The sequence below is a fragment of the Stenella coeruleoalba genome (genome assembly GCF_951394435.1).
Source record: "Stenella coeruleoalba genome assembly, chromosome: 15".
Classification (NCBI taxonomy): domain Eukaryota; kingdom Metazoa; phylum Chordata; class Mammalia; order Artiodactyla; family Delphinidae; genus Stenella; species Stenella coeruleoalba.
In genome coordinates this window covers 158,797-298,145 of record NC_137161.1, presented here as the reverse complement: position 1 = coordinate 298,145, position 139,349 = coordinate 158,797, and the positions used below count along the sequence as shown (strand labels likewise).

The following is a 139,349-nucleotide window of genomic DNA, read 5'->3' as shown; positions in this document are numbered from 1 at the left end:
TGCCATGTAGAAAATTTTAAATCATGTAATTTTACAGTTTGGTTTTGTGAGCCCATAATATGCTCTGCATTCCTCCTTCCGGTACTTTTATGGTTATTTGTAAACATTTACATCTTTGACCCATTTAGAACTTACTTTGGTATAAGATCCGAGTTAGGGATCTGTGTCAGTTAGGGTCCAGTAGCAGACAGGCGTCATCCTGAAATTGGGAAATTTGAGGAGAGCTGAACAAAGGGATTAAGGTGTGGGCGGGGGGTAGAGAAACCACTAGTGAGAAGTGGGGTCCACCCTTAGGGCTGAGGGGACCCGAGAAGGTGCCCAGCGGGAGGCCCATGCAGGGAGGACTGCTCCCTGCTCTCCTGGGGGCTCCCCGTCGGACAGTTCCCACCGGCAGCCCAGAGGCAGGCGGTCCACTGGCACACCTGCAGGTCACCTCCAGCTCTGGGCAGGGTGGGACTGGCTGGACGCCAGACACGTCAGCACAGGATGGTGAACGAGTTATTGTGCCAACACACTGACTTGGGAATGGGTGGTTTGAGGGCTCCCCAGGGGACTTGGATAGAGCCCCCAGGGTGCAGGGTGGAGTGAGGGGCTAGAGGGCTCGGAGGCCGAGGGGAAGGGCCCGTGTGAAATGAGCTGACCGCGAGCTGGACCCATCTGTGATGGCCTTTCCTGCCTGGGACTGCCCAGTAGGCTGGTCTTTGGGGCGGTGGGGCTTGAGGCTGGCGTGTGGAGCTGAACAGAGCAGGGTCTGTGGGGCTGGGGAGGGGTCCCCCCTCCTCCCAAAGGGGGGACCAGAATGAGGGCCCCTTGCTGCCCCCTCTGTCCTTCACTCATTTGCTCGTTCACTCGTTCAGCACACCCAAAGAGTTAGGGTGCTCCTTGACATAAAATTCAACATTAAAACAACGTTAAGCCGTAAGTTGGTGTAACAAAGTCCTGAGCATTGGTGATTTGCCCCAGGATGACAGTTTGGAAACTTCTGGGAGAAAAAGCCCAATTATTAAAACAATTGTTTTTGTACCCTGCTTTGATAATGCCCTGAACACCGGCCCTAACTGGTCCAGGTGGGCGAGGTCCTCGTGGGCGGGGCCCTGACATGCAGATGCGGGGATGGGGGGAGGAGCCTGGGTCTGCTGCAGACCCAGAGAGAGAGGCTTGACCGTTGTCCTGTAGGAGCCGCTGATGGCTGCGCCCTGGTGGGCGGGGAGCAGGGGACCCAGGGCCACTGAGGGTGGCATGCAGCAGAATGGGGGCAGTGTGGGAGGTGCTGTGCAGAGGGGTGCCCCACAGTTCCTGGCCAGGTTAAAGGAGAAGGTTCCCTGGGGCGGCTGTGGGGAGGGGGGTCCAGGACCACAGGAGGCCCACCCCGCAGGCTACCAGTGCCCTGGCTGGGGAGGGGCATCCAAGGACAGAGATTGGTTCTCTGGTGACAGCAGAATTCGGGGACCCGGACGGCGGGCTGAGGGGCTGAGCCTGGTTTGCCTGGATGGGGTGTTTCCAGGCTCTCAGTTTTAACAGCAGGGCAGTCTGGACAAATCTTTATGAGCTGACCACCCCCCTTGTGTATCTTTGTTCTGACGTGGCTGAGCTAAGTGGCATCTGTCCCACAGCCGCCACCCCCCGTCTGAGGCCCCGGGGTCCTGCGGGAAAGGTCAGAATTCAAGCTGCTTCCCCTGCCCCAGACCAAGGGACCTGTGGACACAGAGGGGAGCCCTGCCCACCGTGCCGCCGGCTCCCAGGCGAGGTGTCTGGCTCCGTCCTGCTGGGCATGCTGCCACAGGGGAACCCCCTCGTGCTCTCGTTCCAGACAGAGTCCTCTGCACACCCTGGGCCTTGACCATCATCTGATTTCCATGGTGGCCGTGGCCCTGGTGTCTGGGGCAGTGAGGGCGGGTCACCCGTGCGCCGTTTACCTGGAGTGAGGCTCCTTCCTCCTTGTTGGTACGAGGCTGATTGCTCTGCATTTTCACGGTAAATTTGTTTTCTGAGTCGCTGTTGAAATTCTGGAAGCAGAGAAAATGCATTTGCTCCATCACCTTCCGGATGTGACAAGTCCTATAACATCTATTAAAGCCTTTAATGAAATCCCTGCTCAGAGCTGCCCAGTGAATGAGTGTGGAATCGAAATTTAAATTAAAGTGTTGTTTTTGTAGCCTGGAGGCTTTGCCTGGGAAGAAATTAAAGGGACAGCTCACCTTTCTGCCGTCGTCCTTCAGGCTCGATGAGCGCTGTGCTTGGTGGCCCTCTGACCGGACGCTGGGGGGAAGGCGGGTGCACCTGTGGGCCGGTATAGCCACTTGTGGCTGGAGATAAACGCGTTTACTTACAAACAGGTGCGAGCCCTGCACTCGCAGAGCCCACAGTCTGGGGGGACAGACATGTCCACAATAGGTGTCAATGCCCAGAAAGTGGAGTGGAAGCAGTGCAGGGCTGCTGGGGGCTCGGAAGGTCCATCTGGGGTGGGGAGGACAGGGGCAGGGACAGGAGTGGGGGTGGCTTGGCTGCGAGCGGATTCCTTCTCTCGTCCTGCCCTGGGGACCTCAGACACGCTCAACTCCCAGGTCTCTGGCCAGCCCTCCCCACACTCCACCCTCCTCCAGGCACCCCTGTCTGCAGGGAGAGACACAAACGTGCACAGCCTGCCTCAGGACACCAAAAAGTGCTTGTCTCTCTCTCCTGCTTTCTGGGGTGGCAACATCGCCCCTTTCCTTCTATGATGAAAAGTTCCAAAAAACACCCAGAACGTGTGCCGCACAGAGTGCCGGGGGGCAGCTCTTCCCGGAGGAGGCCCAGGGACCCCGTGCTGCAGGCAGGGGGACGACGTGGGGAGCAGGTTCAGGGGTTAGGGTGTAAAGTATGACCGAAGGAAAGAGGGGAGCCCCAACTGGATGTGGAATTTGTTTACCCAGCAAGGGTTACCCCCCAGTATGGGGAAATACTTACAGATCAACAAGAAAATCACCGGTGAATAGAAAAAAGGCAACACAGGCTGTGCAGAGACGAGCTTCCCAGAGAGACTGGCAGTGGAAAGCTGCTTTCGGGGGGACCTGCTCGCTGCCTCCGTCTCTCCCCAGATGAAGAAGCGGCCCTACGGGTGCTGAGTGATCCTTGCAACCCTCCTGGGGGGCGGGGGCAGCGACGTCAGCGGGTGTGAAAGGGCAGAACGTTCCAGGCACAGGACGAGCCTCTCCTGCCCTCCTTACTGGCCTGAAGTCCTGGGCCCTTGGCCGCCCGATCGGAAACATGAGTGTGTGGTCCCTCCCGCCGGTCCCTGAGGCTGTCTCTACAGCTCCTGCCTCCCTGGTCACCTGGGAAACACATGAGGTTGGCACAGGGGACAACTCAGCTACTCCAAGCGTGAGTGCGTGGACGCGAGCGACTGCTGCGGCGTGGGGAACGCATCTAGCTCGAGCCCTGGAGGGCCTTGTCTGTGCACCAGGGCTACCTGAGGCACCCAGGGTCATTGGCTGCACCCAGCAGCAAGGAGACGGGGTCATTAAAAATGGATTTCTCGTGACGGAAAAGTGGACCTGGGTGTCCCTCAGCAGGGAGACACAGAGGTGTGTGTTACTCATGCCGTACAATGCCACACAGGGGTTAAAATCAGCCAGGTCAGCTCTGATACACCTCAACAGCAGTGCTGACCGGTAAAGGCAGGTTGCAAAGGGCCTTGCTCTGTGTGGTCACATTAACTAATCTGCAAAGAGTGTTACGCGCTGGTCTCGGATGTGTATGTAGATGGTGAACAATGAAGACGTGCAGAGATGATACAAGCCCATTTCAGAGATGCTCCCTCTGGGGAGGACGGTAGAGTCCCGAGCGTGTATCGTCGTCTATGTGTTTGAACATTTCCATGCTTAAAATGCAAAAAACGGGTATGGGGGCTGGGATGAGGCGCCAGTGTGCAAAGGAAGCTGACCCCAGCCGGTGGAGGGAGTGGGCCGGCAGTGGGAGGGCTGTGAGGGTTCCAGGCGGACCTCAGTAGGAGGAAAAGCTAAGGAGAAGGGAAGAGTACCGGGCAAAGGCATCTGGGGAAGGTCGCGAGGGCCAGGTGGACATCCAGTTGGAAGGACACTTTGGGAACCTGGAGCCCAGGGGCACGTCACCTGCGTCACAGCCCAGCGTCTAGGAGCAGAGGCCGTGGGGGGTCCTGGGAGGGGTCATTTCCTCTCTGTCCAGGCTTCAGGGGCCTGGTACCGCTCAGAATAGGGCTGGGTACAGAGAGATGGGGTAGAGAGGGCTGGAGAGCTGAAGAAAGATCCCCTTCCAGGGCTGAGAGCGCACTTAATTATGCGTCGCACACGAGACGTTTCACCGAGTAAACAGTTTTCAAGACCGGCTCCGCCGTGGAGAGCCGCTTCCTGCGGCTCAACAGGTTTGTAATAAACGCAGCTAAACTTTCATTTACGGCGCAGCTGCTAATTGCACCGTGAACATTTTTTCATCAAGCGCCGCTGTTTACTCACTTGCCAATCAGCTCGTCATGCGGCTCCCTGCCTCCGAGCTCCCAAAGCCCGCTGCAGCTGTCCTCCAGGCCCACCGGCCCAAGGCCATGCCCGCCCACCCCTGGGGGCGCCCCTCTCAGCCCCCGAGCACACTCTGACCTGCCATCCCTGCTCTGAGCGTCTCTCGTGACCAGGCACAGCAGTGGAGGCCCTGCAGGATGGCCCCGCCGGGCCGTCCCTACCTTCCCCCTCCTCCGGCTCCCCAGACTCAGAGCCCAGCAGGCCTCGCCCCCCTCTCTCCCCGTCTTTATCGCAGCCCCTCCGCTTGTCGGGGTCTCCCCACCCATCTCTCCACAAGACCCGGAATTGCATACACCTGACACCTGGGTCCCCAGCGTTCACCTTTCCCTTAGGCAGGGACCCTAGTGCTCAGCCCCTACCTTCACCCCCAGGAGGCGCTCCTGTAGGGAGCAGAGGTAGGCGTCACATCTCTTCATACCTTTGTCCCATCCTGACCACTGCCTGTGTCCTGGGCGTGGTGAGGACCCTTCCCTAGGCTGGGCCCCTCAGGGGCTCTGGTCCCCTCCTGCCCACGGCTTCTCTGCAGGCTGGCCCCGGGGCGAGCCGTGTGGCGCTGAAGCAGAGTGAAGCCAGAGCTGGTAGACCCTCTGGGTGGAATGGGCCTCCCTGCCAGCACACAGACACGCTGACGCCTGCCCCCACCAGACAGCCGCTGGGCCTTGGTGTCTGACGCTCTGAGTGACCTTCTGAGTGGGTTTTCTAGAGTCCTCTCCAGGCACCTCAGGACAGAGACATTGGCTGGGTACGTCCTGTGTGCAGATCCTGAAAAACCTTCCCCTGAGGGCCTCCCCTCCGTGCTGGGGGTCCAGACATATTTCAAGGCCAGGCTCGGGGGGACATATTTGCTCCGGAGCCTCTTGGGAGGAAAGGGAGTGAGACCATTCCCATCCCACCAACCCCTCCATTTCTTAGGTCCAACACGATTAGAGCCACGTGGATGAGTTGGGAGTGTCCAGACCGAAGCTGGCTGCTGGGAAAGGACTCCAGGGCCCCTAACCCCAGGGGCTCACTCCAGGGAAAGGGAAAGACCAGGTTCAAAACAGGGCCCGGAGACCAGTGGGTGGCACACGGTGGGGTCACGTGGGGAGCCCCCAGGCTTTGGCTCCGTGCCAGGCTTACTCCGATCAGAGTCAGGACCCCTGGCCCTGCGGCAGCCTGGGGGCTGGGACTGCTGGCTCACTCGTGGGACCGGGAGCCAGTCCACAGGGCTGTGCAGGTCCTGAGGTCCACAGTGACACCTGGTGGCCGTGGCTGGAGCAGCGCCGCCTGGGCTGGGCAAGCCCACCGCCGTTCTGGGCAGTTGGGTGCGCGTGTCCGAGGAGAGGCTTAGGAAGGGAGTGGTAGACTGTGTGCTAACCGAGGGTCTGGAGGCATGCACGCTCACTGGGGAAACAAAGCCCCATGCCCGCCTTTGTGCTTTGAGCTGGTGAAGGGTCGTTTCCTACCCACTCCCCTTCCCGCGTGTCCTGGTCCCTCCCCTTGGGGTCCAGGGACCATCTGGCGCAAGCTGCTTTTTGAGCCCTTGGGTGGGTGAGGGGCAGAGCTGTCACGACCACACCAAAGTGCTGTGGTGAACAGAGGGCTGTGGCGTCTGGGCCAGTGACTGATGGGTGAGGACGGATGCTCGTCAAGGGTGCTGGTGGGCCAGGGGTTGGGCCGTGTGCGGCCCCGGGGCCTGGTGTGGCGCCTCGAACCCCCTCGCGGATCCTGCACATGTAAGGCGACTGGGTCCTGTCGTGTCCAGGCAGCCCCGGCCTGTGTCCAGTTCGGGGGTGGGGCGCTCCCTGGGTTGAGTCTGACCCCTTCACATCTGGCAGGGGCTCGGGCTAGGCCGGGGGTCAGGAAACAAAGAGCCACCCTGGCTGAGGCCCTGGGCAGCTGAGAGGGCTCAGCCTGGCCTGGGGGATGGGCCACTGAATCCTCAACACCACCCTCCCCTTCCTTCACCCTCCCCGGCTCTGTTTTCAGTCAGTTCGATTAGTACAACTGTAAAGCAATTAGGGAGAATGGCAGTCAGGCCGCGCTGCGGGCGATGCTGAGTGCACTCCTGCCCCCCCTTGTCCCCCAGCTTGGCAGCCTAGAGGGTCTGCAGAGGGGTGGGTGGGCAACCCAGGGGAGAGACCCCGACCGGCTGAGACTGGAAGTAGGTGAGTGGGGAGGGACAAGGGACAGAAATCCGTCTCCCCTGGGACCCCGGGCCTGGCCCTGCTTGCAGAGGAGACAAAGTGAGGGTGCCGGATAGAAGCTCGCCCCTGAGCCAGGGTGCTGGGTGCAAATTCAGGGCCCCCTCCCCTCAACTTCCCCTCCCTCCCTCTCCCCTTCCCCTCCTCTCTGCTTCTCCCTCCCCTGGCCCTCCGCAGTCCCTTTGGGAGGAGGGAGGTTAAACCTCTGCTCTCTGGTGTTGAGGCCGGAAGTCTGTGACACTCCTGGCTGTCACAGCTGCTCCCGCCTCTGTGGTCTCTGGCCGCAGGGAAGGAGCCTGCAGCAGTCTTCTGAGTAGGGGGAAGTGTGCCAGCCCCTGACCTCACTCCGCGGCCTCCTGGGGCCCCTTGGCGGGTGGCCTCTGTTTAGGGCTCTGCACTCTGAGCACCAGGGCAAGTGGGTGCCTGGCCCTGTGCCCCCGCACGCGGCAAAGGCCTTCTGGGCCGGCTCCATGGCCGCCTGGAGGACGCGGCCCCTCGAGCTGCGGACACCCTGCTCGGAGGCCTGGGCCTCCCCTCCAGGCGCGGGGCTTGGTGGGGCGGGGCAGGTGCAGGGTCTGACTTTGCAGACTGAACCCTTTGTGTCGGGACCGCCCCCCCCACACCCCGCAAGCCTTCCAGCCCTGCCCATACACACTCCCCCAGCCTCTCAAAGAAAGCCTGTGCTGGGAGCCTCCTCTGGGAGACTCCCGGCCAGCGCAGCCTCCCTCAGATGTGTGTGGGGTCAGCAGTCTACCGTGTCCTTTCCTCCTTCACCTGTCTACACTGGCCCAAGACTGGGCAGGCCCTGAGCTGGGCTCGGGGTGAGACAGGCCCCCGCTGCCCCCTCCTCCCCCAGGCGTTGGATTCTGAACAAATGATGACACAATACTTGGTCCATCTGTGACAAAGGCCACCAGGAGGAGGGGCCCCGGCCTGGGGGAACTCTGAGGATGCCCTGACCTAGTCTGGAAGCTGCCAGGAAGGAGCTGGGTGGGGCAAACCCTGGGAAGGGGGAGGGAGCCACCCTCCTGAGTGTGGCCCAGCGCCAGGGAGGGGGCCTGGGCTGAGGCCTGAGGGCAGGTGGAGGCTTGTGTTTTATTCCGAAGCCAAAGGGCCTGATGGGTAGTGGCTGCTGTCAGGTGGTTGGAGGGAGGTGCTGGGCGTGGGCATGGGGAGGGGTGGGCCCTCCCTGTTCCCCCAAGGAAGGGGCTGAGAGGGTTCCCTAGGGACAGCTGAGACGGTCTGGAAACGAAGGGAACTGGCCCACCCCCAACTCTTAGCCTGACCCCTGTGTCCAGCCACTCCGTCCTGCTCTGGCTGTCCACGCCCACACCTACCAGCAGCCTTCACTGGGTCCCATCACACTGGGCTGGAGCACATGCCCTGTGTCTCCACAGCTGCCACTGAGCAGATGAGTGACCCCAAGGGGAGGGCTCCCCAAGGAAAGTACGCTGAGAGGTACAGGGGAGCGGATCTCACAGCCCAGTAGAATTCTACGAGAAAGGGTGGGACCCCCCGTGGAGCTATGATCAGTTCAAGATAGCAGCAGCTCCTTTCTGACCTGCTGTGCCTGCTCTGGGGCTGAGGGCCTCCTGGCGGTGGGGCCTGCTTCCTTCTCCCTCCCCACTCTGCCAAGGCTCCTGCACAAACACGGGAGGGCGGAGGGGTCTTGGGGGATGCTAACGGCCAGCACGTTCTCCCTGTGCTCGCTGTTCCCGTGACAAGTTTTTCACTTCCTGATGAAGCAGTTTCCAACAAAATGGCCCCACGTTTCAGGGTAGACGTGAGGAGCCACTAAGGAGAGGCCAGCGGATGAGGTGCTTTGACGCATCGTCTGTGGAAGGCAGTCTGGCCGCAGGCAGCTTGTGGCGGGGCCCTCGCACGGCCTCTGCGCAGGTCTGCGGGAGAGACCCCGCAGGCACCCACCCTGAGCAGAGCAGACCAGACGCCTGCCTTGCGTGGCCTCTAGCTCAGTGGGAGAGGCACGGAGAGGCAGTGCAGGGGCCACGCCCCGGGTGGGTGCAGGCCAGGTGCGGGGCAGGGGGCTCTGACCGGCTGGCTGCAGGGCTGCAGGCCCCTGGAGGAGGGATGCTTGAGCGGAGACCTTGAGATGCAGCCTGTTCCCTCGCGTGGGCAACCGGACGGTGTCCCCGCTGTGGCCAGCAGGTGCAAAGGCCGATGGGAGCTGAGACCCAGGAGACCTTGGTCTGGCGGAAGCACATGGCCCATGTAGAGGAAGGCCTCCTAATCTGGGGAGGGGGACGTAGGCAGCACAGTGGGCGCTGAACTGAGAGGGAGGTGGGCACCAGTGGACCTTGGCCTGAGTCTCGGTGCACACCCACCAAACGGCAGCTGACGGGGCTGGGTCCGCAGGGGCCCTCCTGTGGGTGACGGGCTAGACCTGTAGCTTCTGGGCTTTCTTCCAGCACCACTGCCCTTCGTGGGGGCAGGAATGGTGTGTGCACGCACGAGCACACACACACATACACACACAGATATGCAAACGCCAGTATGCACACGCACACATGCACAGATGTGCACACAGTGACCACACACACACAGGCACACACGTAAGTGTGCACACACATAAATGTGCACGTACTCTTGTGCAAGACGTGCACACTGACACACGACTGCAGACGTGCACACACGCGGACGCGCACAGCACACTCACAGACGTCCCCTCTGTGCAGCCCCGCCTCTGCTGCCGGCTGTCACTTCTCCCTGTCCTGGGTTCTTGCCCCAGGACAGCGGAGCTGAGGGCTGAGAGCGAGTTCGTGAGGCAGAAGGCCTGGACCCTTCTCTGGGCCTTGGCGCCCTGGCCTGTGGCCGGGGACGCTGGAGCTTGGCTCACAGGTTGCAGGAGGGATTTGGTGCAACGGTGCAGGTGAGGGGCTGGCCTGGGCGCTGGGTCCGGGTCAGGGTTAGGAGGGTCCCTGGGAGCTGAGAACTTTCACCTCTGAACACTGGCTCAAGAACCAGATCTACGGACCCTCGGAGGTCTGGCCGGGGCTGGGGGCTCCAGCACTCTTGGCTGGGCTCCGGAGCCCGCCCACCAAGCCCCTGAGACGGCTAGTTCACTATACCCTTGCGGCGTGGTCTGCATGAGGCCACCATGGGGTCAGGCCAGCAGTCAGTCCTGGAGGGTCGAACTGCTCAGGGGTTCAGCCCCGCCCCTCCCACGGCGGACACGGCAGCTGGAGCTCCCACCCCAGCCCACTGGGTGCGGTGGCCTCTTGCAGGCCCTGTGCCCCCGGGGCTTGGGGGTGGTGGCAGGACTCACTGCTGTGGGGCTCCTGCTTCCAGCTACAGGAACGTGGACTTGGCGTTGTGGCCACCCTGGGTAGGGGTTGCGAACTGAGACACGGGTGACCCCGAACATGGGGGTCCGCAGACCTCGCAGTGGTTGGGGGCAGTGTGAGGGGCGCCGCGTGGGTTGGGGCCACAGAGGTTCCCGTGTCTGGTCGTGGCTTCCTCACCCCTGCTCTAGGCTCCATGAGGCGCACAGAGGCCCGGACGCTCACAGGGGTTTCCAGGCCGACCTGCCCAGGGGAGCTCTGGGCCTTCAGGGGCACACAGGCCCCTGGTGTGGAGACTGAGTGAGCAGCCGTCCAGGCACCAGGGGTACCGAGGCTGGGCAGGCGCTGGAGGACGGCGGGGGCGCGCCAGGGAGCTTGGTCACGGCTGAGGTCACGGGGCTGGGGTGACTGGACCAGTTGGCAGGGAGGCCTCTGGGGGGACCCCTAGGGAGCTGGCTGTGGTTGAGGGGAGAGCACCTGCACAGGACTGGCCGGGGCTCGCAGGGGACAGCCTCAGAGCCACGGCAGGACGTCAGGGCCTCGGCCACGGGGGCAGGGAGGAGTGGGGCCCCTGTGGGCGGCTGCCGCAGGGCCTGAGAAGGACGGAGTGAGCTGCCTTGAGGCAGCTCGCGGGACCAGTTGGGCCCATCGGCGTCTGTTTGTTCATTTGACAGACGTTGAATACATGCCCCAGGTGGCAGGAGTGGCTTGGGGAACCTGGGTCCGTGCCCTGACACCCTCCCAAGGGGCCTGTGTCTCTTGGGGAGAGTCAGCCACACACAAACCCTCCAGGCTTCCGCTACGTTCGAGGGTGGGAAGCGTGGCACGGCCAGGCGTCCAAGGTGCTCGCTCGGGTTGGTGAGAATCAGCCCTGCTGGGAGCCCGGGAACACCCCAGTGTGGCTGCAGGGACGGGCGGGCTCAGCGGGCTGTGAGGTCCTCAGGGCAATGGGCCTGGGCTCGAGCCCACAATGGGCTCTGGAGTCGGGCTGTGGCGGCCCCTCCCCTGCGTGGGGGGTGGGTCTGGGCTCATTCCTGTGTTGCCCAACCCCGGCTCCTCTGTTCACAGGACGCTGCTTGGCTGCCAGGAGCTGCCCACCCATCCTTCCAGGGTGAAGGCGGAGGTGGAGGCGGTGATTCCCAGGTGAGTCTCCCGCTCTGGCTTTCCGTGTGTGTCTGCCTTCTCCCTGGCGTGGGGAGAGCTCAGCTTTTTACAGATGCGATCAGGGGTGCTCGGCGCAAAGGGCGACGGCATTGCCGGGACACTGCAGGCTGCCTTGTTAGTTTGGAGCCTAATGTGGTGTCCGGAGTCGTCTTTGATTTAGATACAAGTGGCAGCGTATTGCCCGTGTTTCTCGGTCCCCCTCAGGGTCAGGCTGGGGGGCGAGACAAGCAGCGAGGGCGCGGGACAAGCTGTGTGGAGCCCTTCTGTGCGCCGTGCGTTTCCAGCGGAGTCTCAGCTGCCTTGAGCCTGGCCCCAGGGCTTTGCCTGGTCTCGGGGCTCTGTGCATCTGGCCCCCACCACCCAAGCCCCGCATGTACACAGTGCGCACGAGTGTCTGTCCTGCGCTCCCGTGCCGCGTGGGTGGCCCTAGGGGACGCTGGCCTGGTTTTTGACCTTCCAACAAGTCCCGCTCGGCTGAAGCAGGATGGCGCACCGGGCCGTGGCTCTGCTGTGGCTTGATTCCGTGGCCCTCAGAGAAGCCCTCTAACTTCTCAGAGCCCATAAAACAGATCAGATCGGTCTTACCTCAAACACGGTGGCGTTTCACTGAGGTAAGTGCGTGGGCACCTGCTGGGGGGCAGTTGCCGCTGCTGGACGTGAGCTCTGACTGGTCCGCTGCAGTGTTTCCGCGCAGCCCGTAGCTTCAAGCCCACGCGGTGACTGCCGTGCCAAACTCACTGCAAGCCCCCAGTCCGAGTGTCTGTTCCTCAGCTCTGAGGCCCCCGGGCTCCGGGTGGGGGCCACAGCCCTTCCTCTTGCGGTCCCCCCTTATTGCTTCTGGGGTTGGCACCTTTGGCCGCTCCAAGCACGTGGATGTCACCCCAGGGTCACCAGGGCTCCCCTGAGGCCGCCCTCCTCCCCGGCCCTCCTCTCTGACACCCTGTGCACGTTGGGTTTATCAACCTTCCCTCCCCCTGTGTCTGTGGGATTTGCATACAGGTGCCCCTGCCTGTGCAGCTGAGGGGATGGGGGTGGAGTGAGCAGCCCGGCCGGGAGGCCAGCAGCACGGGAACACAGGTGGCGGGACAGCGGCCCCTTGGAAAGCGGGTTTAAACCCTTGCCACCCCCTCAGAGCTGCAGCCGGGCCCCCGTGTCCGGGGCCTCTGGGAGCCCCTGTAGTGCCGCCGGGTCCCTCTGGAGCCTTGTTGTGCCGGCCACTGTCCGAGCCTGGGGACAGGGGAACGGGGGCACGGCCTGCACGGGCTCGTGTGAGCTGAGGACCTGCGTCTGCTGTAGATGGACGGGTCGGGGGGGTCCCTGCCATTGCAGGAGGACCCTCAGCCCGGGCTGCACTTTCACAAAGCCTTCCCGTGAAGACTTTCACCCAAATGGGGCGGTGCTCGGCCGGGCAGGCTGGTGAGCTGGGCTGGTCCGTGCGCAGCTGAGACGGTGCTGTTGTCTGAAATGTGTGTTAACCCAACACCCGCCTTGTGAGAAAGCTGACCGTGAAAGGGCTGAATTGTGAAGGCAGACGTTGGGCACGCACCCCGAGTTCCGTCACACAGCTTCTAACAGCCTGGAGGCCCCCTGCATCAGAGGTGTCCCGCTGCCTGGTTACCACCGTGGTGAAGAGCTAGAGGGGGTGTTCCGGGCTCACGCACCCCTCCCGGCCAGCTCTGGGCCCTTTCCCAGCAGCCTCTCCTGCGTCTCGTATCCCGGCCTGTGCTCCTGGGGCTGCGGTGGCCGTGTCTGCCGGCCTGTGCCTCTTGTCTTCCAGACTCGGGGATGCCTGGTGTGTGGGGTTGGGGTCGATGTTGTCACACGGGCCTCAGGCTGGGCACTGGGCAGCCTCGGCTGGATGTGTCCAGGGCTCTGGAGGTGTGTCTCTGGTGGGGGTCAGGTAGGTAGGGGCACACAGGGTTCTGGGCTCCAGGGCCTTGTGGACTGTCACCTGTGGCCCCCGTGAGCCATGTCCCCTGTGCCCCAGCCTGGATGTGGCCCTTCCCACCTGTGCTGATGACCTCCAGCAAACCTTGTGCCTATCCATCCGTTCATCTGTCCATCTGCTGCCCACCCACCTGTCCGCCCACCTGAGCTCCATCTGCCCACTCACCCATGCATCCATTCATGTACTCGTGGCAGAGTTGGGGCCTGGAAAGGTCAGGGCTCCTGATGGGCCGATCGCGGTCTCACCCAGCAGTCCGGGGCTCTGCCTTCGTGCGCACAGGGCTTGGAGGGTTCTAGGCTGCTCTAACCGGCGAAGCCTGGGGTATCCAGAGCGTGGGTTTGGTTGGGGAGCAGCCGCTGTGGTTGTCCTGGTGGGCTTCAGGCGCCTGCCCGGGGGCCCCTCGGCCACCTCTGCTCTCTCCCACCTTCTGGTTCTTCTCACGTTCCCATCAGATGCCTCCTGCTCGCTCCAGGCAGGGACTAGAGTGAGGCCTCAAGACCACCCCCTTTGCCCACCCTCCCCCTGCCCCGTTCTCCCATTGAAGAGTGGGGTGAGACCGTCCCCACCCAGAGACTTTCCCCAGCGCGCACCCCCCCCTTGGGGAAGCGGGCCCCCGAGGTCTCCCCTCGTGGGGCCGAAGGCCCAGACTCTGCCCTGGGGACTCCGGGCCCTCGCGTTCCGCAGCCACGTCTGCAAGGGGGCTCCCACACTGTCTACCCTGCTGGGGGGCCCTCTGTGTGGAGGTGTGTGGCGCCTTGCTCCCCCATCTCGGGGGCATCCTGCCTGGCTCCCTCGGTGGGATTCCTGTGCTTGTTGGGGTGACAGGGGCCGGGGGGAGCTGACGCCGGGGTCTGTCCCCCGAGAGCAGCTCTGTCCAGGGCTCCAGCTGCCCCTTCTCGCTCTGGGCTCCAGGACCCCAGCCCTTACCCCAGGGCGCGCCTCGACTCGCCAGGGAAGCTGCCCCATTATCCCCAGAGTGCGGCGCTGGCCCCAGGCTGGCTTTCAGTCTCCAGTGCTGGGTGCGGCTGGAGCCACCCAGCATCAGCTCGTCCGGGCTCCAGCCCGGCTGTCTCGGGGTGGCGTCTTGGGAGGGAGTGCTTCTCCTGAAGCGGCTGGGCTGTCGTCCTCATGTCTCAGCCTGTGCCCACCAGCCCCACCAAGCTCCCTTCTTGTTGCCATGGGGCTGGACGGCCAGGTGAGGGTCTCCCCGCCGGGGCTCTGCTGCGGGCCCCCCTCCTCAGAGCCCGTGTTGACATGTGTGGGCTGTGCTCTCGTGGCTGTAAGAAGCAGAGGGCACCGGCCCAGCCTGCCATGGCAACCGCTGCGGCCTCGCTCTCGCCTGGGCTCCTGGGCGGCTTTATCTCTGAGGCCATCTGTTCCGGGAGAGAATTCCAAAGCCATTTAAACAGAGCCTGGAGCCCTCTGTCCCCCTGCTCTTGTGCGCGCGCGGGCGCGCACGCACACACACACACACACACACACACACACACACACACGTGCACACGCACATGCAGATGAGGTGTGACCCCTGCAGGGTGCAAGGCCTCGAAAAGGACAAAATCAGGGGAGGCTCCCAGCCAGCGCTCGCAGCGAGGGCAGCTGCCGTCCCCGACCCCGGGGCCCGTGGCCTTCTTACTCCCTCGCCTCTGTCTGTCTGTCTGTCTGTCTGAGCCCGTCTGGTTTCCGCCTCTCCTCTCTGCTGCTTCTCCCTGTGTCCCGTGCGTCCACCACCGTGCTCATCCCTAGCCCTGGCCTCCAGCCCACTGCCGCCGGCCCCTCTTCCCACCCAGTCGGTTGCCCGCTCTTCCTCTCGGCCCCTCGGTCCGGGCAGCACCGTGCCCACGGGAGGCTCTGGTCCCCGCGGGCTGGACGTCCTGCAGAGTCACAGGGCCAGCTGCTCACTCCTTCCTGGGTCTGGGTCCTTCTGTCTCCTCTTTCCTTCCTCCCCTCCTCCCAATGGCCAGGGCGGGATGAGGGACCACCAGACGTGCTGTCAGCTTCCTGGGGCCTCACGCTTGGGGCGTGGCCTCTCAGCTGGAACTACAGCCCCTCACTCTCTGAGCCCCTCACTCTCTGAGCCCCTCACTCTCTGAGCCCCTCACTCTCTGAGCCCCTCACTCTGGGCCCCTCACTCTCTGAGCCCCTCACTCTCTGAGCCCCTCACTCTCTGAGCCCCTCACTCTCTGAGCCCCTTACTCTGGGCCAGCGGCCCTCTGATACCAGCCTGCAGGGAGGAGACACGAGGTCTCTCTCGGTCCATCTGGACCTGGGTGCTGAGCTGGGCTGTGCTCGCCCTGCCCCGGCTGTCTCCCGGCCCTTAGCTGAATCTGCTGAGAGCTGCCTGCAGACCCCAGGACCACTGGGCTCCAGCCTCCACCTCGAGCCCTGAGGGTCCTGCAACCTGGAATCTGGCCGTGGCCGCCACCCTTGGGGTGAATACGCGCAGAACCCAGCCGCAGTGCCCGTGTTCCCAGGCGACGGCTCCTGCCCTGGCGCTGCCCCTTCCTCTTCTGGGCAGCAGGCAGGCCTGTTCATGGCTCGAGCCATCCCTCCTGCCTGAGGAAGGTGGGGTGCCTGGACCTCTGCAGTGCCGGCTAGTGGCAGAGCCGGCCGTAGGGGAGCCACCAGGCAGACCCCGTGGGGCGTCTGGGGCACACGTGGGGCTCTGCTAAAGCACCACCGGAAACTGCCCTCCCAGCCCGCGTGCCTCATGTCCCCAGGAACCCCTGCAGCAGATCCGCCCCTGGGTCACTTCGGTCCTGCAGGGCAGGGGCCTGTGTGAGCCTCCGCTGGGAATACGGCTGAGGGTCCCGAGGGCTTTCCTGGGGCGGGCTGGCTGCGCCCAGCTGACCTGGCTTCTGGTCAAGGGGAGGGAGGGGCCACAGGTGCCCAGAGCCCAAGAGAGGCTGGTGTGACCACCACCCTCGACAGCCCCGCAGGTGGGGAGCCCTCCCGGGGCTGCTGGCCAGAGGTGAACGCTCTTCAAACTCTAAGGGGCCCGCAGGCCACCTGGGGTCTTGTTGGAATGAGGATTCTGACCCAGCTGTCCAAGCTCTTGTGCTGGACCCCCAATCCCTGAGCGCACTGAGCGGGGGGAGGGGATGGAGGAGCTGAGGCCCCCCGAGGCCCCAGGCCTTCAGGGAAGAGGCCCCCCGAGGCCCCAGGCCTTCAGGGAAGAGGCCCCTCGAGGCCCCAGGCCTTCAGGGAAGACACCGACTTTGTCTCACTGGACTTTGAACTTGTCCGAGGGCTTTTGTCACGTGCTGGGTTATAAGGCCGTTTGGTTTCATTAAGGGGAACAGCACAAGTGTTCCGAGGTTGCCCCCGTTGTTCCTCTCGGTAATTAACTCCTTAATTAACTGCATCCAAGGACACATGTCCCCAGGGTTTGGGAACCTGGGGGACTCAGAATCACTCACTGCAGGAAGCTGGTGTCTCCAAGTTTGGGAGGCCGGGCTGGGAGGCGGGAAACGGTCAGCAATGACTCAGCGCAGGCCGACCGGTGCGGCCCCATCTGGGCACCCGCAGGGCAATGTCCCCGATGCCCTCGCTCTGCAGACGAGTCAAGGAGGGTTGGCTCATGCGATGGAGGTAGGCATATCTGTCCCTTCAGATGAGGGACCGTGACAGACATGGAAGGGACCTCCTGCCCAGCTTCAGCGTCCCTTCCCCGTTTACCCCTGTTCCCCATCAGCCACTGTTCCCCTATCTGCCCCCAATTCCCCCCATCTGTCCCTGTACCCCCCCATCTGCCCCGATCCACCCCACAACTGCCCCCGATCTGTCCCGATCTGCCCCCGGTCTGCCCCCCATCTGCCCCTGCCCTCCCCTCTCTCCCCGTTCCCTCACCAGCCTCTCAGCACATTTGCCCCCCACCTTGCTGCCCTGTAACCAGGTGGCTCACCTTTATTTCTAGCCTCATCTTGCCCCTGAGCCTCCGACTGGAACCCATGTCCTGGGGTCAACAGGGCTGTCAATCTCCACAGACCTGCTCTCCCCCGTCAGCCCCTTTCGTTGCCCCTCCGATGGCTCAGGCCAAACCCTGGAGTCCCATGTGTCCCTTGATTGGCCCCCACAGACCCTCAGCAGCCGGCCCTTCCCCCTGTCTGTATCCTAACCTGGGCAGCTTCCCCCTGGGACCACCCGCTTGCCCGTTTCCTGCCCAGCTGCCCTCACTGGAGGCCTCAGAACAGGCGTGGATACAGCCAACTGCTGGCAGTGAGGGGCTGTGAGGGGACGGGATGGCCCGGGTTCTGTCCACACTTCCCTCCTGCCGGCTCCAGGACGGTGAAGCCCGCCCCCCCAGCACCCGTCCCTCTAGCTTGCAAAGCAGCCTGGGCTGCCGCGACTCAGACTCACGCTGGCCCGAGCGCTGTCCTCACCACCCTCACGCTTTATTTAAGGGGCGAGTCTGTGAGGATGGGACCATCCCACCCCCCCAGGGGCCAGATCTGAGGACTTCTGCTCTAGAGGAACGTCGGAGGGGGCCCTCGGGTCTCATCTGACCCTTCCCACCTCCCAGGGGTCGTCCTCAGGCCCTTTCAAGGTCTAAGAGCTCACCCAGCCCCACCTCGCAGGTCTCCCGTAGAAACAGTGAGTGTGGGGCTCTCGCCACGGGCTGTAGCTGCCGCAGGCTGCATGGGCCTCACCTGTCAGGGGCAGACACCTGCACAGAGGCAGGGGAGTACCCGAGCTGAGGGTGCGATGGGGACCTGCACAGAGGCAGGGGAGTACCCGAGCTGAGGGTGCGATGGACACCTGCACAGAGGCAGGGGAGTACCCGAGCTGAGGGTGCGATGGGGACCTGCACAGAGGCAGGGGAGTACCCGAGCTGAGGGTGCGATGGAGACCTCGAGGAAGGTGACACCTGAGTTGCCTCGGGGTGAGTGGGAGCTTCCTCACGGCATCAGGGAGGAGCTGGGAGGGTTCAGCCGGGTCTGGGGATGGCCGACCTTATTGCTCCAGAGGCCCTGGTGTGCGGCAAAGGTTCACTGACAGGGGGTAGGGCAGGAGGGGTCACCCCAGAAAGGCCTAATACATCCCACACCGACACGTGCCCCTCCCCTGCCCCTGTGGGTCCCCCTCCGAACCCCGCATCCCTGAGGGAGTTGGTCCTCTCTTCACCTCCCCCCCTCACCCCAAGCTTCACACCTGGGTGGTGGGGAGTCCATCGTTCCGGGGGCCACAAGGGCCTGCCCCCTTGGTAGTCAGTGTTTGTGTTGCAGGCAGGTCCAGGCTATCCAGACCTGATCCCATCCCACTTATCGTGACTGGTCTTTGACTAGGTTTCTGGCCTAACTTGGTCTGGGGTTAAGTGGGGAGACAGGGAAGTGGGAGGAAAGGGAGGGGGCGGGGAGGAGAGGGGGAGGGGAGGGGAGGGGAGGGAGGGAGGGGGAGGGGAGGGAGGGAGGGGGAGGGGAGGGGAGGAGAGGGGGAGGGGAGGGGAGGAGAGGGGGAGGGGAGGAGGAGGGGAGGGGAGGGGGAGGGGAGGAGGAGGGGAGGGGAGGGGGAGGGAAGGGGAAAAGTAGGAGGAAGAAGGGGAGGGGCAAGCAGGAGGAGGGGCATCTTCGGGAAGGGCCCCTCCCACCCCTCACTTGCTGGTCCCTCAGTGTGAGGGGCTGTGTCTTTGCTCCCTCCACCTGCAGGCGGGGCTCATTGTCTGGGGCCCGGGGCCCTTTTGTGTGGGGCAGGGAACCTCATTGGCAGGGCATCGATTTGTGATTATCTGCTCCCTGGCCCTGATTGGCTGCATGAGAAGGGAGCTCTCCAGGGCCCTGGGACACAGAAGTTTGTGTCACAACTTTTTGCAGCATGAAGTGACCGTGTGTACCAGCTTCGGAGTGGAGGTGTGTCTGCCCAGCCAGGATGATGCTCTGCGGGACCTTCCTGGGTGCGTACCTCCCCCCTCCCCACACTGAGCACCCCCCGGCACCCCCCCCCCGGCACCCCCCCGCCCCCGCCTTGTTCACAGGTTTCTGCCAAGACGCCAAAGGGACTAATTAGATGTGTGTCCCCATCAGCTCTCAGTGCTCTTTTCTGGGCAGCCGAGGAGGTGACAGACACATGCTCCCTCCTGAGCAAGGCCAGGGCCCGTGGACACTGATGGCGGGGCCTGCAGGGCCCCGTGCCGCCTACCCTGTCTTTGGCAGGTGGGGGCCGCGGGTGGGGTGTGTGTGACTGGCGTGTCCACCCAGGACTCGCTGTAGTAAAACGCTTTGCTGGGACAGCTGCTGCTTGTGTTTCCCTCACAGGCAGTTACTCTGCGTGTGAGAGACTTTAGCACAGTGCAGTACTCTCCCAATCAGATGTGTGATTGCGCGTGTAAGTGTGTACACAGCGTCAAAGGGCTGGTGTGTTTGATGTCTCAGCGCGAAACAGTCTCACAATATAGCCAGAGTGTGTGTGTGAGTGTGTGTGAGCGTGTGAGTGTGTGTGAGTGTGTGTGAGTCAGCCCAGGGTGCTGGAGAGAGTGGCCCTCGGTTTTGTTTGCTCCATCTGCCAGAGCCTGCCTGGGGCAGGGCCCCCCCTCGCCCTCAGCTGTTCGTATACAATATTAATGCTGACCATTGCGGCTCCACACACAACGGCCCTAATTGTCGTCTGCAGCTTTAAGGCGGGCGCCCATCTGCAGGGAAGCTTTCAGAGGGAAAGAAGAAAACCCTCACCCCCAGCTGGTCACCGGAGAAGGCGGTGCCAATTACAGATGCAGAAAGTTTAGACCAAAATTACTTGAAAGAGTTTTTATGAAACAAACGAACTGACACTTGGAATGTCTGTGTGCAGATTTGCACAAGTAATTACACTTTATTTGAAACGACCTTACCAGCTAAGCGATCCTGAGCCTGCCTGCCCAGCTCCCACAAAACACTTCCTAAGCGAGTGCTGCAAGTTTGGTGTTGCACATCTCCCCATTTTCTCCCGCGTGGCGTTTGAGGACCCTCCCATCAGGCAGAGGGTGTTTCCCTGTGGATCTTCCAAACTTAAGAGTCACAAGCGTCCTCCCCACAGATCTTTTATGAAATAAAGCTTAGAGGAGCAACGTGCTCCTTGCTTAGTTATGGAAAAGAAAATATTTTATGATTTAAAATAATCCTGACAGTTTCCCCCGTGTGAGAAAGAAGGTTTTTAGTGACACCTTGCTGCTGTCACTTACAAGCAAGGCTGGGAGCCTTGGTTTGGAATCGCCTCTTCTGCGGGGGCTCAGCGATCACGGAGTGCAGGTCCCGGCTGTGCCAGGGAACAAAGGGGCCTCGGGCGAGGGAGCGCTGTCCAACGTGCTGATCAGAGCCAGGCTCGTCTGGGTCCCACACTTAAGCTGAAGGAAGCCACCAAACCTCAAAACTTGCCGGCTAAGGCCCTCCCCTGCTCCCTTCCTGTAACTTCTCCTTGTTCTCTCGATGGAGTGGGACGAGATTTTGAACCTTTACACGTCTGAACCGGCTCTTGCAGCTATGGCCTCCTTGGCGTGGGGCTCCCAGGGCTGCTTCTCCCCAGGTTCTGGGAACAGGCACCAGTTTGAAGTTGCTGAGCTCGTTCGAATGCTCCCTGAGCAGCCTCACGTGGAGTCCAGAGGCCCCACTCCGGACCGCCGGGCTGCACGCCTCGGGAAGCCTGTTTATCCAGCGGGGAGGTGCGAGAGCTGCAGGCACCTGAGGGTGTGAGCAAATGTAATTTGTTGCCTGCAAAAACAGCTATGTCATCCCAGGTCCTTTTGTTGCACGTCCTGATCTCTTCTTGCTGTTGCCTCTGCTTGCTCTTGTTTCCTGAGTTTGACTGTTCTGTATGTGAATTAAATGCTTTCATGAAACACTGGGTATTGTTGGGGAATTGGCTGATTCAGCGCCAGCCCTCCCTTGATTCCATCTCCATCCTGGAACAACGGCGTGCAGGGCTGTCTGAGCCTGCAGCCTGCCGATAAGAGTTTAATAGAATTTCTGAATGCCAAAGGTTTGGGATGTAAAACATCCCAGCACTCCCAGCGTGTCCAGAGGAGACAGAATATGGCTTTTCAGAAGAGCTCTTAACTGAACGTGTCCTTCTATGCTAATGGATGTGAGCTTAGAAAAGAATAAAAACAATGTTCAGCTGTCATGGCAGGGGCCTCAAGCTGTTCTCGTTTGGCTGATTAATATTTCATCCTCAGTTTGACCAGTGAGGGCTTTTGCCTTTATTTCCTTTTGCTCACACTAAAAGATCCCTCTGAGTACATTTTAGTTGTTGAGAAGGATGTGTGTGTATAGGAACTGAACATACTTGCTTTTCGGATGAAGCTTGTTGGGTTACATGTGATGTGGAAGCAGCTCTGCAAGTCGAGAATAATTGCTTGTGGAAGGGTTTTAGCTGACCTTCAATAATGTTCTCTTAGAGAAAGCTAAATGTTTCAGTTCTGTCTCATTCATGCTTTTGGGGGCCTGAGCGCTTCAGTGCTAATTAGCGTAGGGGCGGTGTGTTCCTGCGTAACTTACCAGGATCTGATATTTACTGTGTCACAATCTCTGCACCGAACTTCTGGGCCACGGGTCTCGCTGGCCCTCGTGCTGGCCTGTGACAGTCCCTTCTGTGCGGGTGTCTGCAATTCAGCTTGTGTCGTGTTTCACAGTACAGTTTCTGACAACCTGATTATGATAAAGGACAATCGTTTGCCAGCTTTATCTGTAGGGAAAGGGAATCTGGGTAGCAAGCAGGAATACCCTGGCTCCTGGGTACTCTTAACTGAGGAAAGTCCTACATTTATCCTCGAATGTGGAAAAAAAAAATCACAAACCCAGTACCTAAAAAAGCAGACGGTTGGGTTGCTTGAAGAGCGGGTGGGCACTTCCATTGTGTGTGTTATGAATTTTTTCTCTCCCGATTTTCATTGGCCAGCTCCTCGCAGGCAGTTTGAAAAAGACTGAAAAAGATAGAACTTGAGTGGTTGTGCTTCCCTCTGGCTGGGATAAACTTAGTGGTTTCAGGGCGTAGGATACTTGTGGCTTCGGGAGTGCTCAAGCTCTCTGTGAGAGGGTTTTATTATTTTTAGACTTGAAACAAAAAGGGAATGTGTGATAGAAGCAAAGTACCTTTTCCTGATCTACTCTTTGTGTATGTGACTATGTTTTGGTCTGTGGCCGTAGGAACCTTTTATGCACTTGAACAATATATCCGTATCCATTTAAGTCACTGGTACTTGAATATGCAGATGAGCCAATATGTAACCCTCCTGGCTCATCTGAGTAATAAATTCTGCAGCTCGTGCTTTATGATGGTAGGTCATATTCCTAACCACCGATAAATATTGTAAAGTACTTTCGCTGCAGCCGTGCTAACCCAGGGCATCTGTCATTCCGGTCGCTGCTATTAGGAATTATTGGACTGAACCACTGGTGGAGAAAGCAGAGGGGGGTGAGCCTGGTGATTGTGACGCTCCCTGCCCTTTTGTGTGTTTTGCATAAAAAAAACCCAAATCGTGCTGCATATTAATTATGAATCAGTGTGGGCAAGCGCGAGCACCTTCTGTGGGCTGAGGCTTGGGGCGGGAGACAGGGGCTCTGCCGGCCTGGACACCTCTCGCTCCCCGTCAGCAGATCCATCTTTCTGATGCTATACTGTAAATTTATTTCACCTCAGAGAGTAAACAGATATATTGGAGCCCCAAGGGTTCATGGGTAGCGTATTTACAAAGGAGCCTCTCCGCCAGCCCGTGCCACCGCTGCTAATGAGAGCGGTCATTAAGTAAATGAGACGTCGCCTTTAGCTGGCTTAGGAGTTCGCACACTAAAGGGAGAGGATATTTAATTGAAACCCGCACACAGGCTTCCCCACATGCGACCACCGGAAGGGAGGCAGCTGCCTTGCCTCTCCTCCCCGAACACCCGCACCCCCATGTAAATTTCATGATTGCTTTCCGTGATGTCATTTTGAAAGAGGACAGACAATAGCTGTGGGGAAAAAGGTAAGTCAATGTTACGTTCTTTCGCTGACAAAGGCAGATGCCCAGCGCTTGGCTTCTCCCCTCGGGTGGAGACGGGGAGAGGGTACGCAGGGTTAGTTTCTGACGTGAAGGCTTTCTTTGCTGGAAAAGCAGGTCTGGGGATGGCTTTTTAAAGCTGCTCTGTTGGACCGAGGCTTTCTTTTCCTCCTGGGTCTGCCCGCGGCCGTTTTCCTCCGAGTTCTCTGTCCCTCCTTGGCTTTGCTCATGCGCTTGGCCACTCTGAGAATCTAGGGGACACATTGTGCGTCTGGCAGAAAGACACTGGGGGACCTTGTGTCGAGACGAGAAACTTTGTGTGCTTTTCTGAAAGAGAAACACAGATGTATCTGCAGCCGTGGGACCCAGGAGCTAAGTTCCCCGGGAGAACGCTGGCTCCTTAAGCAGAAGACCTCTCTCTCGAGGGGGACGCCGTCGGGACCTCATGCGTGCTCCCACCCAAGACAGAGCAGAGATGGTCATGTGAGCGTCCTGTCCTTGCGTGTCACGTATTTCTAAACTTAAGGAACAACAACTAGGGTGCGTGTGTCTGCAGGATAGATGCCCTGCAGTAAATATCGCTGTCCCTTCGCCTCCTTTTCTCATTATGTGATCGGGGTCACAAGTGTGGTTGCTTATAGCGTTAGCGTAACTGGATTTTTGTATTTAAAACTAGAAATCAGGTTTAGGCAGGAAGTCCGTGTGAGCCTTGAATGATGTGATGCCGTTGCCTGGAGGGTGATGTGTTCTGGGCCGTGGACTTTGTCTGCTGGGTTCACTTTCCTCTTTGTGAATCAGAAAGGTAAACAAGCTGCCCGTGGCCCCTGGGCTGTGGTGTGGCGGGTCCTTGTTGTGAAGCTGCTATGAGTCACCGAGGGCTTCTCTGCTCTCAGCATCACCTTTGCATCCGTGGACATCATTGGCCGGTAAAGTTGGGCTTTAATTTCTGAAACAAAACCTCTGAGAGGTGGGTCTGGTAGCAGGATGTGGGCTCTGTCTTGGGCCATCAGACTGTGTCACTGTAATGGCGAGAAAGACGGCGATAATTATCATTATCCTTTTGGGAGAGGGAGACGAGGACTTTTGCCCCAGTGGTTAAAAAAAATCAGAGAGACTTGAGGACACCTCTGAGGCTAGTGGCTGAGTGAACAAAAGGCAGGAGAGTGTTGGGGCAAACCAGAGGAAGCGGGCCCTCAGCCTCGGTGTGAGAGGATGTGCTTGGACTTTGCCTCTTCTGGCCCAGGGAGGCTGGGTGGCCACTGGGGAGAGGTCCAGGTTCCTCACCACCAGGGCTCCCCTCCCACTGGCCCACGGCTGTGATTCTCACCTCCTTCCATATGGCCCTGTTAATTAACGGTAAACAGAAGAATGGGAGAGCAGGGGTTGGAGTTTTGTGGCGCCAGTGGGGAGAGAAGGCTGGCTTAGGACTCACGGGGCAATTTGCTTGCGAAGAGGAGGAAGTAGCTTCACGAACCCTCTGCCCCGCAGGGCTGGAGACTGAGGCCCCTGCAAGGTGCCCCTGCCTCGCGGGCACTCCCAGGGTGTCCGCTGATCTAGGGGGCTGACCAGGGCCCTCAGAGAGTTGGACTTCGAGACCTTTCCTTCTGGAACCCCCGGGCTCTGACCCTTTTGGACCATGGCCCCAGATACGGGCCCGGGAACTCACTGAGGGCAGGGGGCTGCTTCTGTCTAAAGTGTGACCCGGGGTGGGGAGTCTCTGCGACCCTCAGGCAGTCCCCACAGGTCTGGAGGCAGCCCCAAGTATTTGGAGCCAATGCTCCAGACCCTCTCGGAAGATTCTGCCAAAGGCAGTGATTGCCCATTGCCCCGAACGCTCCTGGTGCCTGAGGGAGTAGGACCCGCCCTGAGATGTCCCCACACAGCGGGCAGAGCCTTTGGGTCTGCAAAGTGGCCCTGTTCCTGGGGTCAGAGGAGGTTGTCCTGGAAAGCCCTGTCAGTGCCCAGAGGCGTTCGGGAGAGGCCTGCAGAGAGCGTGCTGGCACAGGAGAGAGCTCTGGGCCCTCAGCCCCACGGGTCGCCGACCCACAGCTGCCCGCTCTGGCCGGAGCTTGGCCTGTCCCCTGGCCTTGGCTGGGGTGGGCGCTCTCCCCGGTGCTGCCCAGAGCCAAGGCCCTTCCTCTCTGGGCCCTACTGTCCTCCTCCGGCCTGGGGTCACCGAATGTGCCCGCGAGGACCTGGGTCACTCTGTGTGATGGGGGTGGGGCATTCGGGGCGGGGGCAGAGGGGATCTGAGCCAACGCTGGGAGCTGGTCAGGGAGCCTGGGGTGTGTGTGCAGCCCGGCCCCTGCTGGTGGTGCCCAGCGCGGGCGATGGTTGCACGGGCGGAGTGCTGCTTTGCATGGCCCAGCACTGGCAGAGACGGCAGGACAAGGGGCCTGCAGACTGAGGATGTGGGGGAGTGCCCCTGGGCCTCGGGCCACTGCTCTGATGGCTGGTTGGGGCCGAGCTCCCCCTGGTGCACGAGGCACTTCCACTCTGGTGAAGAGAGGGCGGGGGAGGGGCTGCTCAACGCCTCCCATCCCCCACTGCCTGGGCTGGGGAGGGGGGCCAGGGGCGACCAGAGCACGTTGCTTAGCCCCGGAGGGGACAGGGTGGCAGGGGCGAGGGTGTCTGCCGGGTGGGCAGGGGCTGCCTTGTCACCTGGCCCCCCAGGCAGGCAGGGCACTGGGCAACCAGTGAGCCTTGCGCGTTGGAGGGATAAACGCCGGTCCCAGGCCTGGAAGACCCGTCCAGATCCCCTTCTTGCTGACGTTTATCTTGTGGAAAGCCTGGCTGGGGGCCCTCCCTCCACCCCTGGCAGCTCCTTCCTTGTAAACTCACTCCGAAGTCAGCTGTCTACAGAGGCGATTTTAACGGGAATTTTGCGGTGTGAGTTTATGGGAAGACGGTCTTTGGGACCCGGCACCGCAGGGAGATTACTCAGCCAGGAAAATGCTGTTTCCCAGAAGGCATGAGAGCAGCTGCCACCGGAGCTGCCCCCGCGTGGGCTTTCTGCTCCCTGAAGACCCCAGGGCCACCCTCTCGGGACCCCTCCCGGCTGCTTGCAGGGCTTCGGGGTGGAATGCCTCGAGGTCCTCGGCATACGTCCTGTCCTTCACAGATGGCTGAATTCCCCCAAATGTTGCTTAAAAAACCCTCAAAACGAAACGAGAGACGTCTTCCACCTGGCTTAAAATGCTTTGCTCTCAGACGTGTTTGGGCTGATGGCTCCAGAGAGGACGGAGTGGCGAATGCTCGCCAGCAGGGGGCGCTGCTCGTGCTTGGCCTCCCTCTGCTTGGAGCCTGGTGTCCATGCTCCCTCCTGTTTTCATTTTTGAATTTACACTTTAAAAAATGCAGTGTTATTTTAATCAGATGCAATGAAAGTAACTCCAAGGATGGTTTAATCTGCCTCTGTCCAGGATTAGTCCTGGCCGGAGGGGGCAGAGCCCTTGCCCAGTGCTGGCCGCTCTGCGTCCCCGGGCCCCCCTTCTGCCGCTCAGGCACCCGGCGGGGCCGTGTGGGGTTGTGCGGACACGTGTGGTGTGTGAGGGGTCATTCCGGACTGCAGCCTGGGAGCAGGGTCCGCATGGAGGGTGCGCCGGGGACAGGCCCGAGGCACCGCGTGGTGCAGGGTGGCGGGCAGGGCGCAGGGCTGTGTCCATCCGGACGCGCCATCTGGCCGAGCTGCCGCCAGACAAGCCCTCACGCCTGGCTTCACACCTTGATCGTGCTCGATGTTGGTCTGAGGGCTCCTGGGGAAGCCATCTGGGGCCTCTCCTTTTCCCCCATTTTGTTGCCTAAAAACTCCACATGAAAGCAGCAGCGTGAGAGAGAGTTCCCCGGGGCTCCAGGCTGGACGGCTGCCCTCCCCTCGGCCTGCAGCCCCCGACCTCTCTCGTCTCAGACTCCGGACCCAGGGCCCACCTGCCGTTGCCTGGGAGTGAGGAGGGTCTGGCTTCTCTGTTATTCTTTATCCCCGTGCCTGCTTTACTCGGTCCTAGAGGGTTAGACACCTCGGGTCGCAGGTCTGGGGCGCGTCCCTAACTTGCTGCGTGCCAGGCGGCGTCCCTTCACTCTTTGCACCTACAGGGTGTAAAACGGCTTGACCCCCGTTGTCCCCTATGGGCAGCCCGGTGGTTCCTGAGTGAAGGGGGGCACAAGGCGTTTCACAGACTCAGAGCTGCACCTGTGACATAACTAAGGTGCTCTGAGACTGTAGCTGTACTGGGCTCCCAGACTCTGGTTCACGACGGCCTGCTTGGTTACCAGACTGCTAACTGAGCAGTGGATTGGGTGGTTAACCATCAGTTTGCATGTGTACTTATGGAACTTCTCACTCAAGTCCCGCACCTGCACAGCCTGACTGCCCAGCCCCCCAGACCGCCCAGGAGGTCATCCTCAGACCACACTGACCCTCGCTGCCCTCCTGGGTGCTTTCCCGCTGCGTGGGAGACGTCCTGGGTCTGTCTCCAGCCTGTCTTCCAACCTGATTCTCCAGCCCCCATCTGGGCCACCCCAAGATCCCTGATCCACCTCCTGTCTCCTTTCACCTCCAGCTTCTCGTCCATGGCCTCTAACAGACGCCGCCCGGGCCCCTTGGCGGACCCTCCCAGGCGTCACAATCACGCCCTTAGGTGTCCAGTAGTTGAAACATCTCTGCTATCGTATTGGATCCGCCTTGTGGGTGTCCCCACTTGCCTTGGAGGAGGGCCTGCAGGCCCCCAGGTCGGGGCCTCCTGGCGGGCAGTGCCTCAGCGTTCGCGGTTCTGGTACGTACGCAGGTGCTGGCCTGGCTGCCCTTGTAAACGCGGGCACTGAGCTGTCAGTGCTGGGCTGGAGACAGCCAGGGAAGGTTCTGAATCAAGGTGGCAAGAGAGTGCTTAAGTGTTCGGTTCTGAGTTTTCGCTCCACCATCTGTGAGCGAAGACCCTGTTGGCCTGGGTGTAAGGTTAGGCTCTGTTGTCCAGGCTGAGGGGTGTTTCTGTCATTACCTTTTGTGGTCTGATTAGGTTCTGGCTAAATTACTTAGGTGTTCGTGGCTCTCCTTTTAGTTCATGAAGCCCACGCCCCAGCCCTGGCTTCCTGGGGTCTCAGTGTTTTTTTTTCTTTGGCTGCACCGCGCGCGGCGGGTGGGATCTTAGTTCCCTGACCAGGGATCGAACCCACGCCCTCTGCACTGGAAGCGCGAGGTCGTAACCACTGGACCGCCAGGGAAGTCCCACGGGGTCTCATTCTGCAGCAAAGCATGTTAGCTGTGAGGTTCCCCTCCCCCAGCACACATAAGGCGGCACTTGTCACGGCGTGTGAGAGCTGTGAGGAGCTGTGAGCTCGCCGCCTTCCTGCGTCCCGCCATTCGGATGCTTCTAGAAACACCACTGAAGCCATCAGAGAAACCCGTGGAGACAGTCAGTGCATCAGTGCATCAGCCCAAAGGGAGTGCGTCAGTGCATCAGCCCAAAGGGAGAGGAAAGGCGGCTTGTATTTGATACTGAATCGCATTAGCAAACTTTGTAGCCCCCTTGAAGGCTGCGAACGGGTCATGGGACCGGCTGTGGGCTTCTGGGCCAGGATTTGCTGGCTCAGCTGCAAATCACATGTGCAGCTTCTGGGTTCAGAACCTGCTGCCTGGTGTGGTTCAGACCCTGCAAGCCCCAGGGCCTGAGCTCTCGTGCTCCGCCGCGGCCTGCACCTCTGGCACGCGGGGGACCCCAAATGGGCCCTGGTGTGAACGTCAGAGTCCCACTGTTGCTGTGGTGCCGTCCCAGAGAGCATCCTGACAGCTCCCGAGCACGCGTGTCAGCGAGGGGGAGGAGGTGGGGGGCGCAGCGCCTGGAGGGGCTCTCCCCACCCCGCCATGCCCCCTCCTGGCGATGGACGCCTTACTGCCCAGAGCCATTTGGAGGCAAACGTATGGTTTGCGTTCTCTCCAAATTCTGTTCCGTGTTAGCGCTCTGCGTGTCCCGCATGCCCATCCAGACTGGGAAATTCACATGCACAGCCCCCCAGTATTTCTAACTTAAAAGGCAGCAGAGTGGGCAGTGTAGGAGGCTGACAGGTGGGTGTCTCTGCTGGCCACCCCTCCCCCGAAAATCAGCCACCACATGGGGACCATTCTGAGCCCTGGGGCTGGGTCTGCAGTGGCAGCCCCCTGGGTTCACTCTCCTCCCCCAGACAGGAGTGCTTCCACGTCCTGGAGGTAGAGGGACTGGGGTGGGAGAAGGAGAGTGGGACTGTTGTCGAACCCCGTCCCCCAGGCTTCGAGGCCCCAGAGCTGCCCGGACCTCCTACCCCCGTGTCGGTCCCCTGTCCTGAACGGGACACGAGCCAGGGCATGGACAGACCTCCAGGGAGCCGCGAGCAGCTTGGATTTATCCTGTTTGTACGAGAGAGAGCCCGTTCTAGTCGGGTTAACTGCAAGAGCCTAAGTAAAGTGTGGTCTCAAGGAAGAAGGAAGCGGCCATCTCTCCTCTCCTCGGGCAGGACAGTTCTGTCTCCTGCAGGGGAAATCCCGGGGACCCTGGGGGTGTGGGGGGCGCAGCGAGGACGCGGGCGCCTTCCCTGGCCTGCGTCCTGACTCGGTCAGTCGGGTGGGTCAGGGCCGTGGAAGCCCCCGCCCAGCGCCGCCTGTGCACCCAGTGGCCGTGTCCATTTCCCAGGCCCCGTCTCCAGCCTCCTGTCCAGGCCTTTCCTGTGGGCCTGGGGGGTTGAGGGAGGGCCTCACCCCCACCCCGACTCCTCGTCTGGGGGTGAAGCACGTGTGCCTGGGTGGGGGTCAAGGTCGGGGTCACTCGTGTTGACCGCTAGCGCTCAACTCCTTTTGGGGTGCGAAGGCCCTCTGTGAAATCCTGTGCCTCCGCCTGGAGCAGACACAGCCTGCGGCCTGCGGTCCCCGCACCTGCCCGGATGTCGGAGGCCTGGCTCCACACCATTGTGCCTCTGCCGGGACGCTCAGCCCGCCCTGGGGCTGCGAGGCCCCCCACCCCTCGGCATCCGGGGGCCCCCCCTGCTGGCAGGCTCCCTGACAGGCCGCCTGGGGAGCCAGTCCTGTGATTGGGTTTGGAAAGTCTTCATTACTGCCCGGCAGTGTGGCGGCTGTTTTTACAGCGTGGGTAAGGTTCAAAGAAATAATAATAATCATATAAGAAGGACTCAGCCTCGGTAACTGCTTGCAACGTGCTATTTGCATTTTTAAGGAGTCACTTCTTTGAGACAGCCTGGGTGAAAGGTCACCATTTGCATATAAATGGAAAATAAAGTGTACGATGCTGGAAGTTACATCTGTATTATTTTCTCAGCAGTGAGCTGCTGTTCGAGAGATTAGGGGACGTGGCTTGCGTTTGGCTTTTATTGAATAGAGAAAGCACCAGCGCGGCTGATTTAGAAGGAAAATAATGAGAATCGTGCAGAGCGATGGAACTGCCGGCTCCCCTGCCCCCAGCGCTCTTCTCTCATTTTCACCTAAACTCAGCAAAAGCAGGTCTGTCTTTGCTCCACTCAGCAAGTCTTCATTTTACTTCTCTCTGAATTCCAGCAAGAAAGAAAAAAAAAAAAGGAAAGAAAAAGAGCAAACCTTGCCCTCATTTTCCCATCGGCCCTGTTTGCATTTCCTGCGGAAAGCTGGTCCAGTGGGTGCGACGCCAATGCTGCCTCCAGACCCTGGAAACCAGGTCGCAGACAGGCCTGGAGCAGAGAAGGGACCGGGGGAGGGGGAGAGGGGGAAGGGGGAGAGGGAGAGGCCACCCAGTTCAGCGCTCCCGGGGGCTCAAGGTGCTCCACCTGTCCTGTGCCCGGCCTGGGACCCGCAGCGTCCAGGGCACGGGTGCTGCTCCCTTTTGGATTTTCCAGGCTGTCAGACTCTCCCCGGGGCACGCCCTGCCGCCGCTGTCCCCGCCTCTCCAGGAGGTCCCTGGGAAGCCAGCCTTGACCCAGGACATTTTAGCCTCTTCGAGGAGCTAGGAAGCTGGAGACGGGCTGCTGGAAGGGCCTGAGGAGCCCCCGGGCCGCGGCTTCAAGCTCTCTTCGCAGAGGCCTCCCCTGACCACTGTTACTGCAGTCACACCCCACACCATGTCAGTTTTAAAAATAGTTTTTGAAGCAATCTCAAACTCACAGCAACTTTTCAAAGGGTGTCCCTCCTGACCACGTGAGGGTGCGTTTGCCACTCTGTGCCCCTCTGTGCCCGTCACCCGGGGTCGTCTGCTCCTCAGTAGCGTCTCGGGGGGGGCTCGGAACCACGCGGTGTGTCGGTCTTGGTCAGGCGTGACCGCCCCCTCGGAGGGCGCTGGGCGCCGGGGGAGCTGTCCTGGGGCCTGGACGTGGGCTGCTTGGTGACACCCAGGGGTAGCTCTGTCCCTGGGTTGGGGGCCGTCATCCCAGCATCTCTTGCTGCAGGGACACTTTCCCCTTTGCCATGAATCAGTTATTTGGGGGAAATACCACATTCCTCTTCACATACCAAGGTATTCATTCTGATTGACCTCTGAGCAGACACACGGCTTACTTTATCTGGTGGATTAGAATCATTACTTTGATGCTCAGATTATCCTGAGTGCTGGCCTCTGTGTCCTTCTGATGCATCTGTGACTCTCTGAGCACTCTGTGCCCGGGACCTGGAGCCACCCCTGGACCTGGCGTGGGCGTGCTGCCAGCCTTTCAGTGGACACACGTGTGGACACACACACATCTGACTTTGTTTCTTGCTGAGAACCACACGTCCACACTGATGCCTCTGACTGCATCCCCCGGGATACGTTCTAGATCTCTCCCTTTCCGCACGAGTGGCTTTCTTCCTTCAGCAGCGAGGGACCCAGTTTCCCTCGTGTGCTCACTTACTCCATCAGCCACGTCTCTGCGCCAGATTATTTCTCACACAAGTTTTGCTTTTCTTGCAGATAATCTTCCCTGTCCCCTCTGCTAACTTCCTTAGCGTCCAGTGGGGCGCGTGCTTTTGAGACTGTCTCTGGAGGCGTTTTCCTTGACTGATATTTTGTCTGGGCCCAGAGGGCAGAGGGAGTTGATTTTCAACCTTACAGTTTGCAGGTCTGGCTTCGCCGTTGGAATGCCGTCCCGAGGATATCTTCCATGTGTGACCTTCCCGCTGGGGGGGTCTCAGGCCCTCTCGTTTCTCCTGGTGCGTTAGGATCTCACGGTGCCTGGCTGGGTTGCAGCAGGTCTTTTTCATTCACTGTGTTGGGCACTTGATGGGCCTTTCAATCTAAAAACAGAATTTCCTTTGGTTTTGGGCAATTATTTGTTCTTATTTAGTAGATGTTTCCCTCTCATTTTCTTGGTTCTCTCTGGAGCTCGGGGGTTGGCCATTAGGTCCTACGCAGCCTTTCCTCCTTTTCTCCCATCTCTCTGTCTTTTTCTTTCTTTCTTTCTTTTGGCTGCGCCGCACAGTATGCGGGTCTTAGTTCCCCAGCCAGGGACCACACCCTCGCCCCCTGCAGTGGAAGCGCGGAGTCTTAGCCACTGGGCCGCCAGGGAAGCTCCTCTCTGTCTTTGTCTTTCATTTGCTTTGCTAGCGTGTTTCTTTGACTCTCTCCCAACTCTTCCACTGCATGTTTCATTTTGGTTTTACATTTTATTTCCAAACTGGGGAAGACAGACGTGATGGTGTGAAGCCTTCTAAAAAAACTCCCATACCAATCTCCATGTGCTCCTGCTGGGGCCAGGCCACTTCCACTCTGTCCAGCCGTCCCTGGTTCTGTCCTGGCTCCCGCTCTTAGCCGCCATCCACGCTGCAGAGGAGGGCCGCTTCCTACGATGCTTACTCACTCATCCACTGAAGGTTCCCAGGTGCATTCCCAAGGTTCTGGCCCACAGGTCTAAGGAAGGTCCTGGGAACTCCCTTCGATGTTGGAGGGATGCTAAACCTCCTTCTGCAGCCCTGGGAGCCGTGCAACGTGGCCTGGGCCCTCCCAGGGCCTCCAAGGGCCTCCCGTGTCTGGGAGCACCGTCTGCACCTCAGGGCTTTGGGGTCAGAGGTTCTCTGACTTCAGAGGGTAGAATTCTGGGCTGTGGCTGCAAACCCCCAGCTCCCCCGCCCAGTGTCTACTGTGACCTGTGGTCAGTTTTGTGTGGACCTTCAATTGTTGCTACAATTTTATTCTAACCCCTTTCTTCCTGCCTTTCTGGGCTTTGCCTTAAACCCGAAGAGCTGGAAGGGGAGGGCGAATGAGGATTGAGATGAAAGTACGAGAGAATTTTTCTTTTTAAATGTGTTTATACAGTGGCCCTTGGGTCTCTGCTGGGGATTGGTTTTAGGACCACCTCTCCAGGATACCAAAATCCACAGATGCTCGAGTCCTTCGTATAAAACACTGGAGTATTTGCATGTAAGCTGCGCACATCCTCCATAGACTTCAAGTCATCTCCAGAGTACTTACAACACCCGATACAGCGTGAATGCTGCGCAACTCGTTGCTGGCAAATTCAAGTTTTGCTTTTTGGAACTTTCTGGAATTTTGGGGAGTATATTTTCCATCCATGGTTGGTCGAATCCGTGGATGCGGACCCTGCAGACATGGGGGCCGACTGTACCCGATTCCAGGGTCCAGGCTTTCAGTGGATGTGTTCGGTTCATGGCTTTGAGGTGGAGAATGTTCTTCCAAAGTTGCCTGAGGGCTGGTGAAGGCTGAGGAGGCCTGCCCTCTCCAGGACAGTGGGGGCCCCGGCGTGGCAGCCCCACCGATGCACAGGCCGGACACAGGGCCATGTGGTCAGTCTTGGGGGTGAGGGGAGGCGAGGTCGGCTGCAGCCCTGGCTCAGCCACGAGCTGCCGACAGTCCTGACGTGGCAGAGTAGGGCCGCGTGCGCTGCTTGGGGTCACGGTGCCCCTGCTACACAGAAGCACTTGTCTCCTCCTGGCCTGTGTCCCCAGGGCTGCTGCGGGGTGGGGTCTGAGACGCCTCACCCTGCCCCCCAAGGCCCGTCCCACACTGCTGCCATTAGCTGTCCTCTTCCTGCACCCCTGGACCCAGCCCTGCCTCATCTCCAGGTGGGCCCGGAACACAGGCCCACAGAAGCCAGGCTGGGGGAGCCAAAGGCGGCCTGCTCGCACCTGCTGCCCCGTACGAGGGTCTTGGGTTGGGGGGCCTCACGGACCAGCCCCAGGCCTCCGGGCCAGCGGCTCACACATCACGGAGGACGCAGTTCACCTCTTGTCCTGCAGCTCCTGTCATCAGAAATGTATTTTTGATGTGAGCCTCCACTGCATGGGTCTCCCACAGCACCCAGAGCACAGCGAGCCTGCCGGCTGGACGGCCCTGGCGATCGGCGCATCCCTCGCCCGCCCTGCGCTCCCGGCGTGGACGGGAGCCCCGGCCCTGCCCCAGAGCACAGCAAGCCTGCCGGCCGGCTGGACGGCCCTGGCAATCGGCGCATCCCTCGCCCGCCCTGCACTCCCGGCGTGGACGGGAGCCCCGGCCCTGCTCGTCTCCTCAGGTTTGCTCACTTGGGCCGACCCGCGGGCCTCCGCCCTCTTTAAAGTCGGTCATCGCACCCGTGTCCGGGTGGGAGTTCCGTGCGTCAAGAGCTGGCCTGTGGGACTCTCACCATTATGCTCCCTCGTGTGTGCCACTGACTTTTAAAAAACAGCTTTACTGAAATATAATTTACTCGTCACAAAATTCACCCATTAGAAGTACACAGTTCAGTGGTCTTAGCATATATATAGGGTTAGGCATTGATCACCACAGTCTAACTTCAGAACATTCTCGTCCCCACAGAGAGACCCTGTGCCCGCGAACAGTCGTGCCCACTGCCCCTCCCTGAGCCCCGGCACCACTGATCTACTTTCTGTCTCTGTGGGTTTGCCGTTTTCGGACACTCTGTAACTAAGGGACTGTGCAGTCTGGGATCTTCTTCCACTGAGCTGCTTCCCCTGAGGTTTCTGAGGTTCACCCACATTGAACCCTGGACGGACACTGTAACCCTTTTTATTGCCAAATACTATTCCGTCATGTCTTGTGTCGTCCGTTCAGCAGTTGATGGGCATTTGGGTTTTTTCCACTTTTTGGCTAGTATAAATAAACCTGTGATAAAGAGTTGGGTACAGGGCTTTGTGTGGACATATGTTTTCACTTCTCTTAGATCTATACCCGGGAGTAGAATTGCTGGGGCCTATGGTATGTCTATGTTTAATATATATTTTTTTGCGGTACGCGGGCCTCTCACTGTTGTGGTTTCTCCCCTTGCGGAGCAACAGGCTCTGGACGCGCAGGCCCAGCGGCCATGGCTCACGGGCCCAGCCGCTCCGCGGCATGTGGGATCCTCCCGGACTGGGGCACGAACCCGTGTCCCCTGCATCGGCAGGCGGACTCTCAACCGCTGCGCCACCAGGGAAGCCCGATGAGGAGCATCTTTTATATGTTAACTTTGGAGGAATGCCTGTTCAAATCCTTTGCCCACTTTTTTTTTTTTTTTTTGGCGATGCCGTGCGGCTTGCAGGCTCTTAGTTCCCCCACCAGGGATCGAACCCGGGCCCTGGCAGTGAAAGCACTGAGTGCTAACCACTGGACCACCAGGGAATTCCCCTTTGCCCACTTTAAAATTGGGTTATTTGTTTTATTCTGGAGTTGTAGGAGGTCTTCCTATACTCTGAATACAAGTCCCTTATCAGACGTGTGACCTTGCACATGTTTTCTCCCAGTCTGTGGGTTGTCTCTTCACTTGACTCGTGGTGTTATTTGACTTCCCAAAGTGTTCAACTTTGATAGTGTCCAGTTCATCCATTTCTTCTTTTGTCGCTTGTGTTTTAGGAGTCAGAGAAACCACTGCCTTACTCAAAAAGTCAGGATGATTTACTCCTGCGTTTTCTAGGAGTTTAACTCAGATGTTGAGATCTCCGATCCACTGTGTGAGTTTTTACGTATGGTGTGAGGCGGGTGCGCCTTTATTGTCTTGGTTATTCTGTGTTCCTTGATCTGCCGTATCAGTTTTAGAATCAGTTTATCAATTTTTGCAAAAACAAAACAAAACAGCTGGAGAGTCAAAAGTGCTCAGATACTGGTGAGAGCCAGAAAATGACAGGCAGGATTCAGGGCGCAGGACAGGCAGCAGGGAGGGGAGAAGTCAGAGGAGGAGGTGGTAGGATGGTCAGTGGGGCAGAGGAGCAGAGGCTGGGGGTGAGCCGGAGTGCCCCAGGCGAGGAGGGAGGGAGCGAGTATCGGTGCAGGACGGGCAGGCGGCCAGGATGGTACCGGTGACCCTTCAAGGGCTGCTGCTTTGGTGGAGGGCTGGGAGCTGGCCTGGGGAGCAGGGATGGAGTCAGCTTCTCGGGGCCCCTTAAGAAATCGGGTTGTGAAGCAGGTGGAGATGTGGAGCCCCGGGGCTGGGGTGCGGAGTCCAGACACATTGTGTTTTGTGAGTGTGGACGCCTCAGGCTCGTTGCAGAGTCGAGAAGCCCCAGGAAGGGTCCAGTTAGGGCAGGTCAGCAAACATCTGAGAGGAAGATGGTCTACGGTTGCTTCTTCGAGGACACTTCGATTGGCTTTGGGAAGAAGGGCCTGACAAGCCCCGGGGGCAGAGGTGGGCTCAGCCAGGACGGGACAGAGCGGGGACAGAGGAAGGCGGGGGATCGGGGGCTGACAGGTCCTCCCGGGTGGGGGCCTGGAAGGGCCGAGAAGTGGGCTCCCTCTAAGCAGAGAGCCTCCTCCCTTGCTTGCCGGGTGGAAGGCCGATAGTGACAGCTCTTGGTTCCACAGGCAGGTCACAAGAGACGCACACTCTAGTGAAGACTCTGAAAGCATTTTGACAGGACTTTCTCTTGAGTCCACAGGGTCTCTACTGCCTTCGGAGCTAAACAGTCCACATGCCAAAGTGGCACGTGTTGGGGAGGCCTGATCTGACCCTGAACACTGGCGTCATCAGAAGAGGGACAGACCTGACTCTGGCCCCAGGAGGGCGATGCCAGTTGAGCTCCCAGGAGCCTCCCTGCCCTGTGGGCCCGAGTGTGGCTGTTAACAGGCCCTGGTTGCTTTTCTGAGCTTGTCTGTCAGCCGGAGTCCTGCCAAAGTGAGTTTGGGGCCTCTGTGGGGTCAGGCGCTGGGGCGACACGGAGCAGGCCATCCTGAAGAGAGGCCACGGCCAGGGCCAGCGGTTCCCAAGCGGCCTCTTTGTTCTGTGTGTCCCGGAGCGGGGCTTCAGATGAGCTCACTAGAGACCTGAGAGCCCAGGAAAAGGGCCGGTCTTGAGGAGAGCGCTCCCCACTTGTGACCCCGGGCAACGGAAGCAGGCCACCCTCACGCGGCCACTGTGCGCCGGGCGCTCGGGCTCCGATGGCTCTTCCTCCCGCCCTGTGGCTGGCGGCCGCGGTTTGGGCGTGTGTGGGTGTCAAGTGCTGCCTCTGTGGCAGCTGGGCTGCTGCAGCTCAGCGCGTCCACGCAGCGGAGGGCTTGTCTGCGGTGGGACGTAGGCGGGTCCCAGTGGGGGACCAAGGGGCCCTGGGTTATCTCCAAGCAAAGGAGAAGCACCATCACGCTTTACTGTGGTGGCTGTGGTTTGCTACCAGAACATTCCCGGGAAAAGGAAGGAATCGTGTCAATTACGGACCCACGTCGTGCGGTACTGGTCTCGGGGTGTGTGACCCCTGCAAGTTCCCTCCGCCTTCCGGGGCTGGTGCTGAAGGCATCACTGGGGTGCTGTTGTGAGGAGATGCTGGGCACCTGTTCTTTTTACTCTTTCCTCTTAAGCTTTACAGACCATAGTCTTTATTTTATTTTTATTTATATTTATTTATTGATTTATTTTTGGCTGCGTTGGGTCTTCGTTGCTGCGTGCGGGCTTTTCTCTAGTTTCAGTGAGATGGGGCTACTCTTCGTTGCGGTGCGCGGGCTTCTCATTGCGGTGGCTTCTCTTGTTGCGGAGCACGGGCTCTAGGCGCACGGGCTTCAGTAGTTGTGGCACATGGGCTCAGTAGTTGTGGCATACGGGCTTAGTTGCTCCGCGGCACATGGGATCTTCCCGGAGCAGGGCTCGAACCTGTGTCCCCTGTGTTGGCAGGTGGATTCTTAACCACTGCGCCACCAGGGAAGTCTGGGGTAGATGTTCTTAAGGTCCTCTCGGTGTGGCCTGAGCAGGCGTGGGGCACAGGGAATGCAGGTGAGGGGAGGGTTCCCCTCAACAGGGCTTCGCTCCAGGAGAGGGTGGCGAGGCCCAGTGAGCTGGTTCCCTCCCGTCACAGAGCACAGAGTCCCCCTGGCACAGACTCGCGCCCTTCACCTGCTGGGCTTCTCCAGGAAGCATGTGGGACCGAGAGCAGGAAGGCCTGGGAGGGAGGCTTCCAGGACACCTGCTGGGACGCCGAGGGGGAAGGACCCATCCTGCTCGCAGCAGCACAGATCTCAGGGTATGTCCTTCCCTCCAGCTGCCAGGGAGATATGCCCAGTTACCCAACTCATTCACATATGTCACCATGGTAAGAAATTCCCCTGGAGCCTCGCAAATCAGCCCAGGATGAGGGTACCTGCAACGTCTCCTCTGACGGGAGGTATGTGTGGAAAGGGAACCCCATCTGTGGCCAGGGGTCTCCCAGCCTCCACTGTCACTCTAGATGCAGAATTTCTACCACCCGTCTTCAAGTGCGATGCATACCCTGTGGCCAGGGCCGTTCTTGTCAACTCGCCTCCCCAGTTTCTTCCCTTCCATCGCCTTTTGAGGAGACTGTCTGCTCCCTCCTCACCACAGATGCTGTTTGCTGTCTCCTCCTCTGGGATCCGGGGCCCTGGGTGACTCCTCTCATAAGTTTGATTGGGTGGGGCTGGCTCCTCTTACCGTGCGCTGATGGCCATGGGGTAGCTGGCCCGAGATGATCGGTTTACACCTCTCTAGCGGAGTCCAGTCCTCAGGGGGGTCCCCTGCAGGTGACCCACAGCTCGGTGAGGGTGAGGCACACAGTTGGTGCCAAATTCTGGTGGTGTCACCCATTCCTTTGAAGATGGTGCACTAGGCCGTCTCCTTGACAACCAATCTGCTTCCCTCCTGTGCTACTGGAGGTCAGAGGAGGCCCTTTAATGGGTTGGAGACATTTCCAGACAGGAGGGCACTGTGGCCGGAGCACAGGGCTGAGCGGGGCAGGAGTGGTGGAATTACAGCAAAACGGCATTTGGGGATGCACATCAAAAACGTGAGGAAAGAAGGATGATGGGTGTTACAGCAGTGAGCCTGACCGGCCTTCAGCGGAACCCAAACTCACTTCCAAGGAGAAGCAGAGAGCAGGATGCAGGAATATTCATTTCCTGTTTTTATTGTTGGTTACTTCATGACCTTCCTTTGAAACGCTGTAGTTGTAGAAAGCTGGTTGTCATGGAAACAAGGGAGTGCCGTGCAAGGAGTAGGTACACGATGCATTTCTTTGTCCGGTCCAGCTGATGCCTATAGCCTCTGCTTTGACGTGTGAATTTATGTGAGGAATTAAATATTAACTAGAAGTATTGCCCTGGAGAGAGGCAGGAACACAGGGAGAGGAAAGATGCTGGGAAGCCGGGCAAAGGGGAGGCAAAGCGTTGGACCTCACCTGATTTGTGCCAGCCCCCTGGTCGGAGTGGCTGTTAGTGGAAATCCCCCCCCCCCCACTTTCTGACATGTTCCATAAAACAGTGCGAGAGCTGGGGCGATGGTGCAGGGGTGAGGGTGCTAGCAGCCTCTGAGGGCTGTCCGAAGCAGAGACCGATTTCCCCCCAAGCGCTCCTGTCCTGCATGCCTGAGATGGTCATGGCTTTCTGGTGGACTCCGGAAAACAAGGGTCGTATGGGTGCTGTGTACAAGAGTGGCCCAAGTGTCTCGATTTCTCCCCTCGAGCTGGCACGGCTGGCGTTCATTAGGTTTTCTTTTTCTGACTCTCAGAAAATGAGTTCCGGGGTGAGTTGCTGAGTCAGAGGTGGACGCACGGAGACAAGACCGACAACTGCAGGACCCCGAGACTCTTCCTGGGCGGACACGGCAAGGTGAGGTGCTTGGAGCGCAGCGCCCAACCTGGGGCCCCGGGTCCGGGCAAGGGTCCTTCTCACTCCTTGGCGTGGAGCGTGGAGGCGACTTCTGGTCTAGTCATTATCCGTCGAGATTAGGCCAAGAATAAGTGCAGGCTAGGACCATCCATGATCTTTAAAATGAAAGGAAGAAAAGTGCCTCTGAGTAGAGGAAAACCACAATGTGACAGCAGGTCCCGTATCTGCCAGGCCCCTGCTCTGGGGCCCGGTCCCGCCCGGGCTCCGCGGTGCACTTCAATACTTGCTCTTCTCCCCGCCGCTCGCTGGGCAGCCTTTGCTGCAGGGACTCCTGAGGTCTGCTGATCTGGGTGACTGCAATCCTCCCAAGTGGGGGCCTGCGGTGCCCTGCTCACACCTGCCTGGAGCTCGCTGGTGGAGGTGACTCAGGCACTCCCCCTCCACAGGGACGCTCCAGACCCAGATATCACGTGCGCTCACACCAAACCTCTCATTCTGGACGTGCTCACTCCCCATGCTGGGCTCTGGGTGAAGCCAGGTGCCCAGGCTCAGGTGACCCTCAGAGATGGAAGTGTGGGTGACGACGGGCTCGGTGGGCATCCCTTCCCAGATCTCAGATTCTGATCTCTCATATTCTTTGACACGTGGACGCTCTCCACCCAGGATCCAAGCCATGGCCCAGAGCATGGCCACGGAGAAGTGGCGGCCGGGGGACAGACAGGCAGGGCTGCGAAGTTTTAGGCGGCAACGTCATCTGAGGGGGCTTGCATTCTACTCTCGAAGCCCAGCGTTTTTCTTTTGAATCTGGTGACTGGACTGTACGTGGCATGGGTCTGCCCTAGCACCTCGTCAGGCACCTCCGCTCACACTCTTACTCCTGTGTGGTCATCTGTGCTCTGCTGAGCCGTGTTTGAGTTCAGCTCAGACAGTAATGCTGGCCCAGTCTTTATTTCAAGTTTTGTTATTTTGCTCATCATGGAATTTTTGCATTAATTTAGATGTTTTAAAATATTGCATTAAATTATTATTTAATTTGATCACTTAGTTTTGTTTCCCCCTTAAATCTGCACCTGACTGAATGCCGTACTCGCCTCACCCATCTGGCCCTGAGCGCTCAGGGATCACGTGACCAAGAAGCTACCTGGTTCGAGGCCAGGGGCTCTGGGTGCCGTGTCTTCACAGTGGCTGGCGTTGTGTAAGGGGCAGGTAGGAAGGCTGCAGTCACCCCGCGGCTCAGGTGTGATAAGCTTGGAGCGTGTGGGGCCTGCTGGGAACATGCCTGGTGGCCATGCTCAGCTTCTCCCCCAGCGCCGACTGTTTCACACCTGCTCCGTTAGGGTCATTTCCTCTAGTTTGGGCAGACAGGGCCAGAGTTACTGCTCTGAGCAGAGAAGCGAAGAAGAGTGAGCCAGAGAAGGAGGGACTATGGGGCTGGCGCCGGGGGCACCTTCTCACCGAGGAGGCCAAGAAGGGGTGGGGACACAAGAGGGCAGAGGGTGCACAATGGCAGGACTGGCCCGAGAAGGAGGCGGGGAGCTGGGGAGCTCGGCGCCCCGAGGGCACCCGGAGCAGAGCAGCCCTGTGTGTGGGGTGGTCGCAGCCGCCTCGGCCTCTGAGTTCAGCACCAGGCGTGTGGACAGCTCGGAGGTGGGTGTGGAAGGGGCTGGTAGACGAGATTAGGTGGTTGTGTGCTTCGTGGGAAGTGCTGGGCACCGGGCTTTTATTTTTTTTGATAAACTTAAGGAGGAAAGGAGCAGGTGTGGATGGTAGGACCTTAAAGCTCTTCTTGACCTTGAAGAAGGAAGCACTTGGGCCCCAGATCATGGGTGTTCAGTGGATGACCAGAGGTACGCAAGCCAGGAGCAGGGTGACTGCGGGGATGCCCAGCAGGGCCTCCCTCCTGCCACTGCAGGACGCACCTGACGAGGGGAGGAGGTGGCCCCAGCTGTGTCCTCTGACCTGCCTGCTTGGATGTGGCTAGATTTCTACCCCGAGGAGGTGGAAACTCCATTCCTGCTGAAGTTTTAGACAGATGGACCCAGGCATGGCTGCTGTATCAGGGTGTCTATTATATAGTTATAATTTTAATGTAGGGGTTGGAGTGAGCCATGACCCCACGCTTGGAGATGCCAGGAGAGCCCCTCCCAAGATGCGTGTTAAATAGTGCTCCATGGGGTGTCCTTTCTACAACCCGAGGAGAGGGCTGGTCTGTTCAGCTGCCAGTCGGCTGAACGATGGGTGGAGCGTCAGAGTTCTTCAGACACACAGTCAGACGTCCTCCGAGGGGGACACAGGCGTCACCGCCGGGAAGCAGGGGCGCTGTGACAGCTGTCAGGAGGCGCAGGGGTGCGTGTGTGTGGTTTGGCCTCAGCCGTCAGAGAATGGAGAGCAGGACGTGTGCTGAGGGTCCCGGAGACGGCAGGACTTCAGCACCTTCCAAGCAGGAGGCTGCTCTGGGGTCTGCCCTGCTGCGCTTGCGGGCTGGGCTGCTGGGATGGCTGGTGGGAGATGGAGCAAGGAGCGTACTTGAAAGCTGCTCGGAAATCCTTCGAGGGGGCGTCTCTCCAGAGGTAGGAGCGCGGGTTTGTCCCAACGCTCTGCTCCCAGGCTGTGTGCACGGTGAGGGAGTAAGACCAGCCCAGACCGTGCCCCTGCTCGGCCCTCCTCTCCCCACGTCACCCCTCCTTCTAGGCAGGCTGCCTGGTCCTGCGAGCCAGCAGACACTTCCCCTTCTTCGTCTGGGTCTTCCTGGAGGAAAAGGGACGCTATCACCCAAACAGTCTTGTGCATTTTAAAAAGTTGTCCTAAGTCCGTTCTAATCCCCAGCTTTGCACGCTGTTGCAACGCGTTCTAAGTAGAATGGGGCCCAGCCCGAGCTCCTGGACCTACTCCCGCAGCCCGGGGCCAGGGGGAGTCCTCTGTGGTCCCGGGGCCCTGGACTCTCCAGCAGCTCGGGGCTCTGGTCTCTGCTCTGATGGCTCCTGGCCACCTTCCCCAGCTCCAGGATCTCAGAGACGTTTCAGATCGTCCCAGTTTGTCTGTCCCTCTGCCTGTTTGTCTGACCTTACACGGTATGCCCCGAGCAGTCAAAGAGGTCTCTGCAGGGAGACACTGGCCTCAAAAACATGAATGATGGAGCTTATTTCAGATGGAGATGAGCAGGCCAGGGGGAGAGCGAGAGAGGGGGTGCAAAGAGGGAGGACGCAGGCCTGACCACTGAGAGGCGCTGGCCACCCAAGGGTGCACCTTCTCCACGGGGCGGGCGCCCCCGCCCCCTGAGGCCCTCTTCCCTGAATGTCCTCAGGTCTTCTCTGATCCACGGGGCCTCCCCACTCCCACCCAGGCTCCCACGGCTGAGCAGCCCCTTCCTCTTGAGCTCCCCCCCGACGCCCTGACATCTCCCCTTCTCTGCAGTGAGGGACCTGCTGCCTCGGGTCGCATAGTTGGTGCTACTCAGGCCAGGACAGCCCGCAGGGGCCGGAGTGTCAGGCGACGTCCACGGCTGCTCAGGGCCAGGCTCCAGCGTGGAGTCTGGTTTTCGTCTAGCCCTTAGCCATGGTGCAGAAGGGCAGGGACGTGGTATAGGGTGGAGAGGGGGGAAGCTCTTCAGCTGTGAAGGCCCTGGGAAGAACCAAGAAGGAAAGAGAATGAAAGAGAAACAGAGAGAGACAGAGAGAGTCAGAGAGACGGAGACAGGGACAGAGGGAGAGAGTCGGAGAGAGAGATTCAGAGAGACACAGAGAGACAGACAGACGGAGGGAGGATGACTGAGCCAGAAAGAGAAACGGGGGAGGCAGCCCTCCAGAAACCACCTGCAGGTCCCTGAACTGCTGGGTTCTGGGGGTAGAGTTGAAGGTCGCACGAAGCCCGTTGGACCTCTGACTGGACGTTCCTGGGGGAGAGTCCACCCTGTCCACTGTGTCACTGGCTGTGCGTCTGGATTCTGAGAGCCCTTCTCACAACCACAGCCTAAGAAGCTATTGGTTTCAAGGTTGCTCCGCACGTTTGCTCTCTTGGTCCCCGAGTTTGTAAACATCCAGCTCGGGGACCTCAGGTTTGGCAAGGGTGCCATGTGGAAGGGGCTGGTTTTGTAACAAGTCATTGTGAGAACCGTTTACATTTAAGAAGAGCTTACACGATTACCCTTGACTTTACTGAAAAATACAAAACAGAGCCAAGCATCGCCACCCCCGTGAGTGAGACCATCACGTGACACAACAAAGCAGGTTCAGAAGAAGGGCGAAGAGACGCTGGTTAAGAGATGTGGTCAGGGACTTCCCTGGTGGCACAGTGCTTAGGAATCCGCCTGCCAATGCAGGGGACATGGGTTCGAGCCCTGGTCCAGGAAGATCCCACATGCTTTGGAGCAACTAAGCCCGTGCGCCACAACTACTGAGCTGTACTCTAGAGCCCACGAGCCACAACTACTGAGCCCGCATGCCACAGCTACTGAATCTGTGCGCCTAGAGCCCGTGCTCCACAACAAGAGAAGCCACCGGGCTTCCCTGGTGGCGCAGTGGTTGAGAGTCCGCCTGCCGATGCAGGGGACACGGGTTCGTGCCCTGGTCTGGGAAGATCCCACATGCTGCGGAGCGGCTGGGCCTGTGAGCCATGGCCACTGAGCCTGTGCGTCCGGAGCCTGTGCTCCGCAACGGGAGAGGCCACAACAGTGAGAGGCCTGCATACTGCAAAAAAAACAGAAACAAAAACAAAAAGAGAAGCCACCACAATGAGAAGCCCACGCACCGCAACGAAAAGTAGCCCCCACTCACAGCAACCGGAGAAACGCCTGCGTGCAGCAACAAAGACCCAGTGCAGCCAAAAAATAAATAAATAAACAAACAAACAAGTAAATAATTAAAAAAAAGAGAGATGTGGCCAAATGGGGTGCGTTTGCATTTGTAAATTACTCTCCCATAGTTTTCCTGTTGAAGACAGAACGACTGAAATGTTAATTAGAGCGAAGAGCTGGTTCAGGGAGCCCAGGGCAGCCGCAAGACAGGCCGCTGGCGGCGGAAAGCAGTCGGCATCACAGAAGCAGCGTGGACCAGTTCTTGAGAGATCGCTAGCCCCACGGGGTGGGGGCGTTGAGGCCGGTAGGCCGGGATGGGGCCTTTCACCCTCCGGTGGGAGGTCACTCAACTCCGTGTGGGTCTTTCAGAAACAAACTTGACTGGTTTGTGCTCGGAACAAGGGAAGAAATTCAAAAATAAATTAATGAAAAATTGGGAAGTGTCTCCCTGTCTTGGCCTGTCTTGCTCTGGCGGGGGCAGAAGGCGGGGCGGCCGGCAGGCTGAGCAGGGCTGCCCATCCCCACGTGAGGCACCGGTGCTGAGGGCGGGAGGAGGCAGAGAACCACCCTCAGAGAAGGAAAGCAGTGAAAAGCCAGTGGCGCTGGCTCAGGAATCAAGGTTTCCCTGCTTGCCCGTCGGTGGCGGCACCCGGCTCTCAGAAGCTCATTCTCGTATTGAAGAGCTATAACCCTAGTTCTTCCTCCCGTAGTTCAGTTTGTCCCCTTTGCACATCAAAGCTCCGTGCACTGGAGAGAACTTCTCACTTATTGACCATTTGATGCAGGTAAATTGCAGATGGAAAGGTGCTTGGCAGAGTGAATGCCACAGCTGTCCGCTCTGCCGACAGGAGCTTGCAGTGTGCGGCAGCGCCCGCATGCATCCTGCAACCCTCTCTATTCTGTGCTCTGTGAATAATTTATCTTCAGGAAATCCAAATTGCCAAGGCACGCTTTAACCTAGCAGAATGCTCGCCAATTTCCTTGGGAAAACTGACAAAAAAAAAAAAAAAAAAAAGAGCTGTAGATTGCATTTCAGCCGAGAGCGGCCTGGCAATCAGACGCCGCGGCCCCTTTGTGCCACTGCATCGGAAGCCGCTGTGCTGGGCTCGGCGCAGACGACATTTGAAGGCTCATAAATGTGATGAAGTCCCTCTGACACCTGCTCCTCTCTTCGCTTTAAATGTGAGCCATCGGTCCACGGGGAGCGCTGCTTTAAAATAGGAATTACAGTAATTGTCTTCCGTGCTGTCGGGAGGCTGCAAGCACGCAGCTCTCAGCTCTACCGCCTGGAGTCGACGGCGGCATAAATTACCCCAGGTTGTGATTTCGTCCTTAACACAGCACACGAATCTCTGTGCGTTCGTGCTGCCCGGGTTGGGGGCTCGCTTTGCAAGTTCTAGCTTAATAGCAGGGGAGTTAATGGGAGGGGTCCCTTGTCTTTCTTCCTGAGCGGGACCTTAGCTGCTTGTCCTGTGCTGGCCTCTGGGGACTGAAGCCCCTTCCCTGGCTGCTCCTTTCCCACTGGCTGGCTTTGCTCTGATGGCCTCTTGGGGGCCTGGGAGGTGGGGCTGCTCCCTCCCCCGCCCCCCACAGGGCACACCTGCTGGGAAGAGGGCCCCTTCTATCTCCCACTCGCTCCAGCCCAGACCCAGCTGGGGATCCCGTGTGATGACCTGTGCTCCGGGGCGCCCCTACCCTCCCGGGGCTCTGCCTTGTTCCCTGGAAGGATGTGGGCAGCATCCCCCATGGAAGTGGGTCTGAGGCAGAGAATGCGGGACAGGAGCTGATGGGCTCAGGCAGGGTAGCCAGAGGACGTGCGGGGTCCCCATCCCCCTCGAGGGCCTCCACTCCCTCTCTCCTGGGGGAGTCAGCAACTCTGGGAGGGTGGCCTGTGTGTCGGGTCCAGGGGACGCCTCGACCTGCGCTCCTACCAGCTCTCACCCCCGTCTGCTTCCCGCCTCCAGAGCCAGCGCCGTGACCACGGGCCCTTGGCACGTGGCTGGTCAAACTCAGAGGGGCTGTGAGTCCAGGAGATGTGCAGGATTTCTAAGAGTCAGCACGAAACAAAATCCCGTTCATAACTTTTTCTATTGATGCTGTAGAAATGATAATGTTTTGGAGAGATCGGGCTGAGTAAAGTTTAGTATTAAAATCAATTTCACCCGCTTCTTTTTACACTTTTTTTTTTTTCTTTTTCGGTACGTGGGCCTCTTACTGTCGTGACCTCTCCCGTCGCGGAGCACAGGCTCCGGACGCGCAGGCTCAGCGGCCATGGCTCACGGGCCCAGCCGCTCTGCGGCACGTGGGATCCTCCCGGACCGGGGCATGAACCCGCGTCCCCTGCATTGGCAGGCAGACTCTCAACCACTGCGCCACCAGGGAAGCCCTCTTTTTACACTTTTAATTAGAAAAAGTTATTAGAAAAGTTTAAATGACGTGGATGACCTGCACTCTCTTCCACTGGGCAGCGGTGCCTGGAGGCCCCTGTGCTGCTGGAAGCACCCGCGCATTGGGGTGCCCATCTCACGTTGAGGATGATCAGGTCCCCAAGCTCAGGCTGCCCCCCTTGGCTGTCCGTGGGACAACGCACGGGGGACAGTGAAGCCCGCTCAGGTCCCAGGCACCTGTTTCTAACAAGACGACCCTCGAGTGCCGGGGTCACCAACTCCCAGGGGAAGCTGGGCTCTCAGCATGGCGGGGTCAGAGTCTGCGGTGGGTGGTGTCGCCAGGGGACCGTGTGTTACGACACCCCGACGTTAATGAAGGCTTGGTGGCTGCAGCTTCCTCCTCGGATGTGAGCCTGGGGGCGTCAGGAGGGCCCAGAGCAGGAGATGAGGGACACTATGGGGCCAGTGGTCTCCGCCCCGAAGCTCGAAGCTCGTACGCCTCACCTGCTGCTCGCGGGTTCGCAGGCCGTTCCTGCCACGTGAGCTCTTCCTTGTCTCCTGTGTCAGCTTCACAGGCCCCGGTGAAGCTTGAGACAGAAAATGCCTGGAGGTGATGCTGCAGACACAGGGGGTGGCTCTGCCGGCTTCCTGTTGACAGCGCAGTTGTTTTTACTTGCAGATGAGCTTAGAAAATGACGAGAAGAGAGCTCGTACGAGATCCAAGGCCCTCCGAGGTGAGTCCCCGCTCCCCTCCCAGCAGGGTCTGGCCAGGGCCGTCCACAGCCTGCCTCTGGCCAAGAGTCCCAGGTCCTCCCGCAGCAGTTGTCCTTAGGAGGACAGAATCCCGCAGCAGTGCCTCGCCCCTGGGACGCTCCTCCCCTAAGCCGGGCACCTGGTGGCCTCAGGCTTCCTCAGCCTCAGGGTGCATTTGAGGGCCACGGCCACTGGGGGGCTTTTGGCCCAGATGCACCTGCTGGGGAGGAGAGGAGGGGGCAGCCCCAGCGCAGCAGAGTGGGGAAAGCAAAACCTGGTTAGACCTGTTCTGTTTGGGAAGGAGAGGCCGCCAGCCTCGCATCACCAGCCTCTCTGCCTCCCAGATTAGTCTTGGCGCTGAGGGCACTGGGATGTTGCTGGGTTGAACTGGCACTGGGGTAGGGAGAGGGGCTGAGGCCCTGCTTGCTCTGCAGGGACCAAGTCCCGACACCCTGGCCAGCCTTGCCACCCCGACGCCACAGGGCACACACTGTTCCTGTGCGTGGGTGGCCCTCAAGGAGGGGCCAGACGCCCCGAGCTTCTCAAGTGTCTGCCAGTCAGACTAATGCAAGTTATTGTCCCAGTGGCCCCATCACTGAGGAACCAGGTGCTTGGGCCACCTGTTCTCCTCTCCGGCCAGCTTTATCCTCTGGGTCCTCTTTGCAGCCAGAAGATGACTGCTCCCTGAGATTAGAGAAAGAGATGCTGTCCCAGGGAGCCTGTCTTAGCTGGGGCCTCTGTCCGACTCTGCAAAACCAGCAGCCACGGGGCTGGGGGGGGGGGGGGCGGTGGTCTGACATGAGCACCGGCTTGGAGGACGCAGCTCCCTCTGCGAGACCCTGGAGGACATTCTAGGAGGGAAAAGCGGGGTTCAGGACGGGGTCGCCCCCGCCCTTCAGTCGCTTGTGCTGTGGAGACACACGTGCCTTTTCAGTTCTGCTTCCCACACGAGTTTCCCTGTTTCTCTTTCTCTCACTCAGCTCCCCCAGAGCCCACAGGTGCCGACCTCAGGTAAGAAAGGCTTCCTGCCCGCACCCAGCATGGTGCACGCCTGTGACCCCGTTCGTCCTAAATGTTGCACTGGGCGCCTGGAGTTGAGCAACCGCGCCCGGGCCCCTGCTTTCCCTAACGAGGCTCCTTTCTGCCTGGCCTGTGTGCATCCGTCCTCACCCTGCCTTGTCCTCTCCCGCCTTGTCCTGGCACCACCATGCAGCCAGCCTTGCACAGTGGCACAGATGTGCTCACACCTTGTCACCCCTGGGACATGACTGTCACCATGGTCCTCAGCCGGCAGCAAGGTGCTGTCTTAGTGGCTCCTCGGCCAGAGATGGGGGGACGGGCTGTCCCACGCCCGAGTCTTCCAGTGACTTGAGGGCAGCAGTGGCTTATGTACCGGCTGAGCTCTGTGACTTTGCAGATTCCAGGCCGGCCTCACAGGGACGGGCATCCTGAACAGGAGGGAGGACAGACACGTGGCAATTTCCTGGGTTGAAGCAGGAGGGGCCAGGCTTCCTCCCCAGAGGTCGACTTGCCCTCGCCTGCTGGCTTCCGTCCTGGGCTTGGCCAAAGCCCTTGTGTGTGTGTGGAGGGGAGGGGCTGGGGGAAGGCCAGAGAGAAAGCCACCCCAATGCTTACGGGCTGGGCTGCCCCAGCATCGCCCCACGTGGCCTTCGGACTGCAGGTCCTGTGGGCCTGGGCTCTTCCTGGGGCGTCCAGGGCCGGCCCAGGGGCCATCTTGCCCAGGCAGAGCTCCAGTGAATGGTGTCCAGTGAGTGGCAAGGAAAGCAGCCTCTCGCATCCCCCCTTTCCGGGCGAGGGGTAGGGCCAGTGCGTCTGGCTCAGAACACTGGAGACGGAAGGGAGGGCCCCCCGTGTGCCAGGTGGGCTCTGGGTGCCCCGTCTAATTTTTATAAGTTTCCTGTGAGATGGGGCCAGACTTGAACTGTGGCCAAGGTAACCTGCCTGAGGCTTGCTGGAGGGATGAAGGGGCTCCGAGCCCACCCTCCCGCCCCTGGAGCAGCTCTGGTGCTGAGTTCGCTGCGGTCCTGCTCTGCCTGTGCTGCGGGGTTGGGGGTGACGGCCACTCCCTGATGGACATTTCTGTGGGCTTCCAGGCTCGAGGATGGAGACAAACAGAGCTTTCTAGTTACTGAGGGTGGGTGCTGTTATTTCGTGCTCCCTGTGCCCCAGCCTGGAACAGCTCTCTCCACCTAATTGCACGGTTCCAGGGCATAAGCCACTTCTACGTTCTTAGGGGTGAAGATTCTCACTAGACAGTGAACACGCCTGGGGCTGGGACCATCTTATTCTTCACCAGATAGTGGTTGAGTGGATGGCTTCTTTTGCCAGTCAGGAAAATGAGAGGACCCCAGAACATCCCAGCATCTCTCCAACCTTTGAGGCTGTAACCTGGAGGCGGGAGGGGAAGCACGTGGGAGCGGTGCTCAGAGCCCCGCGCATGCGGCGAGCCCTGCAGCGGCTGCACAGTGCAGTCCGATCTCAGGGATTCTCATGGAAGCACTGGCGGCTGCTGGTGTTTCCCCGTTTGTGAAGTGGGGAAACTGAGGCTCGGAGGGTTAGAACTCACACAGCCGGAAGAGCTGAATCATACAGCCTCCTGCTCAAAGGCCAGTCCTGGTCACAGGACTGATCACAGGGTCACAGGGTGACCTGATCACAGGGTCACAGGGTGACTGGTCACAGGGTGAGGGGGGCACAGCAGACAAGCCAGGCCCCTGGAGTTGCATGGAGCACAGTGGCCAGCTCCCTGGAGGGTAGGGGCCTGCGGGTGGACCAGTGGAGGAGACCCCACGTGACGCTCAGAGGGGCCGCAGACCGCAGGGTGCAGAGCAGGTCTCCCGGGGGAGGTGCTGCTTCCCTTGGGCTATGTGACGTTCACCTGGGGACATCCTGGGGACATCCTGGGGACAACGAGGGAGAGGAGGCTGGGCACAGGACTTGAGTTTTGGGAACAGATGAAGTAATGGAGGAGACTGGAAAGGCAAACCCAGAGGGCTAGGTTTCTCTTGAAACTTTGAAGCAAAAATGACCCAGAATAGATGTATTTTGAAATATTCTGAGCGCGGACTTGACCAGTGTAAGTAGGGGGATTGTGTGGGCATCTGGAATTTGTGCAGCGTCATCGATCTCCTGGTCTCACCCTGTTTGCATGGTAATAGTGAGGCCCGCATGCAATCTGATGGGGAAACTGGGGAGAGATGCATTGACGTGTTCTAGCAACGATGTCCTCAGCAATTCTTCCCGTTGCTGAGAATCGATGCCTAGAGGAAAATCCACGTGGAATGTGCCACTCACGCCTGAGTTCACAACCGTTTGTTGGCCACGAACCAGCCGTGGGGCACGCTCCCTGAGGCTCTGTGATCGTGCGCTCACCCCGCGGGAAGGGGCAGGTGCCGCAAGCCCGACCCCTGCCCCCAGCACTTGGGGGGCTGTGGTTGGTCCCGCGGGGCCTTCGCAGTGGGTGCCAGCACAGGCAGAGCGACCCCGGAGCAGACTTGCCGCTGGGATGTCAAAGGAACCCCTTCGGAATCACTTGACGGGAGGACGGGTCACAGGGAAGCTGTACCCGCAGGACTCACTCTGTGGACGAGGGACTTGCACCCTGTGGACCCAGAATCTGTGGCCCACTGCCCCCAGCGGCCCTTTCCCCATCGCAAGCAGAGACTCCGGGAGCCGCTTGCCGGCGAGTGGCGGTTGCTAGGAAACGAGCTGAGGAGCTGGTGGGCCTGGACCAAGCAGGACTCTCAGCTGCCTCCTCCCACCCGGAGCCCCTTCAGCTCTTGCTCTGACTTGAAGCCGAGTCCCTGAGAGAAAACAAGCGGCTCTGGTGGCCTTTCCCTTTGCGCAGTGAAGAGCCAGCAGACTCCCCCTCCACCCCGCCCCCGCTCTACATGGGGCCCATCTGCTGTCCACGCTGCGGGAGGCGGCTTATGCAGGGAAGGGAAGGGGGTGGGTGGACCCCTCTTGGGGCATCCTTGGGGCGTCTCCCAGTCCCGGGAAGGATGCCCGTCTGCCACGCCCACGCCCCAGTCCGCAGCCCGCCTGTCCTCACCTGAGGGCCTCCTCTTGAGCCACTGGCCAGCTCCTGCCAAGGCGACAGAAGGGAGTGGGGAGCCCTCTACCTGCCTCCGCGGGGCCGGAGGGAAGCCAGTCGCTTCCAGGGGCTCCCACTGGGGCACGGCTCCTCCCGGCCTCCGCCATGGCCTGAGAGCTGCTGTTTATGTCCAGATCCTCAGATCCCTCCGAGCCATCGCCAGGACCCCTCTCAGGCTGACGGCAGGCAGGCCCTCTGCCCACCTCCCTGTCTCTGCCACACTCAGGCCCATGCTGTGGAATCGGGGGAGGGCTTGGCCGGGTCTCCCTCTTCCTCCATGCTGGCGAGGGGCTCCAGAGGCCTGGAACCAGAGCTGGTGCCTCACCCTGCCCTCCGGCCCCGAGCACACAGAGGGCATCCTACCAGCCCTGGGGGTGCCCATGGGGTGACCTGCTGGCACTGAGCCCCTGGGGCTTGCTTTCCGCGGGTACTCTCTGTGCTGGCACGTGGGGAGGAGGGGGCCTCCAGGTTCCTCTCCCCGAGGGGCCCTTGGCAGCTCTGCGCATGCCTGGCCCGCTGCCCTTGGAGGGCCGGCCCTCAGGGCTGGAGGCCAGGTGCTTCTGAACTGGTGGGCGGAGGTGTGCTCGGAGCAGGTGACGTGTTTGGGGGCAGTGCCAGTGCCGCAGCAGCTGGCACCTAATTGCCTGACTGACTCAGTGATTAATCGACTAATTGGGACCTCAGCTTCAAATCCCCAATAACAAGGAGCTTTTGTGAAGAGTCTCAAAGCTAGTTCTTGAGAAAGTGACAGCAAGTGTGGGGCATAGATTTCAGTGAGAGGCCTCGGGCAGCAGCAAGTCCTGTCTGTCTGGAAAGGAAACCCACACAAAGTTCGCATGTTCCCCCCCCATCCTCCCCCTTCCTCTCCCTCTCTCCTTTCCTCTCTTCTTTTAAACACCAGGAGATGAGCCACGGTGGCCTCATCATGGGGGGCTGCAGGGTGCGTCCCCTTCAGAGACCCCGGCTCCCGCAAGGGCCACCGTTGCGCTGGGGGGCGCGACCCTGCCTCCACGGACTGTTCTGTTTCTTGCTGATCCATCAGCGAGTGTGGACCCCACAGTCCTCTGTAGTCAGGTCCGTGATCGATCAGATTAGACACAACAGTGTGTCTGGACAGAGGTCCAGAGTGGGGCCCCTTTGTGAACCTCAGGAGCTCACAGCCTTCCTTCCCAGGCTCTGGGAGAGCCTGCTCGGAGGTGGGGGGCTCAGACCCTTCTTGGATGGGGACACCCTGGGTGATACCTCCCGGGAGGAGCTCGGGCTCCCCCTGTTCCCACCACGGGTTCTCCGTCTCAAAAGCCCACAGGACCCTGACCTCAAGCCCCACACAGGCCCCTTGCTGCCCTGGGGAGCTGACTGCTGGGGAGGTGGGTTGGGTGGTCTGTGCCTGTGACTGGAAGTTTCCAGAGCTTCCCACCGTCTGGTTCTGTGGGGAGGCAGATGATGGTGAAGGGAGAGGAACCCCTGGAACTGTAAGAGGCCAGGCCTCGCCCCACCGAGGTCTCCCGCAGCTCCTGGGTCATCGGCCCTCCTGGCTTCACCGCCCTTCACGGGGAGCTGGGATCACACCAGGCGGCAGGTTCTGGAGCGGGGTCTTTGCTGCCACCCGCAGCCGGGGTCCTGTGGCCTGGGTCAAAGCTGCACCTTTGCAGAGTTGCTCCTGCCGGGGGCGTCGGCTGTGTACCGGCGAGGGGCCCGCCGGGCAGGGCCTCGCAGCATCTCGAAGGCCCTGGAGGATCCCCGTGTTTGTGCTTCGCCCTTGGGCCAGCTGCAGGTGCTGCTCTGGGGGCGCCCTGGAGCTTCCTTGTTCCCAGCCCCCTGGAAGCCTGGTGGTGGTTTGCCTGCAGTGGGAAAGACTCACCGTGGAAAAAGGAAGTCGTCCAGCCTTGCTTTCACACGCACAGATCTTTAATTAAACACTCTTATAACATTGTGATGCGCCATTCATTTATATAAACGGGGGTGAGTTATTTCATTAATTTTTCGCAAACTGCAAGCAGCCATTCTGAGATGAACTGTTTGGAGACAATCTTCTGCTTCCCCGGGTGAGGGTCTGGGGTGGGCCCCGAGATTCGGACCCTCTCCCCATGCCCCACGGGGCCCGCCCCCAGGTGACCACCCCTGCTTGTCTCCCCCCAGCTGTCCCACTCCCGGATGCACGGGCTCGGGACATATCCGGGGCAAGTACTCCAGGCACCGAAGGTAAGGAGGCTGGAGGGCCCTCGGCAGGGTTCCTGGGAAAGAGGTTGGGCTGCTGGGGGTTGGAGCTCCTCTGCTGCTCGGGACCCTTTGTGGGTCTAGAACCTTCCACCCCTGCTCTTGGCTGCCGAGCTGCGGTGGCCTCCCACGTGACCCTCTCGCTGGGAGGCCGAGCGCGGCTGTGGCGTGCCTTTCCGGTGTCTCCCCTTTGGGGCTGCTGTGAGGCCGGAGGAGTCTGTGCGGGAGAGCCCAGAGCAGAGCCGGCACACGCTGGGCGGCTCTTCTCACTGCTGTCATCTGGGGGTCTGCTGGGCCTCAGGGGCCCCCGACTGCGGTGCCAGGCTCAGGAGGTGGGTGAGGGTGTGAAGGGTCTGGAGGTGAAGGAGGAAGGGCCTGGGCACTCCCGACAACCTGCCTGGGGGGCGGTGGGCACGGAGCAGAGCAGCCTGGGCCGCCGCCCCCACCCCCGGCCCTGGCCATCCCAGGGGGGATGACTGTGGCGTGGACAGGGCCGTTGAGATTAGGCCTTCCCAGAGAAGCAGGAAGTGAAATTTAAAGCACAATCAGGGCCTTTTTAATGCGGACAATTACTGTAAAATTTTGAACACATCAACCTGCCAGTCTTGAGTTTGGGGCTTTGGCGGAGGGGTGGTGATGAGATGCAAAGAGAAATTTTCAGGACAGGGATAGCGCTGCAGAGGGTGAAGGCCGGGGGCCCGGGAGGTGCTGACAGGGTGGCCCGGCCTCCTCCCTCCCAGTTTACTGAGCTGCCCTCTGGCCAAGAAGAGGAAGCTGGGGGGCGCCGAGGCCGAGCACCTGGGGTCCAAGCGGAAGGCGCACCCCCTGAAGCTGGCTCTGGACGAGGGCTACGGCGTGGACAGCGACAGCAGCGAGGATGCCGAGGTGAAGGGCGCCTCTGTTTCTGATGAATCGGAAGGAACTGCGGAGGAGGACGAGGCTGAGGCGTCAGGACAGGAGGAGATTCATCGCCCCGAGCCAGCTGAAGGTGCTTTGTTGCTCTTTCTCCCCTGAATAAAGGCGCTTAGTGTGGGCCCGGAGAATCGCAGCCTGTGAGCAGGCGGGGCTCCCGCGAGCGAGGAAGCCCTGCTGAGAACAAGCGCCTCTTGTCTGACGTTTGCAAGGCTTCCTGGGGAGGGGCTGGCGCTTGGGGCTCGGGGGGCCCAGAGGCTCATCTGTATGTGAGCATTGTGGACCTGGATGTGTGTCTGTGTGTGTGAGAGGCGGTCGGACAGATGCATGTGGCTGTGCGTCTGTGTGGCGGGGTCTCAGATAGACCCGCCCCACTTGGCCTCAGGAGAGCCACCTGCAGGAGGGGCAAGGGGCCTGCTTGGCATCAGGGGAGCTGGGCGGGGCCCCCAGCCCTCGGCAAACACTAGTGCGGAGGTGGGACACGTCCATGTCCCGAGTCCCTGGCTGACTATAGGGTCCTGGGGATGTGGCTGAGGCCCGAGGCCCCAACCCCGCGACACCTCCAAGCTTCTGGTGCTCTCGGCTCTCAGGGCCTGAGGTGGATTTTTATTCATTTTGGAGCCACTCCAGGGAGGGTCCTCATACCCGCCTCCCTCCTGGCGACCCGGCTCTGCCTGAGAGGGTGCAGGGCCAGGGGACTCTCGCTTGCTGGGTTTCTTATAAAGGAGGGAGTCTGGCGCTCAGGCATCGGCCCTGGCTTGGCCCCTCCTAGAGTGGGAGGACGTGGGCTGGCTGCTGAGCCCTGGGGGGTGCTCCTTGTTGATCCCAGGGGGCCTGGGTGTGGTGAGCACCCACTGCGTCTTAGCCGTGGCAATTAAAAGCCTTAAACTTTAAAAACAGCTTTTGCTGTTTATCAGTTATGAAACAATTTTTAAAAGTTGGATCCATTCTTTTTTTCTTGTGGTACGCGGGGCCTCTCACTGCCGTGGCCTCTCCCGTTGCGGAGCACAGGCTCTGGATGCACAGGCTCAGCGGCCATGGCTCACGGGCCCAGCCGCTCTGCGGCACGTGGGATCTTCCCGGACCGGGGCACGAACCCGTGTCCCCTGCATCGGCAGGCGGACTCCCAACCACTGCGCCACCGGGGAAGCCCTGATCCATTCTTTAAGCTCCATTTTATGAAATGTAGATTCGCCTGATATAAGGAAGTACACATGACAGGGAGGACCGTTAATCAAAAGTATCAGAGTAATTCTCAGCTTCAAATTACTGCGGTGGTTTCTTCTTCCACCTCCCGACATAAGTTTACTGTGATCTCCAGATCCGGGCAGAGGGGCTGACAAAAACGGCCACCCCGAGCCCATTTCTGGGGGTTTGATGTTGCCCGGCGGCAGTGGGGCAGGCTGGAGGAGCCCCGCCTGGAGACCTGTCCTCTATTCCCCGTGTGCCTCCCACGCAGTTTCTGATTTTGTGCAGGGAGGAGCCCCATCAAGGCCCGTTTCGGATCCAATCCCATCAGCAGCCTCACGGGCTCCTCCAAGGGCAGCTACAGCAGCTATCAGGAGATCATTGCAACTTCTCTCCTAAATTTGGGCCAAATCGCCGAAGAGACACTGGTCGGGGAAGACTCGGGCCAGGGGGCCAAGCGGGGCGCCGGCATCGTGCGCCTGGTGCGGGAGGAGGCTGAGGAAGGAGCCACCAGTGGTGCGGGGGAGAAGGGTGTCTTCGTCCAGCCGGAGGACGCAGAGGAAGCGATCGAAGCTACCAGGGAGCGCTCCCAGGAGCTGTGTCCCCAGTCCCTGGAGGGTGTGGCCAGCGAGGAGTCCAGCAAGCAGAGGGTGGCCCTGGGCACTGAGCGGGGGGATGCCCCGCCTGACGCGATCTGCCAGGAGCAGGCCCCCCCCGCCCCCCGCCCGGAGGCCTCTGAGCCCCGACGCCCGGCGCCGCCCAGCCCCAGGCCCGCGTACTCCGTCCTCGTGGAAGTGCGCTCTGATGACAACGGCAAGGACGAGGACTCGAGGTCCCAGAAGTCCACAGTCACGGACGAGTCGGAGATGTACGACATGATGACCCGCGGGAACCTGGGCCTCCTGGAGCAGGCCATCGCCCTGAAGGCCGAGCAGGTGCGGGCCGTCCGTGAGCCGGGATGCCCACCCGCCGAGCAAGGCCCGCTGGGCCCGGGCGAGCCGGGGAAGGCGGCAAGGCCCCTGGACGCCGCCCGGAAGAGCTACTGCAGCAAAGGTAGGCTGGGCACCTGGGCACCTGGCCCTGCCCCGCCCCCTCCCGGGGGTGCGCAGTCCCGGACCCATGGGCGAGTCCTGAGGTCTTTACGGGCTGGGGGGCACGGGCGGGGGGAGGTGGTGTGGGCCAGACAGAAGCGGCCTGTGGTCGGTGAGGCAGGTGGCCAGGCTGGGAGCACTGAGCAGTGCAGAGCAGGCCCGAGCCACGGAGGACAGTGGGACTGGTTCTCAGGGACCGACTGACGCTGAGGTGCAGACGCCGTACGAGCCCTGGACAGAGAGGCCGGCGGCAGCGAGCGCAGGAAGGCGGTGCCCGGGAGAGGCTTGTGAGCCCCGTAGGGTGCCCCTGCCTGCCCGGTGGTCTGAGGACAACTTCCTCCCGTTTAAACCACACACACAGAACCCGCCAGGGCCCTGCGCTCCCTGGGGTGGGCTTTCTGAGGATGGTCTGTGAATTCTGCATTGTGGCTTCCCTACCAAAGGGGACGGATGGCTCCTCTGGAAGTTTCCCTGGGACACTGGCTATGCTCTGGGGACCGTGTGTGTCCTGAGAGGCACTCCCTTCTGCCCCACACTGACAGTGGCCTCTCTGGGCCTGCAGAGGCTCTACGAGGTCAGTAACTGAGATTTGGGGTCAAATTTCTGCCCAGGCCTTTATTAGCTGCTCTGGGTAAGTGACTCAGCCCCGCGGTCCCCATTACTGTCAAATACAAAGGACGTGTCCTGGCAGAGACCTTGTCACACGGCTTTACCTCTCTGTGCGGAGGCCTGGCCCCCAGCCCGAAGCCAGTGGCCCTCGCATGACATTAGCCGGACAGGGCAGAGGGTGGCAGCCGCCATCCGGGGGGGTCCCCCCTAAAGCCCTGCGGGTCCCGCTGTTTGTGGCTTGCCGCAAGCTGTGGGGAGCTTTTCCACGCGGACGGCCAGCGTGGACGGCCTCTCCAGGGTCCCCGTGCTGTCCAGTCACGGTCCCTCTTGGGCTCTTGGGCAGTCTGGTCACTCTCCTCTCTGGACAGCCAGAGTGAAGGATGGTGAGCTGCCCTGCCGCCTCCCTGCTCACCACCTCCCGCCCAGCTTCCCGGCTGCCCTCTGACGGATAGGCCTTGTGTGTTTAGATCCCTCCAGAGCTGAGAAGCGTGAGATCAAGTGTCCGACACCAGGCTGCGACGGCACCGGCCACGTCACTGGGCTGTACCCGCACCACCGCAGCCTGTCTGGCTGCCCCCACAAGGACAGGATCCCCCCGGAGAGTGAGTAGCTCTGGTGTTTGGATGGTGTCCACATAGAGGAGTGGCCACCCAGGACCCTGTCCCTCTGGACTGGCACGTCCAGAAGCCCAAACTTGGGCCCTACAAGCGTGGCGACATGGAGCACGCCCAGTTATTCACCTTGAGATGGCAGCCTGGGTCAGGGCCCCTGGAAACCGGCCACAGACACGGGCACACGGCGGGGAGGCCGGGCCCTGGACCGGGGGAGGGGCCGCCGTCTGTGTTCTGAGGGCTCAGGAGAAAAGCCGTCCTTGCTTCTAGGCGAGGGGCAGCGATCGTGACCATTAAGTTTGTAAGGTTTCTGCCTCAGGGAGGCCAGGGTCACCGTGAGAGGGGGCGGGCGTGGCCTGACTGAGCGGGGACTGGGGCTCCTGCACCCTCCGCGCTGGTGGTGCTCACCGGCCCCCCCCCCCGACGTTGTCTTGCAGTATTGGCCATGCATGAGAACGTGCTCAAGTGCCCCACTCCTGGCTGCACAGGCCAGGGCCACGTGAATAGCAACCGTAACACGCACAGAAGGTACGGGGCTGGGCTGGGAATGGTGAGGGCCACGGAGGGGGGTGCCTCAGTGCACGCCCCAGCCTGGGACGCGGTCTCCCTGTGTGCTGCCCTTTGGGGTGAGTGCACGGTCAGGGCAGACCTTTGGCGGGAGCAGAGCAGCACCTGGAGGGGTGGTCACCTGTGCCACTGTGAGTGGGGGTCCCGAGAGACCAGAGGATGCGCGCAGCGCAGGGAGGCCTGCAGCCTGTGGGGAGAGCCAGGTAGAGACCCTGTCCCGCTGAGAGTCGGGAAACCTCTGGACACTAGCTTGTGCTCAAGGCAGAACCTCGGCAGCCGGGGCCGAGCCTGGCTGCTCCGTAGGGGAGCTGAGCGCCTGGTGGTTGGGATGTCTGCCCGGCTTCTGGTGAGAGGTCGCCCCGCCCTCGCCCCGAGCCACGCGTAGCTGCAGCCGTGGCGGGGCGTGAAGTGGTTCCGGCAAGTGACACTCGCTGGAACGACTGGCCAGCGTTTCTGAGGCTAAATTCCCCAGCACCGCTGGGACGATGTCGCCTCTCCTGGCTGATCGCACTTTCTCAGTTCTGACAGTGGAAGCTGCACCCGTGGCGTCTCGGGTTGGGTGCTTTCCTGGGCAGGACCTGTGCCCTCCTCGTGTGACCCTGGTAGACCATGTCCTCCAGGGTCAGCACCCAGCCTGTGGCCCGTGGGCTGATAGACTGTGAGCAGCTCTGGCTGGTGGTGAGGGGAGAGGAGGGAGGTGAGGGGTGGCCCGGGCCCCGCAGCCACCCGGAGGGGGTGCCTTTGCTCAGAGCCTTGAAGAACTTCCGGGTGCGTTTTGTCTCTGTGTCATTGGCTTAGAATTTCCAGAAACAAGCTGGCTCAGCAGCAGGTGCTTTGAGGGCTTGAGGACAGACCTGGGGAAAGGCCCCTCTATAGGCAAGGCAGCCTTCCCTGAGCTCCTGCTGACGCCTGGCTCCCGGCTCGGACGGGTGGGGCCTGGAGGAGGGCTCAGCTGTCCTCCTGTCCTTTCTCTAGTTTGTCTGGGTGTCCCATTGCTGCTGCCGAAAAATTAGCCAAATCTCATGAGAAGCAACAGCCACCGACGGGAGACCCTTCCAAGAATAGCTCCAGTTCGGATCGGATCCTCAGGTGAGTGAAATGAGTCGCAGACCGGGAGGCGTGTTTTCGACCCCGGGTCCGTGTGCCTGACGTGCAGTGAGGCCAAGCTCAGAGTCTGGAGCGGAGAAGGTTTGTTACAAGAGCCGAGCCAGGAGGACAGGCGGCTCGCGCTCCGAAGACTCGACTCCCCGGTGGCTGTCAGGCAGGGTCTTTACGGCCAGCGTGAGGGGAGAGGGTCCAGGATGGGTGATCAGCTCGTGGACCCTCTTCTGATCAGCTGATGGTGAGGGCATCTCAGCCTTGCGGTTCCAGGCAGTCTGGGGTCCACGTGCTTGCGGTCAGCATGTCATCACCATCCTCCACCGGGCGGGGGTCTTAGTTTCTGCAGAATGACTCAGAGATGCGTGTCAGATTGTTCCCTCTGTCTCTTCAGGAGGAACGAGGAGCCCTGTGACTCCGTTGTCCTATTAACTGACTGAACCTGCTCTTTGGAACTGGGTGGGAAGGCCTAGGGGGCTTCAAGACTGTTGTTGTTTTTCCTACAAACAAGAATCAGGGACGCGCAGGGGCTTTTTTACCCAGGAAGGCCCTGCAGGGTCCTGCTAGGCTTCACGGCTGCCTCCGCACGTGCCCAGGGGGCTTCTCGCCTCTCCGCCGCTGCGTGTGCGTGTCCACGCTCGTGTGTATGTGTCTCCCAGGGGGGACTGGGAGGGTGGTTTCGTGGCCCCGACACCCGCACGGCTGCCGCTGCCTCGCTGTCCCCGAGGGCGTCTGATGTCACCGCCTGGGATTGTTCAGGGATTTGTTCGTGGAGTCGCTGGTCCTGTTTGGAGAGAGTGGGTTGCACCAGCCCAGGACCCCTGCTGTCTAGGGAGCCCTGGGAGCTGCTCACCCCAGGACAGACCCTGAACTGGGGAGCGGGGTGGGTGCCAGTGGCACCCTCCGGAGTGCCGCTCCCCGTGACCCTTGAGGTGCTGTGTGTTTAGGTGCATTTGCACACGTGTGAGTGTGTGTGCACCCGTGTGTGCGTGCAGACACGGCTCATCAATGAGGGGGCTTCTGAAAGACCCTTCAGAGCGAGTCTGCTTGGTGTGAACCCACCCGCAGGCCCCTGTAGGTGCCACGAACAAGGCCAGAGGCTGAGGAGCTTTCCCAAGGCCACACGCTCCCCGGCAGCCTGCCTTCAGAATCGCCTCCCAGTGGGACCGGTTCTCTGGCGCCCACCGTGCTGGGCGACTCTCCCTCACCCCCGTGTCCTTGCTCAGCGGACTCCCTGCTCCCTCATCTCCGAGGAGCTAGAACTGACAGATCGTCCCGTCGAGACTCTCTGTTCCACGTCTGTCTCCCAAAGGAGAGTGTGGGAGACCAGGGCCACCGTCCCCTGCACAGGCCCGGCGTCCAGCAGTCACGAGCATGGGCGACGGCACAGACCATGGTCTGGAGGTGGGCGGGCCACCTCCGTCACCCAGCTGTCCCTTCCCTGGCATGTGCCGGGCAGAGCCTCTGCCTGAGCAGCGTGGCCTCCCACCTTGGCCTCAGGGTCACGTGCAAGTGGTCTCCGGGCTGGGCCTCGCCCTCCCGCACTGGGGAGCCCTTTCAGCCCCGCCCTTGGGGCGCCCTGCACTCCAGTTGGCTTCTTTCAAGCGGGTGGCGCTCAGGGTGGTGGAAACTGCTTCTTTCCTCCATCTTGTTCCTGTTCCTCTGGCTTCTTGTCGGGTTTCTTGCCTTGATCCAAGTCACTGACAAAACGTCAAACTACCAGGCAGGTGCGTCGTGGCGAGGCCAGGGTGGGGGCCAGGCCGCTGCCAACTGTGGGGGCTGTGCCCCAGGAACGCGACTCCGTCTGTCTGCCTGTAAAGTGGGCCGACAGCGTTATCGCCTTCAGAAGTTTCTCATGAGGCTGGATGAGGCAGGGCTGTCTTGTTTCCGGGCCCTCGGGGAGGAGGCCAGATGGTGGCAGCTGTGGCCGCGGTGCAGAGCTTTCCGTCCAGGCTCCACGTGCTCCATGGAGGGGCCAGTACCCCAGGGTGTGGGGAGAATCTCTGCAAAGCTCTGTGGGCATCACGGACCCTGAGTCTGCTGCTGGCGGAAGCCCCGGCTGAGGAAGCCACCAAAACGTGGCGCAGACGTTAAGTGTAGGACTCGTCTACCCCCGGGGGTGCCTGAGCACTACCAGCCGCTTCTCCGATGCCACTGGCTGGTCCAGAGGGGCCCCGCCCTTGCTGGGGAAGGAGAGCCGTCGGTTTCACCAGCCACTTCTCCGATGCCACTGGCTGGTCCAGAGGCGCCCCCGCCCTCGCTTTCCCAAGGCCCTGCAGAGCCAGCCTATCGTGGTTGCAGGGTCTTCCTGGCACCCGGCTCCCATTTTCGGGTCACACCTAAGTTCTCGCAGTGCCTGGCGCCCTGGGGGCCTCACCACTGGCTCCTTCTTAATTCCGCCCACCACCTTTTCCAGACTGAAGTCACTGCGTGGCTCTCCCAGGCCTCCTCCGCTCTTCTCTCAGCTGACTGGTACACAGGCCCCTCCGCAGACCGGTACAGACCCTGTGGCCTTTCTGTGCCGGGCTGGTCTTCCTCCCGCCGTGGCTCCAGTGCTGTCAGGGCTGGTGTGTTCGCACCATCTCTCGTGCATTTAAAAATCTGAGCTCTTTCAGAGCTTCAGTAACAGTGGCTGAATGCTTGCAGCGTCCTTTCATGCGTGTCTTTAACCCTTGCAGCAGCCCCTCCAGGGGCATCTCAGGTGACTTTCAGCAGACGACCTGGAGGGCTAAGGGCTGAGTCGGCCGCCCTGAGGCTGATTCTCAGAACCTCCTTCATGTCCCCTCCAGGCACCCCAGCTCCCTGCCCTCTGGGGAATTGTCAGTTATTCCACCACCAGAATTCTGCCTCGGCTGCCTGCCGCCCTAAGGATGCTCCTCTAGGGCTCCCGGCAAAGGCCTCAGAAACCTGCTCTCCTCATTCCCTCTGTTGACGCGGTCCGCAAGCGGACACGCGCTGTTTCTTCAAGGCTCCTAGTGCTTCGTCCCTGTGGCAATTCTTCCTGCACATCAGCCCCTAGGCACCCTGTAGTGGTGGACGTGAGGGAGGGCCTGCCTGGGTCTCTGTCCGCGCCGGGGTCTGAGGGATGGCTGGGCCAGGCCACGGCACGGGGCATTGAGATGAACAGCACAGAGTCCTTGCGTCCTGTCTTCATGATTCTCATCTCCGTCTCACGCCCCAGGCCCATGTGCTTTGTGAAGCAGCTTGAGGTCCCTCCGTATGGAAGCTACCGGCCCAGCGTGGCCTCCACCACACCCAGGGCCAACCTGGCCAAGGAGCTGGAGAAGTTCTCCAAGGTCACCTTCGACTACGCAAGTTTTGACGCTCAGGTTTTTGGCAAGCGCATGCTTGCCCCAAAGATTCAGACCAGCGAAACCTCACCGAAAGCCTTTAAATGTAAGTTGGGGAAGCTGCTCCCGGAGGTGTAGCGTCTGAGGGGCAGCGGAGGGGAGCCCTCAGCAGCAGCGTGTCGGTCCTCTCCACCCTGCGGCCCCAAACGCCCCAATCCCCCGTGGCGGCCTTCTCAGAGTCCGCGTCTCACCCACGTTGCTGCCCACACGCTCACCATCAAACTGGATGTGCCTCCTCACTACACGTGAAACAAACCCAAGTCCGTTATGCCGCGCGTGTCCACAGACTTAACGACGTCGCTGCCGTGGTTCACCCTACGAGCGTGCCCTCCCCTGGCTGTCCGTTCCCAGCCAGTTTATTCCAGCTCAAGGGCTGGGGGTCTGGGAGGGTCAGACAACCGCTGTGCTGAGCCTGGGTACCCGACAGATGCTTCCTGCGCGGGGACCATCTTGCTGGATACAATGTGACATTAGCAACAAACTTTCCGGGTGCTCGTCGCGCTAACAACATTCATTCCGCCAAACCTTCCGGAACAAGCCTTCCTGGCTTATTTTTTTGGGGGGAGGGGTCGCTTATTGCACTAATTTGTGAGTTGCAAGCCTGTTAGCCCTGGAAATACAAACAGAATGGAAAAGCGCCCCAGTGCACTTGAGATTGGAGCTGGCGGCCCCTGGTGGCTGTTGTCAGCCCCCAGAATTGGCAGTGATGAGTCTCCTACAGGTTAATGATACAATCGCCACCTGGAGTGCGAGTGTCTCTCCGGCTTGTTAGGACTGGGGGCTTCATGCCTTCTCGCAAGGCACCCACTTACGCTGGGGCGCTGGAAATTTGCTGGCGATATCCTGATTACTCAGAAATCATACCTGAGAGTGACCTTACGGTTACAGCACAGTTCCTAGAAAAGATAACGTTTGATGCCCTCAGAGTGACCTTACGGTTACAGCACAGTTCCTAGAAAAGATAACGTTTGATGCCCTCCTGTGTCGTGTTTATTTGAACTAATGTCATTCACCAAAGCCGTGGCTCTTGGCGGAAGGGGCGGGGCGACACCGAAATCAGCCTTTTGAGGCTTTGTGATAAACTTTTCCTACTTGAATGATATTCCAGACGCTCCTCCTACTTGCAGACTTTAGTCTCTAATGAGCATCACCGACAGACAACTTGCTTTGTTTGAAATATCGGGGGCGCTCGAACGTCTTTGGAGGCTTTGCCCTTTCTGCCCAAGTTAGGTCAAGAGAGAAACGGCCTTCTCAGTGCCCGACGGGGGGGGGGGCTGCGGTGGGGCCAGGCTCCCAGCCATCCCGAAGTACCCCCCACCCCCACCCCATGTCTGCGTGGCCGCCTCCCGTTCAGGTTGTATATCAGCCTGCTCTTGTTCCCTTTTTGCAGCCAAACCTTTCCCAAAGGCCTCTCCCCCCAGGCCCAGCCCCTGCGCTTCGTCCTCTTCTACAGGCTTCGACTACGCCCATGACGCGGAGGCCGCACACATGGCCGCCACGGCCATCCTGAACCTCTCCACGCGCTGCTGGGAGATGCCCGAGAACCTCAGCACGAAGCCGCAGGACCTGCCCGGCAAGGTTGGTGTGTCCCCTGCCAGGAGCCCCTGCTGAGGCAGAGAAGGGGGTTGGGATTTGCAGTCAGGGGCACGTGCTGCCTGCATGAAGGGGGCTCAGCAAACCCAGGGCCTACTAGGTGACCACCGCTCTTTCCTCTTCTCCCTCCTGACCGTTGACCCTGCGGGGGCTCAGCAAACCCAGGGCCTACTAGGTGACTACCACTCTTTCCTCTTCTCCCTCCTGACCGTCGACCCTGCGGGGGCTCAGCAAACCCAGGGCCTACTAGGTGACTACCACTCTTTCCTCTTCTGCCTCCTGACCGTTGACCCTGCGGGGGCTCAGCAAACCCAGGGCCTACTAGGTGACTACCACTCTTTCCTCTTCTCCCTCCTGACCGTTGACCCTGCTGGGCAGAGACATTGGATGGGTCCCCTCCGAACTCCGTGCGCTGTGCCTAAGGGGGCCCAAGTGGCTGTGCACACATGTGTTCCCATATCTCGCCGAGTCTAAGGGCCCTGTGCGTGTTTTTGGGCCCACACGAGCTGCCGTGTCAAGGGTCTGGTTTTCCAGCGCTGGAAGCCTCAAGGCAGTGGGCACTGTGGCCCACATCAGCCTCAGGACGCTGTCTTCCCGCGTAGGCTCTTCTCTTCCTGTTTGGGTCTGCTCTCTTTGGAGGGAGACGCTGTCTGGGCTTCCGGTGAGCTGAGTAAGGGACCAGAGGCACGCGTGGGAAGGGGGTGGGGTCTGACACAGGCGGTGCCTTTGCAATGCAGGCCACGGACATCGCGGTGGATGAGAACGGAACCCTGGATTTGAGCATGCACAGACACCGCAGGCGGGAGAACGCTTTCCCCGGCGGCGGTGGCGGCCCCGGCGTGACCTCACCCGATGCCTCCCAGGGCCAGAGCATCACTGCCCCCAGCAGCTCCGTGACCTCGCCCCAGTCCAGCCATGCCTCCCGCCAGGACGAGTGGGACCGGCCCCTGGACTACACCAAGCCCAGCCGCCAGCGAGAGGAGGAACCCGAGGAGGTGGGTCCTGGGGTCCTGAGCCGGCAGAAGGTCGAGCAGGCGCTGGTGGTCAGTCTGCCTTACCCGAGGGCGGGTGTGAACGCGCTTTCGCTCCAGGCAGAGCCTCCGTGTGTCCTGCCCCTTTCCACCCAGGGTCCTGCGCCCTTCGGGCAGCTAAGCCCACCTTCTTGGAGGGGTTTTCACCATTGGGCCAGTCTGTGGCCTTGTCCCCTCCGAGAGAGAGGTGGCCTTCTCGCCTCTGCAGAATCACTGTTCAGCACCAATGCGGTTCTCCGAGAGCACGGGGAGGAGAAGGGCTTTTGTTCAGACCCCACGGGGGATGATTCGGGAGTGGCTCCGAGTTCCTCGTTTCTGTGGGCCTCCCGCCGACCTGCTGTGTCCAGATCAGGGACACCCAGAGCTCTGGCAGCAGCCTCTTCTCACTGTCACCAGGACACTCCAGGCGCCTGGCTCCCTGGACGGAGGCAGGAGAAAACTCCTGGCCTCAGAAGCCCCTTGGGTGGCCAGCGGCCAGAGTCCCAGGACAGCACTGCCTGGTGAAGGGCCGCACACCAGGCTGCTGTGCTGGAGCTGTAGGCTGGGGGCAGTGGAACACCCCCTTCCCAGTTACTCCCCCCAGCTGAGATGCGGGCTGATGCAGGGCTTCTCCCCAGAAGAGCCTCCCGAACAGCAGGGCCCTGCTCTGAGGGCTCAGACCCGGTGGCCTCTGCCCAGTGTGGACAGGCCTGTGGGTGCCCCCCCAGCCCTGCCCTCCTCGCCAGCCCCCACTCCCAGGAGGGCAAGGGGGGCAGGTCCCTGTGCAGGAGTACGGGGTGGTGAGGGTCCCGCCCTCAGGGCCAGCTGGGGCCCCTCTCTCTGCAGGCTTCGCATGCAGCCCCACTTTACAGAGGAGCCGACTGAGCCCCAGGCCTAGGTCTTCTGCCTCAGTCACGTGGCTGCAACTCAATGTCTGGCCTCAGAAGAGGGATACCTCTTCAGAGGGAGCCCCCAGGGGAGGGAGGCTGGCTGAGGGTGCCCACCCGGGGCCGGCAGGAGGGCCTCTCCCTGGCTGGTGGGCCCCGCCTTCCTGTTCCTGTTCTGGGCCACCAGCGTAGCGTCCCCACGTCTGCTGTCACCCTATCCAGTTCTGCCCCCCGGCCCCCCTTCGGCTCCTTCCCTTTCCCTGCCCCTTTCTTTGACCCCCAGCTCAGGCTGGCCTCTCTGGCCACGCTGCCCCCCCCCTCCACGTGCCCTCTGAGCATCCTCCTCCCCTCCCGGGACTGTCATGTCCTCTGTGGATGACCCTGGTCTCGGAGGTCCTGTGGTCCCTGGCCACAGAGGCCTGCCGCTCTGCCCCATGGTCGACAGTCCACTCTCCAGCAGGAAGCCTCAGCTGACCCCCAGGCCCTTCCTCTCCTCCCCTGTGTCCTGGGCACAGGTGCCCACGTCCTATTGGGTGACCCCCCAGAAACACCTCCTGCATCAGGCCTTCCCAGTCCCTCTACCATGGCCCTGGATGCCCTGCTCAGACTCTCCTTCTAGCTCTGTCCGAGGCTCCTTGACCATCCTCGTAGGGCTACTGCCCCACTCTTCAGCCTTGCCTCACCCAGCTCTGGCAGCAGCCCCGCCTCAGGTCCCCCAACACCCCAACACCGCTGGCCCCGTGTCCAGGGGCCTCTGGGACGCTCCCTGCTCTGCAGCAGCCTCTACCCCTACGCTTCTGGGAGGCCCCCACTTCTCCTGCAGACTGGGCTTGAGTTGAGGGGCTTCGTCCACCCAGCTGCGCCTTGTTCAGTAACAGTACCAGTGGCGACAGTGACCTCGGCGTGACATGGTGCCGAGGGCCCTTCCTCCTTCCATCCCCAGCCGTCCTGGGAGGGGCAGCTATTCTTTCCAGTTGAAAAGTGTGGCGCCCAGGAGGTCGGAGAGCGTGCCTGGGACGCACAGCAAGTACCAGTCCTGAGATCTGAATCGTGATCCCCCACGGGGGTAGTGGTCTGCTGCAGCCTGACCTGGAGGGCACTGACCTTCCTGACTCTCGTGGACTCCTTCCCTGTGCCCAGACGCAGGGACTGTCCCTGTCCACCCCCTGCACCACAGCACCCTGCCCGTGGGTGGCGACTCAGCACGTGCAGGCCCCGCTTTTGAGGCCAGAGTGCTTATTCGGTGCCGGCTGCGGCCAGGTCGCCGTGCCGGCTGGGGCTCGGTGGGGCCAGATGGTCCCGAGGTCGCGTACTCTGTGCGTCGTGCCTTCTCAGCCTCATAGCATTTCAACAAACACGTCCTTAGTGCCACTGCCTACTGAGCGCATCCCCAGCCCCAGAGGAGCCGCCCTCGGCGTACACTCTGGTGTGTAGATTGCAGCCCAGGGCGGGTAGTTGGAGGTGACCCACCTGCCTGAGTCCACGGAGGGCGTCAGGAGCCGTGGTGCTGGGCAGCGCCCGGGTCTCCTCGTTCCCGGGCAGCTCAGGAGCAGTGGCTGAGGTGAGGCAGCACCCCAGCCCCTCGGGGCACCGTTTCCTGTGTCTTCCTCCTGCTTCCAGAAGACAGGAGACTCCGGAAGATGCCTCTGAAAGGCCCCTCTCCCTCAGCCCCCGGGCCGGGCGCCCGGCCCCCCGCCAGCCGGTTAAAACCTCTCCCTGCTGGTCTTTTGCAGTCAGAGCCAGCAGCCCATTCTTTTGCTTCTTCTGAAGCAGATGACCAGGAAGCGTCGGAGGAGAATTTTGAGGAGAGGAAGTACCCCGGGGAGGTCACCCTGGCCAACTTTAAGCTGAAGTTTCTCTCCAAGGACATAAAGAAGGAGCTGCTCACGTAAGTCCCCACCTTGGGCGACAGGACCCCTCAGGGCACCGCCACGGCCCTGAGAGGAGCTCGCCTTGGCGGGAGCGCCCCGTGCTGACCGTCCTGCTGGCCTGGCTGCCTTGGTGGGCAGAGGCTGGGCCTCCGCTACTAGGCCCCTCCTGGGCCAGGCAGTGGGGGAAGGCGTCCTCTCACCCCTGCACCACGCGGGCCTCTAACCCACTCCTTCAGGCTGATAAAGAGTGAGGGCAAAAGCCCCCGTCTGGCCCACAGAGCAGACAAGGGCCGAGGGGAGGGGACCGCCCCCGAGCGCCCGCTGCGCTCCTGGCCCTCGCGCCCAGGCCTGAGGTGCGCTCTGCCTTGGGCTCCATGACCTCAGCTCCGGCAGCCGAGTCAGTTTAACCAGGTGCCACTGGAGAGGGGGCGGCTACTGGTAGACGTGCGTTACCCCACGGCCTTCTGGCCGGCCCCCACCAAGAACCACCTTCCCTAGGGGGCGTGAGAGGCCTGGCCCCTGCCCCTCAGGTGATCCAGCCCCCACCGACGCTTAGAGTCTGTTCCTGGGGTTCCTCTTCCTGCCCCGAACCCCGCCAGCTTCCAGCTTCCTCCTGCCCTGTAGCTGGCTCGCCCCAGGATGGCTCTGGTCTTGTCCTCGGGGAAGGCCCTGCCACGTCAGGAAGGGGCTCCCTGCACACCCACCCCCCAGCACGCACACGTGTGCACGCACAGCACGTCTGCTTCGGAGAGGCACCCCGACTTTAAGCTGAGCTTCACGTGGGCTCCCTTTGCTTCTTGAGTTAAGTTGCGTGGGAGAAGCTTGTAGTCGGAGAGGCGAGGGCCCGGCCCTGCGGGCTGGTGGGGACGAGACGCTCCTTGGCTTTCGGGTGAGCCAGAGGCAGGTGGCAGCCGCCCTCTCCGAGCGGGCTCAGCCTGGGGGGCGGGCCTGGCGGGGGGGCCTCGCTCTCTGTTCTGACGCTCTGTTTCCTTTGTCCAGCTGTCCCACCCCCGGCTGTGACGGCAGCGGCCACATCACTGGGAACTATGCTTCCCACCGCAGGTTCGTCCCCCACTCGGGTCCGGCCCGGCCTGGGTGCTGCGTGGTGGGTCTTCCTCCTCTGCGCCTCTGCTCCCCCTCTTGGCTCACCCCGATATCCCATCTCTTCTCTTTCAGCCTCTCTGGTTGCCCTCTTGCTGACAAGAGCCTCAGAAACCTCATGGCTGCCCATTCTGCTGACCTCAAGTATGTCTGCCCTCCCGGCCTCCCGTCTCTTGGGTGGCTTCCTTGCTCTGCTCACTCCTTCCATGAGGCTCCGGCCAAAAGCAGCCTTCTGCGGGGCTCTGGCACAGGCCGGCCCCAGCCCGAGGCCCGGGGCCGTGGGGCCGAGAGGCAGGGCCACGGAGGGGCTGATTCTGCTTGGCTGTCGCCGCTGCTGCCTGTATCTCCCTGCTCTGAGCGCCGCTGTCTGCCTGCCCCCTTGGGCCCAGGGCCGCTACGGGCTCCCGCGCTCCCCTCTGAGGGCCGAGGGCCGGGAGGGCCAAGCAGGGGTAGGGCCTGGCTGCGGCTCGTGGTGGCCCGGCCCGTTCTCTCCCTCTCCCGAGGAGCCCTGCCGGGCTGTCTGGCCTGCTTTCCTCCTGCCGTGGAGATTCGGGAGGAGCCCCGAGTTGGCCTTGGCTCGTAAGTCTCTCCGTGACTCGGGGCTACAGGCCGTGCAGCTCTTGCTAAGTGAGCTGGATGCTGGTGACAGCAGCGGAAACTCTGTGCGCTTCCCTCCTCATGCAGCCCCTTCCGGCTGCTTCCGTCTTGGCCCCTCGTGCCCTCGCCCCCACGCCTCTCCTCCGTGCTCACCCCTTCTTTGGCTGTGCCCTGTCTCTGCTCCCCCTGCCCCTGACGTCTGGGCAGGGCCGCCCTGTGGCACCAGCCGCTCTCCTTGGTGGTCTTGTTCAAGCAAGGAGCAAGGACCCAGAGGTTTCCGGCTCTCAGCGTCCTTGCGGGGCTGGACCCGGGGCTGTGATTGCCTTTGGTTTCATGCCTTGAGCTGAGCTAAGCCCTAAGCCACAAGGCGCTGGCTCTGGGTTTCCAGGCTGAGCCGAGGCTGTGGAAGGAGGGCCCCCTCTTGGCCCCTCAGGTCGCCCCCTCTTCAGGGGGTTCCTACCGCCCTGGGCCTCTGTGCTGGGGGTCGGAATCCAGGCCGGGTTTCCCCGGCCCATCCCCGTCTGAGGCCAGAGAGGAACTGGGGCTCTGGTGCCTCTAAGGTGAGGAACCACGGTTGCCGCAGGCTTCTGGCGACCTGAGCTGACTCGGAAACGGGGCAGGAAGCTCCAGCTCTCTCACCGGGTCCGGTCCTGCCAGCCTCATTTCTGTGGCTCCGGGGAGCCTGTCTGGTCCTAGCAGCCGGGAGAAGCGTGGCGTTGCCTTTTTGACCTGTGGGGCCTTCCGTTCCCGCAGGCAAGGCTGGGCAGGGGTCATGGCCAGAAGCGTCTTTCTGGGAACTATCGGCTTTGACACCTGCATGTTCTGAGGCTCAGCTCATCATGGCAGCTTCACACATGTGCTCACTCACCCCGTGTCCAGCCCCAGAAAGGCAGTGAGGCCCTCAGTCCTGTAGGTTCGACGCACTCTTCCCCACCATCCTCTTCCCGCTTTCCTTCCTCTCTTCTTTTACCATCTTTCTCGTGATCCTTTCTCCTATTATCTTTTCCAATTCGACTTGCTTTTCTAACTGATCAGTTTTCATGGTTTTCCAGTTTGAAGGCCTGCCTGGGTGGTGGTGGAATTCTAGAAGTGACCACACACCCTCAGTAGCCCTTTTCCTGCAGAGCCGTTAGTCAGGGCTCCTGGAAGGAACACGCAGACTCGGTCTGGGTCCAGAAATGTGGCCGACAGGGAGGGTCAGTGCCCTTCTAAGACTGAGAGCCTGTGAAGAACTGTAACCCAAACTTGTCTGGAAGTTAGCAATGGAAAGTTTTCCTCGTGTGAAAGCAAATCACTCCCTAACTCCCTCCGGCGCGCTTCTCTCCCCCAGGGCTCCTTCCGTGGAGCGTGCTCCGTGCTTCTCGCAGGCCGCAGTGTGGGTGTGGCCTGGCTCCCCCATGCTCCTGTCTCCTTCCCCCGCTCGGTGGGGGTTTGGCACCCTGCTCAGCCTCGTGGCAGTGCCAGCTGAACGTGACCTGTCCACGGGGGGCAAAGGCACCTGTGCCTTGCAAATGAGTCTTTTGGTGGCCCCCCATCAACACCTGGTTTGCAGTGACAGTTGCAGACGACGTGTTTTCTGTGTTTTAATCAGATCCCAAGGGCGTTTGTTCTTCCCACCCACGTGCCCAGTGTGGTCAGGAGCTGGGGACGCGGCTGCCTTGGGCTGTGCAGCCCACTTCACGTGTGGGCGCTCAGAGTGCAGCCACGCAGCCTGCAAGGGCGTCATGGGGGAGCTCTGCACGGGGTGGGGGACAGCCCCCCCCACCCCGCCCCGGCCTCGGGACAGGGCTGGGGGTGGGGTGACGTCTGCTGTGCACCAAGCGGCATGGATTCTTCGTCTTGCCCAGACAACGCACTCAGAACAGAAGGTGGGAGGGTTCCTGGAGCTGGCCCTGGGGTTACCCGGGGCCATAAGAGTGGCCGACGCTACTGGCGCCCAGAGCACACACCTGCTTTTCCAGCCGTGTGACGTCATCCTCTCTCGGACAGGACTCTTGGGGAAAAGCCGTTACATCAGGCCAGCAAGGAGGGTGGGGCTGCCCCGCCTCTGGAGGGCCCCGACGTGCGTGTTCTCGCCGAGTCGCCTCCCCCAGACCTGAGACCCACTCACAGGCACCGCCAGAGGCTGCAACTCGCAGGGGTGTCACCCACAGACCAGAGCTGTGCTTATGGCCACAGAGGCCTGGGACTGCCGTGGACCCACCGTCCTGGCCACTGCCTGCAGCGCCCAGCTTGTGTGTTCCGAAGCTGCGAAGGACCAGGAGGGAGCAGCAGCGTCCTTCCAGAGGGTGTCACAAGGCCCGGGCCTCGGCGCAGAGAGCCATGCGAGGGACACCCTGGTGCCCTCCGTGCGGCCCGGAGGGCCTTTCTGAGCAGCTGACGCCCTGGGACCGCGGGCCACGCAGAGACGCAGAGTGTCAGAGCAGGAGGTCCCAGCAGCTGGGGTTCATTTGGAGAGGGTGATGCTTACCTGGACAGAGGTGGTGGGTGGTTTCCGTTAAAACACAAAAACCTCTTTGCCCCAGATGTGGGGGCTGGAATGTGACCACACGTGACGGGCGGGAGGTGTCCCAACCTCAGTGGGGTCTGAGGTACCCCAAAGCTGGACAGGAGGGAGATTGACCCGTTGGCCGGCTGCCAGGCCAGGGAGGCGCTGATGTGTGGCACTTGGGGCAGGGGTGAAGAGAGGGGCCAGGAAGGAGGCTCCTGGGCATCTAGCCCCTCCGTGTTGGTGTGCCAGCCTGAGATGGGCAGGCAGTGTCGCCCGCTGACGGCTGCCGGAGCCTGGGCGCGAGGGACCCTCTGTTGATCGACGGGCCGCCCGTGTCCTGCCCCGCTGGCGCTCGGCCCTCTGTCCTTCTGGGTCCACGCTTGTGCTGAGGAATGGCCTTGGCTCCACAGTTCTCTCTCCATGTGGGGATGGAGCCGGGAATGGCAGATAAGCACCCAGTGAGTGCCAGCCTCTCCAGATGCAAGCACCGAGGTCCTGCCGGGTCCATAGGGCGAAACCACGCCCTCACGAGGGACACGGCACAGGCGGCAGATCCACCCCGGAGGCGTCCTGAGGACGCACCTGCAGGATCGGGTGCTTTCCCCACTGACGCCAGCAGGAACGGATTCATTTTTCTTCAGTGGACATTCAGGGAAAAAATAAGAAAACCCAAGCCGGTGTATCAGAGGGGAAGTCTTACCTTCTACGTGATACATTCATCAAGCACTTGGGGTGCACCCAGCTGGGCTTCTGTGCTTTGTTCCTCCCCTCCCTCCCCTCGGCCGGTGCCAGCCATCCCTCGAAAGCCCGCGCCCGTGTGAACTCGGCGCTCACCAAGTAGGACTCACGCCCCGACGTCGCCGCTCCTGGGGGTGGCACGTCTCAGGGGCTCAGTGCCGTCTGTTCGTGCTCACGACGGTGGCAGCCCTGGTGGGAATAGGCCGTCTTCCTCCAGCAAGCTCAAGGAGGATGAACCGGTCCTAGATGTGAGGTTTGCATCCTGAGCGCTTGTTTAAAGGCCCACATGTGTTCTGGAACCTTCTAGTCCAGCCTGGTCCTCTGCAGGAGGCTGAGTCAGGAGCCCATCATCCCGCAGTGGAAACGTGCTCTCCTCTCCGCCCCCCGGGCCCCCTTGGGGAGCGTGGGTGGCCAAGCTCCGAGGCCCGGAGGTCGTGGCAGCAGGCCGGCCGGGACACACGTGGCCATCTGTGAGAGCTTAGTGGGTAGACGACTTGTAGGGGGCTGAGTACAGAGGCGTCTTCTGTGGCCAAGTGACTTCCGCGGCTCTGGTCCCAGCTCCGCTCTCCTCCGCAGGTGCCCCACACCCGGCTGCGACGGCTCCGGCCACATAACGGGGAACTACGCATCGCACCGGAGGTGAGCCTGCCGTGCCCTGGGTGCCAGGCCGGAGCGGGTGGGGACGGTTTCCTCCTCAGACGAAGTTCCAGGCTCCAAGTAAGACATTAACGTTGCTGCATCCAGAGACGGTTTCGTCCCTTTCGTGGGAACTGCCAGTGTTCCCAGAGCCTGACCAGGGCGCCCTCTGACCAGAGCTGGGGGCTCGCGGTGCCACCTCCTGCATGTGGCCCCGCTGCCGGGGCCGCTGGGGCTGCTGTCACAGGGCTTAAGGGGAGGGGTGAGGCAGGGGGGTGTGAGGCTTTGCTGTCCTTGGACCACTGTGGCATTGTTTCCTCTTTCAAAACCAGCTTGTCAGGCTGCCCTCGTGCCAAGAAAAGTGGAGCCAAGGCTACACCCGCAAAGGATGACAAGGAAGACCCTGAGCTGATGAAGTGAGTCCGGGCCCTGCCGGCCTCTTGGCTGCCGTGCAGACTTGGGGTTTTCCGGTCTTTTTATAATTTTAGAAGCTCCTTCTAGATTCTGTTTGCATTAATATAGCCGTGACAATGCCCACTTTTACAGACGTGCTCGCACTGTGCACGGGGACACCTTGCAGGCGGGAGCCGTGTGCACACGCACCCGTGTGCGTGCGCGGGCTCCTGTCTGGGCTTCTCGGGTTCGCGGCGTTTGACGGGCCGGGAGAGGCAGAGTGCCCTGCTGCCCACGCACCTGGGCACCTGGGCGTGGACCTCAGGGCCTGGCAACCCCAGGCACTCACGGGCATTGCGGTCTGCACGGCTCCTGGCCTGCTGGGAAAGGTCAGGTGCAAAGAGTCGAGGACGAGAGGGTGGTGAGAAAGACAGCAAGTCTCTGACCACGTGTGCGCGCTCCCACACCTCTGAAGGGAGCTGACGCGCAGTGAGGGAGCCTGGGAGGGTCACCTTGAACTGGGACCTCAAGAGTCCTGTGGGGAGGAGAGAGGACATCCTGGGCCTTAAGTGATCGGAGTGCCTGAAACCCTCTACGGACCTTCTCACTGGGGGTTCCTGACATGTCATGAACCCTGACCCAGACCGTGACTAGCCTGGTGGGGGCTGGTATCGCTGAAAACTGATCCTTCCGGGAGGGACCCCCCGAGCTCCCCACTGGCAGGTGGGGGCAAGGCTGTGCCACAGGTGCAGACAGGGTGACCCAGCACCCAACTTGCCCAGGACTTTCAGAGCTGACGCCAGGTAGAGCAGGCAGCGGGTGCCCCCAGGCGGGTGAGGGCTGGAAGGGAAGGGCTCTGGCTGCCTGGTGGCTTGGCTGGGGCAGGGCGCGCAGTTGCACAGGAAGCAGGTCTGCCCTGACTGTCAGGAACAGCTAGACGCTCACCTCTGTGGAGGGGATCAACCTGGCCCGAGGTTCCGTTGCTCCTCCCGGGAGCTCACCCCAGCTGCTTGGCCACCCAAACATCTGCTTGGCCACAGAGGAGGGGCCTAATTGACCAGCATTATGCCCTTCAAAGGGGGCAGCCCCACCGGCTGTTTGCTGTAATAAGGCAGTGGCTTGTTTATTTAATTTATACAGTAAAACTGTAATGAATGCTAAATCAAAAATGCAGAATACATGGTGGTTGGTATTGTGGATGCTGCCTGCTAAATGAGAGGGTGGATAAAGAATATTTTTTCTTCCGAGAACCTAGGCATTTGCCTGTGATCGTACAGACGCATCGCTGTTACGGGTTTAGCAAGGATCCTGCTGGTAGGGGTGATAAATGAATTGTGCTGCATTTGCAGACGATGAGAGTCAAGATCAGCGTTTTTCAGGTTAACGGGGAAAAGTGGTTTTCCTTTCCCTGATGTGCTGTCAACTTTGCTTTAAAAACAAACAGCAAGATTCTGCAGCCAAGCGGAGAATGTGACTTGTAGAAACAGTTCACCATTTACAGGATGGATGGAGTTTCTAAGGGCTCCATGGCAAGGAGAGGGGGCCGCCCACTTAGCACCTCTGTTTTATAGGATCTCCTCCCTAGCCATAGACTAACCGTATTTGTAAGTGACAAGCATCTTAGACAAGGGCAGGTGGCCGCAGACACCTCAGTCGGTGCGCCAGGCCCTGCTGCGTGGCGTGACTTGGTCGGCCGGCACTGGCGTGGCTGCGGAGGGACCCGTGGAGGAAGAGCTCCCTCCTGGGCGTCTCGTGTCTGCGGCGTTTGAGTCGGTCAGCACGTTGCAGTAAATCCCTTTGGCCACGACTGAATAACTGACCTAGACAGTCTGTGGAGGCGGTGGGGGGGATGACTTGGGAGACTGGGATTGACACGTACGCGCTAATATGTGTAAAACAGATAACTAACGAGGACCTGCTCTATAGCACAGGGAGCTCTGCTTCGCTCGCTGTGCAGTGGAAACTTAACACAACATTGTAAAACAGCTGTACCCCAATAAAAAAAGAAGAAGGAAAGTCTGTGGAGGTTCCAGCGTGGCGGGGCGGGAGCTGCACATCCATTGCCCGTGGAGAGGCCTCGGCGGCCCCCGGCCGCCCTGGCACCTGACCAAAGAGATGTGCCTCTGACCGGGGGCCCCCTGGGTGTGCCACACGTCTTAACATGAGGTCACCTGGCAGCTCTGAAGATTTGGACCCGGGGTGTGGAGGAAAGACTCGCAGAGTCACCGTTGACATATCTGAGCCACTCACCACGAGGGCAGTTGCCGGGAAACCCCAGCAGCCCCTCCTGAGAAGACAAGGGTTTCGCAAGGAGAGCGGGAGAGAAGCGCTTAGATTCAGCTGGTGGCTCTCACTTGGCCTCTTGATCTTGTAACGTCAGGTACCTCAGGTACCTCAGACGGCCGGACCCAGTGCCCAGTGGTCCCCCTGGGACCCCACAGTTGGGAGGTGTCCAGGCTTGGCGGTGGACATAGAAGGGAACCTCCCCAAGTCCCCTGCAGGGGCCCCTGGCAGTGACTCCGCTCTGGATCGGCGGCGAAGGTGACCTTGGGCCAGCTTGGTGGACAGCCCACGTTAGGGCCCACGTGGCTGGGATGAGTGAGAAAGGGGTGAGAGCTGAGAAGGGGACGTATGAGGATGGGCCCGGCTGAGGAGGGCGCCTGTGAGATGAGTCCGAGTGTGCGGGCCACGAGGCAGCACGCTGTCCCCCAGCCCTGCCACCTCCCGGGGGCTTCCTGCCTGTGGCGTGTCTGTACCCCAGCGAGCTCTCTGTGAACTGGGTCCTCTGTGCTTGCTGGGTCCGTGGCCTGTAGAAAGCGGTGACAAGCGGCCAGTGCTCAGGGCAAGCTCCCAGCAAGTGGCCTCTGGGCTGATGCAGAAATGACGCCGGACCCGAGGCCACCAAGAGCCAGCCCCAGGCCCCAGGGGTCACTGCTGCTGGGGGTCGGGGCAAGAAGGTGGCTGCTGACCCCCCAGCTGTGCAGGGGATGTGAGGCCAAGGCTAGCGGGGGGAGCACGAGCCCTGTGCTGGGGAGGGAGCGCGAGCCCTGTGCTGGGGATGTGAGGCCAAGGCTAGCGGGGGGAGCACGAGCCCTGTGCTGGGGGGGGAGCGCGAGCCCTGTGCTGGGGATGTGAGACCAAGGCTAGTGGGGGGAGCGCGAGCCCTGTGCTGGGGAGGGAGTATGAGCCCTGTGCTGCAGGGGGAGCGCGAGCCCTGTGCTGGGGAGGGAGCACGAGCCCTGTGCTGAGGATGTGAGGCCAAGGCTGAGGAGGGAGCACGAGCCCTGTGCTGCAGGGGGAGCGCGAGCCCTGTGCTGGGGAGGCCCCGGGCCTCCTGTGCTTCCTGTGCTTCTCTTGCTCCAAGGCCTGGAGTTCGTCCAGGAGACCCTGGCGTGTCTTAGGGTCTGGCCTGGGGGGGGCGGTCTCTGGGCTCCGGCACCTGGGGCTCACCTCTGACCTTTCTGTGCCCAGGTGCCCAGTTCCAGGCTGCGTGGGGCTTGGTCACATCAGCGGCAAATACGCCTCTCACAGAAGCGCGTCGGGCTGCCCTCTGGCCGCCCGAAGGCAGAAAGACGGCTCCCTCGATGGCTCCTCCTCCTCCTGGAAGCCCCTGAAGAACGAGGGGCCCACCTGCCCCACCCCGGGCTGCGACGGCTCTGGCCATGCCAACGGCAGCTTCCTCACCCACAGGAGGTGACTAGCCCAGCCTCCCTGCCCCTGCATCACCCAGGAGGGCCCCAGCTGCGGGGCTGCGGGCAAGGCTCCCAGGGAGGGCCAGACCAGGGCTCAGGTGGAAATGGTAGTTTCTCGAGGAAAAAGCAAGACCCGAACTGGTAGCCCATTCATTCCACAAGCCATTACTGGAAGTCCGTCAAGTATCAGTCTCTGGAGAACAAGAGGACACCAGCCCCCCTGCAAACCAGCACATAAGTTAAATCCCTAGTTTGGTGAAGGATGGTACACACTGCGGGGAGATAGCAGCAGGAAGCGGCTAGGAGGTCCTTTCTGAAATGTTGGTGTGGTGCTTGCCCTGAGCCGTCCGAGGGACAAGACTTCAGGGCAGTGGCTTGAGCTGGGAATGGCCTGGGCTGCTGAGGACTGAGGGAGCCTGGGGGCTGGAGTTGGGAGCGAGGGCCACCGGGGGTGAGCGATGACATTCCAGACAGGATCCCACCAGGCCGCCAGCTCTCGCTGTGACATGTGACCTCAGACTGGCCCGTGGTGCGTGAGCTTGCCCTGGCTTTTCACGTGTGACCTTTGCTTCCAGCTTGTCCGGCTGTCCCAGAGCGACCTTCGCTGGAAAGAAGGGAAAAGTCTCAGGGGATGAGGTTCTCGGCACGAAATTCAAGACGAGTGATGGTAAGGCTGCCATCCTGCAGCCCCTGCACGTGGTCTTTGCGGCCAGAGTGGGCGGGTGGCACTGGCGAGAAGTGGGTCGGGAAGCAAAGCCGCCCTGGAGCGAGTCGCGGTGGGGACAGAGCTCTTGAGCTGAGCCGCTGGCCCTCCTGACCTGGGCTCAGAGCCTCTGGCTGCCCTGTGCCCTCGCGTGGTCGTTACGGCTCTAACCTGGGGGCTGGTGAGCCCTGCTGGCCGCGCTGGAAGCCATAGTGTGGGCCTGTGAACTCACTCAGGCTCAATGAAGAGGGAAGCTGAGGAAATCAGCGCCATTGGAAAAACTTCCATTTTTATCTCAGCAATTAACACTTGCCCCAGAGGCGTCTATTTTCCCACCAAGACCCAGGGCCAGGAGGCAAACAGCTGACACACGTCTGCTGGTCCTGAAGGCCACCTTTCCCAGCCTGAGATGTGGGCCATGAGCCAGGGCTTCTGCTTGGGAAGGGGGTCCCTGGGTCCACCTAGACATCAGGCCTCGGCTGACCCCCACTTGCGAGAGCCGCGACTGAGGTTTCTCTCTGGGGCAGTGCTGGACAGCGACGAGGAGATCAAGCAGCTGAACCAGGAGATTCGTGACCTGAACGAGTCCAACTCCGAGATGGAGGCCGCCATGGTGCAGCTGCAGTCCCAGGTGGGTGGTGCTGCCTGCCTGCCCCCGCCCCGCCCTCCAACCCAAGGATGTCCTTCCCGTCCTCGGCCTCCTCTTCTGGGGAGTGTGCGGGGAGCCCAGCGCCTTGTCCAGCTTCTGCTCAGCACGTGCTCTGCTCGGCGGCGTCAGGAGTCCTGAGGTGCTGGTGGCTGTCGGTCCCGTTGGTTAGTAGGAGCAGAACCCCAGTGTGGGTCCTCAGAGCCCGGCTGGTGCTGGGTTCCAGCCCAGCGCTGCCACAAACCACCTCTGTGACCTTGTGAGGCTCTCATCTGATCCGTACCTGGATGTCCTCCCAGGTAGCGTGGAGATAATAAGAGAACCTACTGCGTTCATCTGTTGTAAGGTGAATGCATTTCTACGAGGAAAGCAGTGAGCACGGTGTCCGACCCAGAAAGAACTGCTGTGCTGAGGGACAGGGTTACACGTTACTAGGTGTCTGCCTCCTACCTCTCTGATTTCCCCAAATCGAACATTTGCAACCAGAAAAAAACAAGAACAAAACCCTACAAAGAACGGTGATGGTCTGTTTTGAAAAGAAGACCATGCCCTTCCCTTGCTGAGTGGGGGCCGGAGCAGAGCTAGGGGCACAGAAGGGGAGGCCGCGCACAGCCACGTCCCCAAGGACAAGGAGGTGACCTGGCCCTGCGGAGCTGGAGGGCAGAGGGGGTGGATGGGAGGTGTGAGATGTTGGAGTCCACGTGACTTGTGCCGCCCCTCCTTCCCCTGGCAGACGGGCCTCTACGCTGACCTCCCGTTACCCAGGAACTGGTGTAAAAGGAGCATCAGCCCATGAGGATCTGGAGGGAGTTTTGTCCTGCTGTGCAGCGTCTTCTCCACGTTCACAGGCAGTGGAAGCAGAGAAGGGGTGCAGGGGCTGTCTCTGGGGCCCGAGACACCCCACTGGGTGGCTGTCCCCCCCATACCTCCCTGCTCCTTTCCTTCTCAAAGTCCAAGGGATCTCCCAGTGTCAGCACCCTTGGCAAGCACCTCTGATTTCTCTTTACTTGCCAATGCCCACCTATTTATAGACAGAGTATTCACTATCGTCCTTTTGGAAGGACTTGGATCCCCTTTCCCGTCCAGGGAGTTTTGAGTTGTGTGCTCCGCAGGAGGGCTCAGGCAGAGAAGGCAGGCTCCGGACCTCTCCTCAAAACGTTTTTAAAGCCAAAGGCTTGTCACTAGGCGGTGAGAGAGTGATGCTTCCCAGCCGCAGGTCACAGAGCCGTAGCCTCCTGAACGGCGGCTCGCCATCCTGCCCCTGAGGGATGGCTTGGTGTGTCACACACACTGCATGAGGTTGCCTCTGCCTGAGGCTCCTTTGAGATGCAGCGAGGCTGGGGGCTGCCCTCCCAAGCGTGTCTCCTCTGGGCCAGGCCCCGGGGTTGGCTTCTCTCCCACCTTCCCCATGGGGTGGTGACCCTCTGCACAGGGTTCTGCTCGCCCTGAGACTCATGTGTGCCTGTGGCGCCTAGAGCAGGCGAGACGCCCATGGCCATGAGCCCTGTCATCACCGTGCTCTGCTGCTCCATGTGGAGCCCTTAGAGCCCCTGGGAGAACTTCCAGGCTCCCTCCTAGTGCCCTGCTGGGTCCAGAGAAGGAGCAGTGTTTGTGCCAGAAATCCCAGGATGCTCTCTGGCGTGCTGGTTCCGCTGTGAGTCGCAGAGAGCTGCAGCGGCCTGCTTTGCTTGCCTTCACAGCTTTACTTTTTTTTTTTTTTTTTGCTGTACGCGGGTCCCACTGTTGTGGCCTCTCCTGCCGTGGAGCACAGGCTCCGGACGCGCAGGCTCAGTGGCCATGGCTCACGGGCCCAGCCGCTCTGCGGCATGCGGGATCCTCCCGGACCGGGGTACGAACCCGCGTCCACCAGCATCGGCAGGCGGACTCTCAACCACTGTGCCACCAGGGAAGCCCACCTTCACAGCTTTAATAAGGCACTTGGTTGGTCTTTCTGGTGGGGGAAACCCAAAGGCAGGTGGACGTCCCACAAGGTGTGTACAGTGTCCCTACCAGAGAGGAAGAACAGGAAGCTAGTAGCAGCTGGGACTTGAGCCCAGGTGCCTCAGTCTGTGCTCCTCTCCACCCCGTGGGGCACATAAAGCCGTGGCACCCCCACCCTGGCCCAGTCGCTGCATCCCCTCCTCCACCCAGGGACCAGGGTGCTGCCAGCCCTCACTTGCGGCAGGGCCTCTGCCTCCTCACCCTCTCGCAGAGGGACGTGAGGCGTGGCCCAGCGGGCACGCCCCGTGCGCTCCCAGGGGATGCGTCGGAAGGCAGCTCCCGTCTCTGTCTGGCGCAGATCTCGTCCATGGAGAGGAGCCTGAAGAGCATCGAGGAGGAGAACAGGCTCATCGAGGAGCAGAACGAAGCCCTGTTCCTGGAGCTGTCGGGCCTGAGCCAAGCCCTCATCCAAAGTCTTGCCAACATCCGCCTTCCGCACATGGTAGGTAGCGGCGGCCCCGTGGCGCCACGTCCTCGGGCTCTTGGGAGGGCGGGCGCCCCTCTGCCTCTGGGGTCTCGCTGGAAGGGCCCTGAGCCGGGGGCTCTGCCTGGGCAGACAGCTGGCCATGGCGGCTGTGGCGCCCTGAGCAGCCTGGGCCGTGGTTGTCTCAGCCCGAGTGCCGCCCGTGGTGGGTCCGTGGGCTTGTCCCTGGTGGCGTGGGCGTGTGGGTCCGAGATCTCCCACATCGATTTCCCTTGCTTCTGGAAACCCTGGGGCCCCCTGCACAGACGGGCCTCGCTAACCTGGTTCTGTTCTCTAGGAGCCAATATGCGAGCAGAATTTTGATGCCTATGTGAGCACCCTCACCGACATGTACTCCAACCAGGAGTGCTACCAGAGCCCCGAGAACAAGGACCTCCTCGAGAGCATCAAGCAGGCCGTGAGGGGCATCCAGGTCTAGTCCTCCTCGTGTGAGGAGCCCTCGTGCTGATGCGGGGCACCGGGGGCACCCCGACTTGCCTCCATCTTTTACCTCCCTTGCCCTGCCCTCCCAGTGGAGATTCCCAACTCACAGTGACTTCTAGTTGGCAGCCCAGGGCGGCCTCGGGGGGTTTACCCAGAGGGGTGCCTGGAAATCCGTGTCTCCCTCGAAGCGATGCGCTCGCCGGGCCGGAGGCCTTGACCTCTCCACGCGAGTGCGGGGCGTGAAGTATTACAAAGTGATTTATTTTTGCTTCTGAAAGCTCGAAGTCTCCAGGGGAAACTCAAGGACCAGGTTCTCAGGGAAGTTTTGGAGCTGCAACCACAGTACTCCTTTGTCTGTCAAGGCCGAGAGGGCAGCCCGGCCGGGCGGTGGTGCGTGTGATGAGTCAGCGGGAGCGGCCAGTGCGCCTGCGCGGTGAGGCCGCGTGGCAAGTGTGTTTCCTGTTGTCCTTTAATTCAGTTTTTACGTTAAGGGTGGAAGAGAACAGCGTTCCAGAGGGTAGGTTAGGAGTAGGCCTCGAGGACGCTGGCCCGGGACCCCCTGAAAGACAGCGCCAGCTCTGCGTGGAAGCACCCCCGGCCGGGCCTGCAGACCCTGTGCTCAGGGCTTGGCTCCCTCGAGGCTGTGGCCTTTAGGCCCATGTTGGGGTCGAGGCCGGGGCCGCTGGCTCTCTGTGTGCCCACGTGGCCCGTGACCCGCCCGCCACCCGGGTCATGGCGAGCTTTACTGAGGCGGGGACAGTGTCAGCGAGGTCAGGGGATAAGTTCCTAACTAGAGAGCACCAAGGTGTCACTTCTTTTTAGATCCATTCGAGATTCGAAAGAAGGTAAATTTTGATTTAATGTGTTAAAAACACAATGTTCCTAACGTGTAAATAGAGTCCAAATCAGCTGTGACTGCGATTCCAAGTTAGTATTTAAAAGTAGAGAAATTGCACTTCCTGGAAGAAATAAGAAAGTAGTTAGTTTAATTATTCTGTAAATTATTTAATTTTGTCAAAATGTAAGTATTTATATTCACAACCTCTTATGTTAACGTTTGCTATTTATTTAACATTTTTATTTATTAATTTTATACTATTTTACCTAGATCCCACACTAGGACACACGAGAGGGAAATAAATGAAATCAAAGCGAAATGAACGATTTCACTATGAGATAGGCCACACAAAAAATCTTGCTATAACTTCTAGTTATGATTTTAATGCAACTGAGTTATTTTTTATATATTTTGTTATTTATTCTTTTAATAATGGAATTTTAAAAAAGTATTTTGTAACAGGAATTTTGATAATTTGGGGATATTTCCCCCTCGGTCCAATGGAAAGAACGACTTTTTGGTTTTCTTCATCCCTTTTGGCTCCTTTTGTTTCAGGCACGGACGACAGCAAATGGAATTCTGTATTTATTGTTTATTTAAGCGTAGTGCAGATGTGTGTGCTCTGGCGTGTTTCTTGTGTCGCGTCTGTGTGCCGGTTCTTGATGTGAGTCCTGTCGCTGTGAGGGGTGCTGGCCGCAGGCCTCCCTGAGCAGCTGCCCGCCCTAGGCTCCCGTCCCTCTGACAGCTCTGATACTGTGATTCTCCTTCCTCAGGAAACGCTGAACCCACAGCACAGCACTTCTCAGTGTGTCTGCAGGGTGATTTCCTAATAAAAGTCCACTCTGACTGCGAGTGGGAGCTGTGTCTGGTGAGGGTGCCGTCTCTGTCCCGAGAGCTCTAGGGGTCACCTTCCTGGGGAGTGGGTGGTGGGTGGGCTCTCCTTGATGCTACACGTGGAACCCACATCTCCTTTGTGGAACCGCCCTCCCCCCCAAGGTTTGAGTCACAGACCTGCATGTGTAAATCAGAGTTTTCTCTTAGGGTCAGAAGCAGTCTTCCTGCTGGGGTGGCTAGACTGGGGGTGTGAAATGGGGGCTGCCCAAGGCCCCCTCTCCTGGCTGCAGGAGAGAGCCATCTGCAGAGGAGGGAGTTTGGACATTTAGGAGGGAGGCAGAGCCGGGAGGGGAGAGAGAAAGGTGGAGGTGGGAGGGGGAGGCAGACAGAGCTCCTGGATTCAGCCATACCTGAAGGCGGCGATGGCTGTAGTGGCTCCTCACTGCTTTACCCTTTTGTGTCAGGCGGGGCTCTCCCAGGTAGGACTTAGGTTTGGGGCTTCTGGTCACATTCAGCCTGAACTGTCAACACACTTTGACCCCACTGGGAATCTGGCCCTTGAGGGCAAACTGGAGCTCCCACCCGAATTGAGAACGAAGGGAGAGTCTTAGGAATGCTGGGCCTCACTTCCAAGACCCGTCCCAGCTGTTCGGTTGAGGGTCTGGAGGGCCTCAGCTGCTGGCTGTGGGGACCAGAGCACGTGACAGTGCGTGGAACCTGTGCAGCCTTGAGGAGGGGCTCCCCGGGGGGGCACAGGGAACCAGTGGTCCGGGTTGGTGCTCCTCTGTGTCAGCACGCAGATGCTGGGGTGACAGCGTTCTGGAGGCGTGAGAGTTGGCAGGAGACGAGCAGAGGCCAGGACTGCGGAAGAACGGGCGAAGGGCCGTGTCCGTCCCACGCGTGACACCCTGCTCCCACCCTCTCCCCGGGCTTCGCCCGCTCCCTGCCGAGGGTTTAGCGGGCCTCTTAGCCTCCTGACTCTGAAACGTTGTGCTTCGGGGGACCCAGCTTACCGCACCCCGACCTGGCACCAGTTCAGCCAGAACCTCTCCCCAGCGCCACCCGGCACGGCCTCAGCGCAGATTTCCAAGGGCTCCGGCAACGTGAGAAGCGCTGGTGCCCGTGGAGGTGACGGTTGGGTGCCGGCGCACTTGCCACGCAGGTCTCCAGCTGGCTTCGTCGCGGTAAGCTCTGCCTGTGGGCTCTGCAGAACCTGGTTGGTCCAAAGAACAACAAAGACAACACGGCTGGGAAGAGGGCCTCAGAGGTCAGCGTCCAGAGCAGGTGAGTGCACAGATGTGGGGGGACAGAGGGGCTGTGGAGGGCGGGGGCAGGGGCGGGCCAGAGGCCCCCTCCACGAGCCACATCTCAGTGAAGTTCTGTATGCATAGTTGGCGGACAGGTGGGCCACAGCGAAAGGACAGCCTGGGGAGAGGTCAGCTCCAAACCAACCCTGGACTGGCCCTGGGCCTGGGCTCCAGCAAAGATGGACTCAGCCTTGCCCTCAGGGCTGCTCAGGCCCACGGCTGGCCGGGTGGGCCAAGGTCGTGCCCCTGGAGTGTGGGATCTCGGAAGACCTCTCAGAGGCCGTGTGCCGGATGTGGCCGGTGGATTGGAGGAGAGGGGGCTTCCTGGAGAGGTAGCACCGTGGGCACGGATGCTGGCGTGTAGGACCCTGGCGTTGAAGAACCACAGCACTGAGGAGGCTGCTTTGCTCCTGTAAGACCTGTGGGCTTTCCAAGCTGTTCTCCGGCTCCAGGATTCTGGGAGGTCCTAGGCAGCCTGGCCTTGGGCTTCTGGGTCCTCGGTGTCTCTCGGCTTCCATCCGCGATGATACCCTGGGCTTCTGGGGCTTTGTCCACTGTGGTGTCAGCAGACCTGGGCTTGAATGGGGCTCTGCGCCTACCTGCTGGTGTCTGCGTGTGATGCTGTGGGCAGAGGGTCCACGGCAGCCCCTCTGGCTTCAAGCAGATGCAGCAGCACCGTGGTGCTAGAAGGTTGTATGGTCCCACAGTCTGATGATGACATTAGCTGTTCACCCCCCAAAAAGCTGATCCCACCTCCTGCTTGGAGGGTCTGCCTCAGCCACCAGCCTCCTGGGGTCCAGGGTTGGGGGAGGGTCTTGGTGTCATTGGCACATGCTCTCTTAGGATTTATTTTTGGGGTGCGGACCTCATCCACAGCCAGGCCTCCTCTCCCAGCCGGCAGACCCTTCTTTTACACCCTGCAGAGAATAAAACTCAAGGCTTTATCCTGAGGGAGGGGAGCGTTCCCCAGCTCTCAGAGACACTTGCCACCAGCCACCTTGGTTACAGGCCCTTTCTTCCCTCTCCAGCATCACCTGAATCTGCCAGGTACCCGGGTTCTGAGGTGCGGATGGCCTTGGTTCTGAGCTTCCCACACTCTAGCTATAATTCGGGTTTGGGGTCTGCTAAGTCGTCCACTACATTATTGGTGTCTTTTCTGCCTTCTGAATCACATTGTTGTCTCCTCTTCCATCTTCCCATTCCTGCCAGTTTATACCTTTTTTTTTAAACATCTTTATTGGAGTATAATTGCTTTACACTGGTGTGTTAGTTTCTGCTGTATAACAAAGTGAATCAGCTGTACATAGACATATGTCCCCATATCCCCTCCCTCTTGAGTCTCTCTCCCACCCTCCCTATCCCACCCCTCTAGGTGGTCACAAAGCGCCGAGCTGATCTCCCTGTGCTATGCGGCTCCTTCCCACTAGCTATCTGTTTTACATTTGGTAGTGTATATAAGCACAGGCCACACTCTCACTTCGTCCCATCTTACCCTTCCCCCTCCCCGTGTCCTCAAGTCCATTCTCTACGTCTGCGTCTCTATTCCTGTCCTGCCCCTAGGTTCTTCAGAACCATATATATTTTTTGATTCCATATCTATGTGTTAGCATACGGTATTTGTCTTTCTCTTTCTGACTTACCTCACTCTGTATGACAGACTCTAGGTCCATCCACCTCACTGCAAATCACTCAATTTCGTTTCTTTTTATGGCTGAGTAATATTCCATTGTATGTATGTGCCCCATCTTCTTTATCCATTCATCTGTTGATGGACACTTAGGTTGTCCATCCTAATAGCTTGGACTTCCATGTCCTGGCTATTGTAAATAGTGTTGCAATGAACATCGTGGTACATGACTCTTTGAATTACGGTTTTCTCAGGGTAGATGCCCAGTAGTGGGATTGCTGAGCCATATGGTAGCTCTATTTTTAGTTTTTTAAGGAACCTCCATACTGTTCTCCATAGTGGCTGTATCAATTCACGTTCCCACCAGCAGTGCAAGAGGGTTCCCTTTTCTCCACACCCTCTGCAGCATTTATTGTTCGTAGATTTTTTGATGATGGCCATTCTGACTGGTGTGAGGTGATACCTCACTGCGGTTTTGATTTGCATGTCTCTAATGATTAGTGACGTTGAGCATCCTTTCACGTGTTTGTTGCCTGCCAGTTTATACCTTAAAAACTGTCACTTTAGCCAGGTTTTGAGAGGGTGCCAATGTAGATAGGCGTGTCCACCTGCCCTCCTTACCTGGACCCACAGGTAACGCCCCAAGTGGGTGAGCATCGGGCTGTGTGTGGAGGCTGTGTTGAGGCCACCCCACGATTGCCGGAGAGACTCTCCCCTTGACCACTGCACCCCTAAGGCTCATGGCTCCGTAGAGGCTGTTACAGCTGTGGGTGTGGAGGGTTTCCTAACACTGGGCGATACGGGGCCACACCTTGCCATACGGGTCTGCAGGTGTCATGACGCTGCCTTTCTCTTTGCTCCTCCTTGAAATAGGAGGTGGCTTCTCCGAGAGAAGCCCAGCCCCCACCTCAGCCAGGTGCCCGTCCGGTTAAAACATAGGGGTGCCAGGGGACCCACGATTGTGGGCACACCACCAGTGCTGGCAGCTGACCCTAGGGACAGGCCCCTGCGGTCCCTTCTGCCCCCCAGACCCCGCCCCTGCTAGCCTTGCCCCTCTCCCTGTCCCGTCTGGTGTAGGGTGTGTGGGCCACTGAAGCCTGGCCTCTACCCTTCCAGTGCTTTGATGGCTCCCTCATCCCTCCCCTCTGTGCCCTCCTCCAGCCTGTCCCCCTTGCGCCCCGCAGAAGCTGCCCTGGGTCTCCTCCTGGCCTCTCCCCTCCCTTTCTCACCATCCCTACAAGAGTGTGCCACGTGCAGGGAACGCCCACACTGTCCCCAGGCCTGCCTTTCCCAGTTCTAGCACCTTCTGGGTCTCCACTTGGATGTCCCACCTGCCACAGGAAGGCAGAGCAGGGTGCCCCCTAGATCAGGCCAGAGTGGGGAGAGGGGTGGCTGCATGGGGCAGGAGGTGGGCCCAGGGCCCTGGGTCTGAATTAGGAGGATCCAGTTGTGCCCCTGGACACCTCAGCTAGGAGCAGCCCACAGCGGGGAGCCACGCCTGGCAGGAGCCCCAGGAGTTAAGAAGTCCCCAGACCTGCTTGGACCGTCAAGGGAGAGACCCTGAGCCTAACCCTCCCCGACAGGTGGCCGCGCGGTGAACTCCAGAGGAGCGCTGGTCCCTCCTCCCAGGGTGCTAAGCTCTGAGACAAAAGCAATCAGTGCTTCTGATTCATAAATAACTTTGCTTTAAAACATGACGGAGGGGCCACAAAGACAAAGTATTTGTCTCCCTTCACCTCGGGCTAATTACAGACGGGGTCTTTTTTTTTCCAGAATGAGAAGGCTCTTTGCAGATCAGCTTGTCTGTAGTGTGGCCCAAGGTACACTGCCCCACTGCAGTGTGGGAGGAGCCGGGTGGAAGCTGGCCTCTGTGTCTTGGACAAAGAGGTTGACGTAGCTGCAGGGGCCCCACCTGGACGTCAGGGGTCTGGGGCCACCAGGCCCAGGAGATTCCCTTCTCAGCTTTACTGCCAGGTTCACAGTCCATGCCGTCCGACGGGAGGAGGACGGACCAGCCACATGTTCTGATCTCCTCTTTCTGGAGCCTCCTGGAGAGGCTCCTCCTTCACTGTGAGCTGGGGATGGTGGCAGCCACCAGGCAGGCCAGACCTGCTGTCAGAGTGGCCCCTCTCCAGTTGTTGTCCGGTGAGGATTCACTGTCACTGGGGTAGCCACGGGTTTCCCTCAAGGGCGGCCAGGCTTGTCCAAGATGTCTTCTCTGGACGCCTAAAGGCGGTCTCCTCCGATGCACACATTTTCAGTCAGAGGCAGAGAGGAGTAAGACATGGTCCTTGCCCTGGGACCACGTTTTCCAGAACCTTCCTGATCATTCCGGAGCCACCTTGACACTGTACCCTCCCTGGAGGCCCCTCCACATTCATGCTGTTCCCAGAGGTTACAGCGGCCTCCTGGCCTCATCCCCTGTGCTGACCCTGGGTGGGGGAAGGTCTGTCCCACGTGATTCCTGCCAAGCTGGGGGCTGGGATCACGACCAGACCCTCAAACGTGTTTCCTTCTTAAAGTGCTGAGTCTAGGGGCCTTTTAGAGTCCAGACAACTTTAAATTGAGAAATCATGTGTGCATGTTCAGAGGGGTTCTTTCCCTGGTCCACAGCCCACCCCAAATTCTTTAGTGCAGCAGGGATACTTCCCAGCTCACGGTCCCCACGTGTCCTGTGAACACAGCACTCAGAGCGGCCCAGGCCCTGGGCAGGTCGACCCTCTGTGGCAGTTTCCTCATCAGTTCAGGGGGCAGACACGCTGAGACAAGTGCGTGCGCTGCAGTGGGGAGCAGGCTGCCCTGAGACATCTGGACACCCCACCCCTGCCATCGCATGTCCCTGGGAAGCCAGCTCAGAGGCATCTGTGAGAGGGGTTCACAGTGGTGGTGATGTGCTCCAGGCCTCGAGGCTCACCCCCCCATCCACAGAGCTCTGCCCCAGGGGCCATCCACACCCAGCCCGCACTCATGCTAGAGGGGCCCTAGGGTACCCCCAACAGGTTTATGTGCCTCTGGGTGGCCAGTGGTGTGGGGGAGGGGATGCTGCTGCTGCCCTGCACGTTGGAGCCCTGTGTCGGGACTGGCGGTCTTCAAACATTGTTCAGTCACCTAAACCCTTTAAGTGGAGTGTCACCCGGAGCCCCCATGCTGCTCTGGCGGAGGCTGAGGGTCAGACTGGTGTGGCCGTGGGCAGCCGAGCACAGAACTCATGCTCAGCAGGGTGGGGGATTTGTAGGGTTGGAGGAGGGCCCAGGAAGTACGTCTGGACAGTGGTGAGGGGCAGCACATGGACATGAGTTAGGAGGATGCCGAGATGCCCCTCACGGGCGCTCCTGGTTTCTGATACGTTAGCACAGGTGTCAGCTCTCTTGTTTGAGTCCAGGCCCGTCTCATACCTGGGAACCTTGAGCAGGACTCTTCCAGCCTCTGTGCCTCAGTTTCCTTCTCTGTAAAGGGGTCCATGGCACATGCTGCTGAAGGAGAGTGGGAGGGAGCGAGCGGGAGCGCAGGCCCCGGGCCACATGCCACCCCTGACGCTCTGGGGACCCCCTCTAGCCGCCTCTCCTTCTTGCACCCCCCAGCAGCACCAGCCATCACTCCTGGCTCCAAGATCTGCCCCTCGTGGGTCACCAGACGCCTGATGTCTGAGCACAGCTGCCAGCTAAGCCCTGGGTTTGCAGGCGCCCCCCAGGGCACTCCTGTCTGCAGAGTCTAACTGCCACCCACCTGGCGCCCGCAGGGTCAATACGACTGCGGCTGCCACCTGCACTAGCAACTGGTCTTGTCCACTGACAGCTGCAGCCAGAGGTTCTGGAGTTTGCTCTTCCCAGGCTGGCCCCATGTCTCTAAGGCTGCTACCCGCTCACGCTGTCCCCTCAAGCTTTCCCTCTCATAAGTCATAAAACACAGTGAGAGCTGGCTAAGGGGGAGGGGCCCCTCGAATCCTGGGAACGGCACACTAAGAAATGCGGGTATCAGCACCTCAGGGTGCTTCCGCCCCAGGTGTCCTGTAGACAGACCTCTGGGCCCTGATTTGCTACCACTTCTGGGTCAGGACCCTGTATTAGCCAGGGTTCTCCAGAGAAGCAGAACCAAGAGGAGATACCTATATCAGCTGTATCTATATCCGTATCTGTATCCGTATCCGTATCTATATCTATATCCGTATCCGTATCTATATCTATATCCGTATCCATATCTACGTCTATATCTATATCCGTATCCATATCTATATCTATTATCTATATCCGTATCCGTATCTATATCCATGTCATGTGTATCTGTCTATACCCGTACATCTATATCTATGTATGGAGAGTGGTTTATTTCCAGGAACTGGCTCACACAGTGTGGGGGGGCAAGTCTGCAATCTGTAGGGCAGGCCAACAGCCTGGAGACCCAGAAGACCTGACGTCTGGAGGTGGGTGGCAGTGAGAGGGTGGTGAGTGGGATCTCCTCAGCTGCATGGCTGAGGCCCTCCGTTCTGATGGGTAATTTGCTTTATTCAAAGTTTACTGATGTAAATGTGAACCACGTTTAAAAGATACCCTCACGGCAACACCTAACTGGTATTTGACCAAGTATCTGGGCACCATAACCTAGTCAAGTGGCCACATAAAAGTAATCATTGAAGATTCCTGAGCCCGGGCATTGCTAACCTTTTATTAAGGTGGTTTGTTTTAAGATGAGAAGTTATTCTTCAGAATCCCTTCCCAGTCATTTTACTTATGTGAATACATTTGAGTTCACCAATATTTCCAGATCAACATCAAACATAGTACAAATAGCAGAGAAGCCTCAACTCATGTCTGAAACTGTGGCTAATTCCACCACAAAGGGCTACGAATGGCTTCAAATGAAGAAGAACAAACTTTTTTCTCTTTTCAGATGACCTAGTTTGGACGCTCTCAACACAACAGTGCAGCGGCGACGCCTTGTGGTCAATATCGGGTCTCGTCATTGCTATGGCCTGGCCCTGGGATGCGATCCGTCCTGCCTCACTTCACAGATGGCCAGAGGCAGGAGAGAAGGTCCAGGTGTAACAGCATTCACTTGCTCTGAGGCCCCCTCCTTGACCCCCCCCAGTGGAGTCTGATGCGTCTGTGGGCAGTAATCTCACTCCGAGGCCCCAGATGCGGAGAGTGGACGTGAGCCCTTCCCCCTCCGTTGGAGGAGACGTTGGAAGCGGGGCTGGGGGTGGGGTGGGGTGGGGGAGGCATGTTTTAGTTACTGTAATTGCAAAGGCAATTCTTGTCCATAGTAAAAACAGCACTGAAGTAGGTAAAGTGAGAAGTGACGTCCTTGTCCAGGACCGAGGCACACTAAAAAATAATCTTATATATTTACCCACACAGTTAGCACTTCCAGGGCTCTTCATTCTTTTGTGTAGATCTGTATTTCCATCTGTTATTGTTTGCTTTCTGCATGAAAAACTCACTTTATCATTTCATGTGTCAACTTAAAAAAATGCACAACGTGAGAGTTGCGAGTTAAGTTTTATTTGGAGCAAAATGAGGACTGCAGCCCAGGAGACAGTATCCCAGATATCTCTGAGAAACCGCTCCAAAGAGGTGGGGGGAAGGTCAGTATAGATGTGATTTTGGCGAAGGGGGAGCACATGCAGTCAAACACATATCTTTTTGCAGAAGGTTTCTGCTAGTCACGAGGAACAGACGTCACCATGAAGGATTTTAGTGCTTTTCTAGATACGAGGAGATACAAGAAGTGGGCTCTTAAGAATGGCTCCTGGAAATGTCTAACTATCTGAAGACCTGTTCTGCCACTTTTTCCCGGAGCACAGCGTCCCTCATCTCTGCTCTCCACCCTGAACTCCTTTCAGGGGTGTCGAAGGTCAGCAGCTGCAGCTACAGGAGCAGCACATGATTTAATCTTTGTAGAGGCAGCTGGCAAGTGCCCATGGCAAGGGCTGATTTGTTGTTGACACATGTTGTGTGGGTCTGCTGCTGCTTCTAGCTTTTGTATGTCTGAAAAAAATTTCATCTCCTTTTAAAAAAAATGAATATACTTCATTTTTGCCAGTAGTTTTTTTTTTTTTTGCGAGTAGTTTTATGTTTACAGAAAATAGGGGATAGTACAGAGACTTCCCGTATACCCTCTCTCCCCTGCACACGGTTTCCCCTATCATTAACATCTTGCATTAATGTGGTACATTGTTACAACTGATGTACCAATATTGATACACTATTAAAGACCATAAGTTACATTAGGGTTCACTCTTGGGGTTGTGCATTCTGTGAGTTTTGACAATGCATATGTCATATAGCCACCATTACAGTATCACACAGAATAGGTTCACTGCCCTAAAAACCCTATGTGCTTTGTTTATTTGTCCCCCCTTCCCCCAACCCCATCCCTGGCAACCACTAATCTTTCTACTATTTCTACAGTTTCGCCCTTTCCAAAATGTCATATCATACAGTATGTACGTAATCACACAGTCTGTAGCCTTTTGAGACTGATTTCCTTCATTTATTTAGAAACAGCATAAGGTTCCTCCCTGTCTTTTCATGGCTTGACAGCTCATTTCTTTTTAGTGCTGAATAATAACATTCCAGAGTTGGGATGTACCACAGTTGTGCACAAAAATTGGCAATTGTGAATAAAGCTGCTGGAAACATTCGTGTGCAGGTTTTTGTGTGGACGTAAGTTGCCAGCTCCTTTGGGTGAATCCCAGGGAGACTGCTGTATCTGATGAGACTGTTTAGCTTTGTGAGAAGCTGCTACGCTGTTTTCCAAAGTGGCTGCACTAGTTTGCATTCCTGCAAGCAATGAATGAGAGTTCCTGTTACTCCATATTCTTACCAGCATCTGGTGTTGTCAGCGTTTTGGGCTTTAGCCGTTGTAGCAGGTGTGTAGTGTGTCTCGTTGTTTTAATTTGCATTTCCCTGATGACATAGGATGTTGAACATCCTTTTATGTGCTGATTTGCCATCTGTATGTCTTTTTTGCTGAGGCATCTATTCAGGTCTTTGGCCCATTTTTAAATTCGATTATTTGGCTTCTGTTGTTGTTGAGTTTTAAGAGTTCTTTATATATTTTGGGTACAAGTCTTTTATAAGTTATGTGTTTTGCAAATAGTCTCTCTCAGTCTTTGGCTTATCCTTTCGTTCTCTTAATAGTGTCTTTCACAGAGCAGAAGTTTTGAATTGTAATGAAATCCACCTTACTGGGACTTCCCTGGTGGCACAGTGGTTAAGACTCTGCGCTCCCAATGCAGGGGGCCCGGGTTCGATCCCTGGTCCGGGAACTAGATCCCACATGCGTGCCACAACTAAGAGTTCGCATGCCACAACTAAGGAGCTGGCGAGCCGCAACTAAAGAGCCCGCCTGCCTCAACTAAGATCCAGTGCAACCAAAAAAAAAAAAAAAAAAAAGAAATCAACCTTACCAATTGTTTCTTTCATGAATACTGTCTTTGATGTTGTATGTAAAACATCATCGCCAAGCCAAAAGTCACCCAGGTTTTCTTCTATATCATCTTCTAGAACTTTTATGTGATAATTGTGAGGTTTGTGTCTAGATCCTTTTTTGTGTATCTGTATGTCCAGTTGTTCTAGCATCATTTGTTGAAAACACTATCCTTTCTCCATTGAATTGACTTGCTCCTTTGTCAAAGAACAGTTGACTATATTTGTGCAGGTCTTTTTACGGGCCCTCTATTCTGTTCTGTTGATCTATTTGTCTATTCTTTCATCAATACCACACTGTCTTCATTACTGTAACTTTAAATTAAGTCTTGAAGTCGAGTACTGTCAGTCTCCAATTTTATTCTTCTCCTTCAATATTGTGTCGGATTTTCTTTTTTTTTGCCTTTCCACATAAACTTTAAATCAGTTTGTTGATATCCACAAAATAGTTTGCTGGGATTTTGACTGGATTGCATTGAATCTACAGATCAATGTGGGATGAACCGACATTTTAACAACATTGAGTCTTCCTATCTGTGAACATGGAATATCTATTCATTTATTTAGGTTTTCCTTGATTTCTTTAATCAGAGTATTGTAGTTTTCCTCTTATCCATCTTGTACTTTTCTGGGTTAGATTTATACTTAAGGTTTTTTTTGTTGTTGTTTGTTTTGGTGCTAATGTAAACGTTGTGTTTTTTATTTCAAATTCCAGTTGTCCATTGCTGGTAAGTAGGAACGCGATAGATTTTTGTATATTAACATTGTATGCTGAAACCTTGCTATAATCATTTATTAGTTCAGGAGGTTTTTGTCTGTTTATTTTAATAGATATTGGGGGTATATTCTATGTAGACAATCTTGTCCTCTGTGAACAAAGACAGTTATTTCTTCCTTCCAAATCTGCACACCTTTTCTCTCCTTTTCATGTCTTATTGGATTAGCTAGAGCTTCTAGTACAATGTTGAAGAGAAGTGGTGAGAACATTCTTGCCTTATTCCCAATGTTATGGGAAAGTATCTATTTTCTCATCCAGTATGATGTTTGTTGTGGGTTTTCTGTAGATGTTCTTTACTAAGTTGAGAAAGTTCCCTTCTAATCCTAGTTCGCTGAGAGTCTTTATAATGAATGGGTATTAGATTTTGTCAGATGCTTTTTCTGCATCTGACAAAATCCAATTTCATATCCAAAATTGATATGATCATAAGATTTTTCTTCTTTAGCCTGTTGATGTGATGGATTACTTTGAAATGTTAAATGTATCCCTGGAGTAAACTGCACTTGGTCGTGGTGTGTAATTCATTCTATATATTATTGGATTCAATTTGTACATACTGGATTTTTGTGTCTATGCTCATGACAGATATTGGTTTGTATTGGGTTGGCCAAAAAGTGCCTTCAGTTTTTAAGTAAAAATAAAAGACATATTTTTCATTTTCACAAAGACCTTTATTGAATAATGTATTCACTCTTTTGTTCCACTACCTTCTGCCATTTTTCAGGCAACTTCATCATTCCATCTTCCCAGAACTTTTTGTCTTTTTGAGCAAAGAACTGTTCCAGGTGCTTTTTACAGTCTTCCAGGAATTGAAATTTTTTCCATTAAGAGATTTTGTAAAGACCTAAATAAATGGAAATCCAAAGGTGCAATATCTGGGGAATACGGCAGATGAATCAGAACTTCCCAGCCAAGCTGTAACAGTTTTGCCTGGTCATCAAAGAAACATGTGGTCTTGCATTATCTTGATGGAATATTATGCATTTTCTGTTGACTAATTGTGGACGCTTTTCGCTTTCTGTTGAGTGCTGCTTTCAGTTGGCCTAATTGGGAGCAATACTTGTTGGAATTAATCGTTTGGTTTTCTGGAAGGAGCTCAGAATAGAGGACTCCCTTCTAATCCTACCATATAAAGAACATCACATTCTTTGGATGAAGACCAGCCTTTGGTGTGGTTGGTGGTGGTTCATTTTGCTTGCCCCACGATTTCTTCTGTTCCACATTATTGTACAGTATCCACTTTTCATCGCCTGTCACAATTTGTTCTAAAATGGAACGTTTTTGTTGCGTTTAAGTAGAAAATTGCACGCGGAAATACGGTCAAGAAGGTTTTTTTTCACTTAACTTATGTGGAACCCAAACATCAAAGCGATTACCATAACCAAGCTGGTGCAAATGATTTTCAATGCTTGACTTGGATGTTTTGAGTATGTCAGCTGTCTCCCGAGTGGTATAACACTGATTGTTCTCAATCAGTGTCTCGATTTGATCCCTGTCGACTTCAACTGCTCTACCTGACTGTGGAGCATCGTCCAGTGAGAAATCTCCAGCACGAAACTTCGCAGAGCACTTTTGACACGTTCGCTCAGTCACAGCACCTTCTCCATACACTGCACAAATCTGTTTTTGCGTTTCGTTGCATTTTTACCTTTCTTGAAATAATAAAGCATAATATGCTGAAAATGTTGCTTTTTTCCCTTCCATCTTCAATATTAAAATGGTTACACAAAAATTCACCAATTTTGATAAGTCTTGTTTTAAATGCATGCTGATGTGACAGCTGTCACATACAATCTAACAAAATTGCTTCGAATGAAGTTAAAGACAGCTAAGTGCTACTCGAGCATCTTACAGAAAAAGGCAAATGAAACTTTTGGTCAACCTAATACTTTCCCTTTCTTGTAATGTCTCTGTCTAGTTTTGGTATTAGGGAAATTCTGGTCTCGTAGAATGAGTTAGGAAGTGTTCCCTAGTTTCTGTTTTGTGGAAGAGATCAGATAACTGGTATCATTTCTTCCTTAAGTACTTGGTAGAATTCACCAGTAAACCCATCTGTGCCTGGTGCTTTCTGTTTTGGAAGGTCATTAATTATTGATTTCTTTAATAGATGTAGGACTATTCACATGATCTATATATCCTTGTATGAGTTTGGTAAATTGCGTCTTAAAAGGAACTGGTTCATTTTTTAGATTATCATATTTGTGAGCTAGAGTTGTTCACAATATATATATTTTTTAAATTAATTATTTATTTGGCTGCACTGGTTCATCATTGCCGTGTGCAGGCTTTCTCTAGTTGTGGTGAGCGCGGGCTACTCTTCACTGTGGTGTGCGGGCTTCTCATTGCAGCGGTTTCTCTTGTTGCGGAGCACGGGCTCTTGGCGTGTGGGCTTCAGTAGGTGCAGCACATGGGTTCAGTAGTTGTGGCGCACAGGCTTAGTTGCTCCGCAGCATGTAGAATCTTCATGGACCAGGGCTCGAACCCGTGTCCCCTGCACTGGCAGGTGGATTCTTAATCACTGCGCCACCAGGGAAGTCCCCACAATATTTTTATTTGCTTTTAATATTCATGGGATCCATAGTGATGGCCCTTATTTCATTTCTGATAATTAATAATTTGTATCTTCTATTTTTCTTGGTTAGCCTGGCTGGAGGTTTATCAATCTTTTCAGAGAGCCACCTGCTGGTTTCACTAATTCCCCCTATTGATTTCTTGTTTTCTGTTTCATTGATTTCTGCTCAAATTTTTATTATTTCTTTTCTTCTGCTCACTTTGGATGTAATTTGCTCTTTGCTGTGTCAGGCCCAGCTTGTTGATGGTGATGCTCTCAGCTAGGAATGCCTGAGGCACTTTCTGGGCCTGTATTACTTGTAGTGAGACCCGGAGACATCCCCCCCTAACCCTGCTACTGGGGCAATGTTGTGGCTGGACTGGCTCTTGTGGTTCTTATTATGATCACTGGATGCACTTTAGCAAAAACCGTGAGGGAACTCTGAGGAACAAGATTTATTACTCACAGGTGCTGGAGGGTACATGGCACAGCTCAGGGCCACACAGCAAGGTCAGAGGGGGAGAAAGAGAGCCTGGGGCTTTGCCTTTATTAGGGTCTGAGGGTGGCGTGTCTAGGATCATGGGGTCACTCATTACTGGCAAGCCTGGAGCATAAGGGCAGGAATTAGGGTGTAGGCAGGGTCATTCAGGTGCTCAGTTTTCTAGGTCTCCCAGGGTTTTCTGAAATGGGAACGCCACGCGAGGCGGGAGGGGAATTCCCTACCTGATCGTTTTGCTAGTAGTCGTGTCATACAGCTGGTGATATGTTTATTCACGAGCCATGTCATCTGACATGGATGCCTCGGTAATCAAAGCTTCACGCCAGGCACTTACACTACACTCTTCTCCCCTTTGTTTTTGTTTTTAAATGTATTTATTTTTGGCTGTGTTGGGTCTTCGTCACTGCGCGCGGGCTTTCTCTAGTTGTGGCGAGTGGGGGCTACTCTTCCTTGCGGTGCGCAGGCTTCTACTTGTGGTGGCTTCTCTTGTTGCAGAGCATGGGCTCTAGGCGTGTGGGCTTCAGTGGTTGCAGCATGTGGGCTCAGTAGTTGTGGTGCACGGGCTTAGCTGCTCCGTGGCATGTGGGATCTTCCCAGAGCAGGGATCAAACCGGTGTCCCCTGCATTGGCAGGCGGATTCTTATCCATTGCACCACTGGGGAAGCCCCTCCCCTTTGTTTTTGAAAGCTAGAATTCTAGGGTGGCGGGGTTTTGTTCTTCCTTTTAGTATTTTAAATATGTTACTTCACTGTCTTCTTGCTTGTATTGTTTCCATCAGGAGATCTGCTGTCAGCCTTATTTTTATTCCTTTGTACATAATGTGTCTTTTTTTCTCTGGGTGTTTAAAAGTTTTTTCTCTTTATCACTGGTTGAGCAACTCGATTGTGTTACACCTTGGTGTAGTTTCCTTCATGTTTCTGAGCTGGAGGTACCTTGAGGTTTGTAGTTTTCATCAAATTTGGAAAATTTTCAGCCTTCGTTTTTTCAAATAATTTTTTCTCTCCCAACTTGTCTTTCCTTCTTTCTGGGACACTAATTACATGTATATTAGGTCACTTGAGGTTGTCCCACAGTTGTCATTGAGGCTGTTAACTTTTTATTCTCCTTTCTCTCCATGTCTTATTTGGGACAGTTCCTATTGCTACCTCTTCAAACCTTCCTGCAGCAATGTCCAATCTGCTGCTAATAATATCTGCATAGTTTTCAACTCAGACATTATAATTTGCATTTCTAGAAGTTATTTTTGAGTCTTTTTTTGTAACCTCTATGTCTCTACTTAGCTGTTTTCAGTACTTGATACTCATTGTAGCACCGTGTTAGTGTCTTTGTCTACTGATAATAAGATCTGCGTCAGCTCTGGGCCAGTTTCAATTGCTTGATTTTTCTCCTCATTATGAGTTGTATTTTCCCCCTTTGTGTACCTGACAATTTTAGATTGGGTGCCAGACACTGTGAAGTTTACCTTGTTGAGGGTTCGATATTTTGTGTTCTTAAAAATATTCTTGGGCTTCCCTGGTGGCGCAGTGGTTGAGAGTCCGCCTGCCGATGCAGGGGACACGGGTTCGTGCCCCGGTCCGGGAAGTTCCCACATGCCGCGGAGCGGCTGGGCCCGTGAGCCATGGGCGCTGAGCCTGCGCGTCCGGAGCCTGTGCTCCGCAACGGGAGAGGCCACAACAGTGAGAGGCCCGCGTACCGCAAAAAAAAAAAAAAAAAAAAAATTCTTGAGCTTTGTTTTGGGATACAGTTAGAAGCAAATAGTTTGATTCTTCCAAATCTTTCTTTGATTTGTTAGGTGGGGTCTGTGCAGTGACCAGTCTGGGGCTAATTATTCCTCACTACTGAGGCAAGAGCCTTCTCCGTCCTCTAACCAATGTCCAGTGAACCAAGAGGTTTTCCAGTCTGGCTGGTGGGAACCCGCACTACTTCCTGCCTTGTTACGGTGCGGGGCGTTACCTCGAATCCTTCTGGGCGGTTCTTCGCCCAGACTTGGGTTGTTTACTGACATGCGTGTGCTGATTAGTTCTCTGCTGAAAATTTGGTGTGTGTGGGGGGTCTCCTGCAGATCCCCAAGTTCCTCCTCAATGTCGCTTTCTCCTCACCAGCTGTGGCCTCTAGCTGCCTTGGCTTCCCTGAATCCTCAGTTTCATCTCCTCGACTCAGGGAGTCCTTCTGGCCCTGCTTGGGTTCCCTTTCTCTGCACCGCAGCCTGGAGGTTCTCACAGTGGCAAGATGGGGCAATTGCAGGGCTCAGCCCATCGGTTCTTCATCTCTCAGGAGTCACTGAGCTTTGTTGCACAATGTTTAGTGTCCCGAGAACTGTTGCATCACGTATTTTGTCCATTTCTTTGTTGTTTCACGAATGGGGGCAAGTCCAACTCCTGTCACTGCATCTTGGTCAGAGCTTCAGAGTTTCTTAGTAGAGTTTCAGTTTGGAATTACGAAAAAATTCTGGAGATCGTTAGTGGTGATGGTTGCACAACAATTAGAATGTACTTGATGCCACTGTTCACTTAAAAATGGTTAAAATGGTAAATTTTATGTTATCTGTATATTACCACACACACAAAAAAGACACCTTAAAAAAAAGGGCTACCTGAACAAAGGGAAGTCCTAGTACTGTTCTTTGAAGATGACAACACAACCCCGCATGTGGCTCCAGCCTCGGGTATGCTCCTGCCTCAGGCCTATGCATGACCACCCCTGTGCCTGGGGACCCCTCCTCCAGATACATCAACCATGAGTGGCCCACAGATCACCCAACCCAAGCCTACATCTTTCAGTGAGCTTTCCCAATACCTGTTACAGACACCCCACAGCTCCCCATGGTGTGACCCCCACTCCCTGGGACAAGGAATAATCCCAGCTCACCCAACTACAGTGTGTCTGGTGGCCTTGGCAGGGCACTGACAGCTCTTTTACAGACGGACAAATTCTGCATGGGCTGGATGCTGTCAGGAAGCAGGGGTATCTAAATGAGTGATACCTGTGAGGGGCAGGGCAGAGGGAGGCTCAGCTGTGCTGAGGCAGGAGCAGGCCTCACTGCTGTGGGCTGGGAGAGGGCACGCTGGTGGCACAGAGACCTGGTTTTGGCTTCTACCTGGACACAGTTAAGATGTGGCCTTTGTCACAGTGCAGCTTTTCTGCCAGATGTCTGTGTCCAGCAGGACAACCTTGCCGTGAGCCCAGGCCAACTCCCATTGTCAGGGCTGCCCTTCTTCCTGGAGAGCATGCTAATATCTACTCCAAGGAAATAATCTCTGTAAAGCGCTTAGCATGATGCTCTACAAAGAGCAATACTGATGGTATGTTGTCTATTATTTATATTAGGAAGACCACTCCGCAGAGCAGAGGGAGGGGTGGTGAGATGCCTGGCCGCATAGAGAGGAGGGAAGCAAGGCCTAGGCAGGGTGGGGTGGATGGAGGGCGTATCCCCTCACAGCAGGGAGAGGGTCAAGGATGGCTCCAGGACCTCTGTAATTTGAAACAGTCACTGACTATCGCAGGCAATCAGGTAGGAAGGGCTCTGAGAGCCAGTGTGACCGTCACTAGGTTGGCGGCAACCACAGGGCCACTGATTCGGGGCTGTGGACCACCAGGAGAAGCAAGCCTTCCCTGGAACATGGAAAGTGGTGAAAACTATGCCCCCAAGTGGAGCTCAAGTCTGGGGAGGAATGTGGGGGCAGGAGGGCCCCAGGCAGCAGTGCTTGCACCTGTTAAGTATAAGGGCTCCCTTATAGGACTGTGTCTAAAGAAAGGGTTCTGCTGCTAAAGACTCAGTTGGAAAACCTATGTGAGGTTTGGGCTGAGCAAAAGGAGGTTCGGGCAGATTTCACAAAGTTTACTGGGTAGGCCGGGCAGGTGGCCCACAAGGGATGTGTGGCATCGGGGCAAAAGGCCCCCCCGCGTCGGTGGGTGGCCGGGGAAGTAACACCGAGGATCTGCCAGTGGGCCAGGATGCAGGGGCACGCCACTTCTGAGATGCAGAATGACAGGAAGGGCTGATCAGGATGCGGCGTGGGAGGCGGCGATGAAGCCAGTGAGGGTGGGTGTTAAAGTCGGGGCTGTGTGGACCCCTCGCAGGGGTGGGCATGGTAGGGGCTCCTGCCCACTTCAGCTCTCCCTGGCCTGCAGCCATTGGACCCTCTCTTGGCACAGCTGGATCCTTCCGGTCCTGCAGATCTTCGCTGGAATGTCCCTTCCGTGTCATCCAAGCCACAGTAGCCACCGCCGCCGCCAGTTGCTGTCCATCCCCTGTGTTTTCATTTCTTCCTCACCCGTCGGTCCCCTCCTGGAAGGTCACTTCCAAGGAGTGAGCCCTGCCCGTCGTGGTCACAGCTGAGTCCTGGCTCGCGGTGGGGCGCGGAAGAGTTAACGCTCACCTGCGGCTGCCCTTTGACTTCCGCCTCCCAGCGGAGCGCGTGGCCGGCCGGGACGTCTGGATGGGGCCCTCCGCCGCGCCGTTGCCCCTTTAAACGCTGGACCCGGGCGCACGCGCAGTAGGGCGTTCGGGCGCGCAGGCGCAGTGGGGCGGTGGATGTTTACGGCGGCGGAGGTCGGGGCTGCGTAGTGGGAGGCGGACTGGCGAGGGGCGCCAGAAGAGCTGCAGGTGCGGCCCAGCGGCCGATTCCGCGGGCCCGCCGAGCCAGGAGGTACTGAGCCGCCGCCGCCGCCGCCGCCCTCGGCCCGGCCTGCAGCGGGGTATGGGGGCGGTGCGGCCCCTCGGCCCCCTCCCCTTCTCTCCCTCCTCTCCACCCCTCCCCTTCCCGTGGTCCCGGGTTCCCGGACCCTCCCCCAGGGCCGCATTCTCCTCTCCCCGTCTTCCTGTCCTCTTCCGCTGTCCTCTCGTTCCCCACCCCCAAGCATAAACACCCCTCCGCGTCCCAGGCGTCTCCCGTCGCCCCTCCCCCCTCCCCGGGGGTCCGCCCTCCAGCGTTCCGGGGGTTCCCGAGGTCTCTCCAGGTGCGCATGGTTACACCCCTTGGGTTGACTTAATTCTCCAGACGCTCGTCCCTGACTTACTAAGTAGGAAACATTTGCGATTAGCACGGCAAGTGGAGAGTTACCAAGGTTTGAAACAGGTTGTACCTTTTCAGAAGGTGACAGTCTGTTAAGGAAGTATTGGCCCTTCAAGCCTTGGGGACTTAGCTTCAGGCAAGACCTGAAGGACGCCTTCCGTTGGGAAAGGAGAGCTCGCCGGGCTTTGGTGCGTGTGTTTTGTTTGTGTTTGCGGGGGCCTGTGTCTCCCAAGTTGATGTTTGCACATCAGAGAAGTCCTTTATCTCCCCCCTTCGCTCATGTGCTTGTCAACGTTTTCTTCGTTCTTTTTGACCAAGGAGGGGCTGAAGTAAACAACTGCATTCTCAGTGTTGGGTAGACCGGCAGGTTCCTGTATAAACAAGTCGGAACTTGTGGCTCTGCTGGGGAGAAATAGAGCCATACGCTAGGGTGGGAGGGGCCCTTGGAGATGGTGGGTTTCGGCTCCTGAGACCAGCGCCTGGGCCCCCTCCTTGCTTGTACTTGGCGCGGGACATCCCTGGCGGGGAGAGACTCCTCGTTCTGACAACGTGTCAGTATTTTCAGTTCCAGTTTTAGAAAGCATTTTTTTGTGTGTTTAGCAGAAATTATCTCCATCCGACACGTGTTCCACTGGCTTGGCTTTTATCAGGCTCGTGTATAGTGTGTATATGGCAGCCTTCCGAGTACTTGGAAAAAAAAATCCCTCTGCATTCCTTGTGAGAGTTTTGGTTTTCAAAATGAAAGAAGTCTCCATTTCTTCCATTATTCCTGCGGCAGGAGGTGTGGTTTTGGTTCCTTCTCCCCAGCTCATCTAGCTGAATTACTTTGTCCATGTTGCCCTTAATAAGTAGCCTGATAAACCCAGCGTCGACTTGAATCTTGGCCCCGGCTGTCAGAGCTGCATGCTCCGTTAGCCTGGCCACTGTCACAGCCTCCTCGATTGTCCACCTGAGACCTTCCGATGCCTGGTCCTGCTCCAGATGGGTGAGCGCCGTCTCCTCCCTGTGCCCTTACGGCTGGTTTTGGAAGAAGCAGCATTAGAGTAAGGCTTTCTTGTTGGGTGGTGCCCGGTTACTGCGGAGCGGTGAATTCCGGGTTGCAAAGTATAGTCGAGTGCAGCATCCGAAAAATGACTTGCCGTTACTTGGAAAAATTGAATTTGAGTGGCTTGTAGGTGCAGATTTGGTTTGGCAAGGACACCTCTTAACCTGTTGTTGGTGTTTTTCGTGGTGTTAGGACTGATCACATTCGTGGTCAGTAATAAGCAGTGATTGTTTGCAGTGTGAGGGAGTGTTAGATTGCCAGGGAAAGTTAATAGTAAATATCAGATCCTACAGGTTATCACGTGCAGCCTACCAGTGGCAGCAGATAGGGTTACCACGTAGTTATTTCGTCTGTCATTTTGGGTAGAGGTTACCAGTGTGTTCATTGGTAAAGAATTTTGCTCCCTTGAGGATTTTTTAAAGCTGTATTTGGTGTGGGGTAAAGAACATAGGCCCGGGGTTGAATGGCAGCCCTGTCCTTTCACACTAGTGTGTGATCACGAGAATAACTTCTCAGTCTCAATATGTCTAATAATGTCGTAAAGCCAAAATGAGGTCGTGACGGGCAGGTGGTGCCTGTAAAAAGGTTGTAGTTGGTTGCTAGTTTTACTAAAAACCTAGCCTTTGCACGTGGAATAAACTTTCAAAGTGAGGCAAAGTTGAAAATAAGGGATAAATACTTAATAGACAGTGAAACATACCCAACATATACTTCGTGTTTGCTTTCTGAGGATAGAACATTATACTTTGCAGGCTTCTGGGTGAAGAGGTGGCTTTCAGGTCCGTCCTGGAGGATGTGTGGGTGCCAGACATTTCCCTGAAGCAAGCAAACATGACCCGACTTTTAACTAGTGACCCCAATTTTAAGATGACTGTCCGAGACTAGGGCTGTAGGCCTTAGCCTCAGAACTAAGTGGCTCGCCCAGGATTAAACTTGACCTCATTAGCACTTTATCCCATCTGGCTGAGTTAACTGCCCTGGAGTGTAAGCAGGAAGGACTCTGAAACAATTTAGAGTGGGGGTGAGAATCTAATAATTGGAAGATCGTAATGATTTGGAAGTCTAATATTCAGCTCTAAAATCTTTAATTTATTTTATATATTTTTATTTTTTAAATTAAATAAAAATTTTTTATTTTTGGCTGTGTTGGGTCTTTGTTGTTGTGCGTGGGCTTTCTCTAGTTGCAGCGAGTGTGGGCTACTCTTCGTTGTGGTGCACGGGCTTCTCATTGCGGTGGCTTCTCTTGTTGTGGAGCACGGGCACTAGGGCGCACGGGCTTCAGTAGTTGCAGCAAATGGGCTCAGTAGTTGTGGCATGCAGGCTCGGTAGTTGCTTAGTTGCTCTGCGTCATGTGAGATCTTCCCGGCTCAGGGCTCGAACCCACGTCTGCTGCGTTGGCAGGCGGATTCTTAATCACTGTGCCACCAGGGAAGTCTTCAGCTTTAAAATCTTGACGATGAAGATGAACTGTTCCAGCCATAACATAGAAGAGCATTTGTATTAAAAGTCCCACCTTTCACACATTTTGTGTCCTTGTGAGAAGCTGAAGATAAGTCTGTGTGGTCGGTGGCTTTCATTCCTGGGGAAATCTCTCCCACTGCAATTGCCAGTTTTGTGTGTGGGGTGTGTGTGTTTGGAACTCTTAGTTGCGGCATGTAGACTCTTAGTTGTGGCATGTGGACTCTTAGTTGTGGCATGTATGTGGGATCCAGTTCCCCGACCAGGGATCAAACCCGGGCCCCCTGCGTTGGGAGCGCAGAGTCTTACCCGCTGGACCACCGGGAAGTCAGTGCTGTTTTCTTTTTTCCCAGCAATTTATATCAAATGTTTTGTAAACATTACCATTTTATTTGAAGTAAAAGTCCCTAGGGTAAGTATAAAATTGGAGTTGTTTAGGAAGAGTGAAACCTCTACAGGTGAAGGAGCATTTTCGCTGTGAACTAGAGGAGGGTACGTGGTGTTCTGGTAGCCGGCTCAGAGGGGAACACGTGCTGTTGCTTTGTCTTCTTGAAGGCGGTTGGGAGGAGAGCGGAAATGTACTTTCCGTTGTTGACGAGCTGGAAAGGTTGTGTAGTAGGTATTGATACTTCGAGGAGTTGAGGGAGTTCTAGTAGCAGCTTCTCTTGCTCCTAAGCTGTAGCCTTGAGACGGGTGCTGTGTTCGTCACAGTGAGGTGTGTGTCACAGTATGTTTCGTGGGGAAGAGGGTATTGTGGGTGTTGTTTTTGCCTGAAATTTGTACATCAGAACATCCAGATCGGAGCTTGAATGGACTGCTTGACTTGGTGTTTATGCGCATGTGGGATGTGGAGTTGCTGGATAAAATATAAGACAGAAGGTAAATTTGAATTTCAGATGAACAATGAATAACTTTTTATTATTTGTTGACCTGAATTAAAAAAAATTTTTTTTTTGCTTTTGAAGATTTATGTACAAAAAAAGGATCTACAACACTTGAAATATTCAAAGAGGTTGATATTAGAATGATTTTCTAGTAGACATATCTGCTCTCTTTTTATGTTTACATTCAATGATTTTTCCATATGTGGATATATACCTGTTAAGATAGATACATATTCGGGATTTCCCTGGTGGTCCAGTGGTAAAGAATCTGCCTTACAATACAAGGGACGCAGGTTTGATCCCTGGTCGGGGAACGAAGATGCCACATGCAGCGGGGCAACTAAGCCCGGCACCATAACCACTGAGCTCGTGTACCTCAACTAGAGAGCCTGAGTGCTGCAAACTGCAGAGCCCACGTGCCCTGGAGCCTGCGCGCCACAACTAGAGAGAGAAAACCCACGTGCCACAACTAGAGAGAAGCCCGCATGCCGCAATGAAAGAGCCCACATGCCGCAACTAAGACCCGACCAAAAAAAAAAAAAAAAGAGAGATAGGTGTATATTCAAGATGATTTTAATCCTAAATGCTTGACTTTCTAGAATGATGACTTTTAGTAAAGTTTTGAATTCATACTTTAATGATGTTTTTAAGTCGTCAGCTATGTTTTAGGTATTGCATGTTCATCTGTATTCAGTCCATACTATAAATTACAAACTTATTTTTGGATGGATATAATTGAATTTCAAATTTAACTTTTTTTTTTTGAATCTGGCATTCTTGGGAGTGGAGGAGGGTAAGGTGGGAGGGGTGGGTGATGACTAAATATATTCCATCTGTATTACTTTCAGAATTCAGAATCTGAAATTGGTATGTGTTTAGAACTTTTATTGCTCCGCTCTAACCTTTAGTATGAATTGCCCTTTTAAAAATCTTAAAGCGGCAGCTTTCTGTAAGCGCGGTCCCGAAGATGGGAGGCGCGGTGAGTGCTGGTGAAGACAACGACGAGCTGATAGACCATCTGAAGGCGGCGCAGTACATCCGCTCCGAGCTGGTGGAGCAGGCCTTCCGAGCTGTTGACCGCGCCGACTATTACCTCGAGGAGTTTAAGGAGAACGCGTACAAGGACTTGGCGTGGAAGCACGGGAACATCCACCTCTCCGCTCCGTGCATCTACTCGGAGGTGATGGAGGCCCTGGACCTGCAGCCTGGCCTTTCCTTCCTGAACCTGGGCAGCGGCACCGGCTACCTCAGCTCCATGGTGGGGCTCATCCTCGGTGAGTCTGGCTCTGTCCCACGTAGGAGGGAGAGCCTGCCGGCAGCGTGTCCTTTTGTGGAGACCGAGTTGTAACTGCCCTCGGCCTTCCCGGCCGTCGTGGTGTCCACACAGTCCCTGGGTGGGGGGGTGATTGTATTAATCGAGAAATCCCCATAAGGAACAGAAGGGTCCTTCTGAAGCTTTCCTGTCCCCCCAGCCTGCACCTCCAACATCTGATCGGCACACCCTCCTTTTGGACGACGGAGGACCTAGACATTGTATAAATCCGGACCTCATGGTCATTTCTCGATTAATACAGTCACTCAGGCTGCCCTGTCATGGTCTCTAAACTGGGAGTAGTTAACTTTAAAGTCCCCTGGAAGTTAAAGTTCTTCCAAGCAGTTTTTGTTTTTGTTGTTTTAATACTAAAAAAGTTAATACTTTAAGTTGTTTATTTTTAAATATATTCCAGGGATGGGAAGGATTTCCCAAGTTATCTCATTTGAAGCCATTTAGCCTGTTTTCCCAGGTTTGCTAAATATCAAAGCTTTCGGCTTAAGTATCTTAACATCGTTACCGGGTCATAGCTAGTGGGAAGCAGCCGCATAGCACAGGGAGATCAGCTCGGTGCTTTGTGACCGCCTGGAGGGGTGGGATAGGGAGGGTGGGAGGGAGGGAGACGCAAGCGGGAAGAGATATGGGAACATATGTGTATATATAACTGATTCATTTTGTTGTGAAGCTGAAACTAACATACCATTGTAAAGCAATTATACTCCAATAAAGATGTTTAAAAAAAAAAAAAAAAAAAAAACTGTGAAAAAAAAAAAAAAAAAGATTCCGAATAGCGGCGATTTCAAGTAATAACGGCTTTAAAGTCATGTTTAAATCATTAGCGGTCCATCACAATATTGTTTCTTTGTGGTTGATACAGGCACTTAAGAAAATCTTAGCAGTAACAGTTGCTTTTTGTGGATATGGAATGAAACTTTTGGTTTCTTTATAAGTTCATATACTTTAGAATTTGCTGAAGTTTTGAGATTCTGATCATCTGACTTTAGGCTATAAATTGCTACCCTCAGATTATTAAATGTGAAGTTTTTTTTTTTTTTAAGCTAAATGCTTTTTGAACTTAACTTGGATTGAAACTGCTTTGCAAAGGGAGCCCGGGTTATTCATCATTCCAGAATTAGTGAATTGTAATTCCCTCTGTTGGAGCTGAAAAATTGGAGGAGCTATCAAACTGGTTAGATTAGAAATGCTACTGAAAAGAAATGAAATGCTCAGGAAAAGGTGACTTAAAGTAAACCTCAGCTGACCTGCTGCACTTGATGTTGTGTAGAAGTTATAAAGAAATGGCTTACAATTGATGTTGTTGTTTGTCTTTTCTGAGTCCCCTCTTTCTTGGGAATTTCACTAGTTATTAGGGGAGGAGAGTTCTGAAGGAAGGAAAGCTGTGTTTTCGGCTGCAGTGGACACTGCGTGGTGCTCTGATGTATTTGAAGGAGGTAACTTGAGAGTTTGCATTCACGGGTAGCCATCTTGGATCTGCAGGGAGAAAGCTGTGCGCACTGGACCGTTCTCACCGTCTGGATGCTGTGTGTCCTGGGCCTCCCTGTCTGGTTCATTCAGCCGTGACGGTGCTTCGTGCAGATCACTGCAGAGGTGGAAACCTTGCTGGCCTCCCAGTGCCTGCAGATGTGAGGCTTGAAGTGTTTCATTTGACTTAGGGGTTCTTACTCTCTGACCGCAGCCTTTCTGCCACATTCCTGTGCTCATTCTGTGGCTCCACCCCTTTGCTGAGGGCGCTCCCTTCTTGAGGTCCCAGTTGGCGGTGGGGAGGACGCAGCACTTGTCAGCTTAACCTGAAAGTGTCGTGTGATGCTCTGCTTGGGGGGCCTTGTGGGACTAGTTTCAGTGTTGTGTCTTTGGTGCCACCATTCTGCCCGCCCCCCGTACTCCCTCCGCTTTTAGTTCTTTTTATTGGGGTGGGTCAGGGGATATGTGTTTTTAGTCTGGTGTGAAGCTTCTTGGGAATAGGAGGTGTGTCCTCAATAAGGGCCTAACAAAGGTGAGGGGCTGGTGAGAACATGATGATTGGGGAAAAAAGGCAAGTTTTCTTGGTCTCTGGCAAGTGACCAAGAGAGCAGTGGGGATGGAAACGGAGTAATGTGGATGTGATATAAACACTGGAAATGTGACTTCTCAAGTAGGCTGTGGTTTTTCTTTTTATAACCATGTTTATTCTTTTTTTATGATATTTTATTTATTTATTTATTTTTGGCAGCGTTGGGTTATTTATTTATTTAGTTAGTTTTTATTTATTCTTGCTGTGCACGGGCTTTCTCTAGTTGCAGTGAGCGAGGGCTACTCTTTGTTGCGGTGTGCGGACTTCTCATTGCGGTGGCTTATCTTGTTGCAGAGTGTGGACTCTAGGTGAGTGGACTTCAGTAGGTGTGGCACGTGGGCTAAGTAGTTGTGGCTCGCGAGCTGTAGAGCGCAGGCTCAGTAGTTGTGGCGCACGGGCTTAGTTGCTCTGCGGTATGTGGGATCTTCCTGGACCAGGGCTCGAACCCATGTCCCCTGCATTGGCAGGCGGATTCTTAACCACTGAGCCACCAAGGATGCCCGTAGGCTGTGTTTTGATGAGAGAATGTTATAGCAGCAGCTCTGTACGTGACAGGTGTTGAGAAAGGAGAGCGCGTGAGTCATCCAGCAGAGGCAGGGAGGCCTGGGCCTGGGGCCAGGCTGCTGCACCACGAAGGGGCCAGATGAACCAAGTGGCAGAGTGCAAAGCTGTGGGCGCACAGAGGGTTGCATTTACCAGGATTTCTGTTGGACTGTAGGGTTGAATGCTGCACTGTGACTTTATATGTATGTCTTTTATTTATTTTTTTATAAGATGTTTTTGATGTGGACCATTTTTAAAGTCTTTATTGAACTTGTTACAGAATTGCTTCTGTTTTATGTTTTGGTTTCTTGGCCCCGAGGCGTGTGGAATCTTAGTTCCCCAACTAGGGATCGAACCCGCACCCCCTGCATTGGAAGGCGAAGTCTTAACCACTGGACCGCCAGGGAAGTCCCTGTATGTCTTTTAAATAAAGCCCTATGGGCCCTGTTCATTTTCACATGCAGATTTTTTTAAATTGAGGTATAACTTACCCGTAGTAAAGTAACAAGTGTGAAGCATGGAACTTGCTGAGTTTTTACATCCACCTCCATGTAAGCATCACCCAGAACAAGATGCAGAGAAGAGTCTGTGCCCCAGAGGTCCTCATGGCCACCGCCCCGTAGCAGGACCCCACCCCTCCAGAAGGGGGAAGATGCTCACCTCCATCACACAGATGAGCGTTACCTGTTTTGACCTTCATACAAATGTTTTTATTTTAATTTAATTCAATTTAATTTATTTTTTAATTTCTTCTTTGCATTTTTTTTAAAATTTATTTTTGGCTGCATTGCGTCTTCGCCACTGAGCGAGGGCCCTCTCCAGCTGCGGCGAGCGGGGGCCGCTCCTCGTTGCGGTGCGCGGGCCTCTCACTGCGGTGGCCTGTCCTGCTGCGGAGCACGGGCTCCAGGCATGCGGGCCCCAGCAGTTGCGGCAGGCGAGCTCAGCACCCGTGGCTCGCAGGCTCCAGAGCGCTGGCTCAGCAGCCGTGGCACACGGGCCCAGCTGCTCCGCGGCATGTGGGATCCTCCTGGACCAGGGCTCGAAGCTGTGTACCCTGCACTGGCAGGCGGACTCCCAACCACTGTGCCACCAGGGAAACCCTATTTTTATTTTTTATTTAAAAAAAATTTTTGGCTGTATTGGGTTTTCGTTGCTGCACGTGGTTTTCTCTAGTTGTGGTGAGCGGGGGCTACTCTTCATTGTGGTGCGTGGGCTTCTCATTGCGGTGGCTTCTCTTGTTGCAGAGTACGGGCTCTAGGTGCATGGGCTTCAGTAGTTGTGGCACGTGGGCTCAGTAGTTGTGGCTTGCGGGCTCTAGAGCGCAGGCTCAGCAGCTGTGGCACACGGGCTTAGTTGCTCTGCGGCATGTGGGATCTTCCCGGACCAGGGCTCGAACCCGTGTCCCCTGAGTTGGCAGGCGGATTCTTAACCACTGCGCCACCAGGGAAGTCCGACCTTCATACAAATGGATTCTTACAACACAGAGATTTAACGAAGCTGTTTGTGTCAATAGTTCTCACCGAGATTTAACCCAGAGGCGTTTGTATGTGGAGGAAGCGCTTTCATCAAGTGGGCTCCTGACTTTTCTCACAGCTTTATTTCCAGTTACTGATAAATTTCTTTTGATTAAAAAAGTTTCATTTTGATTTTGGAATTATAGTTTTATTTTAATGATGATTAAAACCTATTTTGTGAGACTTAAACACCACATCTGAGTGTTTGGGGAGACCTTTGATGGAAAACAGGCCTGTGTCCACTTTCATTTGCAAATACATGTTTCTTCTTTAATTCATTAGTGGCACTTTGAACTCTTGGTTACAGGCCTTGGCTTTTTTACATTTTCAAATGATTCCGTGGAAGTTTGAGGACAGGGAGGTCCAGGCTTTAGGGAGCTGTGGGAAAGAGTATTGGTGATGTGGCGAGCAGAGGCCAGCCTGCGTATTTAAATATTGGGCTGGGTGATTTAGGCCCAATAACGTGTATTTCTGTAGTTATACATGCCAAATCAAATGTGTTGTAGTCTATGAAACAGAAATAAAGAGTAGGGGTTCTCGCCCTAATTCTACATGTTTTCTTATCCTGAAACCTTTTAGGTCCTTTTGGTGTGAACCACGGGGTGGAACTCCATTCAGATGTGACAGAGTATGCGAAGCAGAAGCTGGACTTTTTCATCAGGACGAGTGACAGCTTCGACAAGTAAGATCAAATCTGTCTGTGGTTCTGGGTGTCAGTTATAACTTAAACTTTGGATTAAATGGAAAGAAATCAGTTTATTACTGTTCGTGTTCCAGGAAACATGATTAAACTGTGGCAGGAGAGTCAGGGATATGTGTGTATCTGTTCTAATTATTCTTAAAATATTTTGTGTTTTTAAGGGCCTTACGTTTTTCATTTATTTATTAATTTTTATTTTCTTTACAAATTTATTTATTTATGGCTGCGTTGGGTCTTCGTTGCTGTGCACAGGCTTTCTCTAGTTGCGGTGAGCAGGGGCTACTCTTCGTTGCGGTGTGCAGGCTTCTCACTGTGGTGGCTTCTCTTGTTGTGGAGCACGGGCTCTAGGCGCATGGCTTCAGAAGGTGTGGCACGTGGGCTCAGAAGTTATGACACGCTGGCTCAGTAGTTGTGGCACACGGGCTTTAGAGCGCAGGCTCCGTAGTTGTGGTGCACGGGCTTAGTTGCTCCGCGGCATGTGAGATCTTCCCAGACCAGGGCTCGAACCCGTGTCCCCTGCGTTGGCAGATGGATTCTTAACCACTGCGCCACCAGGGCAGCCCAAGTTTTTTAAATATGATACCTGAAGGTAATTTCTCACCAGTATAAGAGAACAAATAGAATGTTCATTTTTCCCAATTTTCGTGTTTCCAGTAGAGACAACATTTTATCGCCTACTTGTTTGCAAAATGGAATTGTTGCATTTGTCTTTATTTTTTTATTTTAAATTTATTTATTTATTTTGGCTGTGCAGGCTTTCTAGTTGCGGCGTGTGGGCTTCTCTAGTTGTGGTGCATGGGCTTAGTTGCAATATGTGGGACCTTAGTTCCCTGACCAGGGCTCGAACCTGGGTCCCCTGCGTTGGGAGCGTGGAATCTTAACCACTGGACCCCCAGGGAAGCCCCACATTTGTCTTTAAATGGCGCCATGTAGCTGGCTCTTGCATTTTAAAACAATGCGTTAAAGTTCTTATTTTAGGGATTAAAATTTTTAGAAAAACCAAATATAATTTTCCCTCTTTTTATTCGGTTAGTAGATCTTGAATAAGATAATAAAGATAGACGATAATAAAATAAGATAATAAAAATAGCCAGTAGTGATGCTTGGAGCTTGGGTGATTTAAGCTTGGATTGCGCCTATGATATTGACTTTCACAATATTTGGTTTGGAATTTCTAGGGTTCTGCTTATTACTAGCGTAATTCTTCCTGAAGTCTGGTGTCCAGCTTCTGCCTCTGATTTTGCTATGTTGCTGTGGGATTGTGCAATGAAAACATACCCGTGTTTAGTGTAGATTTACTATGTAGGCTTGTTCTAATGTGATATATTTAGTTGTGGAAAACATTGTTTGCTTCAGGTTTGACTTCTGCGAGCCCTCCTTCGTCACCGGCAATTGCCTGGAGATCTCTCCAGGCTGCTCTCAGTATGACCGGGTGTACTGCGGGGCAGGCGTGCAGAAGCAGCACGAGGGGTACATGAAGAGCCTCCTCAAAGTCGGGGGCGTCCTGGTCATGCCGCTGGAAGAGAAGGTCAGGTCCCCACGTAACCCACGGTTTTGCACACTTAGCTGCCTGCCAGCGTCGGTTCCGGGGATCTGACGTGCACTTTCCTTCGTAACTCTTGTAACAATGCCCTCCATTTCACTGAGGAGGAGACAGGCCGTAGAGGCAGCCAAGGCGGGGCAGGTCCTGACTCAGGCGGGCATCCCAGAGCCTGCACTGCAAGGCTGACCTGCCGCCCTCTCTCTCCTCCCTCCTCGTCTTTTCTCTCCTCTCCCCCTCCTCCCCCCGCCCTCCCTTAGCTATTCTTTTATGCTTTTTCTAGTATTGGAATTACAGTACACATAAAAAAAATCTTAGAGTAATTCTACTTTGGTAGCTCGTCTAATTGTTAAATTCCACGGTGGCGGGTACTCTACAGAACCCCTTGCTGAGTGGGAATCTTGTCCAGGTCTACTTGGCTACGCATGTTTCTGTATGTTTTAGATACTGTGTTTCATTGGGAAAACAGATTGCAATAAGTGAGCAACCTATCCGTCCCAAACAACTAGGAAAAACAGAAACGACAAATGTTAGGAGACTGTGCGCTTTGGTGAAATTTTCTTCAGTTTTAAAATATTAGCATTCAATTCATTTTGTTTGAAAAGTAATTATTTATTTTAGAAAATCCAGAAGCTGTGAACATTAAGAAAAACTATTCACAGTCCCTAAAGACTGTTAGCGTGCGATTCTTGTAGCCCTCTCCTCTTAGTCTGTATCCTTTCAAAAAGGTTATTGTACACTAAGGTGTTTTACTTAACAGAGTTTGTGAATATGATTTTAAGTTACTTAATATTCCACATCATCGTTTTTTAGTGCTTATGTGGTAGCCGGCTGAACCATTGACCAGTTAATTATCTGGCTCCTATAATCAGACATTAGGTTGTATGTCGTTTTTATTGTTATTTACTGTTATGTAAAGACTGTAGTGAACGTCCTTAATAAAAAAAAAAAAGAAAGAAAATATTCTTCAATATTTCAGTTTGTATCTGCAAAAGATAAGGGCTCTGTGTTTTTAAACTTCATAACAAAACCGTTATCAGCCTAAAAAAGTTAATAGTAATTCCTTAATATCTTGAAGCGTCCAGCTAGCATTCAGGTTTTCCTGATTGTCTCAAAACCAGGCTGAACAGCTTACTTGAATGGGACCCCGTTCAGGGCTGTGTCCTGCACTTGGTGGATTGCCTCTTTGGTGTTGTTAATCTCCAAGTTTTCTTTCTTTCTTGCAATTTATTTGTTGAAGCAATCAGGCCATTTGCCTTCGAGAGGTTCCCGCTGCTGTTCAGTGGGGGCGAGATGGTCTCTTTCCGGTTCCCACCCTCCAGAAACCACAGCCCAGGACTCCGTTAGGCTGAAGCATCGCAGCTGGTTGTGAGGGTCTCTAACGACTTGTACTTGAGAATCGCCCCATCTCCTTACGTTTCCCCCGCCACGTGCACTTTTTCTGTAGAGTCCAAGAAGGTTGTCTCATCAGAATCCCCACATTCCTTCTCTGATTGTTTCCTCTTGTCACCCGTTAACTTCTTTCCCTGTTAGATATATTTTCTGTACTAGAAGCTTGAGTATATTTGCAAGAATATCATTAAGTTACGTGTAATTCTTGTCACATCGCATTATGGGCACATTGCAGGCCCGTATTGTCAGGGTTTTTCATTTTTAGTGTCTGTGTTTTTTCAGGTTGTGTATAGGAATGATTATATTTAAATCGGCACTCCCAGTAGTCCGACCTTCTGAATCTTCTCGTTTTGTCTCTGGGATAGTTGACTAAGATAACTCGGACGGGTCCTTCCGCCTGGGAAACCAAAAAGATTCTGGCTGTGTCTTTTGCTCCACTCGTCCAGCCCTGCCAGTCGGAGTCAGGAGAATCACGACTTGTCCAGTTACGTGAGTATGAAGATTCTTGCTTACTGTTTAGATCTTTTCACTGTCGTTAGAATTTGAAGAGAAATAAAATTCATAAGAAACCTTCTAATGTTAAAGAACACTTTTCCACCCATTGAAGCCTTTAAAGTTTTACAAGTGATGTTTAAAAAGTCACTCAAAAAATTATAGTCTACGTTTAGCCTATTTCGGGTTATTTTAGGATGTTTGTGCTTGCTATTCAAGGATGAAAAGGAACCCCTAGAAAGAAAGAGAAGGGAAGAGGAGCGTGAGCAGAGGCACACTGGCCGTGAGCTGGACGTCGCTGGTGTGCGGGGCACGTATGCCGGGGACGTCCGGGTTAGGGTCAGGGTCAGGGTCAGGGTCAGGGTTAGGGTTAGCAGCGTTTGGCTGCCCTGTGTTATTTGAAGCCACGGGATGGATGTCAAACCAAGGACTAACAGGCGTAAGCGGAGAGGAGCTCGCCAGAGTGGGGGTCGTGGGAACGTGAGGTGGGCAGGTGGGTTAGACCCGAGTTTATCATGTAGGTGGTAGAGTCCATCCCATGTTTTAAATAGAAGATGTGGGGACTTCCCTGGTGACACAGTGGTTAAGAATCCACCTGCCAGTGCAGGGGACACAGGTTCGAGCCCTGGCCCGGGAAGATCCCACATGCCGCGGAGCAACTAAGCCCGTGCGCCACAACCACTGAGCCTGCGCTCTAGAGCCCTCGAGCCACAACTACGGAGCCCATGTGCCACAACTACTGAAGCCCGCACACCTAGAGCCCGTGCTCTGTAATAAGAGAAGCCACCGCGATGAGAATCCTGAGCACTGCAATGAAGAGTAGCCTCTGCTCGCCGCAACTAGAGAAAGCCCGCGCGCAGCAACGAAGACCCAACGCAGCCAAAAAATAAAAAACAACCCCCCCCCAAAAAAAACTCTAAATAGAAGATGTGGCACTTCTGTATTCTGGATTCCCTGGTGGTCAGGGGAGGGTGAATTCGTCAAATGTGTGCTCCCTGAAAATCCCACCGGAATGGGTAGGCAGGCACTGCCCGTGGGTGGGGAGGGCACGGCCTTCCAGAGCCCCTGCAGAGTTTCAGAAGGTGAGGTCACAGGTGGGATCTACGACAAGTGTCTTGATCATGCCTGGGTAAGAATCATGAAGACGTGGAGGGTACCCCGAGATGGGGGTTTTGAAGCTTCAAAGCAAACGTGGCACAATGAACAATGTCGATGCTATTTAGGGCTCCTGAAGGGAACTTGTGATCTTGTCTCCCGGACCAGAGGTTCTTAGACGAGTAGAGTCACGTCGATGAGGGCAGTGCGCACGGAGGCCGTGAGGATGTGGTCGTGTGCTGCACAGGGGATGGGGTCAGCTCTCGGATGGACGGGTGAGTGACCAGACTGCAGGCTGAGCTGGTCAGGAGGCCGCTGGGATTTTCTGGGCAAGAGATAAAGACTGAAGCTAAGACACGGGGCTCCAGTGGCAGGGGCTCAGGAGGCGTGTAGGGCCTGTCTGAGGAGGGAGGTGGGCCTGAGGTGGCTGGCATGCTCTGGAGGCGGGTCTGCCGGAGGCCCTGACCCCAGCAGCACTGGGTTAGAACCTGGGGAGCCTTTGGCTGCCCTGTGTTATTTGAAGCCACGGGATGGATGTCAAACCAAGGACTAATAGGATAAGCGGAGAGGAGCTCGCCGGGCTGGGTGGAAGAGGAGGAGGCCAGGGGATGAGGCGGCCCCCACCGACGGCACCTCGGGGTGAGCTGGAGAGGCCAGAGCTGGCCCTTGGGAGGTCTGAGAAGGGGGCAACAACAAGTGGAGTGGCGGGGGAGGAGTGCTGCCACCCCCTCCTGCTCGGCGTGGCGGAGCGTGAGGGCCGGGGAGTGCAGTGTCCTGACAAAGGGGAGGAGGGTGCTGCGAGCCGGGGGCGCCTCCAGGGCATTGGGCGCTGAGCAGGTTCTGCTCGGGCCTCTGTGATTCTGGTCAGAGGTGTGGGCAGCAGAGGAGCCCTCCGGATAGTTTGCGTTGTTACTTTTTGGAGAAGTTAGGTTCGGGGGGTAAGAAGTGGTGCTGACTTGCAGTGTCATGCATGTAAGCACGTGGCCCCCGGTGATCCTCTCCCCTCGGAAGAGCCCTTGTGTTGCCGTGTGTGTATTGCCTACACGGTTGCCCAACTTGAGCTTTCATTACCAGAGTTTAGTTTTCCTTGATGTGCTTTGGGACTTTTGTTCTTAAAAATGTTTTGGAACTGCTTTTTCTCTACTTTAATAAAAAAGGGACAAATTCTTAAATTTCTGAAATACTGTGCAAATATTAAAACAGATAAAAGAATTGTAGAGCCATGTGGTCACTGTATTTCTACTGGATGAGACAATGCATCACTGAACACGGCAAATAGGGAAATGAAGCCGGTTGTCAAAGAACCAAACGCTGTAACCCTGGTTCTTATTCTTCCATTGATTGATTAGCCAAGCAGTACTGCTTCCTTTTCTTATCTGATTTAAAGGTCAGTGCATTTGAAAATATCTTTTGAAAAATACCATATGAATGCAAATTAGAGTATAATTAACATTGGCCTACAGCACTGTCCTATTCTTTTTTTTTTTTTAACATCTTTATTGGGGTATAATTGCTTTACAATGGTGTGTTAGTTGCACTGTCCTATTCTTGTAATGTGTTTGTAAATATGCCAGTAAATGAAAATGTGGTTAGAATTTTCTCAGGTGTCTAGACCTTGTGGTGTCACGAGGGTGAGGCTGACGGTCTCGCTGTCTGCACAGCACCCCTGGCGGTTCGCAGCCTCCAGGACCTGGCGCGCATTGCCATCCGGGGCACCATTAAGAAGGTCATCCACCAGGAAGCTGTGAACAAAAACGGGAACGGACTGAAGAACACTCCCAGGTTTAAACGGAGGAGAGTTCGCCGCCGCCGAATGGAAACGATTGTCTTTTTGGACAAAGAGGTGTTTGCCAGTCGGCTCTCCAACCCCTCTGATGACACCAGCTGCGGAGACCTGGAAGACGAGCGGCAAGAAGAAGAGGTGACAACCCCGCCGGACACCAAGCCCGAGCCCCCGGTGAACTTCCTGCGTGAGAAGGTCCTGAGTCTCCCTCTGCCAGATCCCCTGAAGTACTACCTGCTTTATTACAGAGAAAAGTAAGTCTGTGGTCCAGGGGAGGAGGCCAAGCCTTCCTGGAGGGCTGCCCGCAGCAGGTGCACTGGAGGAGGAAGGGGCTCCCGCTCTGCATCTCGTCTTCTCGTCTGTCCTTGACTGTCCTGTAGAGTTTTCATCCAGTCATCTGATTTCTGTAAACACAGTCTGACAAACATAAGGTGCAAGGGGGAATGTCTCAAAAGGGCGAGAGTCTCCTGGAGGAGGGGTTGACTTCACACTCTCAGGAAATGCTGAGGTCTACACGTGGAGGTGGCCTGGAGACCGTTTCTTACACAAGGTACACGTGTCTGCATCAGAAAGGAAAACTGAAGTTGAAATTAATCTGTGTTTCTTATAAAAGGTGAGACAAAAAGCACAAGTTGCTAAGTGTATGAAATCTTTTCTGAGTGGGACACGCCTATGTGCAAGTTTGAATTTTACGGAATCAACCTCTTAATTACTGGCACCGAGTAATTAAAGATTTATTAAAAGATTAATTTAAAAGATTTAACTAAATGTTTTAGTTATTTGGAACGTGGATACTTGATTGAAAAGCCCTCTCTTATTTTAAGTAAATTAATTACATCTTACGTGAGTTGTCAATTGTAATTTTAAAAAACAAAAATTGTGATGGGGAGAGGAATGAACGTATCAGATTGCCAGGTGTCTTTGTGGAATTGCAAAAGAATTCCAAGGCATTTTTTTCTGACACCTTTTGTTACCTTTAAAGTAACCAACATTGAGTAATCCCGTCAAAGAAAGTCCTGAAGAATGAAACAAGTGTTGTGTGTAAGTAATGAGCTGCATTACTTTTGCCCCAGAGACAGAGAGTACTGTTGACTCAACTTTAAATACAGTCAACGGTGTCTAAGGCTCAGTCCTCAGAGCAGGTGGGAAGTACTGGCTGCAGGAAATGGATTGGGGACGGTGTAGACGGCCTGTGGGTTGGTGTTTTGTTTTTTTTTTCAGTTGGCTATTGTTCTGTAATCACATAACAGTACTGATTCATAGATTTTATCTTTTATAATTCTGGAGAAAAATATTTGTTAGTTTTGTAATTTTTCCTAAGAACAAACGCGTGTTTGGTACATTGCATTAGAACAGTTTCACTCAAGTTTGACTTGTGGAATCCATCTTCTCCAGCGCTGTGTGTTGAGAGCTTCCTGTCTTATTAAGTCGTGGGTCTAGAAGAAGAGGCCGTCCTTTTAGTTAGGTGGCAGGATGTTTACAAGTGACACTGCTTCTTCCAAAACATTGGTTCTTTTCAGACTTTTCAGTTTTAACCAAAGTTAAACCCCAAATCAGAGTCATCCAGATTTTATGATTCATTTGATCTCTCAGCCTCTCAGGTGTTGCTGGATTTCAGTGTCTTTGTGGTTTTACCAGCTTCGCGGAGTTCTGGTTATTTTGTTTTGCCATTTATGCTTTTTTAAAGTAACTGAGTCATTTTATCACAGAACACTGCGTGCACACATAGCTGGGAAAGCGGGTGTATTGCCCTAAATGGGTACCGTTAAGCTGTTGTAAAGAAGGGTTTCTTCATAGTCGTGTTTACCTGCCTTTAACTGAACGTCAAGCCTCATTGTCTCAGAGAGAAAAGCATGAGTCACGTTTACTTGCTAAGACTTCGGTTTGCAGATCTTGTTGACGTCATTCTAATTGATTTGTAGAGACCTCTGCAACACGTGGACGTTTTTGGACATGATATCTGAAATATTTTATATTAGGTGGCTTGACTAAATGTTTTTCTGTAATTGTATATGGATTTCCTTTTTTTCAACCACATTTGCCTTTATGCTAGATTGTAGAAAGTCTTTGCGAGGCATAAGACATGTTTTCCCCTATGTATGTTAAACCTTTCCTAACATTTTGTATTTACATGTTGGTTTGTGACTTTTAAACCAGAATTTGGTTACAAGATATATATATATAGATATTGAATATAATATATGTGAAATAATTTGGTATTGATCTATCTAATAAACATAAAGGAGAATCATCAGTGAGTTTCCCTGTGTGTCAGCACCTTTCTCCGGAGTCAGTCTGAGACACTACTTTCTGTTTTCAGACAGATGACTTATATATATAGTCTGTGTTGTCTGCAAGCTCTGTATTGTAAACCACATTCTAGACAATGGCTGACTTTTGTGTTTCGATTAGTCTGTGTTTTTATATGTGACTTTCGTCTTGCAAGTAGTGCAGCCATAGACATGTGCAAAACAAGTAACAAACGTATAATATTAAGCACATAAGACAGAAGCCAGCTGCGTATTTGAAAGTATTTTTGCCCATCTGGAACTTTCAGGGGATTAATGCGAGAAATATGAAACAAAGGTTTTGATGAACTGATACACAAGCGATACCAATAAAGGTAGTTACGGCACTTCAGCCTTCTTGGCATTGCTTCTGTTTTCTGTGTGGAATTAAAATTCTTGGCTACATTTTTTTTTTCAAAAATGTTTTAAAATAAACTTTAAAAAATTAGAATCAGGGCTTCCCTGGTGGCGCAGTGGTTGGGAGTCCGCCTGCCGATGCAGGGGACGCGGGTTCGTGCCCCGGTCCGGGAAGATCCCACATGCCGTGGAGCGGCTGGGCCCGTGAGCCATGGCCGCTGAGCCTGCGCGTCCGGAGCCTGTGCTCCGCAACGGGAGAGGCCACAATGGTGAGAGGCCCGCGTACCGCAAAAAAAAAAAAAAAAAAAAAAATTAGAATCCTGTGCTTTCTTTCACCGTTTGCATTATTGCTGAAGTCTGTAGCATTCTGGCACGCCTAGGGGAGGCGTGGTATGTGGTTAAACACAGGAAGCTGGAATAGACGGCGTCTGGCTACATGAGAGCAAAGGCGTCTGGAGGGTCTGGTTAGTTTCCTGGCACGATTTCCCCATATCGTCAAAACGTTAAATGAAAGATATTGGGTAATGGCATCATATCTTGTGGGGCAGCAGGGGGTGAGGATGAGGGTTCAGGGTCGGCGTTGGGGTCAGGCCAGGGCCAGGGGCAGGATTTAGTGTCAGGGTCAGAGGGTCGTGGTCCAGACTTAAAAGTATTGAGGTGCTATTGTAAATGAGCTTTTTTTCCCTTTTTCATTGAAAATTCCAGTTTTTCCTAAACACCGTTGCTGATTGTTTTAATCCATCTGGGCCGCTATAACAAAACACCAGTTGGGTATTCTGGTTGGCTTATGAGCAATACAAGTGTATTTCTCACAGTTCTGGAGGCTGGAAGTCTGAGACCAGGGCACCAGCACGGTTGGGTGAGGGGCCCTTTCTGGCGGCGGAGTATATTACAGACAGCCCACGCTGCTTTTACTTCAACAGGCCGCTTTTCTGCAAGCACATTAGAGCACAGCTTGGGGTGGTGAGAGCAAAGCCAGGAGGCCGCTGCAGTCAGTAGCCCTGAGTGAGTGGTGGGAGGCGTGTGGCGGGCTCCGCAGGGACGGTTGTCTTCCCACTGCGAGCACAGAGCCCTTGTTTTCTGGACTTTGTCACATGGTTAATCCTAACTGTCTCTGGGAGTTATTTCAGCAGGATGTGTTTTATAGAAGCTTCCCTGCCTCAAGGCTTAGGGACTCATGGTGTTTGGAACCAGGCTTCTTTGTCATGCAGCAAGCCAAATGCTTAGATGCCGAGGTTGCAAGGCAGCCAAGCGATGATATCAAACCCACCTCCCCAGAGGCAAGGGGCTTGAGATACTGACGGGATCAGGAAGCACGGTGCTCTTAGGTGTGGGGAGAGGAGATGGGAGGTAGGGAACAGGTGACGCATGAGTGTATCTGAGTTACCTGCTTCTTCATGCGACTTCAAGGGATTGGAGTAGGGTTCAACTTTTAGTCTGTTCTGATACGAGCCTATAGTTAAGGGTTAAAGGTGGTGTAGGATCATGGTCAGGTCAGAGGTTAGGGTTAGGGAGCAGTGTATGGTTCAGAGTTAAGGATTGAAATTCAGGCTCAGGGACTTGCCTGGTGGCGCAGTGGTTGAGGATCCACCTGCCAATGCAGGGGACACGGGTTCGAACCCTGGGCCGGGAAGATCCCACGTGCCACGGAGCAACTAAGCCCGTGCGCCACAACTACTGAGCCTGCGCTCTAGAGCCCACAAGCCACAACTGCTGAGCCCACGCGCCGCAACTACTGAAGCCTGCGTGCTTCAGGGCCCACGTGTCACAACTACTAAGCCTGCATGCTGCGACTACTGAAGTCCGCGCGCCTGGAGGCCATGCTCCGCAACGAGAGAAGCCACTGCGATGAAAGCCTGCGCACTGCAACGAAGAGCAGCCCCCGCTCGCTGCAACTAGAGAAAGCCTACGTGCAGCAATGCAGACCCAACGCAGTCATAAATAATAAAAAAAAATAAAAGACTTGTACATTTCATTAAAAAAATTCAGGCTCAGTGCTCAGGGTGAGAAGATAGGGTCAGGGTCAGGGCTAGAGGCTTAGGGACAGTATTAGAAGGTCCATTAAGAGGATGAGGTTTTGAGGGATCAGAGTTAAAGGATCTAGGTTAGAGGTTCAGGGTTAGAGGGTTAGGCTAGCTGTAGGTTGGCTCCCCTGCACCTGGAGATACGGGGCCCATGGAGTGGGGACCAGGCAGTACGACTGCAGTGGGGCTCCATTTCCTGGCACATCCTCACCAGGTGTCTCTCAGCGCCAGGAGTGTCCAGCCTTAGGGCCCTAGCCAGCTCTGGGTCTACATCATGTGACTCCAGGTTGGGTCACCGCTGCTGAAAGAATTTACTAAGAATTTCTCTCTCTCTCTCTCTCTTTGTAATTTATCATTTTTCTATAGTGGATTATAGCTGATTTACAATGCTGTGTCCCTTTCTGGTGTACATCCACTTGATTCACATAAAGAGAAACATCTACATATTTTTTTCCATATTCTTAGCAGTCTTACGTATTCTCTTCCGGAGATTTCAACGTGTTGAGTTCTATGTGCTCTACGCTAGGTCCTTGTCGATTACCTATATTGTCCATGAAGGGTATGTATGCTAATTTCAGCCTCCTGGTCTATCCCTCCGTCCACCCCTTTCGTAGCCACAGTTGTGTTTTCTGAATGTGTGTCGCTGTTTGTGTTTTGTAAGTTTGTTCATTTGTATCCATGTTTAGATGCCACCTGTAAGTTAGGGTTAGGGTTAGGGTGGTTAGGGTTAGGGTGGGGTTAGGGTCAGGGTCAGGGTCCGGGTCCGGGTCCAGGTCCGGGTCCGGTGTGTAGGGTGTGCTGAGTCTAGTCCTTTGAGCTTGAGAGTAAGCCTTGTTGATTGCCTGTTTGGTCTATGGAACGGTATCTGTGCTCATTTTAAACTCCTGGTTTATGCCTCACCTCAGCCGACCTTTGCACCCTAGCAGTCATAGGTACGTTTTCCAAATGTGTGATTCTGTGTCTCTTGGCATGTAGTTCGTGTATAGCCATTTTGATACTCCACCTATAACTGATACCTGAGGATAAGTCTCTTTTTTCTGTCTGACTTATGTCACTTAGAATGATCGTACCCAGGTACACCCGAGTTGTTGCAACTGGCCTTATTTCATTGATTTCATGGCTGAGTAATATTCCATTGTACATAAGTATCACATCTTCTTTATCCATGTTTTCCTTCCAGGGAGATTTTGGTTGTATCCAAGTCGAGGCTCTTGTAAACAGACCAGCCCTAAACGTTGTGGTGCCTGTGTCCTGTCGAGCTTTGGTTTTCCCAAGATACGCGCCCGTGAGTGGAAGTGCCGTATGCTCTGTAGCTTCGTTTCTTAGATGTTTGGGAAATAAACTACACTTCTCCAGAGTGCCGTTGGCAATTTACCGTCCCACAGTCAGCGAAAAAAGGCTCGCTTTTCTCCACGCCCTATCCTGCATTTCTGGTTTTTACACTTTGTGAGGATGGCCCTTCGGACTGATGCGAAGTTGTACCTCTTTGTAGTGTTGGTTTGCACCGCGCGCCTGCTTGGTTGGCCAAAAAGGGCGTACGTGGTTTTCCTGAAAATATTCAGGAAAAACGCGTACGCCCTTTTTGGCCAACGGCATTGTTGAAGAAGTTCTGCCCCTTTCCATGTGCTTTCGAGGCGAGACCAATGTCCCTCTTGAAATTCTGTTCCTGCAATTCTGCCTTGCTTTCAAGTCCTCTTTCGTGACTTACCTCAAGGCATTTTTCCACGTTAGGGATCGTTTACAGTCCTGCACGATTGTGAATTGCAGTGCCCCTGAGCTCCACTTTTCAACTTGTTTCTTTGGGCACTGGCCACCCTACAGCAGGATTGCTTCAAGCCTTATTCTAGTTCCGAAGGCTAGCTGAGCCTTTCGTCACTTCCTCTTCGGAAATTAGAGTGGCATGTGCCTGTCCAAACGCCTAGGTGTTGTCTCTCATTCTTCCCCACCTTCCGGTTCATCTTGCGGACAGATTCCAAAGTGTGCGAAACAGGGTGTTGATGGTGCTGACTTCCCCTAGTGGGGAGATTGTTAGGAAAGAGGCTGGAGGGGGGAACCCGAGCACCAGGAGATGGGGAGATGAGGCGCCTTTTCCAAACTCTTCCCGATGCGACGGTGTACCATCGTCAGGGTGTCCCATGCATGTTTTAGCTGTACGAAGGGTCCCCTGCACTTGGAGGTTTGGGATCCATGGAATGGGGACCAGGCAGGATTACTCGAAAGGGGCTGCATTTGCTGACTCCTCACCCAGCCTCTCAGCCCCACGAGTGTCCAGCCTTAGGGCCCATGCAGCTGTGGGTCTAGATGTGGTCAATCCAGGTTGCATCACAGCCCCTGAACGAATTTTGTAACGTTTTCTTTCTGTGTCTTTTTTTAAAATTTATTTTTATAATGGAGTGTAGCTGATTTTCCATGCTGTCTTTCTGGCTGCTGCACGTCCACTTGTTTCACTTACAGAGAGACATCCATAAATTCTTTTAAGATTCTTACCAGTCGTATATATTCTTTTCTCGTGACTAGAGTGTGCTGAGTCCAGTTCCTGAGCTATAGAGTAGGTCTTGTCGATTACCTGTTTGGTCTTTGGAACAGTATCTGTGTTAATTTCAACCCTCTGGTTTATGTCTCACCCCACCCCCACTTTTCCCCTTAATCAGCCATAAGTGTGTTTTCTGCATGTGTGACCCTGTTTCTGTTTTGTAATTTAGTTCATGTGCAGCCATTTTTAGATTCCACCTATAAATGATAACTTATGCTGTGTCATTTTGTGTCTGAATTTTGTCACTTAGAATGATCGTATCTCAGTCCACCCGAGTTGCTGCAACTGGCCTGATTTCGTTGATTTCATGTCTGAGTACTAATGCCTTGTACAGAAGTACCGTATCTTCTTTATCCATTTTTTCCTTCCAAGGACATGTATATTGTTTCCAAGTCGAGGCTCCTGCAAAAGGGCTGCACTAATAGTTGAGGTTCCTGTGTCCTATGGATTTATGGTTATCCCGAGATATACACCCAGGGGTGGTAGTGCCCTATGCTCTGTAGCTCTGTTGTGTTTTAATTAATTAGGTAATTGTTTTTGCCTGTGTTGGGTCTCTGTTATTGCACATCGGGTTTCTCTGTTTGCAGGAACTTGGGGCTACTCTTCGTTGAAGTGCGCGGGCTTCTCATTGCAGTGGCTTCTCTTCTTGCAGAGCACTGGCTTTAGGTGTCAGGCTTCAGTAGTTGTGGCACCCAGGCTCCGTAGTTGTGGCTCACGGGCTCTAGAGCACAGGCTCAGTAGTTGTGGCGCACGGGCTTAGTTGCTCCACGGCATGTGTTATCTTTCCCGACTAGGGCTCGACCCCGTGTCCTCTGCCTTGGCAGTTGGATTCTTAATGTCTGCGCCACCAGGAAGTCCCTGTAACTCTGTTTCTTAGAATTTTTAGGAAACATCATACCCTTCTCCAGCGTGGCTGTTAGCAGTTGACATTCCCACCATCAGCACAGCAGGGTTCCGTTTTCTCCGCATCCTCTCCTCCATTTCTGGTTTTTACACTTTGTGAGGGTGGCCCTTGTGACTGGGGCAAAGTGCTACATCTCTGTAGTGTTGATTTGTATTTCCCGCATGTTTGGTTGGCCACAAAGGTCATGTGGGTTTCAGCCTGTACGCCCGTTTTGGGCAACTGACTCGTAGGCAATGTTGAGCAGCTTTCATGTGCTTTAACGGCGAGTCCAAGCTACCTCTTGCAATCCGGTTCCTGCAATTCTGCCTTGTTTTGAAGTCCTTTTCTGTTACTTACCCCAAGACATTTTTCTACGATAGTTGTCATTTACAACCTTGCCCCGAGCAACTGTCTTCAACTTGTTTTTGGAACCGGCCACAAGGTGGCAGGATTGCTTCAAGCCCCATTCTGGTTACAGGGGCAGCCTGAGCCTTTGGGAAATTCCTCTTCCTTATTGGAAATTAGAGTGGCATGTGCTGTCCAAACACGTAGAGCTTGTTTCTCATTCCTTCCCCCCCTTCCCTTTCATCCTCCCGACAGATTCCAAGCCGTGCGCGACCCGCTGTTGAGTGTGCTGACTTCCCCAGGTGGGGAGACTCTAAGGAAAGAGCAGGGAACCCCTCCCCCAGGACATGTGGAGATCAGGTGACTTTTCCAAACTCTTCCCGCCCATCCGGGCCCCCATCCCCCATCCGGACACGGCGGGGTTTCCAGCGGTGCGGGGCTCTGGCGCCGCCCTGCAGGGAGCAGCCCTGCTACCCGCAGCTACAGTGCCGCCTGCTGGTCTCTCCGTCCTCCCACTGGGCACAGTCTTCACCTTCCCCGCTGCCTCGGATGCTCTGTCTCCTCGCTGTCCTGTGATCAGCCCCTCGTCCCCACCGCCATCACCCCCAGCTCCACAGCCCTCCTCCAGCCTCAGGGATGACCCAGGACCCTTCCTGGGCTCCCCGCCTGCCCACCCTTGGTCGGTGTCCTCAGTCCACCTGTGCAGACAGGCGAGGATCCCCTCCAGAGGCTCCCAAACGCTTCACCCCCTACATCCTCCCCGGGGTCGGCCCGTGTCCTGTCGGGATGTTCCACCCTCAGCAAGCCCCCAAGTACATGGCAAGGGCAGGCATCAGGCCTGCTGCGTGCACTGCTGTGCGTCCTGCTGTATACACAGGCATGACCCTGCCCCAGGGTGCAGGAAAGACGTGGGGAGAGGGGCTGCCCACAGGGCGGACGTCAGCTCTCGGCTCACCAGGCAAGGGCAGCCGGGTTCTCGCTCCTTGGACCCTTTCTCACCCAGCCGGACCATGACCCGGCTTTGTTCCCACCCCCGTAGTCCCTCCATTGGCCTCGCTTTTGTGAGCAGAGCAGGACAGTGTGGTCTGTGGTCACAGGCTGAGACACACAGACACTGGCTGACCCGCGGGCACCCATGCTGACCCCACGGAATGGGCACTGCACCAGGGCATGTGCGGTGTGGGTTCACCTGCGCACAGAGAGGCTGGGCCTCTGTCCTGGCTCCAGAGGTCACCTTGAGTCTGATGGGAGTGTCCGTGCTCCATGGGCCTCGCTCCAGGCTGGTCTGTGCTGACGGCGTGATACACGGTGGGGCTTCCTGGGTTCCCCCCCCCCCCCCGGGAGGCTGGAGGCTAAGATCAGGCACATGGCGGTCCCCACATTGACATGACAGACCCCAATAAGCCCTGCACTTCAGGACTCAGGTGGGCTTCCCTGGGCTGCCACAGCCGAGGAGGCTGGACCCCGCTCGTCCCCCTGTCCTCGCTGATTTTAACTTGCATCATTCACCATAATAAACCCTGGGTATAACAGCTTCAGGGAATTCTGGGAGCAAGAAAAAAGAAGCCGGGGAGGGGGTCTCTGGGTCCCCAGCCCTGCAGTTGGGGGCAGAAGTCGGTGGGGAGGATCTTGGGGCCCTGGAATCTGAAGGGCCCCCCTACCAGGGGAGCGGTGGGAGACCCTGGGTGGTAGTTAAGCTGAGTCCAAGGCCCTCCTGTGTAGGAGGCTTCCTAGCCCCGGGGATCCTGAAGAGGCCGGCTCCCTCCTCCCCTCCGCCTCCAGGCCTGGTCCCTGCTCTTGAGAGATTCCCTAGGGTGGGGTCCTGGTGCTGGAGGTGCCCCGATGCTGTGGCCTCCTGAGTCTCCAGGGAGGATAACGGGAGTGGGGGAAGACCTGTTCACAGAAAGGGAGCTTCTGCCGGAACAGAGCCTGGGTCTGCTGCCCCCGACCCCAGGTGCACTGGGGCAGGAATGTGAGAGCGAGGCTCCCTCCCCTCCCAAGACACACAGGACACATGGGCGCTGGTCGCTGGACTCCCACACAATATTAAAATCTCCCACGCAGGCCTCATGGATGAGAGACACTATTTAAAGACTATTAATGGGGGAGGGGGGCCCAGGGAGTGAGGCTGATGTGGGGAGACTTGGAAAATCACCCAAGGATGCACTCTCCCTGCAGCGACCCCGCAGGTGAGCCCAGGTGGAGGTGGACCCGTCAAGTCAGAGCCCACATCCTGGGACTTTGGGGGACAAATAGCCAAGCACCCCCAGTCCTTGCCTCCACCTGCTGCAGTTAGGGCCTGCCCTGTCTTCTTCACGGTCAAGTTCTCACCCCTCCCAGAAGCCCTCTTGGGGGTTAATGCGATGGGGGTGTCCATGGCAGGACTGGAGGGTCTGTGGTGGGCTGGAGGCCACGTGGCAGGCAGGCGGGCTCCCACCGATCCTGCCGGTCCACACCTCCTGGTCATAGGCCCGCAGAGCCCACCAGGCTGTGGATGTGGTAGAAGGTGCCAGGGACCGGTCCAGCCCATGCAGGTGTCTGACCACCGAGCGGTCAGTGTGGAGTATTCCCAGGGAGCCCTGGCCGTGCTCGCACCCTCCCGGGAAGGACACGTCAGCGTGGTCCCTGGAATGACCGGGAGGTCAGCCAGAAGCGCCCCCACCCAACCTCACTGTACCACAAGAAACAAGAGACAACTCCGTGCAGAAAGACAGAACATCACCAGCCTGATGCTGTCCTGAGGAAGGTCGGCTGGCATCTGGGAACTGGGTGCTATGGTGGGTTGAATGGGGAGGTCCCCCCAAAAGTTATGTCCACGTCATGGCTCCCAGAATCTGAGAAAAGAACCTTATTTGGAAGTAGGGTCTCAGCAGGTATAATTAGTTACGGATCTGGAGATGAGGTCATCCTGGATCCGGGTGGCCCTGAATCAGTGACAGTGTCCTTCTAAGAGACTAGAGGAGAGACACAGACACACAGGAGACACCATGTGAAGATGGAGGCAGAGACAGGAGGGATGAGGCCACAAGCCCAGGGAGGCCTGGAGCCCCCAGAAGCTGGAAGAGGCGGGAAGGACCCTCCCCTGCAGCCTCCGGAGGGAGCGCGGGCCTGGGACACCTTGACCTCAGACGTCTGGTCTCAGGACAGGTTTCTGTTGCTCTGAGCCTCCGTTTGTGGTCGTTCGTCACAGCTGCCCCGGCAAGCTAATGCAGCTGGTGAGCAGCTCCCTGGCCTGATCTAAACCCTCCCGCCTCCCGTTAGGGGCAGCCCGCTGCGCCTGTGCTGTTTGTACAAACCATGTGGTTCATGCTGAACGCCGGCTGCCCTTCTGGGCACTGGCATTTTGGAGGGTGAGGGCAGAGCACACCACGTGACCAGCCCCCAGCCAGATACCAAGCCTCTAATGAGCTTCCCTGGGGGGACGGGGGTGGGGGTAACTGTAATGGTTCTGCCCTTGTCGCTGGGGGAAGAGACACCATAGAGACCCTTGAGGGAAGGAGGGGGCATGAAGGGTCACGAGGTGACCGGAGCAGGGGCCCTCCCTCCCGTGCATCCCTACTGTGTGCTGTGACCCATCTCAGCTGTGAGGACACAAGTCACAAGCATGTGCCGGGTCCTGTGAGCCTCCCAGCCAGTCCCTGAAGGTGAGGGCAGCCCTGCAGACCCCAGCCCTCTCCTGCACGCCTAGTAGGTGGAAGACCCACTTCTCCTTGCCATTCCAGAAGCGGTTCTGGAGCTGTCCTGGGAGGGCTTCTGGGGTTATGCAGGCTGAGCCCCTGTTGCTACGCCCCCACTTCCCCACAAGAGCCTCCAGAGCAAGCAGTTTGCCCTGTTGCCTGAATGACCGCCCACCAGTTTTCTCAGGAAAGAATCGGGGGTTTCTGTAGAGGCGTCTGCAGGCAGCTTTGCATCTGGGCCCACGTTCACATCTTCTGTGCAAATACCGAGAACCTTCCCTGACACGTGCCCCCGGCTGACCCCCTCCGCATGCCAAGCACAGGCCCCAGTGCGGGCCTCAGACTGACCGCCCGTCTCAGCCTCCTGTTGTTGTCAGAGCTGCTCCAGGCCCTGCTCAAGCCCCGTGCACCCACCTTTCACAGGGCTGTCCTGCACCCCCACCTTCAGCAGCAGTTCCCCTAAGTATTTAAGTGAAGGGGTCCAGAGGTAAGAAAGGAAGCAGAAACAAACAGATGGAACCAGCTGGGACCAGGATGGCAACGAATGTGACCTCCAACCGACCCCGAGTCTCATCACGTGTTGAATTTACTATATCGGCATATTAGGTGACACACCTACTGGCGGCCATGGCTGGACATGAAGGACCAGAAACGGGTAAAAGGAGGTGGTACCCCAGCCCCTTGGAAGAAGCCCCGCCCCTTCCCCGGAAGGCCTCTTCATCCCATCACTAGCCTCCCTCCTCCTCCGTTTGTCTTTACTCTTTAAAATTAAACCACTCTCTCCAGGAGGGCGAGAAGGTGATCTGTGAACTCAGTTCCCGCTTCTCCATTCTTTGGCCACTGAGTAGAGCCTGTGCTGTGTTGGTCTCGGCTTTGGTTCTGTTCTTTGCCTACTTGAACCCACGTGGGAAAAGGAAACCTCCCCCGCTGAGGCAGAGCGCCTCGCAGGCTGGGGCCCGAGCAGGGTCCACATGACTTCACCTGGTAACAGTCTGTAAGGGGACGGTGGTCTCTGCCTGCGGGGTGGGGAGGGAACACCTACAGCCACAGCACTGGCTCCGTGGACGGCACGGCCCCTCGTGGGCCTGGACCGTGTGCTCCAGTCCCCCCACGCCTCACACCCCTGACAGTCGTGACGTGGTGACACTGGCTGCTGGGCGTCTAGTCAGGGGGGACCAGAGGCAGCACCTGGTGCCAGGTGAGACGTGCCTTTTCACGGGCAGGGGACATAGGAGATATTAGGACTTTGTGTCTAGAAAACAAACCAAGCGGCCAGAAGGTGATCTGAGCCGTGGACTTGAAACCCACGTGCGAGGTGAGGGCTCCCACTGGACACTGGCTCGGGGGCTTCCGCACAGGCGAGACCACACCCGTGCTTCCCGCCCGACCCCTCCAGGCCTCCCTGTGGGCACAGCTGGACCTGCGCCCCTCAGGCTCCCCGACCCAGAACCTGGAGGGCTGATGCTGCCAGGGCCTGGGGATGCGAGGGGTCCCTCCACCAACGCTGCTCGGCCCCTGCTGCCCAGTGACCAGGGGAGGGAAGCCCCGTGGAGTCTGAGGCCCGGCACAGGCGAAGCTCATACCGCCCCCCCCGGGGACCCCCAGCCCCGCCCTGCTTCCTCAGGCCCCCGCCTGCCCCTCCCGGTGCCCGCGTCCCACCGACCCACATTCCCGGTGTGGACGTCCACGTGCACAAGCCGCCGCGTGTCCTGTTCCCACATGGGACACCCCCATTCCTGCTTCTCCCTAATGACGACCCGGACCCTGAATGTTCTGGGCAGGAAGAGGGCCGAGGAGGACGCCGGCCTGTCCCGCCTGCCTCCAGGGGGCCCAGGCACAGGGCTCGGGTGCTGCTGGGCCTTGAGGTCTGGATGCTCCCAGGTGTGGGATGAACCTGCCACTGCCCGCTGGAGCTGCCTCTTCCGAGACTCAGGAAACAGGGGCACCCACCAAACGGAGCCCGTCCCCAGGCTCTGCTGCCAGTCTGCTCGGCTTTGCTCTCCCCATCCTGAAGACAGACCTGCGGGAAACAGGGCCTGCGATTCCCACCCTGACGGTGTTCTGTGGAATTTCCACTAGACCCCTTCCTACCCTGTTCTGAGCAAATTACTAGTCAATCCATGCTACCATCACCCCAGGAGCAGACCAGGAAGCTGAGGCTCCCAGAAGCCAAGTAATCCAGCCGGAAGCACAGCTGTGGGACCACGGAGTGGGGTCTGCACCCGCCGCCCGTCCAGGGGGACTGCCCACTCCCCGCAGCTTCCACACCTGTTCCCTTCACCCCCTCCCGGGACCAGCTCACAGAGCCTCCTCTTGGGGGGATTCACTTACCTTCTCTAACAGGATCCGTCTCACTGTCCTGTTCTGGGATCACCCGGAAGGCTTGTCACTGAAGCACGATCAGCCTCACGTCACCAGGGCAGCTTTCCTGGATCACACTCACCACCTGCACGTCCACTCCCAGCTCAGACCCAGAAAGGCCCCCTCGGCCCCGAGCCCCATGGCTCTGCCTGGGCTCCCACCCCCTCCTGCCTGGTCCGTCCCTCTCATGTCCCCTGCAGCGTCACCAGGAGCTCCCACCTGCCCCAGACAGGCTGTCTGCTCTGTCCCGGGGAAGCCTCCGTGGTGCCAGGTGGAAGACACAAGAGGTACCCGTGGGGCCTCCCTCATGCAGCACAGTGGCCAGCACCTGCCTACTGACCTCATCACTCTAGATGGACAGGGGTTCAGGGGGCCCGTGGCATCTCCCGGTTCTCATTTCATCCCAGCACTGCCCACAGGGAAGTTGCTAAGCAACTCTGTACCGGCTGCACAGAGAGGACGCTCATACACACGCACCCCCCCAGCACACAGGGCCCTCGTGGCCAGGCCCCTCCCAGGATGTGGAGCTCACCTGAGCAGGTCCCCAGCAGCCCGCCCCCGCCCCCCCGGGGCCCTCGTGGTCAGGCCCCTCCCAGGATATGGAGCTCCCCTGGGCAGGTACCCTGGCAGGGCTGGACACACAGGAACCGTGCACGTAGCCCTCATTGCAGAGCACCCCCAGCCCACCTGTCGGTGAGAGCTGACACAGAGCACCTCAGAGCAGGACCTGAACTAAGAAACAGCAGCTCCGGGACACGTCTGTGACCCTGGGCTTCACTCTGTGTGGCCTCCTTCCTCCTGGTCTTCCAGAGGCTTCCACTGCAGCCGGGGCACCAGGCCTCTGTCTCCACCCACCACCCCTCCTCTCCCTGACTCCTGGGTTCCTCTCATTAGGAGAGGGTCTTCTTGAAGTTGTCTCCCACTCACGGGCCAGATAAAATGATTAGAAAACAAGCCAGAGCTGCAGCCCCTTGTCTATCCTGACTCGCAGGAGCCCACACCTGTTCCTTGGACCTGGCTGGTTCAGCAAGGTCCATTTTCTGCAACTGTGAGCCCCTGAGGGGTGATGATTGGCTGACCTGGGCAGCCTTACCGTGCCGGTCAGCCCTCCCCAGGTGTGCCTGGGTTGAGGTCAATATAAACACCGCTCCAGGCAGCAAGGGCCCCTGTAGCTGTGCCTGACGCCATATTCTCTGCCCCGTCAGCAGTGTCGGGGCTGGGCTGGTGGGTGGGAGTGAGGGGCCACGGCTTTGTGGGTGGCCTGGTGTGAGTGGGCTCTGCTGGACTTTCTGCAGGAGTTGCCAAGCTGCCACCTGCTAAAGAAGAGGATGTGTCACCCGTAACTGCCGCTGGAATTTCTCCCCGGGCAGAGGTGAGGAAGGAAAAAAGCAGTGGGGGCCGGGACAGGAGGGGTGCCTCAGGCAGGGAAATGGAAAGCTTCCAGAAGAGCGCCCGGGGCCAGGACCATCCTGGCTGGCCTGCAGGCACCAAGTCGGCCTGCGTGCTGTGGCTGGGGTGACTCCAAGCCCTTTCCTGTAGGCTTTCAAGTCCTTGCACACATTCGGGTGTTTTACCTGGGAAGGGTGGGAACAGTTCAGCAGCAGCTGGCCTGGGGCTCAGCTCACGTTTACTCACAGACGCCTCGGCACGGTCCCCCAGGCTTGCAATGAGGACGCTCCTTGCGGGGGGGCTGCTGGCTGCATGCGAGACGATTCCCCGCCTCTGACCAACTTCAGAATTGTTTACCACTGGAGCAAGTGCCCTGATAGGGTTTTCATCTGTATAACTGGTGGGTTCTGTTTTTTTTTTTTCTTTTTTGATTCAAGGTAGGTTTTATTCCTCTTTTTTTGTACTTTTAAGCATGGAAATAATTCATTCATATAAATACATGTATGTGAAGGGAATAACTTTTTTCCGTTTTTTAAAAAATTTTATTTTTCATTTTATTTATTTTTTATACAGCAGGTTCTTATTGGTTATCTATTTTATACATATAAATGTATACATGTCAATCCCAATCTCCCAACTCCTCCCACCGCCACCCCCCACGGCTTTCCCCTCTTGGTGTCCATACATTTATTCTCTACATCTGTGTCTCTATTTCTGCCCTTCAAACCGGTTCATCTGTACCATTTTCTAGGTTCCACATATATGCATTAATATACAATATTTGTTTTCCTCTTTCTGACTTCACTCTGTAGGATAGTCTCTAGATCCATCGACGTCTCTACAAATGACCCAATTTCATTCCTTTTTATGGCTGAGTAATATTCCATTTTATATATGTACCACATCTTTATCCGTTCGTCTGTCTGTGGGCATTTAGGTTGCTTCCATTACCTGGCTATTGTAAATAGTGCTGCAATGAACATTGTGGTGAATGTGTCTTTTTGATTTATGGTTTTCTCTGGGTATACACCCAGTAGTGGGTTGCTGGATCATATGGTAATTCTATTTTTAGTTTTTTAAGGAACCTCCATACTGTTCTCCATAGTGACTGTATCAATTTACATTCCCACCAATCGTGGAAGAGGGTTCCCTTTTCTCCACACCCTCTCCAGCATTTGTTGTTTGTAGATTTTCTGATGATGCCCATTCTAACAGGTGTGAGGCGATACCTCATTGTAGTTTTGATTTGCATTTCTCTAATAATTAGTGATGTAGAGCAGCTTTTCATGTGCTCCTTGGCCATCTCTATGTCTTCTTGGAAGAAATGTCTATTTAGATCTTCTGCCCATTTTTGTATTGGGTTGTTTGTTTTTTTAATATTGAGCTGCATGAGCTGTTTATATATATTGGAGATTAATCCTTTGTCCATTGATTCATTTGCAAATATATTCTCCCATTCTGAGGGTTGTCTTTTTGTCTTGTTTGTAGTTTCCATTGTTTTGCAAAAGCTTTTATGTTTCATTAGGTCCCATTTGTTTAGTTTTCTTTTTTATGGCATTACTCTAGGAGGTGGATCAAAAAAGATCTTGCTGTGATTTATGTCAGAGTATTCTTCCTATGTTTTCCTCTAAGAGTTTTATACTGTCCGGTCTTACATTAAGGTCTCTAATCCATTTTGAATTTATTTTTGTGTATGGTGTTAGGGGGTGTTCTAATTTCATTCTTTTACATGTAGCTGTCCATTTTCCCCAGCACCACTGATTGAAGACACTGTCTTTTCTCCATTGTATAGTCTTGCCTACTTTGTCGTAGATTAGTTGACCATAGGTGTGTAGGTTTATCTCTGGGCTTTCTTTCTTTTTTTTTCTTTTTTCCTTTTACACCTTTATTGGAGTATAATTGCTTTACAATGGAGTGTTAGTTTCTGCTGTATAACAAAGTGAATCAATTATACATATACATATATCACCATATCCCCTCCCTCTTGCATCTCCCTCCCACCCTCCATATCCCACCCCTTTAGGTGGTCACAAAGCACCGAGCTGATCTCCCTGTGCTATGTGGCTGCTTCCCAGTAGCTATCTATTTTACATTTGGTAGTGTATATATGTCAGTGCCACTCTCTCACTTCGTCCCAGCTTACCCTTCCCCCTCCCCGTGTCTTCAAGTCCTTTCTCTATGTTTGTGTCCTTAATCCTGTCCTGCCCCTAGGTTCTTCATAAACTTTTTTCTTTAGATTCCATATATCTCTGTTAGCATACAATATTTATTTTTCTCTTTCTGACTTACTTCACTGTGTAGGACAGACTCTAAGTCCATCCCCCTCACTACAAATAACTCAGTTTTGTTTCTTTTTATGGCTGAGTAATATTCCATTGTATATATGTGCCAGATATTCTTTATCCATTCATCTGTCGATGGACACTTAGGTTGCTTCCATGTCCTGGCTATTGTAAGTAGAGCTGCAATGAACATTGTTGTATATAACTCTTTTTGAATTATGGTTTTCTCAGGGCAAATGCCCAGTAGTTGGATTGCCGGGTCATATGGTACTTCTATTTTTAGTTTTTTAAGGGACCTCCATACTGTTCTCCAAAGTGGCTATAGCAATTTACATTCCCAGCAACAGTGCAAGAGCGTTCCCTTTTCTCCAGTGAATGCCTCTCCAGCATGTATTGTTTGTAGATGTTTTGATGATGGCCATTCTGACTGCTGGGAGGTGATACCTCACTGTAGTTTTGATTTGCATTTCTCTAATGATTAGTGATGTTCAGCATGCTTTCATGTGTTTGTTGGCAATCTGTATGTCTTCTTTGGAGAAATGTCTATTTAAGTCTTCTGCCCATTTTTGGATTGTGTTGTTTGTTTTTGTGATATTGAGCTACACAAGCTGCTTGTAAATTTTGGAGATTAATCTTTTGTCATTTGCTTCATTTGAAAACATTTTCTCCCATTCTGAGGGTTGTCTTTTCGTCTTGTTTATGTTTTCCTTTGCTGTGCAAAAGCTTTGAAGTTTCATTAGGTCCCATTTGTTTATTTTTGTTTTTATTTCCACTTCTCTAGGAGGTGGGTCAAAAAGGATCTTGCTGTGATTTATGTCACAGAGTCTTCTGCCTGTTTTCCTCTAATAATTTTATAGTGTCTGGTCTAACATTTAGATCTCTAATCCATTTTGAGTTTATTTTTGTGTATGATGTTATGGAGTGTTCTAATTTCATTCTTTTACGTGTAGTTGTCCAGTTTTCCCAGCACCACTTACTGAAGAGACTGTCTTTTCTTCATTGTATATCTTTGCCTCCCTTGTCATAGATGAGTTAGCATAGGTACGTAGGTTTATCTCTGGGCTTTCTATCTTGTTCAATTGATCTATATTTCTGTTTTTGTGCCAGTACCATATAGTCTTGATTAATGTAGCTTTGTAGTATAGTCTGAAGTCAGGAAGTCTGATTCCTCCAGCTCTTTTAATTTCCCTCAAGACTGCTTTGGCTATTCGGGGTCTTTTGTGTCTCCATACAAATTTTAAGACTTTTTTGTTCTAGTTCTGTAGAAAATGCCAGTGGTAATTTGATAGGGATTGCATTGAATCTGTAGCTTGCTTTGGGTACTATAGTCATTTTCACAATATTGATTCTTCCAACCCAAGAACATGGTATATCTCTCCATCTGTTTATATCATCTTTGATTTCTTTCAGCAGTGTCTTATAGTTTTCTGAGTGCAGGTCTTTTACCTCCTTATGTAGGTTCATTCTTATGTATTTTATTCTTTTTGTTGCAATGGTGAATGAGATTGTTTCCTTAATTTCTCTTTCTGATC

The 139,349-nt window shown here is 56.2% G+C and overlaps 2 protein-coding genes across 2 annotated transcripts; both read left to right on the top strand.

Moving 5' to 3' along the window:
- Window positions 1-18,973: 18,973 nt before the first annotated feature.
- On the top strand, window positions 18,974-82,968 carry MYT1 (myelin transcription factor 1; the record flags this gene model as incomplete). The annotated part of the gene is made up of 23 exons (XM_079945144.1): window positions 18,974-19,013; window positions 39,918-40,018; window positions 47,877-47,931; window positions 48,931-48,961; window positions 54,204-54,266; window positions 55,022-55,269; window positions 56,670-57,434; window positions 58,549-58,683; window positions 59,130-59,220; window positions 60,235-60,348; window positions 63,539-63,753; window positions 65,161-65,285; window positions 66,038-66,295; window positions 68,931-69,085; window positions 70,068-70,130; window positions 70,245-70,313; window positions 74,572-74,634; window positions 74,964-75,047; window positions 78,496-78,717; window positions 79,292-79,383; window positions 79,947-80,050; window positions 82,365-82,508; window positions 82,828-82,968. The coding sequence occupies exons 1-23, from the start codon at window positions 18,989-18,991 to the stop codon at window positions 82,966-82,968; spliced, it is 3,363 nt and encodes a 1,120-aa protein (XP_079801270.1). The 5' UTR covers window positions 18,974-18,988.
- A 20,393-nt stretch (window positions 82,969-103,361) lies between these two features.
- Window positions 103,362-120,394, top strand: PCMTD2 (protein-L-isoaspartate (D-aspartate) O-methyltransferase domain containing 2). Its single transcript, XM_079945243.1, has 6 exons — window positions 103,362-103,483; window positions 108,174-108,510; window positions 113,256-113,358; window positions 114,733-114,904; window positions 116,674-116,797; window positions 119,557-120,394. The coding sequence occupies exons 2-6, from the start codon at window positions 108,204-108,206 to the stop codon at window positions 119,934-119,936; spliced, it is 1,086 nt and encodes a 361-aa protein (XP_079801369.1). The 5' UTR covers window positions 103,362-103,483; window positions 108,174-108,203; the 3' UTR covers window positions 119,937-120,394.
- Window positions 120,395-139,349: the final 18,955 nt, after the last annotated feature.

Bases quoted from the DNA above. Each gene is read 5' to 3' on its own strand.
- PCMTD2 (XM_079945243.1), top strand. From the start codon at position 108,204: ATGGGAGGCGCGGTGAGTGCTGGTGAAGACAACGACGAGCTGATAGAC. The intron at 108,511-113,255 runs GTGAGTCTGGCT...GAAACCTTTTAG, and splicing joins CATGGTGGGGCTCATCCTCG to GTCCTTTTGGTGTGAACCAC. The intron at 113,359-114,732 runs GTAAGATCAAAT...TGTTTGCTTCAG, and splicing joins ACGAGTGACAGCTTCGACAA to GTTTGACTTCTGCGAGCCCT.